The sequence below is a fragment of the Odontesthes bonariensis genome, chromosome 21 (assembly GCF_027942865.1).
Source record: "Odontesthes bonariensis isolate fOdoBon6 chromosome 21, fOdoBon6.hap1, whole genome shotgun sequence".
Lineage (NCBI taxonomy): Eukaryota > Metazoa > Chordata > Actinopteri > Atheriniformes > Atherinopsidae > Odontesthes > Odontesthes bonariensis.
The window spans coordinates 21,629,226-21,770,225 of NC_134526.1; the positions used below are offsets into that span (position 1 = coordinate 21,629,226).

The window sequence follows — 141,000 nt, forward strand, 5'->3', positions numbered from 1 at the left end:
GGGTGGCAGCATGTGTTGCTCTAAAACCTGCATGTACCAGAGGTGCAAGTTGCCAGTTCCATAGGCACTAATACACCCTCATACCATCGGAGATGCAGGTTTTTTTTTTTAACTGAGCCCTGATACTAAACTGGATGGTCCCTCTGCTCTTTAGTCCAGCGTGCAACATCCATTATTTGGCCCAGAGAAGACACAAGGTCAGACATGCTCATATATGGGTTGTCCTTTGCACGATAGAGCTTTAACCTGCATCTGATTCTGGTTTGTTCTGATTTCCGGAAGTGTTCTTGAGTTTCATGCATTGATTTTCATGAAATGTCCATTTTTATCATAAGCATATTTTCACCTGTGTCCCTTGTGCACAGAGATGTCTCCCGATTCTCTGAAGTGGTGACAGAATATTCAAAGTCTTTGCAATTTTTTACACAGAGAAGAATTATTCTGAAATAGCTACACAATTCATATATGCACTTTTTTGGCAGACTGCTGAGCCTCTGCCAATCTTTACTTCTGTGAGACTCTGCCTCCCTAAGGTGCTCTCTTAATGCCAGTCATGTTACTGTTCTGTTACTAATAAACCTAATTCATTTCAACTCATTCATCCAGACGTTTCTTTTTTAGTATTACTTGTTTTTCCAATTTTTTATTGCCCTTGTCTAAACTTTTAGGAGACATAATGCTGCTATTAAATTGAAGATGAGCTTGTAATTTGAAGAAACGGCAAAATGTCTCTCTCCTAACATCTGTTGTGAGAAAAATACTGTTTTATGAGATGCGCAAATCATTGCATTCTTTTTTTTCTCCTCACATTTGACACAGTGTCTCAACTTTTTATGTAACTGGGATTGTATTTTGCATCATTTGCTGCATCTGCCGGATGGGTGGATATTCACTGAACAAGCCCCAGTTTTTTAACTTGGGCTATTTTTGGTTGGAGGTTCTTGTACAACTTGACCTATTGTAAAGATGCACCGCAATGCTGGGGTAAGAAAAAAACGCATTAACACTTGCGTCACAGACCAACAAGTAGATTTTTTTCTCCACTCTCACAGAACGTTTCAAGGCTGGTTAAGTAAGTATGAGTTTGTAAAAGACATGTTGCCGTGCTGCCTGACAGACCTGTGGGCTCTGAGGCTTGTATGCTTGCATGCATGTGTTAAAGTGCCCCAAATCACCTGCTATTATGTCAGCACATCCTGCTGTGTCTTTTATTTTCCTAGGTGCCTACAGCTTATATGGTTTGAACATGAGGTTTGAAGGATGATTCTGATGTCAGATATTTCTTAAATTTCAACAACTTGACTATTCAAAGTGGAGCAGAGACTCAGCAACTGTGTAATAGCTGTTTTATGATAACACACTTACAGACTGCTCATATCGTTTTAGTCAATGTATCAGCATGTTTCGGAGCAGGCTATATCTGAATCCCCAGTCATAAATGCACCATCAACTGAAGCAATAAACAGGATAACCGAGCTACTTGTAATATTTGTTAAAAGTTGCCCTGTGCGTGGGGTTTACTCCCTTATTCATATACTCTATAATCTAATCTTGCCTTCAAAATCTGGTCAAATAAAATCATTACTTGGCAGATGACAAACCCTGCCTCTCACTCTTCCTCATAGTCAAAAACACGCAGATAAGAGAGGTAATTTGCGAACAAGGTTGGGGGTTGTTTTTGCCATTGGTGGGTCAATGGTCATTGCTTTGCACACACACACACGCTTTGCTGCTCTCTCCTGTAAGCAGCAACAGCCTTTGTCTCAGTGGTGAAACGTTGGCAGATTCCACACCGTATTTGTTTCTCTGGTGTTCAGGCACCTCTCTCCTCTCCTCTCCTCTCCTCTCTCTCTTTTTTTTCTTCTTATATGGCAGCCAAAGCCATGCATGGATGGCAAAGTCAGACCCCTCCATGTTCCACATTCTTTAGCTGTAAGTGTGTGACAGATTCACTGTCCTCTCTATAGGCATACATACTTTAATGCCAAGGTGTTATGGAGAAATACTTCAGCAATCTCTGTCGCAGTAGAACAGCGTGAAACAGCATCAACCGTATCTGGACATAACACGTGTTATTTTGATAAGTGGAACATCCCTAAGACTAAATAATGGTGGTAATAACTGTGCTGGAATGTTTCAAATCCTGGGTACAGTTATGGGCAACAACATGGTTTTCTATGTCTGGGCAGAAAGTTTTAGTTCACTGATAATGCTACTTTTCAAATTTGTCAGCCCTTATTTGTGAAGTCTTTATGATACTTTCTAAGCTGCAAACAGCACCAGGCAAAACACAACAAATAAGATACAAGCAAAAACACACATTCAGTGAGAAAACACGACACAAAAAACTTCAAATAACACACATTTCAGAAAACACAACAATTTAAAAAAAAGAACTTTTTTTTTAACGTTTTGATATTTTTATTTTTTGTTTAAGCTTGGGTTTTTATTTATTTATTTAAAAGCCACTGCACAAGTAGCTAAATCTGGAATGTAAGATGAAAATAACTGAAATGAATCCATTCGTGTGCATCATCAGGCTTCAAATTCCACTTAGCTTTTTTCATTTAAATGAGCTGCTTATCCTCAACAGGGTCACCATGTTTTCACTCATCATTTCTCTCGATACCATTTGGCCACTTTTAATTGTGTTTCGTCTTCTCAGTCAGAGGAAGTGGTTATGTGTTTCCTGCCCCCCACCCCCACCCCACGAATCACACGCACACACCGACACACACACACACGTACACACAGCCTGAGCTGAAGTGAATGCAGAGAGAGGAGGGGAAAGCAGAGCACAAGCGAAAGAAGGTTAGCCAGCACCGAGTGAAGAAAATGGCGATCTCACAGGATGAATGCCTCCCCTCGTAGATGCTGCAAACGCGTTGAATTTCTTTAGCCTTACAGTCGGCTTTCCTTTCCACTCTGTTGCACTTTATACTTCAATGAGGTGAGCTTGCTTTTGTGGTGTTTTCTCAAGCTTTTTCTGTCGAGCTAATGCAGACCGGGAGTGTGGAGCAGGGAGACCGGGGGTCGGTGTAGATAAGTTGAGCAGCCGCTGTTGTTTGGTTAGCCGCGACCGAGCTAACACTGCAAGCCTTTTGCCCGTACAAGGGGCACTTGGCAAGGCGACTCAATTGCAGCACAGTTTACAAATGCGTAGACAAAATGCGGGGTTGTGTTTGCCTGCACATTACCAACCATTTCAAAGCGTCTTACGGACAAATACTTGTATTTGGAGGCGGCTTAACCTTGCGCCAAGCATACTAGTTAACCTCAGCTCGCCAGCTGTGCGTACATATCTGTCAAAATAGGTTATTCTGTCATTTGTAAGATATAAATGTCTATCTAGATTTACTTCCCAGAGAATTGTGCGGGCTGGGCTTTGTGTCCCATTATGTTTTCTACATTCACGGTTTTACAGTCGCTGCATTCGAAGTAACACCGGGTAAGTCAGCTAGCCCCTTCGTAGCTCTTAGCATTAGCAGCAATGCTAATTTGACGACGCAGGTTGCTCGGCGGTTACAGCGGTCAGTCGTCTGGCATTTTGGTCACTTGCGCCTTATACGCAGCTCTGTAAATGTCGATAAGCACCCACATTTTTGTGGCCATCTTATCATTTACTTGAATTGCTTATTGAAATTGTAAAACCTGCAGAATTGTGTTTCGAAGTGAGTGTTCAACGCCCTCTATCGGTGTAAAAAGCATCAACAGATCAACACAAGACCTCCGCTCCTCTGGTTTTGCAGTCATATTCACCGTACTTAATGCAGTGAGCCGACGGCAGTGTAAAGGCGACTCAACCGCGTTGTAATTTAATAAGATTATGTTTTTTTTTTTCCAAAAAAAAAAGACATCCCCTCAAGGCCATGTTTTTTTATTGCTGAACAAACCTCTGGCTCGAGAGAAGCCATGTTGGTTAAGCTGTAAGTCAGGCAACAGCTGAGATAATGGCCGATCAGGACCTGAGCTGTAACTTTGACCTACACGCACACTCTCACTCGCTGTCATCTTTACACGATTTCTCTTCACGTTGTAGGGTCCGAGCTTTAAGGGTCCCCGGTTGTGCATTGCCGTGTTTAGCAGCTCGACCTGCACTTCCACGCAGGCTACCTGCTTTGCACACCGAATTTACTGATGAGTCAGTTTGTTTTTGTTTGTTTTTTTGTTTTGGGGGTGGTTGCTGGAATGATGCGTTTCATCGTGTGCATTACTGAGATGTTTTGATTACGATGTTGCTCTCAGGACAGTTTTTTTTTTTTTTTAATTTATTTATTTTTTGGTCTTTTTCACTCGTGGCTGCTTTTTCAATGTAAACCGGTAAACTAAAGCAGGCACATGTCCAGGTTAAATAATAATTGCGTGTCACTAATGTGACGATTTTGTTTGATGGCAGTGTTCTTTTTTTTTTGTTTGTTTGTTTTTCTCCATTCAGAGATTTGGAATTGGAAGCTGTTGCCACCAAAGAAACTGAAGCATCATAACAGGTCAGTCTGTCACCATAAACTAACACACACACACACACACACACACACACACACACACACACACACACACTCACTCACTCGTATTCAGTTATTAGAAGCTGAAGTGCTGTAGGTGTTTTTAACACAAGTTATTACAATTCAGCTGCACACCAAGCTAGTTAGCACATTTTTTATGATAATGGCCCTCACTTTCAACAGGGTTTTCAGTTAAGAGTCGGTGTACATACGTGCCAGTCTAAGAGCATCAGTTTGCGTCAGTTTTCTGGCTGTTTCTCTTTAGATTATACAGGACTCTGTGTGGTGTGCTACCGAAGTGGGTGGGTGGGGGTTGTGTGTCTGTGTCTGTGTGTTTGGGGGGGGGGGGGGGCGCCTCCTGCTTATGCTAGCACATGCAGTTCCGTTTGAATTGAATTGGAGGGTCTGGGTTGGTCTAGGCCACATTGTGCTGATTAAGCTTTGCTGTTTTAAAATCGCTAAATGAGAAGCCAGGGTCCTGATGTTTTGTGTGTGTGTGCGTGTAGAGGTGTTTGAGCAGCTCATTGTTGTCATACAGTTGGTTGACACGCAGACACACAATAGCGCAACGAACCGCAACTTGTTCATCGCCTCGCTCAAAAGACACAGTTTTAATCTGTTCTCTGTTTTTGGAAGCTCGCATCTCTTGGCAGATCTAGTTTATCTGCTCAGTTTCCTGAACGGAGCTCTTGTTTTTTTTTTTCTTCTTTCTTGGTTTGATTTTGCTGTAATTGTCGAGACCCACATGATCAACTCACCGCTCCTCTGTTAGATGGAATGATGTGCTTTTGTGTTTGGGAATCATTAAAAGAAGATATCTATCCTCCTGCTGTGTGATAGTGATTCGTGGTTTTTGTGGTTTGGTAAGGTCCTCTGTTATGGTGGTTTGTTTGGGGCCGGTTGCTAAAGCTAGTTTATGTTTCACAGTTTCCGAGCACAGGGCCATATTTTCCAGCTGTGTGAATGACGGTGAACTGTTGTATTAATACTCTTAATATAAAACAGTTTGGATGAGTTGTCATTTATTTATTTTATTTATCTTTTTTTTTTTTTTTTTTTTCCAAGGCACGCTGCCGTCAGAGAAGTTTCTGCTTGAGGTCATTCCATCAAAGTTTTTAGGAAGTGTCTTTGTTGTCATGTTCAAAAAGACACTTTGTCCTTAAGTTAACAGATGGCGTTCTGTGGACGTTTCTGTAGCGGGCAAACAGTATCAGAAATGTGATTCTTTTGAGGCCCTTGTGGGGATTACATTCCTCTGCGCAAAAACTGAATACATGCACAGCACTCTACTCTGAAGCCCCTTAGCACGAGGAAACCTCAACTGTTAGTCATACTCTAGTCCCCTTTTGTTTTCTGGAGCCCTGTTCCTTTTTCAGTCTTAACAGGGGGGGGGGGAGAAGAAGAGGAGTGTCATAGGTAATTAGTTTGGAATGTTGCTATTTTACCTTTTGACTCTATCACTTTTGGCTATGTGGGCCCTTTTTTATGTTTTATTTTTTTTTTACATAACTTTTCTCTGATCTTGTTGTCGATCTAAACTTTGTTCTTAACAAAGTGCTAAAGCAAGCGCAACACAAAATGACTCCTAGCTAAAATGGCCAGGCTGAGATTGTCTTGTTTGGAATTTAATACTGCAGTGCCATAAATTCCCAAGACGTTGCAACATTTCTCCATTGGCTCTGCATTGGCCGGGGATCAGGTAGTTGACCATTGCCCCTCTGAGCCATTAAGCCACACCTGCAGATGGTCATGAGATTGGAACAAGTAAGGACAGCCGTGGAGAATTTGATGCAGTTGACCCTGCGCAGGCTCAGACAGGATGTGAGCCTCGCAAAGCCAGTTTTGCATAAACAAGTCGTCAGACTGTGGCTCTGCAAGTGCATCTTTAAAGTTTGAATCACAGTGTTAGTGTTTATGTTCAGCTGCATCAAACGGATTCATAGTTTTACAAACTGATCCAGGTCCTTTTTTTTTTTTTTTTTTTTTTTTTTACATCCCGTCACATTTACTTTTCAGCTTGCAGAACAACATGTTCCCAAAAATTTACATAATGCTCCTTTTATTCCTACACTAAGGCTACGGCTACACGAAAACGAAACGAGGTTTTTTTTGAAAACGGGTACGAAAATTCTTGCGACCACACGGAAACGCGCTGCTGTCCAGACGAAAACGATGAAACGATACAGTACACACGCCACTGTGTCACGCCACGCTGTGAGACAATAGAGAAGTGTTAAAATTGGCTCCCAGCGTCAACGTGTGACTGACGCAAAAACGTTTTAGCTGTAACAATGGAAACGAAACGAGGCCGTTTTCAAACTTTCCCACTCTGGAACCCGTTTTCAAAAACTATCGTTTTGGGGTAGTGGGAACGCCGGCTCCGTGTGGCCGCGACAGCGAAACGATAAGAAAAAGTATCGTTTACAGTGAAAAACGTTTCCGTGTAGCCGCAGCCTAAGATTGATGCCACATGTCAACCTTTGCTAAAATAAAAGAAGGTGATTTAATCTTTTAAAACTGTTCCTTTTTTTTTTTTTTTTTTTTTTTTTTAAGTATAGCTTGGTTAAATGAAAAACACTGCTGTGAAAGCTGGAAAGTTGAGTTGCTCTTTTCAGAGATATCACATTGCCTTCCTTGATTTGCTTTCACCTGAAATGAACTGGCCTCATTTTGACTGCAGCAAACGGATATGATGCAGCTTGGCTGGAGACGTCACATGTTGTCGTCGGCTCCAGGAAGCCTTTGCTGTTGGGATGTTTGTGGTTAAAAGTACCTGTCGTCTATTAATTGGCGATTACTTTCCTGTGCCGGCCTTGGCGCTGACACGCTTTGAGAACACACTAATGCAAATTAATGCAAACAATGTGCAAATTAGCCACGCGACTATCCTTCTGGCTTTTGTTCTTCAGGGACAGGCACATCTCAAGTCCTATCAGCTTATGTTTGAGTGTATGTCTGGTGTACTTTCCTGCAATCGATACAGTCTTTGACTTTGGTTGCTTCAATGGAGGACTACTCCTACGTAATCTTATAGTTTAAATCCTCAGATTTCTGATCACCACTTCATGAGAAGCCCTGGTTTATTTTTAGCGTTCCAGCTGTATTTGACAGCAGGCACGAAGAAGTTCACAAAGAGGACAGCTAAGTTTCAACAAGATCTCTTCTTTCTTGTGAATCTTGCAAGAGTAGTTGGCTTTGAATCATTCTCTTGACCGTCACAGATCTTTTAAAGTTTTGGAGATATTTGGGGCCAAGTTGTTGAGGCGTAACTGGGGCAAGTAGTAGACTTTTAGTGACTCAGCATGTTTGAAAGCTTTAATTTTAAATCTGCCCTCACACAGAGCATAACGATACCAACACAAGCCGATTAAAGCCTTTTCGCTCTGCTTGTAGTTGCAAGTTTGTCACCAGTGCTCTTGGAAACCACAGCTTCTAAGGATCCCAACTATCTGAGATAATCGGGCTTGTTTACAACTTATGATTGGACCACGGGCATCAGACCTCTTTACGGCGGGCCAGTGAACAGGGCTTCCAGCTGTCCCGGCCACGGGTGAATTTAGAAGAAAGAAAAAAATGAGACGTTACACTTGGTAAATGTGTGCCTCTGTAGAAAAAGCGAGCCATGTCCATTTGTGTCGTCCTGACCGCAGCATCCTCAGTGCAAAATAACTTGTGCGTCTGGGGTGTTGTGTTACCATTGTTGTGTCACCGAATCCTTTGGACTGGATGCCGTCAAAAGGCTTTCACGTTGCACTCGAACCAGATGTTTGCAGGTGTTTGCTGTTTTATTTTTCGACCGGTGAAAAAGGGTTCCAGCGATCTATTTCCAATATTTACTAATCTTTCATCCATCTGCTTCTAATTTTTTTTTTTTTCCCTCAGTCTCAAAATGTGAATTCATTTATTGACGTTCAACACGCCAAAGATTATATTTAGAGAGTAAATATTTCTGGAGAGCAGTGCCTTGTCGGCATCCAGCTGATGTGTATGTTAAAGTGAAAGTGTTGCATGTTTTGGTGTTGGCTTGGAGTACGTGTTTACACTCAGATTTGATTTTCTAGTACCAAGATGTGATAATAGCGAATCGTATAATAACTTTTGTGCACGTGAGACTTAATGGTGATGGAATAAGTTGTATAAAAAGTGTCGGTTGTCGTGTATTTAAGACAATCGCGGATGGGCGGTTATCGTGTAACCGGCCGTATTTGTTGTTACACATTAACTTTGACTCGGAAAGAGGACAAACGGAAAGCACGTGGTCGTTGCTTTCAGAAGGAGAGACGAAGTAAATGTGTGGAGGGTATTTTATTTTCAATGTTGAGTTGTTGCTTAATGAGCCAAATGTTGATCAGCAATTACTTGTCACGTGATTGGCAAAACTGCTTCATCTTTGTTGTATCCAGTTTCTTTAATGTTTACATGAAACACCTCTGAACTTTGGACTGGTGGTCATATAAAACAATTAATATGTAGGTATCTGCCAGGGTCACTGCCTTGTCTGTCCTACGTTTGAATTCGCAGATCGAGTGTCAGGTGCTTTATACAGGCTCTTGTAACTGAGTAGTTATTTAGTACTGTCTGACAGGAGAATAGGATAAAACCACCACCACCTCCCATTTTATTTTGGGGGAAGGGTGGAGGGGGGGGGGGGGGCTTGCTCGCAGTGCCCCCCTTCCCTCTCTCAGCTGTAGTTGTTGGGGGAAGGGCATTAGATGCCCCCATTCATGAACAGATGCTGTATGTGATGCGTATGCGTGCTCTCCAGGAGGGCTCCCACCATGCTCTGCGGTGGTTGTTGAGCCCAGAACCATCTGCTGAGGCACCTGATGGTTGAACGGGTGGGAACCGAGGGGGGAGGGGGCACATAAAAGGATGTTACAGAGATTTATTTGATTTTTTTTTAAAATCTCGAACAAAGTCGGTTAAAGCAAAAAGCTGTTATCAGTCATTTACACGTTGATCAGAGTAGTTTTGGTCAGTTGGCAGTGTTGGGTTGTGGTTAGAACTGGTGCCTCATAGCTTGGAGGGTCCTTGTTCAGATATCAGCTGGTTCGAGATCGGGGGCTTCTCTGTGGGATTTCTCAAGATGCTCCAGTTTCCTCCAGCCGTTCTAACAACTTCTGCTCACATTCTTGTGTGGGTCTGCTTTGGTATAATTAACTGGTAATCAGGTATACCAAGCCATTCCTGTATTCTAACTGTCCAACAGGGAAATCATCTTTAACGTAAGAGCTGCATGCGCTGCATAGATTAAACTCCTCTCACCACAATAGTGCCACAATATTCCTGAGAACCACTGTGCAATTGTGAAGTGAAGATGCTGCCAAATGATTAAGATCTGATGTTGCTACCATCGTGTGGGAGTCGTTGCAGCATCTTTGTGTGTATGTGCAAACGGAAGGGAAATGCTGTTCAGTAATCTATTTATCGGATTAGACTGCAGCCTGCAGCTCTCTCCTCGGGGCTAAATGGCACACCCACCAGGGCCAGTGCAGCTAAACTTAACTCTTACTGAGGGATAAGCGACAACCTCCCAAGAACACATTTACAATTAAATAAGTTCATCATTCCAGACCTCAAAGAGTAATTTTGTGTTTTCTTTCAGATATTATTAAAAATATTATGACTGAACCTTTGCAGCCCGTTTTGCTTTTCATAGTTCTGGTCAAAATCCCGATTGTTTGCATCCAGATTGTTTAGAGTTGGGTTTAGAATATGCAAGGAATCTTCACATCAAAGACGTTTAACTAAATTTCTTTGAACAGCGTATTTTGTCTGTAAAGAAGCGCATATTTATTAGAAAAACATTTGGATATGCGGTTTGATTTCAGTCCAAAACTTTTGAAAGTTTTCAAGCTCTTTGTCAGTCACTGTCACAGAAGTTCCATATGAAGAACAGACTATTTAGACTAAAGAATGTCCTCCTGTCGTCTACAGGGAACGCACCCACAGAGGGAAGAACAGTGGATGGAAGAGAGAGAAAGACGGAGAGTGTAACAAGAGAGGAGGATAAGAATCTACAGGACTGGAGAAAAGGTGAGATGCTTGTTTTAGTGATTTTATTTAGTTCAGTAAGTCCCTAATTTGGTGGACAGAATCTCACAATATTTTCTGCCTCTAATAGTTGACACGGTAAGCTCTTGCTCGGCGTTAAGCCTCACTGCTGGGCTCAAAACGTGAACTGGGAATAATGAATACCCATATTGAGTCATTTAGATGATTATCTTTGTAGATCTTGATGTAAAATAAGTGAACTCTGGAGCTGTGTGGTCCGTGCTCTTCTTCATTATTTCTGTCTCATTAGTGCAGGGCGCTTTGCTCCAGTGACAAAGCCGGTGTACTCTGCCATGTGACGTAGTGGTGTTTTCCATTTGAGTTGCTGCTCGTTTCCACTGAGTCCCGTTCTTAGGAACCTGCTGCTGTTACAAGGGAAACCTTCATAGCTGCAGTACGCAGGAAGTCCATTTTTGACCTTGAGGCTTCTTTTACTCTTTCTTTTGCTTTTGTCCTTTCCATTGCTGCCCTGAGTCGTCAGTTCTGTCTCCTTCTCTCACTCCTTATATCTGTAGATATTCTCCAGACAGATGTGCATTTCAGACTTGAGTTCTGTTGTATCACACTGTGAGCTGGTGCAACCATTTGCTTCTCCCAGATAATGGTTATACAGTAACAAGAGTGTGGTCATTGTCCTTCTGAAAGGCTCCGTCTCTTCTTCTCTAATCTTGGTATAATATGACAGTTTGATCCTACATTAGTGGAGGACCAGTAAGTTGTTAAGTGGATCATTCACTAATAGTGAAGCCAGTAGTTCTTCAGTTCCAGCTTTTGAAATATTTTCATGAGAAACAATCAGACATTTATGGATCAAACATTTTTTTTTATTGAAGTTGAGGCCCGACACATTTGGCCTGTGCCAAGAAGCTGCTTTAAAAAGGTCCTAACCTCAGTTGGTAACCTCTTTGGTTTTAGGGTGACCAGATGAGGTTGGCTGAAATTCGGGACGGGGCGCGCGCGCATGCGCATGCGCGGGTGGGCTGACTTACATGTACAGTAATAAAATGCTTTGTCGTTGGTGTTCTAGTGTAGATTGGGTATAATTGCAATAAAAGACGCACACTCCGGTAATATCGTGGCAAGTTCCAGTGTATTGGTATAACGTACACAGTCCAAAATTCCGGGGTTCATAAAATTAACATTAAAGTTAAAATTAACTTTAACTTTTAACATGACGAACGTACAAAACATCAAAACAGCGTGTTTCTTCCTACTGTTATGGCATTCGTGCAGTGTAGTTTACTACTAGCATGCAGTTTAACATCAGATTCTCCTCCGTGGGAAACGCCAAACTCCTTCCTGCACACTTTACAGAACGCCTTAAATTCATCCGTCAATTGTAAGCCATGAATATTTGCCCTCCCATTCCTTCCTGTACCTGCATTGTCGCTTTTGTTTTTTTGCTTGGTGGTGTGGCTCTTCGTCTGCCATTTCGCTAGCTGTTGTGTGTCAGTGAAAGTGAATTTTCGCGCCGGTCATTGTTCGCGCTTACTGTTGCAATGGAATGGAATTAGAATGTCCTAAAGATAACAAAATAGATACATTGTAGCCGGGGCAGCACGCAGCCACTTAACATTTGGGGCTGCGCAAGCAAGCAGCCTCTAGGTGGCACAGACGGCAGTAGCATTAGTTTGAGATGTGTACTTTACCTGGGGTTAAAAAGTAATTATTTGGCATAAGTTTAATTTTCGGGACAAGTACAGCCAGATTCGGGACAAAAGCTTAGAATTCGGGACTGTCCCGAATTTTTCGGGACATCTGGTCACCCTATTTGGTTTAAATGGCTCACTAGCCTTTCTCACGTATACGTTTTCAAGCCGGCACCGATGCACCTTTGCTGCGCATCATCTGTGAAAGTGCAGATGCGAGTTGGGGTCCGAAGTTGATCCGCAGCTGGTATCTTTCTCTGATTGACACGTGTGAATTATGCTCTGATAAAATGTAACCCGAGTGTGAAAGAGGCTCTTTGAGTTTAAAATTTTTTCTTACTTACTTACTTACTGAAAGTGATGGACATATGCTGCTTAAGCACGATAATTAGCTGGAGTAAACCTAGCTATTGAAGAATTTTCCTTTTATGTTAAGGCAGTTTGTTGTTAAATAGATTCAATTTGGGCTAAAATGACTTTGCAGCTCCCCTGCACTGCACTTTAGTTATGGTACAGGAATCTGGCATATGTGCCGGGGATCGGCACAGTACTAAAAGCAAAGTATAGTTGGCTTCAGCGAGAGGAAAATCCTCTGCCAGGCTAAAAAACATCAACTTCGCAGGAAAATTAAACACAGGTTTTGGCCAGTTATAGCAATTTGTTGAGCAGATGAAGCAGAAATATGTGGTTAGACAGTTACTTGAAAACCAAATGGATGACTGAATGATGGACAGTCTGATCAAGTCATACCTGCAGTCTGTTCTTTCATGCACCTTGTCTATGATTTCACTTTGGCATGTGTGGGGGGGCCCCCTCCAAACTCCTCCCAGAGCAGATGCGACAGCGAAGAAATGTGACAAGTGCTCTTATCTGCTCCTGCACACACTCACGCCGCACATGTAATCGCCTGCGCTGCACGCTGTTTTGATAGGGCCGCGTTCGTCACCCACACCTGCACCTCTGTGTCGCAGATCGAGCCTTTTCCTCAATACTTCCCTTTTCTTATTTGGTCTTTGAGTTCGACAAGCGAAAGGTGCAGGTTGTGTGTTTTTCACACCCTGGGTTCCCGTCGTCTTAAATGTTTATCCTTGAAGACATTCCCGTAGTTGAGAGGCACTGGTATGTGCTCCAAACACTGATGTCATCTTGCTTGGACAAGCCCAAAGGAATAAGGAGTGTTCGGGAATGTTCCCTTGACAACGGGGTCTTCCCTAAACAAGAGTTAAGTCAGCTCAAGAAAATGTATTTGGGATGGATTTTTTTTCTTCCTGAAAAAGGTTTTTCATTTAACAGTCGTCAAATAGAATAAAAGTTGCCAATAGTTTGGTTATAGCTTAGTATATGTGTATTGGCATCCATGATACATTTGTGGCCAAACATATGTGTTGATCTATGAACATAGTTACTTATGATAATGCAGAGCATGCTTTAAACTAAGAAGACTGCTAAAATCTGCTAAAATCTGGGTGGTTCATTCTGTCCCAACTCTCTCTACTTCTTTGTCTCTGACACACAACTGAGTGTTATACTATGTTTCAATTTAATTTGTATTTAATTACTATTCCCAGCTAAATTTACAGGTAATGGGGATGTTCCAAAATAAATTAACACTGGTTCAGCAAATATAACAAACTGCTCGGCCCTGCTCGCTCTACATCCACAGCTGAAATTTCTCACACAGACACACAAGACTTGTGCTAACAGTGAATTCTTACGGCAGCGGCAGCTCTTCAGGTGAGCCTAATGAGCCGGGCAGCTTAAACTAATAGTGAATTGGAATACACTTGAAAAAGACTCAGTATTCAGAGACTGTGTTTCTTTTTATGCGATGCACATTATGGAGGAGATGATGGCCGATGTTGAAAGGTTATTGTACGTAATGACTGAAGTTAAAGGGTTACACATTTTGTGGTCTGCACTATTGACAGCTTGTGTTTTTCCTGTTGCATCGTCTGTCCTCTGGTCTTTGTTGTCAAAGCAGTTAAAGAAAAGCTATTAAAAAGAAAGAAAAGAGAGAAAAAAAAAGCTTGAAAGTCCAGAATTCCCTGAATTGCAACACACCGTTAATATTTGAACAATTTACCAGATTCAGCACATAGATGAGTAAAATGCAGTGGTTTAGACATGTGACGTCATTTTCATTATGTTTATTGTGACATTGTTTGATGAATAGTTCATTCTTGTGACCTTCGTGATGGATTTTCTGTCAAATAGAAGCACACACTGTGTGTGTGACAGACTACAGGCTGTTCCAAATGTTTACAATGCGGTAATGACTGCTCAGCACTGAAAATGGTGGACACTCTAAACACTGATGCTATCTCGGGAGAAATGCATTCCATAGAACTTTTTTGTGATATAACGTGTGATGTTGTCTCACTGTGTCGGCCATAACAAATGAAAAGCATCATCCAGGGCAGCAATATTACTCGCAAAAGTGAAACGTGCTCGATCTTCTCAGAGCTGCAGCACTACATTGTTAACATCCGACGACGATGAACATTTCCATGTATCAGGAACGTTTGAGACTCTACGTCTACACCACTGATGTTTTTTGCCGTCGCAGCAATCCCTCTATCCTTCAGCCTCCTTTTCTCACTGCGTCATTTTGCATCAATGTTGAAACTGAGGTTATGTGCCTTTTTTTTTTTTTTTTACAGCTGAATTAACTTTTTAGATTCTCCATAACTGTAAACGTGACGCACACTGCCTTTTCTTTTTCTTTAACATAACTTTTCTCTGAGGGCACGTTGTGTTGTACCGTGATGCAAATGATGTTTAAAAATACGTCGGGTTTTGGGAAGAAAGCACAGTGCTTCAAATAGATTTTCCTGTTGCATAGCAACAGCAGGACACACGAAGAAAGCTTTGAGCTAGATACAATGTTTAGTTGACAGCCACTGCACCCCAGACTTTTTAGATATTTAGTGTGGTCAAATGAAACCTGGAACGCTCACATAAAACATTATTGCATTAGAAATGGCTAATGCTGTTATGCAGACATTACCTCTACAGTAAACACACAGTTGTACTTTTCTCATTCTGTCAGTCGAAAGGAGGTGTGGTGACACCGATGCTGGATGAAAATGCAACGAGTGTTTGAAATTTTCTTCAGGAAAGACATGTTGACTAAATAATTTGCCAGCAAATAGTCCGGAAATCAATCTTATTGAAAAATTATGGCGGAATTTGGAGGAGAAAAGGTCCATAAACAAGAAAAATTGTGTGTGTGTGTGTATGTATATATATATATATATATATATATATATATATATATATATATATATATTATTTTTAGCCACAGATGATGAGATGACTCTTTTCTGTTTGAAGCTCACTCTGCAAGAACTGGCGCGCCGAGTGGCATCGGCCCGGATTGTCGTGCTTTTGGCTTGGTCGCTGGCGGTGATTAAACGTTTTGGTTTTGTTTCCTGCTTTGGCGTTCACCAACAGATGACTGACGTTTGCACATCGTATTTAGCCTCTTCTTTGTCATTTTTACTGAATCCAGACCACTTCCACATAACAGTGGGACCTTATTTGTCAACAGTCCGGGTTCAGTCTCACTCCTGCTTTCGTGTCTCTCCTCGGCGGCCCTCGTTCTCTCCTTCGTTTTCTGCTCAGTTTCCTTCCTCATTACGCCGGCAGGTCGTTATAATTTTCTTTTTTCCTCTTGGATTTTCTTGGCATTTAGCAAGCGGCTTAGATGTGCATTACTGCCAACTAGTGGACTGGAGTGTGCTGAGGGATACACATGTAGACAGATCCACTGAAAATGTTGCACGCTGATCACTGGGATTGGCGTAAATCGAGTTTTACGATCACCCAGCCCTTTATGACGCCAGGACACATCGTTAGTCAATATTTAATTGGACTGTTGGCATGCGTCTGCTGGTTCCTTTACTTTTTTCACTGTGTGTTCTTCGACACTTCTTCTCTGTTCAGTTGAGTACACATTGTACTCGATCAATGTGCTGCCGACTTGAAGCTTTTCTACATGTTGGAAGCTGCAGCTGCATTCTTTTCAAATCACCCTCAGTGACTGGCTTCTGTCCATCCATTCCTACTTTTTAAACGCCCGTTTTTCTTTTCGCCTCTAAAATGAGTCCCTTTTTTTTCTTTCTTCCTTTTGCTGTTTATTTACATTTTTCTCATTTTGTTTAGTCGCTGCGCACCCCCACCCCCAACCTGCTCCCGACTGTAAGATGATAGGAACAGCCGAGTTGCTGCCAACTCCAGGGGCCCTCATGAAAGCCGTTCTCAGATGGAAGCAGAGCTAAAGAGGAACAAGCTGTACTCTCTGTACCGAGCTGCAACAGTGACCATGCTTATATTCATTTGAAATGAACGATAAACATTTGAAAGAAAAAAATGCAGTGCAGCAAATGACTGTTTTTAAACGGGCATCTTAATGAAAACTTGCTCGTTTTGAAGAGTGCTTTCAATTGGATCTGAACTGAAGTTGCGGCAAAAAAAATGAACATTAATCTGCCAGTTTTGCTGACGCATCATTTGGATGATAAATTTCAAACGGTAAAAAGTTTCCATCGGTTTATGACAGCCCGAGGTGATTTGATCAAGTTGCTTGTGCGGTCTGTGAAATAATCCAAAACACAATGATGGGTTTAGCGTTGCATAACAAAAGAAAAATGATCACTCTTGAGTTCTGGAACCATCACAGATCCCTCAATTATTGTCATCTTTGTCATTAGATCAGTCAATTTACTTGTCTTAATTGCTTCATCTCAAGAAGTCATATATATGTAATATTATTTAGACAACCTGACAAAAGTTTCTTTTTTTATGTCTTCATATATCTTTCAGATAATTAGGATAATGTGCTTTTAGAGTTCAGCGAGATAATGACATTGATTTGTCCATTTCTCTTTCTTTGATAGATTATTTTCAGAGGGTGGTTAAGCACCTTCTGGCAGACAATGTGTCTATGTTTTGGAGGAAAGCCCAGCTATAGCCAGTCAGTTGTCGGTGAAAAAAGTTGGGGTTTAGTGGTCAGTTTGTCGCGTCACTGCTTGACACAAATCCACCACTGATTTTTGTATCTCAAGGAAACCTCTTTCCTGGAATCATTTATACATTTTTACTTTTCCATTTCTTTTTTCGAATAACTCTCTTCACACTACAGGAGGCGAACCAATTGTTGTAGATTTGAATCGTTAGAAATGGCATTGTAGTCTCCAAACACATTTGTGCTTAATAGGATCTGCACACTTGCTAGTTGTCCACACATGGGTTTGTTTGTTCTCTTATCATGTTGGCTAGTGAACAGGGTGGTTGCTATTTGAACTGGAAATGTATAAATAGAGCTGTGTACTGCAGGCAGGGAGGCAGAGCTAACACACTCGAACTTGCACTAAGAAAAGGTTTGGGAGACACACACACACACACACACACACACACACACACTTGATTACAAACCCACTAGTTAATTTTTTCCTTTTGACATTTTGTTTCTTTCTTTGTTTTTTTTTCTTTCAGCTGCTTGTCCTGTTCCTTTTTTCTTCTTTTTACCTCCCATTTTAACTGTGTTGGGTCGTCTTTGTCCCATTATTACTGCTCTCGCTTGTCTCGGCGTCTTCGTGCAGGGCTGCCAGCTTTAAGCCTGTTGCCAGGGGTGGGCGATCTGACCGTGAGATCATATGACAATCTTTAGGGGGTAGAATTACAATGAATGATCTGCATGACAGTTCTCCCCACAGATTTTAGTTGAGCTTGTGTGTTCACATGTTAAGTTGTGCATGTGGTTGCCTTGATACAAAGCCTGATTGCATATTGAAAGATCTGTCACAATTCTATCTCTGCTGCTTTAACATATTATCAGGATGTTGGTCTATCCACTGATATTCCTCTTTTAAGATATTGGCTTTTGTTGAAATAGAAGTTGAAAGTCACTGTTCTGGCGGTCGTCCATCATTTAGTGGGCTAAGTAAGTCTGTAGTTCTGAAGATGCATTCAATTGACCTGAGACTGCAGCAGGCAAAGGTGACCGGCTGTTTCACCACAGCTTGACTTGATGGCGTCCTTGTTCTCCTCTGCAGTGTTTGTAAGCTTCGCATCGCGACACAACAGAATCCTAGATGGTAGAGGTGCACGTTGCCCATTGAGGAAGATCAATAATATCGAGCTAACACTGCTACAACAGAGACTCGGTCAGCTTGTTGGTTGGGGAAACACACAAAGGGACATGGCTAGTTATTTAACAGACTTTTTCCAAAATAGGAAATTTGCATTGTAGGTGCTAATGATACGGTCTGCATGTTTTATCTGAAAACCAAATGATATGCCATCAGATCGTCCTGATTTGGATGTCACATACTCGAATGAGTTGTTTATTTACAGATAGTAAATGCACATTTGTGCCATCCCACTATGAAAATAAAATGTGTTCATGGCAGAGTTTTAAAATCCTTCAGCAGTACTTCAGAAACTGTTTTGTTCATGTTGTAACTGATGATTATCTCTGAAGTTATTGATTAGGTGTGCACAAAATTTGTTAACAGTACTGTTTTTCTTTTTCCTTCTCTTTTTTTCTGCAGTACCAGAGCATACAAAGTCAAGAAAGAGTCCTTAATCTTAACCACATCCCCCCTCCCCTTCCCCACACATAACTGACACACTCACACAAACCCCAACACACACAGATTGTCTTCAGCGATGCCAAGGGGGGCTGATCAGCTTGCTGCCTGCTCTGACAACCCCTGCCTCCTTACCTCATACCCCTGAGGCTGTGCTCACTGAGCTTTGACCTTTAACCTCCGCTGCGTCGACCTGGGAACCAAAGGTCACCTGTTCTCCACCGACGCCGAGGACCCCGTCCTGCCCAGCCAGGAGTTGCAGCCACCAGTGGCACTCAGAGGTAAACCGAAAAGAAGAAAGAGAGCACTACACTCACTTTTTATTCCCGCTTGCTTACAGGGACGCTAGCTTAGACAAGTACGTGGCCTACGTGATGTTGAGTATGTGTTCCTATACATGCTATCTTTCGGTGCAGCTGTGCCAACATTTTCCTTGAATGGGGATGTAATCAGTCTGCAGTAAAATGAAGGGATGTTAATAATGCCGACTCTCCTAAAACGTCTGTCCCCACAAAGCGTTCATGTTGTTCCACTGTAACACGTCGTCTTTGTCTGGTATTTGTATTTTCTAAAAATCCAGGTTCACGCTGGTTTAAAGGTGGTTAGAAATAATCCCAGATCACTCGTTTGTGCACACGTTTAGCATACTGCGCATGGCTACTAATTGGATCGTGTTTATTAAACCTAACTATGAATTCACAGATCAATCTTTTTTTGTTTCTACTGACAGGAGTCGAACCCTGTAGCCCTCGGACGTTAATGACCTCTCCCGAAAAACAAAACTCTTCTAAACTAAAAGCTTGTCGCAAACTCATTCGGCACAACAAGCACTCTGTGTTTGTTCGTAAGTCGCGGTGGGTAAAGGCATCTGCTAAATTAATGCAGTGTAATAAACGCACACGCAGCGAAGCTGTGCGTCTTCTGTGTCGCTTCAGCTTCATACACACTGCGCTGAGGGGAGGGCAAGACTATAATGCAAAGGAAAAGCAATCACTGGGGAGCTTAAACTCTACCGTGTCGTACCCTTCCATGTAATGGAAAAACACACCATTTTAGTTGTGATGTCATTCTATTATCAGAGAATGCAGATTTTTGGGCTAATGGGCCAAATATGCTAAAATAAACTTATAATGCTAAAGAATTCATATAAGACATCTCGATGATTTGTAGAGACCCTGGCTGAATTTAAAAATGAATAGGACTTTAATTCTTTATTACATTATAATGTGCATAACTAACTGTACTGGAGACCAGCAGTATCTGTGTACTAATATACTTACACTTGCAAGCCCCTCCCCCTTTGAACTTTGGCTCTTTCTCTCTGTTTGCTTGATTCTCATTGGATTGCCAGTTTGTCCCAACTATTTCTCATATCTCAACACTTTTTCTGTCTATCTCCCTCCAACTCTGTTTGACAGTCTCCCTCTTTGTTTCCAGGCATGGCTCCCATTCGGGATTCCGTCAGCCATTCCCCTAATCAAACAGGTGACTACATATTGCCTTCTCTTTTTTTTCCCCCCTTCCTCACAGTGTCTTACTTTGGCTGTCTGCAGAGAAATCATCGAACTAGCTTTTGACCTTGACCAATGATGAATTGTATTCTTTGCTTATCAGAGAGAGAGAGAGAGAGAGAGAGAGAGATGAATGAGTGGGAAAGAAAGTGGGTGTGAAAGGGTCCAAGAGGAGACTTGGCAAGCTAACATGATAAGCTGCTAGAGCTGGCAACCATTATGTGAGAGAGACTTTGAAAGTGAGAAGCACTTTAAGTTACAAGGACAGAAAAATAGGCAGCTGAGCTGATTCAAAGTTTGTGCTGTCGGCATGCTATGCTCACAGCACCTGCATCAAAACTTTTCACGTTCTTATCAAACTGTGAGGATCTTTTTTTTGTTTGTTTGTTTGTTTTTGACCGTATCTCCAAAAATCACCAACTTTCTGTCTTCAGCTAAACTTAATGAAATCTAGGTGGTTGCTGCTGACGTAACATTCTCTCTTTGTAAGGCTTTACAGTTTTACAGTAACATCAGAAGTATCATAAATCTGTTGTACTACTGCAGGAATTTGGTTTGAGACCGAATATTCTGCTAAATAAGGCATTACTACAGCATTGAAGATTTAGGTGCTTGCCCCTGTGATAGGATGAGCTTGTGCTGAATGGTCATGAAAGCAAAATTGGATGTGGTTTGTGAGATCTAATTTTAGACGCATGCCAGGTCTGAATGCTGGTCTCTGGCAGTTAACATATTATATGTGATTACCTCCTCTTCTTTGCCAAATCCTGCCCTCACTTCCTTCGTCGCGCCCCCCCTTCTTACTCTGTTGCCATCTTCGCTATGCTCTCCGACTGACTATCGTCTTCTGCCTCACTGAATCTTAGTTAACTCCTTTGGCATGCTTTTGGGTCCTGCTGTGGTGACAAAATGGTGACAGTCGTTTCCAGGGGCAGGCCTGGCAGTGATCACATCCAGAACAATTGGGTAGCTGAAACTTGGAGGGAAAAGTAAAGCATAAAAAAAGTGTGAATGGTGGTTTAATATAGTACACCTTATAAGCTCATGTTATTAAATGCTTGTATTTTCTTTCCAAAATAGCTTTTTTTTTTTTTTTTACTTCATATTAATCAGTGTCGTCTGCTATGTCCATCTTTTTCATCCAGGTCTTGAGCATCCTGGCTTGGACTCGCAGTATGAGCCTTCCCCCTGGTCCTCTGGCTCCCCCTGCAGCAGTGACGGCAACTGGGGCAAAGTCCTAGTGGACGGAAGTACCGACAAATCCAATAACCCTTGTTCAACCAGCTCCTCTGTCTGGCCTCCCTCCTCCTCTTCATTTTCTTGCTCGTCCTCCTCTTCTTCTTCTGGCTGCGGTTCAGGATCAGATCCTGAGTTGGCATCAGAATGCATGGACGCAGAATCTAGCTCCCCAGTTGGCTCAGAGAAAAACCTTGGCGCTATTGCTGCAAATACAGTGATGATGATGTCAACAAATGCTTCTTCCTCAGTGTCCTCTACAGCCTCTTCCCCAGCCTCCTCTTTGGGGACTGCCACCATGATGGTCGGTGTTACTGTGAATGGAGATACCAACGGTTGTCAGGTAATTGGAGGTTTGGGAACCATTAGCAGCGCAAATAATGGAAACAATTTCACAGGATCCTCACACTACTCCATAGCTGGGTCCAGCAGTATTGGCAGCAATAATATGAGTAACCACAACCACAAGATAGCTGGCAACAGTGGTGTATGGGGTACCCAGTCAGGCAGCAACATGAACAGCACTGGTGGGAGTAACCCCTGCATTAATGGAGGGTTAAACCCAAACACTTTAAACCCAAATGCCAACCATGGTGCCTGGCCTCAGAATCAAACCCCAAGTCCAGTGTGCCAGGGCCAACGGCCTCTACAGGCCCCGGGGATGAGTTCCAAACTGGGTTTGACTGCTCGGCCCCAGGGCCCCATGCTCGGCTGGGGTGGCATGGCAGCTCCAGACAACAGCAGTATGATGGAAGACACTGAGGTGAATAATGGTACATCGAACAGCAAGGTGTTAGGAAGCAGCAGCAGTGGAAATGGTGGTCTGCAGTCTGCCAACCTTAACACTGAATCCAATGGACCAAATAACACTATCATGATAAATACTACTACTACTACTAACACCACAATGACCTCTAGTCCACCAAACTCTACCGCCTCACCCCAAATTAGTGGGGATTGTTCCTGGGGTTCCATTGGAGGAGGAAATGGGGGTCCACTGGCCAATGGAAACTCATCATCTGCTCCCCAGCACCCCCAAGGAGAGTTGGGCAGTACTGGGGCCTTTGGTACGCCTTGGGGCGCAGCTACCTACCCTGTAGACAAGGGCCCCCCAAATGCAGACACTGTGAACCCCCAAATCTCCACTGCTGCTTTCAAGAGTAATAATAACCACAATAACACTGGGGCCCCACGCTGGGACCAGGGGCCCACCAATAACTCAAACCAGCCTCAGAGCAACTTGTCCTGGGGTGTTGGCTCCAATCAAATCCCAGGCTCTGCAGGCCAAACTCCAGGAAATGGAAACCAAACTACTATGGGCCCTCCAGCAGGGATACCTCGCCCCTGGGGGAGCAGCGCGTCCTCTTCTTCCTCATCGTCGTCTTCTTCCACATCTAACAACAAGAATTCGAATGGAGAATGGGGACCGACAGCTTCTGGAAACAACCATTCAGATGCTGGAAGTCATAAAGGAAGCTCTGCTAACAATGGCTGGAAAAGCCTTGAGGATGACGCCATGGGGATGGGAGGAGCAGGTAGTGGAAGCCATGGCTTAGGAAGTGTCCCCGGAGGCTGGGGTCGCTCAGGAGGAAGTGAAGGAAGTGGCGAGAGCTCCGGAGGTAGATCTAGCTCAGACAGAGACAGCAACCAGTCTAAAGGAGGAAACCGCAGAAAAGGTACCCAGCCAGCATCAGTACTATCAGCTGTGGCCCAGGCCGACGTGGACCCAAGGGTTCTGTCCAACACTGGATGGGGACAGACACCAATACGGCAGAACACTGCTTGGGATGTCAATTCTCCCTCTAAAAATCAGCATCAGGGTCCCAGAGCAGAGGAAAGAAAGCAAAGTAGTGGAGGCTCCGGCTGGGGCACAGCAACTCCGGCAGCTCCCTCCCAGACCTCTGGAGGTACGAACATGTGTATTTTAATGTGTACAAAAGTTGCTATTACAGAAATGAACAATAGAATAAAATAATCAATGTACTCTTCGTGTACTTGCAGGTTGGGGCGGTGGGCCAAGCAACTCAGGCCCAGATAGTGGAGGTTCTGGCTGGGGAGAGAAAAGACAAACATCTGGTTGGGACAGTAAAGTCCCTCCTAATGGAGGTGGGCAAAGTGGCTGGGATAATGGACCCAGTTACAAGAATAGTAACAATAGTAACACCTGGAGCAACAACATTAAAGACGACAGGTTATTAATATCTTTACTTTCAGCCATAACTGATTTTCAATTTTTAAATGTCCTCCTTTGGAAGTCTTTTTTTTTTTTCTTTTTAAACTGCCTAATTTAAACTTTACTTACCATGTTAATTTTTTTTTTTTTTTTTTTTTTTTTTTTTTAGGTCCAATACATGGACTAATGCACCCAAACCACAGCAGGGCTGGGGTTCCAACAGTGGAAATGGAAATGATACTTGGCCCGGTAGTGTTGATGGTCCTCGAGCAGGGGCCAAAAGCCACTGGGGGGAACCTCAAAAAGGTGCCGGCTCAGTGGGCTGGGACAGCGACAGCGACCGGTCCGGCTCTGGATGTTGGAGTGAGCCAAGCCGAACCAACACCAGCAGCAGTAACACCTGGGTAGGCAGCGGAGGATCAAATACTCCAGACCAGAGCACTCCAAACCCAGGCTCCAACTGGGGAGACTCGGTCCACAAACCTAACCCTCAGAGTAACACTCAAAACTGGGGTGAGCCGATGAAGAACAACCATGGAACTCAGAACTGGGGAGAGCCAAATTCTAAACCCTCTGAGTGGGGAAAAGGTCCTGAATCCAACATGTCTAGAGGCAATCAAGTTCCTAATAAGCCAACAGGTAGTTATCTGGATTTTTCATCTTATTTTGATCTTAGATCTTAGAATTGATTTTTTGATTTTTTTATTTTTAAGTTTTATTCATATGTTAAATAAGAGTTTAGACAGTAAAACATTTCAGTGAAATGATAACTAATAGTTTTATTTATATTTCAGGCTGGCTTGGAGGCCCTATACCCACAGTAGGTCAGAAGGAGGAAGTGTCAACTGGGTGGGAAGAACCTTCTCCAGAGTCTATCCGTCGGAGGATGGAGATCGATGATGGAACTGCAGCTTGGGGAGATCCTGGTAAACACTTAACAAATAATAAATCTCTTCTTTAGAAAGCTTGTATGAAATCATTCGAAATGGTGGGTTAATCATTTTCAACTATCAAACTTGACTTTTAGGTAAAAACAGCAGTGGAGGTGTCAACAAGTGGAACAGGACTAGTCAACCAGATCAGGAGGCCACCGGCCCATCCTCTCAGCCCCAGTCCCACCCAGCACACAAAACCATGCAGCATCTTAATGAAGAAAAAAGCTGCAACTCTGGTAGGTTTGAATATCTTAATATGCATTAATGAACTGCAGTTACGGGTTAGAGTTTTTGCTTTTTCTATGTCTTTAATGTTGAGGGACATGCAAGCATCTGGCCATGACACGAGGCAGTCATTAAAATGCGACCAGCATGCATGTACAAGCCCTCTGGTGCTGTGTTTGTCATGAGACGTCTCTGCATTGACAATTTTAGAGTTTAAATGGTACAAACAAAGTAAATGAGAGATGTGCACAGAAAAAAATATTCTTAGTGTGACCATAACCAGACTTTTAACATCCATATAAACAGTTAGTCCAACCAAAACTGTATGAAATTTCCAGACTGTCGCTCTGCTCTAATGAAATACAGTTTTTTATAACAACATTGTCACTATCTCTATCTGTGTAGCAGTTAAATTCAGCTCTACTTACTTATACTATGATCTTCCACAGAAAAAGGTTTACCCCCCTTCCTGGTTGCCTGTGTCGAAAGGGCTTTTTGTAAAGCCAGTTGAGTCATCCCTTTGGAATGCTAAGAGCATCCATTTTTCTCTTCACCTTTTTTTTCTTCTCTTCCCTTTCTCGCTCGCCCGCCAGTTTTACAAGAAACGCACACAAACTTTTGTTGAGCTTCTGTATGAGAGAACAAGAGAGGCCGTGAGAGGCAGAGGAGCTGTGCTGCCTCAGTAATGGGAATAGTTCCAGTGTAAGATGGGGAAATCTAAAACAAGCAGTGCAGCGTTTCTGTGGAAGGGGCCTGAGAAGGAAAAAAGCAGAAGGGATTGTTAATTATTCAGAGTTCCTGGTGTATGAGCTAATCGAAGCCGATACGTGGACAGATAGGAAGGGCAGGAAACTGCACTGTTTAGCATTTTGACTTATTTTCATTAATTTTGTTCGTACGTTGGTGCAAAAAAAAGTCATTGAAAAAAGAAAAACCAGACTCAAGTGTTGTTTTCTTAGTTGGAGATGTCTTAAAGCAACGGGCTGTACTTTTGAGCAGATAAACTCCAATCAAGTTTATTTTTGCATGAGCTAAGCAATAGATTGCAGATTGTGTCCTGTCCGCGGTGTTTTCCTTCATGATGAAGACCTAAACCTGCCAAGAAACCCAACTTTACCGTGACCTCCTGGTAATGTTGGCACCAAATTGCAGTGCTCACGGGTGCAGAGTGATTTTTTTTTTTTTTTTTTTTTTTTTTTTTTTTTTTTTTTTTTGAGGGTTAAGACTGGATTTTGGGGCAGAATGAGGTTTGGGCTAAGGGTTGGTTATTCAGTTGTGATGGTTAAGATTTGCGTAATTGGGCCCACGTGTCTCATCTCGTATCTCAGTCTGCTTTGCTTTGTGTGCTTCTTTGGGATGTTATGTATGGAAGCCCTCATGTACATGCACAATCACAAGAGGAACTTGGAAGCCTGAAGCCACCCCATGATCTGTCCTATTTTTACTGAGTGGTATCCCTGGCATCTCCAGAAACTCCTCCTGTGAAGGGAGAAAGTGGTTGCTCTGGCTGGTCAGCTGTAACGGGAGCCTTTTGAACTCGGACATGCACTTTAAAAAATACATATACTCGCATCTGAAAGGGTATATATCTAAATAAACTCTTACACGGTCACATTGACACAGGCTTCCCTGGTGACATGAGCCACGGCCCTCACTTAAATTTCCATTCCCTGATTCCAGCAGAAATGACAGTGAACTTTGTGAGTTGGGTCCTGTCACCCTTCATGTAATGCAGACCACCTTCCAACTCTGGGCAAACACCTGGTATGACCCCTCAAAGACCAGCTGCTTTACTAACTGCCGGCGTTAGCTATGACATTGAAGCAGAAATCTATTATTGCCGCCAAATACCAGTGATGTCTAAGCTATGTATGAGTACGCTCAACCTGTGCCATGGTTCAAATGGGTACCATTTTCTTTTTTTCCTCCAGGTTGGGGTGAGTCTTACCCCCAGCAGAAGGAATCCTTAACATGGGGGGAGCCTAAGGCTGCTCCACCTGTGACTGTAGACAATGGAACATCTGCCTGGGGGAAGCCTATGGACAGCAGCACCAGATGGGAGGAACCCAACAGGGATAGCAGAGAGTCTGGGTCTGGATGGGGCACCCAGCATAAAACGGGTGAGTGCACACTCACCTTTATTATCTTCAAAAATAAATTTGTGATGGAAGAGTTACTCTGTAGCAGGTGTCTATGTGCAGCACTGTGTACATGAAATGTGCCAATATTGAGTTGCCATCTTTCCCTTCCTCCGTAATAGCACCAGGTCCTAAGCCCATGGAGACATGGTGTGGTGAAGACGTGTCCATGAGCAATAGCTGGGATCAGGAAGAGGAGGTTGAGATCGGAATGTGGAGCAACAGCCAGCAGGACAACAGGCCTCATGACCAAAACACCTGGAACTACAAGCATAAAGGCTCTAACAGGGTTTGTGCACCTCAGCTTTCTACATTCAGTCATCTTAAACATGACATGAGAACATTTTATTTTAGTGAAGCTTGTTCTGGAGACAAAATGATTGCAGGTTTTTGTTTAAAAGTCCTTAAGGTCTCATTTCTGTCTTGTTTCAGATGAACAAACCAGTCAACAAACAGGATGAACCCTGGATGAAACCTTTCATCAACCAGTTCAACAGTATGAATTTCTCTGTAAGTACCACCTCTGATTCACTTTTAAGTTCTGTCTCTTCAAATGGCTGAGTTGTGTTGGTATGCACCTGATTTCTGATATTGTCATAAAAGTTTTGTGAAGAAGAAAGATCATCTGGAACCATAACGGATGCATCAAACATTTGACCTGTAATGTGTATGGAACATCCTCTGTGCCTGTTGCTACCTGATCAGCATTCTTAAGACTGTTTTCTGAAAACTTTCTTTACTGATTAGCTTTGTTGTCTTTGAACCTGCAGAGAGACTCTCCTGACGACTCCATGAAGACGGGAGCAGGGATGGTGGCAGACAAGCGTATGGACATGAACAGTATGGGAGACTTCAACGGAGTCATGGGGAAGAACCCTGGGTCCCGTCAGCAGCTCCACAAAGAGTCTGCCATGGATCGCAGTCCTTACTACGACAAGGTATGCAGGCTTTGCCATTTTTACCGCCATTATAGCGTTCAAGTCGGAGGTGTTCTCAGCCCTGTTGTGCCCCTTGGTGGCTGTTCCATCACATTGCACTTGGGATCTTTGAAAGGCGCGTTTCGTCTTGTTTGCTTTATGTTGCGTCATAAGTAATTCCCTGTCACAAACTACTGTTTGGCTCTGCCCTTGTCTCCAACTTTCAACCTTACTAGTTTATTTTTCATCCTCCCAACCGCTCCTTTTCTACTTGGCACACATCCTTCTCATTTCTCACGTCACCCCTGCTCGTTCATGAGTATCGTTTAGCTCGTCAAACTTCCCTACTCTGAACCTTCCATTTCCCGTCCCCGCATTCTTCTCTTTCCCCCTCCATCTCCTTGACTTTCTCCGTAAAATTAACTCAATTTTCTTTTCTCCTTCCCTTGCTGTGCTTCTTTGGCTGCTGATGTGCTTCCTGTCCCTCTGTGCAACCCGGCATCTGCTTCTGCAGCTTTCTGCTTATGATAATCCAGCCTCTGATGAGCTCCCATCCAATCAAAGCATGAGCCTTTCCCCTAGAAATTCTGCTCAGCCTATGCCCTGTTGCAACTCTGGGCCATCCCCTTCCCTCTCTAATTCTGGGGCTGCTCAGCAGGTGAGTGTGGAAGGACGAGGGTGTGGTTGTCTTTTTGGTCTTGAGCCAGTTACCACAATCTACCGTCTACTGAACAGCATATGATCATCATTTACTTATTGAACTGTTTCTGTGTTAAATCATGACGTACAAAACAAAGGTTGAAGTGTCTTGTTGCACATTATAATAATTTGCTCGTGTTTTGTGTTTCCCCTGCTCAGAATGTAAACCCCATGTTGGGTGGCAGCAGCGTAGCACAGGGCCGAGGCGGCCCCCAGTCCCAAACCCCACCTCAACCCAGTTTTCGTAACCAAGTGCCTCCACCCATCCTGCCCTCTCAGGTACTAAATGCTACACTTGGCTCTGACAAGCCCCTGAAGCGTTTGGCCCAGGAAATTAGTTTTTCACTGCTGGAGAAACCGAAAGAAAGGGTTTTGAAGTTGAGCTCTGGCTCCAGATAGCACTGGAACCACTTTGGTGGAAAAAACCACTTTGGGTGTTTTGGCCCATTACAAACTGATTGCCCAAATCAAACCATATATTTGGTAATCATGTTTTTTTTTTTTTTTTCTCCCGAGCAGTCCCTTAGTTTCACAGAAGTATGAGAATAAACACTCAGGAGTTTGACATATAGCTTTTCCAATGTTAAAAAAATGTAGTGTCAACCAGTCATTACTGACTGAAGTGGCTTAAAGAGATTTGAAATTTTAGTCCAAACATTGTCAAAAAAAATTACCCAGCCAAAAAGATGTAATGCAATAAATGTTCCATCCCCAATTTAGCCACTTTCTTACACTTTTTGTTTTAAAAGTAGATTGTAGATACAAACCTGAATAGCATTATATAAACTTGAACCCTCGTCACATATGTATCCAGGTCCCTCCATCCCTGTTGAAGTACCCCGGAGGAAATGGAGGTCTGAACCCCCTGTTTGGCCCTCAGCAGGTGGCTATGCTCAACCAACTTTCCCAGCTCAACCAGCTGTCACATCTCAACCAGATCAACCAGTTGCAGGTACAGATGGAGATATTCTGCCACAGATGTAAAGGCTACATTTAAAAAATAACTAAGCTTTAATTAGATGTGTAGTTTATGACATTAAAGTTGTATTACAGACTTACAATCTCCATATTTTATGACCCCTGCTGTATAAAATGTATTCTGTTTACATTTTGTGACCCCCTCGTGTCTTTGCAGCGTCTTCTTCTTCAGCAGCAGCAGCAACAACAACAACAGCAACAGCAGCAGCAGAAGGCTCAAAACCAGAGAGCCATGTCTGTGGGTCGTCAGACAGATCAGGTGTGTGTCTCTTAAAACCTTCTGTAGTTATGCTAATTACACTTCTGGTTAGATAGTTATGTAACATTACATGGTGATTTCTCTAACCTTCCACCTCCTGTCCCCAGACACGTCCTATTGGTTCATCTCCATCAATGATGCAGCCGCCAAGACACCTGGACCCCTCCCTGCTGAAACAGACCCCACCACACAAACCATACCCAGACAACTACTTGTCCCAGAATGCTCCTGAGATGCAGAAGGATGCTGCCACTCTTGGATCCTTCAGCAACTTCCCTTTAAGTATGTGAACTACTTGCAGTATTTTTTTTCCTAAATTAAGTCAACCATATCCCCGTACTAAAGTGAAAAAATATCTTAATCCATAAACCGGTTGGTAAGTTGTGACTGACTTCTTCTCTTCCTCCAACCCCCACATTAGGCTTGAACTCTAACCTGAATGTATCCCTGGACATGGGTGTTGGTGGTGGAAGTAGTGGTGGTGGACCTGTGAGCTACAAAGAGCCACCCCAGTCCAGACTGAAGAGTCTTTGGGCTACTGACCCTCTGGAGCAGAACAGCAAACCTGGTACATATGAACTTCTTAGTGTTAGTGGCAGTGCATGCTGTTTGAACAACAATTACTCTAATGTAGAGCTGATTCAATGCGTTGATTGTTTCCAGGGTAACGAGGACAACAACTTACAGTCCTCAAACCCTTTAGAGACTTGAAATTTGCATTTGCTTAAAGATGCTTCAGTGCAGTATTCACTGATTATTATTTATTTATTTATTTTTAAAAACAATACCTGAGGCTGTAATTTTGTTACCCACGATGGTGCATGTGACTATATCTGTATTCTTGTTTGTTTTTCCCCACAGGTGCTATGTCGTCTGGCCTGCGTCTGGAGGACTCTCCCTTCTATGACTTCCTGTCTCCTGGCACATCTCACCTGAGTCCTCCTGGCCAATCAATAGGCTCGGTTGGCGATGGCTGGCCGCCCCGTGCCAACTCCCCCCCGCCCCATGGAAACACTGTCACCTGGCCCCCAGGTACATGTTGCCCACAACACACACACACACACACACACACACACACACACACACACACACACACACACACGTGTGCCAACACTTAGCAAAATGCGGAATGGTTTGAGAAATGGCTAATCTGTGCGTGTGCTTGTTTGCAGAGTTCCGGCCCGGGGAGCCTTGGAAAGGTTACCCCAACATTGACCCTGAGACTGACCCTTATGTGACCCCCGGCAGTGTCATCAACAACCTCTCCATCAACACCGTCCGAGACACAGACCACCTCAGGGACAGGAACAACGGTGGGTCTAGCACACAAGCTGTTTTTTTTTTTTTTTTTTTTTTTAAATCAGCTGAAATTTTAGACCATTTTTTAGATCTTCTGCCTTGGTGAATATCAAATAGGCAGATACGATGCAGAATTCTGTCAAATGCGACAGAGCCCATCATAATCTACTAACACTAACCCCCTGCCTCACCCCCTCTTTATGTTTCCCAGGGCCATCCTCATCACTGAACACCACGATGCCTTCTAACAGTGCCTGGTCATCCATTCGTGCCTCCAGCCTCACCAGTACAGCACAAAGCACTTCAGGTAGATTTGAAATTCAGCCAGTACGATATTGTTTTTCCTCCACTTCTTGAACCTAACAATAGTTGAAGAAAAAAGTAAGCTCAACCCGAGTTGACAGTCACATAAATTCAGTTTCCTTTAAAGTGTGATGGAGAATAGTGAGATGTTTGAATCTAACAGCAGAAAGAGTTTTTTTTTCTTCTTATCATGCTTGTTTTAAAAGCTGTTCCTGTAAACGCACCGTTTTCTCCGAGAACGTTTTGAAACATTTAGAAAGAAGACGCTGAACCAACATGTAAAGTGGACTGGAGGTTGTAAACGCGTTTTATTCTTCTTCTCTTCCCTTCACAGCTAGACCCAGTGAGTCAAAGTGGTCTCCTGGCGGCGGTTCTGTGTCCAACTCATCCCTTGCCCACGAGCTTTGGAAGGTTCCCCTGCCTCCCAAGGCGCTGCCAGTAGCAGCCCCCTCCAGACCACCCCCAGGCCTCACCGCTCAGAAGCCCAGCCCTGCCCCCTCCGGCTGGGATGGCTCTGCTCTGAGGCTGGGGGGCTGGGGCTCCACTGAGTCCAGATACACACCTGGTGAGAGAGGAGCAAAGACACCAAGCCTTTGCTTAAGATTGTATTGTAAAAATATGCAACAATCCTTTGGTTTGTTGACTCGCAGAACAAAAATATTGCCTTAGTTATTAATTTGGCATTACATTTTAATTAGCTTTACACTACAGTCAAAGTATGCTTGGTATGATCTCGACTTCTCTGGTAAATCAGATGACAGCAAGCAGCTTTGCATATTTTTCTTTATCTCTGCCTGAAAAAGAATTTTGACTAAGTTCTGAAGGACTGTAAGTAGACTTCTTTTAAATCTGTGATATATCTGTTATATTCACTGCCACGAGTGACGATTTCTGTGCTGTGGATTTCTTGGACTTGGATGTCTGTTAGGCAAGAGCTGCTCCAGTTGTTAGAACTTGATGCACGTAGGACCAGGACTGTCACAGTAATCAAAGGTTCCTGATTATAATAATTTGTGCCGCCCCCCCCCCTCCCCCCAGCAGATTTCTGATTGCCTACTGTGTTTGTTTTCAGGTTCTAGTTGGGGTGACAGCAGCAGCAGCTCAGGAAGAACTCAATGGCTCGTATTAAAAAATCTCACACCTCAGGTACTCACATGAACAAAAGTGGCACATTTTATTTGTACACTTGGAACTGAATGTAATGGCTGATTATCAGCTCTGTAATCTTTCTTTTTTGTGGGCTTCGGTTTTTTCTAGATTGACGGCTCTACACTGAGGACCTTGTGCATGCAGCACGGCCCTCTGATCACATTCCACCTCAACCTGCCGCATGGTAACGCTGTGGTTTGCTACAGCTCAAAGGATGAGGCCGCCAAGGCCCAGAAGAGCCTGCACATGTAAGAAGATCGGACACGAAACAAACTCCAAACCTTCCTTTTTAGTCTTCATTATTATTCAGAAATGAACTAGAGAATCATTTGTCTCCTGACTTCCTAACGGCTTCATACGTGCATGAAAGTTTATTTTCACACACAGCTCATGTATTGTTGCTAATGTCACCTAAGTCTTAATCTTGGACTGATTAGCGGTTAGCTTCTTACCTGAGAGCGCTCACGCTGCTCAAAAGCACTTCACCCAACCCCTCTTGGAAAACTAAACAGAATATCTCTTTAAGACAGTGAATTAGTAAAATGACTAGCCACAGTAATAATGTGAATATGCTGATTGTAACCCACAGTCACCTGCTGTGTCTCTACAGGTGTGTTTTGGGGAACACAACTATTCTGGCTGAGTTTGCCAGCGAAGAGGAAATCAGCCGTTTCTTTGCACAAGGGCAGTCAATGGCCACTCCCTCCTCCGGCTGGCAGGCCATTGGCTCTTCTCAGAGCAGAATGGATCAGTCTCACCCTTTTCCCAGCCGCGCTCCCGAACCGAACCAGTGGAGCAGCAGCGATCTACACAGCTCTCCTCTCTGGGGCAGGCCCAACTTTTCCAGTAGCCTGTGGGGGAGCCCCAGTGGCACCGAGCCGGGGGGGATCAGCAGCCCCTCTACAATCAGCTCCTTCCTCCCAGTGGATCACCTGACAGGGGGCGGAGACTCCATGTGAACTACCTGCCAATCACACAGGCTGGAGGGAGGGTCAGTAGAGAATTATCAATAATCAGCAAAATAAAATAGGTGGGTAAAGAAAAAAAAAAAATTAGTTATTAACGCAATGGCACTAGTTGGACTCTTTCTCACTTACAAGATATTCAACAAAGCGGGGTCTCCCCTGTGGAATACAAGTTACGTTTCTCTCTCTGCACATATGTCCACTTTGTTTTCGCCCAAAAACATATCAGTCGGAATACTTGAATCATGCAGGCCAATTCTATAATGTGAACGGATGGATATTTGCTTCCAGGTAGTGCTCTTTCAGACCGAAAAAAGCTTCAGTCGAGCTCATTATTATTATTATTATTATTATATATATTTTTTGTTTTCATTCGTCATGTTGAATTCCAATTCTTTTTAACTATTTTTTTTGGTTTTTTTTTTTCTTTTTTTCTTTTGTTTTTGCATTTGTTTGCTGACAATGTTGGAGTATGAGCTTTTTTAACTTTGCACTGAATGTGGTTTTTTTTCTCAGTATATATAATCTGCAATATAGAGGGAGCAGCCAGTTTTTCCAGTGTAGCTGTTTACTCATTGAGGTCCTTACCGTATGTGTGTGTGTGTGTGTGTGTGTGTGTGTGTATGTGTGTGTAAGTACTTTTGTGTGTATGTGATTGCGATTGTTGAATGAGTATGTGTGCGCTCCTCTCTGCCTTGGCACGCCTACCTTACTGCGTTGTCGTGGAGTTCAAGATCAACAGATAGTCAAAGAATGAAACCTGACTTGGGATGATTATCTGGTGATAGAAAAAGTGACATTAAAAAAAAGTATTGCACCGATTTTTGTTTTAAAACTAAAGAACGTTGAGCTCTGCAGTGCAAAGGACTGTAGCCGCAGCTGGGACTAGCAAGCTCCGCCCACTTTAATATAGGGGCGGGGCCTATCTAGCAAGCCCTCTCATTAGCCCCCTTGTGGGCAGGGAGGGGACAGCACTTTCAGAATAGGCTTTCAATGTTTTGGAGGTGCCACACTGCAACCTCTTGTTTACAAGACTTAGGAGGCGGAACGTGTGTTCATTCTTCATTTTAAAGAGAAGATTAAAAAAAAAAAAAAAAAAACGAATTAAAAAAAAAATCGAAAATGCACAAAAAAAAAATTCAAAAGCCAAAAAAAAACTTTAAAAAAAAAATTCTATTAAAAAAAAAAGTATAAAACAAAGAAAAAAAACTGAAAAAAAAAAAAGTAAACTCTTATCGAGGATGAAGACGATGCTTTGTAACTCTGGGAAATCGGATCAGTGTTTTTTGGCCATGGCGTTGGTTATTTAAACTATTCCTCTTTGTCTGCTAAATAACCAGCAGTGGTTCTCAGGAAATCAAGCCAGTCCCCCCCCCCCCCCCCCCCCCCCCCAAAAAAAAAAAAATACAACCCCCTCCCCCCTTGTAGTTGAATTTAAAGAGAAAAAAAACAAGAATAAACTACTACTCCTTGTAGGAAAGGAAAATCCAACTTCTAGCACTGAAAACTATGTATAGGTCTGTAAGTTTTCTTTTTTTTTTTTTTTTTTCCTTTTTCTCTGCCAAATAACTGCTTTAAGCTGGAGAAGCTCAACACACTGCTTTCAATATGCTGTCTTTAGAGGGAAGGGGAGGGTGGAGGACGGGCTGTTGAAATTCCAGCGCTCCTTTTCTCCTCCTCCTCCACTCCACTGATGTAAAAAATTGTGGGGCGTGTTTATTGTGAGTGTACGACTGTCAGTGGAAAATGTTCTGTCTCGTCAAGACTTATAAACCAAGAGAAAGGTGAATCTGTACCTATGCATACTGTAGCCTCTCGCATTCACATGGCCTACCGAGAGGATTATTATCATTTTTTCCCCCGCCCCCGCGTGTCTCGAAAATTGTTTTAAATGTTTCATTAAGTACAACGAACACGAAAGCTTTTTTTTGCTTTTAAATCATTGCCACAAATCGTGTTTAGAAAAAAAAAAAGGAAGAAAAACTTTAAATCCTGTTTCGGTTGAAGATATTTTTAACAGTGAAAAAGTCGTCCGCATTTCATTGCCTTGATCCTAATTGTGTCCGAAGATGCAACAAACAAGTCAAGTGGCTTCTACCTGTTTACAAATAGAATATGATTGTATTGTTGTACTGTTTTTTTTTTGTTTGTTTGTTTTTTGTCCTCCTTCGGGTCAGGGGAGGGTGGGGTACTCATCTGAAGTTCCTGACGTCATGAATTGTGCGTGTGAGGATGTTGTGTGTGTGTGTGTGTGTGTGTGTGTGTGTGTGTGTGTGTGTGTGTGTGTGTGAGAACAGCGTGAATGTAAACCCACCAGTGGTGTTTGTTGGAATTAAATAAATACAAGCGTGAATAATAGATTTACTTACCTACCAGTGATTGTTAAGTTACTACGATGCACAATTGTTCGGTGCGAAAACGAACGCTTCAGAGAGTGCGTGAGCGAGAAATCAGCATTAGCGAAGCCATGGACCTTAATTTTCTTTTTTCTTCATTGTGATGTGTTTTTTCCCGCGTTGCGCCTGTTTTTGTGTGTTTGTTTAGCCCCCAACCGCCCCCAGCGATTTACGTTTATGTTTCAGAAGTACTACAAGCGTCGGCTTTAGTTGTGTTTTTAAGTTTTAGCCGTGAATATTCAACAACTTGAGACGGCGCGTGTAGTGAGACGGAAAACCTTGAGTATTAGCCAGACTTTGACAGTGGTGTGTGCCAGTATTGAATGCTTTTTACCAAATAATTCAATCATACAAAAGATTAGTTTACTTAATTCCACATCTCTTTGCTTAGGATATGTATGTTTATTGTTGTTTGTTTCGTCTTGTTGGACAGTTTTTTTTTTTTTTTTTCAATGGAACATCTGAACTGCGTTTTCATGTGTTTTTGAGCTAACTTGATTTGACAAATTGAATTGAGGAGCCTTGGATTTTGCACTCGGGCAGATTAGAGGAAAGGCAGAAGCAGGAAGAGCAAAGCCGAGTCGGTCGCACAGGCAGCGGCGGGGCAAACTTAGTGTGGGTGTGTCTGCTTGCATTCAGCTGAAGTGAAAGGTGTGTGCGTTTAGGTGCGTTTAGGTGAGTGAGCTCCGGCCAGAGACGATGGTGCTTTGTATGGCACAGTGAAAGAAGCAAGAGAAGGTAGAGGAGAGTCGGGGGCTGTTATGCCCCCTTCTGTGTTCACTTCTCCTTTCGCCTGGGCTGGCCAGTCAGAGCGGTAAACTCTCCTCGCCACCTGAACTGAGCCAGAATGTAGCTGATACTGTTAAAAAAAAAAAAAAAAAAAAAAAAAAAAAAAAAGCTTCTCTGGCACCTCCTCAGCCTCAACTATGAAACCACCGCATGGGAAAGGTCAAAAACAACAACCACCGCTCATGGTTTGTTGGATATGAATTAAGAATTCAGCTGCTCTGACCATGCCTGGTTGTCATGGTGATTGCTGCTGGTTGTTGTCGTCGCGATGCTCGTGTCTTGAGCTTGACTGAAACGAGGCGGGGTTTCACGTTGGCCCGCCGTGACTCGGGCAGAGGGGTGTGACCTGCGATCGGCTGGCTCTTCTCGGGTCTTCAGGGACACAGGGTTACGCTTGCCTCTTTGCCGGCTCATCCAGAACCGGCTCTCCCTCTCCGAGCCCCTGAGCTTAACTACCAGAGAGGGGATGGAAAAACTGACAGGAGCCACGGGGCAAGTGAACTTGAAATTGTCTTTTTACTGCTCGTTGAAATGACTTAGTTAATTCTGATTTTGGCAGTGTATCTTTCTTCGGGCTGATCTGGGAGCAGCTTTGTCCCTCTTCTGTACCCTTACCTTAACCATTTGGGGGACATTAACTGACCCCTGATCAGCAGCCCGGGAGTCGGCATTGCTGTGCTGTTAGAGAAGGGACAAGCGACGTCTGTAAACCGCCTCTTGATAATGTTGTTACTGTTTAGGTCCCCAGCGTTACCTCGCTGTCTTTCTGTCACGTCCAATCTACTGTCAGCTTCTGTGTGTGCGTGTGTGTGTGTGTGTGTGTTTGTGGGTGGGTGGGTAGGGGAAGAGGTTGAAACCCATTCTTGTGCAGAAACATTGCGTGCGTATGTGTGAACTCATTATCATGCCAAATCGAGGAGGGGAGGGTAAGTGGGGAAGGAAAGGGATTGATTTGTTGTTTTTAGTTGTGTATGTGTGCAAAATGTGTATTTAAAAAGCTGGACAATGTTAAAAATGCTTGAAGAAAAATTTTTTGCAAAAAGGATGATGTGAGGAAAACCACCAAGAGCAATGTACAATCCCCAGGGCTGCCAAGCAGCTTCCCGACAGGGCCAGAGGAGGGGAGGAAAGGAAGCAAGGAAGGAAGGAAAGAAGGAAAGAAAGAGGGGCGGGGCAGGAGAGGAGAGGAGGGAAGCTGGCTGGTGATACTCTACTACTTTTTTAATATTTAAGAAAAAAATAATGTGACTCGTTGTGTTTCTCTTAACTATCCTGTGAGTAAATACTATATTATATCATAACACACACACAACACCCAGCGGCTCTTACAGTCGATCAAAAGCGCTATGGCTATTGTTTTTCTCTTTTCTTTTTTTTTTTCTTTTTTTTGACTGAAAAAAAAAACAACAAAAATGCCAAAAAAAACAAGAAAGAATAAGAAAAAGAAAAAAAAAACATAATACAAAAACTGTGAGAATCTGCTGTCTTTGTCATTTTACATTTAGTATGACCACACAAACAAAACCCTGAAAAGCTTTAGTCTAACCAGCACAAAGATGTGGGTGGGGCAGCGGGTGGGCTTTGGGGTGGGCAAGCAGGGGGGTGGGGTTGGGGTGTCGTTCAGAGAGACTATGCAGTGGAGTGTTGAACCCAGGCTTCCATGTCCACCTTGGGTTTTATTTTTCCCTTCTTTAAATAAAAATGATGAAAAAAAACTAAAGGAAAAAAAAGTATCCCAATTCTTTTCTTTTCTTCTTTTTTTTAAAAAAAAAACACAGCTGAGATGGGATTCCAAGTAATATTCCTCAAACGTATTGTGCCATCTTTGAATCGTACTTCTAGTACTACTACTAATAATGAAAACCTGACAAAACCTTTATAACCTAGCAACCGTCGGGCCAGTTGTAGCAGGAGAGGACAGGTAAAGATTTGCAAAGTCCACGTCTTTATTTTCACAGCTCGTCTCCTCGTCACTCCGAGGGGAGCGAAGGCCGGTGAAACTGCAAATTTTACACCACGACGATGTTTTTTATAGAGATTCTATCAATCCAGTGTGTAGTTGAATCACCTGTAAAACCTATTATGCACATTGCTTTGAGGAGACTGTTGAAACTATATATAATATATATGAGAATCTAAACGTACAGTGTCTATAATCACAGAGGGGACGTCTTCCTCTCAGACAAACAAAAACAGGAAGTAACTTTTTATTTTCAAACGTCTTCCTTGGCTCGTCAAAGGATTTTATCTTAAACTTCGGTGGAATCTGCACTTTTTGAAGGACAATCTTTATTTGTATGGGTATTAAAAATTGACAAAAAAAAACGAAGTCGCCTGATATTAATGGTGTAAAAAAACCAACTCCAGTGTGCTCTAATAATGAATGTCTCCACTGATGCTGTCTATTTGTTTGGTTTCATTTAATCTTTTTTTTTTTTCCTTTGCTTGGTTTGTTCTGTATTTTTTTTTTCATTTCTCATTTTTTCTGGATTTTAGTGCTCTTAAGAGAATCTGTACTAAGGTGTAGAGTAGTAAGTAGTAGGTCTTCTGTTGGCTGTACTCGTATACTGATTACTGTTTGTAACCCTCTGGCTCCTGCAGCCGGCATACAAAGCTGTATAACTTGGGTACAACCCCCAATAAAAGACTAACAATGACACAGTGGTCACATCTGATTATTAAGGACAAACACTTGTCATCCTTTTTTTCTCAAATTGCATGTTTTTGTTGTCCTGGCTGGGCGGTGGTTTCCAGGCTGCCTTTGCAGTGTGAATGAAATTGCGCGCAAAGCAGCATGGGAATTCCCAGGCTGTGAAAGTCCACGAGAGCCAATAAGGTGGCTGACAGGTGTTAGCGTGAAAGACCCGAACAGCAAGAACAAGACCATATGAGACGTGTTTCTTTTGATTTTATTCATGAGAAATTCTGCATCAGAATCACAAGCTGGATGCTGGAAGAAAAACAAAAATCAAAGCTTTGTCGTAGTCTCGTTTAATTAACTTTTTTTAATCTCCGAGCTCCCAAAAACATGTTCAATTAAATACAGTCAAACACAAGACACAGCAGGAGACGCAGACGTCTCTGCAATGGACAAAAGAGCTGACGAGGTTCAAGTGAGAAATGGTTCGGCGCCCATCTGCTTCACACAAACTTTCTGTGTGGGGGAATATCACCCTCTGGAGGCAGAGAAAAAAAAATAAAAGTCAATACCAACAAATGATTTCTGAGGAGTGTATGATGTTGGAGGGATCTGACAGGCAGAATAAGAGGCTGACGCACCTGCCTCTGGTGAACTATAGAACAGATTATTCATAAACGTCCTTCTTGTCTGCGATGTACTGTACAATCTCCGTTGGAGTCATCAACTTCTCTGCTTCTGCATCTGGGATCTCAAAGCCTGCGGCAGAGGCACAAAACACAAGGGTCCTGTCAACAAAAAGGCTCATCTGCAGTCTGCGACGCGTCCAACTTCAATTAGGAAATTCAGACAAACAGCCACAGGTGATCGCTGCGTTTCCAGCAGTGCATCTGATCCCAAACCGCAACCTTCAACTGGACAGTTTTTTTTTTTTTTTTGTTTGTTTTTTTTTCCCCTTCGATGCAGGGCACGGTGTAGCCCTTGAAAGGCTAAGCTAGGTTTGCATGCTGGCTCTTACCAAACTCATCCTCCATGGCCATTATGATCTCCACCTGGTCCAAGCTGTCCAAACCCAGATCTTTCATGAAGTGAGAGGATGTCTGCAGCTGTGGGACACAAATTCAGAAACTGTAATCCCATACGGAAACCAGTCATCCTGCAGCTTAATGATTCAGATGATGAATTTTCCTCAACCATGTCACCTGAATGGATATTTCACAAAAACGCTGGCCAACTTCTTATTATTGTGAATGTTTTCTGAGAGTAATGCAAGTCAATCGGTCACAAATATAAATCTGTTAACGCGTTCCCTGCCCTCACATCACTCAGTTTTACTCAGAAACCGTTTAATGTCACTGTCGCAGCTAGAAGCGAGCAGTTTCTGAAGCAGCTGGGACCTTATTCTCACCTTCTCTGGGTTGATCTTGTCGTAGAGCTTCAGAACGTACATGACGCGGTCTTTGATGGTTTCTAAGGTGAGGGGGGGCAGGTCTCCATACTGTCGGCACAACACACCCACTGAAGGGACCTAAATGAAGCCAAGAGGAAAAAGAGAGGGGGGGTTAAAGTTAAGACAAAAAGGAAGGTCGTGTTCATTCAGCCCCCGTGGAGGGGCAGGAAGAGACTTTAAGGTAATCAGAACTGTCATTGCACATAAAGCTAATCCCTATAGCGAATGAAGGAAGCACAGATCATGTTCTTTCAAGATAATACGTTTGTGTTGCGTGACCCATGTGAGACTCAACACCTGCACAGGCATAAGCTGCTGCCACATGTAAAATAAGAATGTGGTCGAGTGAGGATGAAAAAACAAACTGAAAAGGTTTTCATTCTTTTAGACATATGGTGTCTGTCTGTGGAGATCAAGGAAGTCATCAACTTAAGTGTAAAAAAAAGATAATAATCCCAATATTGACCGTTTTGTTGTTGAAAAGACGTATTAAGGTTGTTACGTTGTGATGTAAAGGGCTTTGAATCGCCAATAAGATGAGAGAAACGTTACCATTAGCATCCTAAAGCCAGGTGGAACTTGCTTTTATTATCAATATATAAATCATTATAGTTTGACTTCAATTCATGCGATAGAAATCACAGTTGTCTTCAACTCCCTCTCGATGCTTAAAATACATATGCAGAATCACACGACATCCTTATCGTGGACATTAGTCCATTATAATGACATGGATAAAATGTTATCCTCACTCTGTTACATTGTTGGAGGACACTTCGTGACTGCTACACTACTTAACATTTATCGCCATCATTAATTGATAGTAAACTAGGACTGTTTGTGCAACGTTAATTTAAGCTTGGTCTTCAAAGTGTTCATATAAGCAGGTAACATAAGTACAATAACACAAGCATGACAATGAACTCACCTACTACGCTAACAAGCTAGCTTGCAATGCTAATGAACTAGCTAGCTTGACGAGAGGCAAACATGGCTGTAGAGTGATCAAAATATGCTGTTACATGATGTCATGAATTTTGGGCTGAATGTCACGCCAACAAATATAAATTCGAGGCCAAATAAACCGCTGCACGGCACCGTTAACCTGTAGCAGGCTGTATTAGCCTGACAGTTTTGAAAGACATCGGTAGGTCAAAGCTGCGAGCGTTAGGCCACGACTGTCCTATCGGGGACTCACCCGGCTCTGGCCAAGCCACCGCGTCCTCCGGCTGTCTGCGGCGAAGGAGAGAGGTCGGAGGATGGTAGCTGCCGGAGCAGCAGCGGCTCTCACTGCGAGGTTACCAGAGCAAAGCCTCAGCGAGGGCCGGGCGAGCGAGCGAACACACTGCAGCAGGACACGAGCCGCCATGACGGAGAGAACTTACTGGTGGTTCACCAGCGTGCAAGGCGAAGAAGAGTTGAGGTCAAGGGCTCCGTGGTGCGCATGCGCGCAAGAAAAGCCGGGATTTTATTTAGCATTTTACGGTTAATCTATGCTTTATGTTATGTAATTTACCAAAGATACGTTCAGAAAATGTTTACCACTAAACATGAATTTTGATCAAAGGTAAAATTATCAAAGTGCCAAGAGATAAATATTCGACTCAGGGAAGACTAATCGATCACAGAACACCTAATGACATGGTTAAATTACCTAAAAGGGCAGAAAATAGTCAAAAACTGTATATGCTTTAGTATGATATACACATCCATGGGTGAACATCAGTATTTGCCCATCCTGTCGCTTCATCAGACTAAAAGTTACTTCCTTTAAGTCAACATAATACAACATAAATTATAGATATATATATATATATATATACACATATATTATAATTCTGAATTATAAGAAAATGGTGGAGGGTGGTTACCCTATCTATCTTTAACAAAATTTTTGTTTTGGACTGATTATTTCCTTATTTCCTTATACCTATTTTAATACATGGGTGCATTTGAGTTGTCTATAATGGCACATTTAGGGTATAGCAAATCATACAGTAATCATGGGTAGAAATCAAATTATCCATAGAAACAGAGCAGTGTGAGTCTCATTAGTTTATCTAATTGATTAGTTCACTCATTTTTGGATGCTTTTCCTATTTTCTATTTTAATTTTTGCCCCTTAGAGCTCCTCGGGACTGATGTTTCTATTATTATCCTTATTAGAATATTTGTTTATTCTGAAATGTTATATTTTGGTTTATTGTATGTAATTTGTGTGTCTATCTGTTCGCTCGCTTTCCTGTCAACGTTAAATGACGTCACATCCGGCCCATCGCAGAAGAAAGGAAGCGGCAACGTTCTGCCAGCGGAACCCCTAGAAGAAATAGATGCTTTCGCTAAATTATCGACTGTAAAGAGCTGTCTTTGATATTCGAATTTTTCACCATGGAGCTGTCTGAAATACTGTACAACAAAGCGGAATATATTGAGACGGTAAAGCCTGGGTTTTCAGCCGCTGTTTTAGCTAATGTGGCTCTCTTTTCGGCTAACTGGTAGCTGAGGCTGAAAAGGGCGTTGGATTTACTGAAACAACCACTATTTTCAGCTTAGATGGAGAATAAAAACACTCTTCTACAAATGATAACCCATGCTGTCGTTTTATTGCAGGCTTCTGGCAACAAAGTGAGCAGGCAGTCGGTGCTGTGTGGGAGTCAGAACATCGTTCTCAATGGCAAAGTAAGAAAATGAAAAACACACCTGAGTAGCAGTTTAAAGAGCTCACAGTGCTGTCAGTGTACGTGCTGTGCGTTACAGCTTTGTTTGTTTGGGGTTTCTGCTTCAGACTATTGTCATGAATGACTGCATCATCAGGGGGGACCTGGCTAATGTCCGAGTGGGGAGACACTGCGTTGTGAAAAGCCGGAGTGTCATACGACCACCTTTCAAAAAGTTCAGCAAAGGGTAAAGCATTCTTTCGTGCTCGAGCTTAACACTTTTTTAGTATTTTGACAAGGTGATTCGTGTTTTCACTGGTGTTTGTTTTAAGTGCAGATGACACAGTTGCTAAAAACATACACACAATCTAGAAGGAAGTTATTATTTATTTTCTCTGTAAACTTAACCATGAACCAGCTGATTCTCTCTCTACTTTCTGGTTGCTCTCTCGTCCCTCAAAAACAGAGATGTGAGCTTTCTTTTCTCTTTCCGCTCTTCTCGCTTCCCTGCAGAGTGGCGTTTTTCCCACTGCACATCGGAGACCACGTATTTATTGAGGAGGACTGCGTGGTGAACGCGGCACAGATCGGCTCCTACGTCCACATTGGCAAGAACTGTGTTATAGTGAGTGAGATGAAAGCACCCGCGCGCAAACGAGTCTGTGATCGCTTGTGCTGAAATTCGCAAAACTCTGCCCAAGAGAGAGCTGACATTGTCTGAGACGGGTCTCAGAGAGTGGTCACATGCTGGTCATGTTGAAACATACTGAGCAGTGGTGGTGCCAAACTGCTGGGAGGCAGATTAAAGCAGCAACCATCAAAAAGGGATGGGATTTCAAACACGAAACAGTGAATTACATTGTTAAGGATGTTAGGGTTAGGATAAGCTCTTCATTTGCCTTTAACAGTTTGTTTATGTATGCCTTTTTTGAGAATTGTGGCAGTGATGAGAGGAAACACGGAGAGCATCTCCGTTCAGGCTTTCTGCTGGAAGATGCCGTCACAAGCGGACATCTCTTTAGTGCAAGTGGAAACGCACCAAGTGTGCACTGAGATCCAAACATTCAGGCCCTATTCACGTTCGGTGCTGGAATGCATCTTGGGTGATCCGATTGCAAGTGAACGGCATTAAAATCCATCCCTGCGTGTGTCCAGGGTAACCAATTGTGACCTTGATCTCAGATCTCCGCTCTGTATGCAGGTGCAGGCTCATTTGCGTAACAGACAAAATATGAGGGAAGTGAGGGAGCATTGAAATAAATCGTCGATAGGCGTCGGTGAACCTGTTCAAGACACGCTGAAGCGTTTATTCCCGGGTCGCTTACTTTCCAAACAACTACACAACGTAGCTGTGACATAACTTTTGGGAAAACCCAAATTCTTGTGATATGATTAATATTGCAAAGCGTTTTCCCGTAGCTGCTGTTGATCTTTCACGTGTTCTTTCTTATAAGTCGCATGTAATCTTTTTTGAGGCTGTGATTTTTGCTGGTGTGGGAACGAGCGCGTTCTACCATTTATGCTCTGGACGCGTTCTGTTCAGACTGCCTGAAGAATTAAGTGTCCCGAAACGCCTCCGGATGCATTCCCGAACCGTCCCGAGCGCATTCACACCTGCGTCGGGCGCTGGCCACGTGAGATCAGATCAACCAGGAATCATGTTGAGTTCTAATATGAACTGACCATATTTGGAATGGAAATGGAAGTGCGTACATGGCGTTTTCGATGCCGAACTGCGTAAACGGGAATTTCTGTACGAAATCTTTCGCTTGCACTTCAGGTATCCAGAAAAAAATATTGTCAAACCAATATCTAGACACACCGAATGTGTTATTACCTGTATTATCGACTCAATAAAGGAAACTCTTTGAGTAGGTTCATTTCTTTGTGTGTATGTGTGTGTCACAAGCAGGGTCGACGGTGTGTGCTGAAAGACTGCTGTAAGATCTTAGACAACACCGTGCTCCCTCCCGAGACAGTGGTCCCGCCTTTCACTGTCTTCTCCGGATGTCCAGGTCAGCACGACACACCTCTGACGGGCGTACAGATGTCTAAACTCTCTGTTGTACAGTCCCCCGCCTGCCCCGCCTCTGACTCTGCTCGTCTCGCACCTCTCTTAGGTTTGTTTTCAGGGGAGCTTCCGGAGTGCACTCAGGACCTGATGATTGACGTAACCAAGAGCTACTACCAGAAGTTTCTGCCCCTCAGCCAGATCTGAGTCCCACTCCCAAACCCTCAACCAGGGCCTGTCCTCTGCTCAGCCAGTCACAGCCGGATGTTGGGGGCTCGCGCCGGACACCAATGGACTCTAAGAGCTCAGCCTCAATCCTTCATCGTCGAGTTTCACAAACGTCCAGTTTGAGGTATTGATTATAAGAAAAGGCCCTTAGAATGGTCTAATACAGCTGCTCAAAACTATGATGCGTTTGTGCCACTTAGCTTTCAAATCCAGAAATCCTTTGAGACGCTTAAGTGCAGACGCAGCACACTACCATTTGTCACCTCTGAGACACCCGAAACTTGTCCTTCATACAAGTACCAACGTTTTCCCTGCCAGTGTGTCATGGAAAACTGAAGGACCTGCTGAAAATGTAAAGTATCGGGTCTGTGGCTTTCTGACGGCAGTTATGTCAGAGCGAAGAGGTTGAGGAGCGATGAAGGATGAGTTAACACGGCTTATGATATTTAACACCAACGGACCAAAACGGTAGCAATGATTCCTTAATGTTTGCGACACTAGTTCGGCACTCGGTGAAGAAAAATGTTGTTAAAGGACGTACTCTCTCATTTTTTGCTCTCCTTCACTGGATAACTTTTCAACACTTTAATCATTTTTATTTAATAGTCTCAATGTGTTCATTTAAACATGTTGCTGCATAAGTCTTTCTTTTTCTGAGTGTGCAAATACTGCAGCGAGCTCTTAAATATTTAAGCATATAAATAAATAAATGTAAATGCGTCTCAAAAGTATGAAGTGCGTAGCGTTTGTGTTGGATTACCTTCTAATCACTGGATACAAAGGTACCTTTAGGAGCCTGGCATGCAGTGCTACAAATTAAGTCTTTTCGTGTGTGATCTTGAATATGATACAAGTTTCTGGCTCTGGTCATATGACACCTTTTCTTCTTATAGTGTGCACTTTTGAGGGTTACTCTGAAGTTGAAAGATGCCTTTCCTGAACGTGACTTTAAATGGCTACACTAGGAGCAAGACGATGAATGGTCTTGTCTTCCCTTATTTTCCTCACCAGTCCCTTTCTAATGCAAGCTTCTGGCGCCCCCTCGTGGTTACCATCAGTACTTCATAGCTAACTCATCTATTTATAGGAGAGAACCTGTGTTTGAAAGCAGCTTCCACATTTAGACTTAAAATATTCACTCTCGAAAAATGTGACTTCTTCTAAATCAATTACCAAAAGCGAAAGAGCTGCGAGAAAATAAAGTCTCTGTGTGTGATCTGTGATTTAAGAGCTTCGGAAATCAAAACAGTCAAAACCAAATGTTCCATTTTCCTTCTTTTTTGTTTTTTTAATGAAACATAGCCCATCCAAGTCAAACTCAATTGTTTTATTTCTTTTACAATGTGGACCACATATATCATACCAATAATTAAATGTTAAGTATATAGATTAGCCATTTATCTTTTTATTCTTTTTTTCTTTTTTAAACAAATAAGTATCAAGAAACAGCTGATAATAGTGTTGGCTCCAGAAACATGTGGCATGAGTCAGCCTTTTGAAACTATGTTGGTGATGGCTCCGACTGGCTCAGGGAAGAAACAGAAAACGTTAAGTGCCACCTCTATCCTCTATTGTAACCACGCTAACCAGTGAAGGGTGGGGGGGACGTCTACAGATTCAGTATTAGTTTTGAAACATAGAACAATCCGCCTTTGCTGCCAACTTTGTATTTAAACCCGGGGGAAAAAAGAAAAAGTTATCGTTCAGTCAGAACACTTTCCACCATCCCTTTAACTGACATGTTAAAAAAAAACAGAACACAGTGATGTCATAGCTGTTTTTTTTTTTTCCTTTTTTAGTTAAAACACCCAGTTCTGTTTCAGTCAAGTCTGTTACCAACACCAAAGCGGAGCGTCAAGACACAACAATGAGCTCAGCTTGGAAAAGAAGTATTTTGAAAAGAATTCCTCTGATTGAACAGAGCATGTGGAAAGGGTCATCGATCAGGATCCACTTATCTGAGAACTCTGCCAGGAGTGCTCCGTAAGGTCAAAAGATTGAACTGCAGATGACTTGAAATGTGACTTTTGCGTCGTTCTTCTTCCGGACTCACGGAAGCATCTCATGTTATTTTATTCACTACACCCGACACGGCTGGAACTAACCGCAGCGAGCACCGCGACGGTTGCCATTTTCCACCCATCACCAATTAAAGAGATGCTGCAGGCAAACTAAATACGTGTTTTCCCCCCCCTCCCCAAGTCGAAGTCTCCAATTTCATCCGTCTCATTAAGCGGTTTTATTTACAACCACTTGAAAGCTCCAGATGCTGAACTTCTTTTCAACGATTCTCGGCCTAAAATCTTGTACGAAAAAAAAAAAAGGCAACTTATAACGCAATAAACATGAAATCAGTGACCAAAGTGTAACAGAAGTTAACAGCTAGCATGCTTTGAACAACTGAAGAAAATCCACTTTTTAGGGCAGGAAAAGATGAAGGTGTGAACGAGTCAAAATGAGGGAAAGGCAGTAAGAAGCAAATATCTCTCAAATGAGCTCCAACGGGTATTGCGGGTAGAAATGTAGACCGGCTTCCACCCCTGACAGTTCAATGATGACCGAGTACGGCGGGCGTCACTATAAATAATTCTAATTGGTATCTGAACACAATTCAAGATTTGCTTTTGAAATAATTTACTGTATTCCACAGCACCCACAAACAGGGTAGCTTTAGCTTCTATAATCTGTTGTTACCACCCTAAAACATGCCGAAAATTGTTCACCGACTCCCAAATATACCCATATTTACAGATTTATTTTTCTTCCCATATCTGCGGCTTTTCCTGTACTCCTACACTGAAGGATGGAAGGCGGCAATCATTGAGAAGTTAATGAGCCCAGAGTTGCGTCAGTCATTACAAAGAATAAAAATTTTGACCCATCCACGTTATTAATGCACACATCCCTTTCACACGAAGCAGACGATACTAACGCCATGTCCGACACTGTAAGCCAGGTAAACTGCTGTGCTGTAGCACGTTTGGTGGTCATCAATACGTGCTTTGTTGAAATAACATTGCTGAAATTTTACAATTTTTTTTCCCTACAGCAATTCTTTTCTAATAAGTTAAGTTAATTTGTCTGACAGCGAAGGACTCCAAGCCTCCAAATGTTGACAGACAGAAAATGCTCCACCACGTGGTTGAATACTTTTGAAGGAGTTGCTCGAATCAAGTGCTCTACTTTTTCCTAAGCACCTAAAAACACAAGCGGACCTGCTTAGGGGCTGGAGAGGCTACAAGTGGAAAACGATGGAAGAGTTGATTTATTTGCTTGAGTCAGAGGTGAAAGCTAAGTGCAAAAATACTTATTGCAACTAATCAGAATCATCACACGACCACATTAAACAGCAGCTGTGTTCATGAAAAGACTAGGGCTAAAGGAGTGAGGGCATCACAGTCAGAAAGGGGCCGTCTGAGAAGCTGTGTTCACACACACGCGCACACAAACACAATTTCTTTGCCATTATGCAGAACAACAACAACAAAAAAAAGCAGAGAAATTACGTAAATTAACTTGGCTATTGCAGCTGCAAACCTAGATTTTTTTTTTTTTTTTTTTTAACACTGGTGGTTGACTATTTAAAATAAAATAAAATGGTGACTGCAGAAAGTCAAGCCACAGTTGAAGCAAAGTTGTGAGCAGAGAATGTGATCTGAATGTCCAAACATTAACAGCCTGCTATTAGAAATTAGATGCCGTCAACCTAGTCGCCAGAGATATGTAACTGGTACCGAGTGGCAGCTGAGGCCACACATGTACGACTCGGCGAATTAGCTCCACCGCTGACAGACAACATCATTTAAGAGCTGCAATGATGACGTAACAGAAAACACAAGTGGGTTGTCTGATCAAAGGGCGAGTCTGACAAAGTTAGGTCCAACATTTGGCGAGCAACCCAATCCACTGAGCGAAACGATTTGATCATGGCCCTCACTTCCTTATTAAGGTGGTGGGTGAGGATGAGTGGGTTTAAGGGAGGGAAGGGCACAAGCGTGTTCCAAAAAAAAAAAAAAAAAAAAACACAAGTTGCTTTTGCTTGTTAAAGCAGTGCGGCCCATCTTCACTCGTTGAGAACTGTCGGCATCCCAGAATCAGTCAGTGACCTTCTTCATTGTCTCCTTTCCAGGGCAGCGAGGTATGAGGAATGTGTGATGTTGTCCCGACTTCCCCCTCACACATACACGCATTGTACTGATTGTGGATCGGTGATTTGTACTTAGTGTTGGGAAAGGAGACAAGGAATAGAATTCATTCAACAGAACTAACCCGACTGAGCGCATTCAGGCCCCATCTCCATTTTTAGCCCATGCATCCGAATGTCTGTCTGTATGCCGGCACATCTGTACCACATCAGCCATTCCGTCCCCTCTCCTGGACTTGGCGTTGAAGACTACCCCCCCCACCCCTCACACATAGGCAGACAGCACATCAGATCATCCTGTTACGTTTATGCGTAGGAGAGTCTGTGATGACATCACTACACTGGGTGGAGTTTCGTTTCCTGGCCCCTCCCGTGGAGCCGGAGCCTGTAGAGTCCAGATGCAGTGCCATCTCCTCTGAGATAAAAGTGTTCAGGTCGACATCTTGGAGCCCATTGCGCCTGCTGCGGCACACTGGCCCAGAGCCAGAGGAACCACCTCCACTTGCACCGCCTGCGTTACTGCTGCTCCCGCTCACATGTGTGGGAGAACCCGGAGCACCGGAACGCACACTGATACTGGCCATGGCCCCACTCAGACCTGTGGACGGATGTGAAGACACAGAAGACATCACGGCGGAGAAATAACAAAGATAAGCAAGAAAAGGCTACATTTAAAAATGACCTTTGATTAAATAGTTGCGAATACACGATTGGATCATTAGTAGCAGTCAACCTATAGTCAATTCATTGTATTCAGCATTTTCAGACTGACAGGGAAATCTTTCATAATGCCATTAACACGAAAGGCTGAAAACTCAAACATAGATCTTCTCAGACGTTCTGAATGGAGGGGGAAAAAGAAGAAGAAAAAAAGCATTGCCGTGGCCAAGTATGAGCTTATAGTATCCCCTGAAGAACTCATTTAAATGCTAAAAAGGGCAGGTCCCTCGTCTTGAACTGTGACAAGTTTGTGCTGTTAAAATGTGTCAAGGTGAGTCTCTCGTGATGGGGAAGGACGGCGTGTAAACAGGACCGTAAATAGAACTTCACCTTAGAAAGCAACAGGAGCTACAACTGTAGCAAAACTGAGGGCCTGCAAAGTTCTTTAAAAGGTACTGAAAACACAACTCACAAAGGGCTCCAGGGAAAAAATAAATTAAACTCAAACTGTCATAAACTAATCAAGGAGCCCCTTTTTCTTTTAGCCACTACTGCAGACCCAATACACCAGATTTAACACATTTTCATAATAAATATCAGTGCAGTAAATATCAAATATCCAGCAAACCATCTGTGCCCCAGATTAGCTAAAAGTACATTGATGTTATCAAGTTTGTGTACAGCATTTTTTACATGTTTCCAACGTACAAGTAAACATATTTGAGTCCCTTTATACAAACATTACTTGTGAAATACGAAGTGTATCAAATGACTGAGGCATGAGACGCACGGAAGCAGAGTCTTAAGTTGAATTTCTGTAACCTATTCCATTAAAAACCTAACCCCATCCAGCCTTCACCTCAGGTACACCCTTAACTGGCCCCTTTAACATGTGCACCCCTCCACATAAAGTACTGTATTTATTTATTTATTCATCTTGAGTGCAACAGAAAAACCAACACACGGTGCTATAACTAACTAATATGCATCTGCATATCTAAAACAAGAAAACAAAACCAAAATATCTTAAGTAGATAAAACAACACAGCTTCTCATGTGCTCTCTCACATTCACACAGAAAGTGTGAAACTGAGGCCCTCTTTCGCTATTGGCCAATACGCACACAAGCAAAACATACACTTATCTTTATGCCACATGTTGCAGAGTTGGGTTACTAAAGGACAAGTACGCTGTCACAAACACGCAGAATCTCTTGATCACAAACTAAGATACTGTGTGTGTTTTTTTATATATGTATATAAATACATACATACATACACATATATATATATATATATATATATATATATCTCAGTGGTGGGCCGTTATCGGCGTTAACGTGCTGCGATAATTTGAGAGTCTTATCGGACGATATAAAAAAAATATCGCCGTTAATCTATTCTCAAAATTGGGTTGGGAACTGGGTCAAAATAGGTAAGCAAACTGTGATGACTTTTACCTTGATATTTTAGCTCGGGTGTAGGCCGATGTACTTTGTCTGCCGTTAGGTGTGATGAAAACAGAAGAACGCCACTTTGCAGAAGCCTGTGCTAGGCAGTTTATGGAGGTCGGAGATAGTTGACAAAATCTGCTCTGTTGGAACAGACAGCACTCCTAATATGGTGGCCGCAGGGAGGATACTGCCCTTCGAGCATCTGCCGTGTGTTGCACATGTTGTACAGAGAGCGATTGTAATGTCACTGTGAGAAGGGGGTTGATGCTGCACTTGCCAAGTGTCGTAAAATGGTGGGACATTTCAAACACAGTCCGGCAAACGCAGACGAGCTGAAAGTCCAGCAAACCTCCCTTGGGCAAGTTCAGGAGCCGCTCGTGCAAGATGTTCCAACACGGTGGAATTCCACCCTCGAGATGATCAAGCGCATGAGGCGCAACAGAGACGCACTGCACACAACGCAACAGCAGCACCACCTGGCCCTCCCAACAAGTGCTGAATATGAGAAGTTGGCGAAGCTAGAGAAACTGCTGGAGCCATGCATGTGAATAAGCTGGTCTGCCTAAGTGACTGGTAGAAGAAGGAAAAGTAGCGCTTGGACTGATTAACAAAAAGCTACTGATGTAAACCTTGTAGGCTTACCGTACTAATTTCCATGTTTAACTGAATAACCCGTTTAACACAAGTACATTTTATTGAGCATGTTTTTTTTCTTCTTCACCAAATAGCAAAGTAGAACAGCTTTCTCAAGCAATCAGCGATGGGTTTTGGAAACAGGAAATGAGCCCCTGGTTTAATGCACCCCCTGTATTAAGAAACCCTATCTCAAAGACTGATTTTTAGTCATTACTTGGGTAGCACGCATATTCTGAACGAGCCATTTTAATCTAGATTAAATTTCAAGATGTCAGTGAGATTAATCTAGATTAAAAAAAATTAATCTATGCCCACCACTAATATATATATATGATTCAGATGATAGAACCATATTATGCAACAACCACTTATAAAGTAGAAAGGAAGGGAATATATATATATATATATATATATATATATGTCTAATTTAACTTTCCTTACCGTGCAGTGCTATGGCCTCCCTGAAAGGCTGGAGGTCTGCTTCCACAGATGAGCCAGTCTCAGCTGGTGAGTTAGCCCGGCTGGGGGCCACCATGGCCAGCCGAGAGCTAGTCCTACTGCTTCTGTGTGGTGGTGCTTTACCGCAAAGGAAGCTGATAAGGTCCTCCCTGCGGATGGTTCTTCTACGCTTTTTCACCCAGGCCAACATGTCCTACAATGAAATGTGAGCGCAATCCAGCCGTTAGTTAGTAAATTTATCATTTTATGATAAGCAGATTAATTATTTGGTACCTTTTGTCACCTAAATATAGAAGACCTAATCTAATCTGTAAGCACTAGGTAGCTGCAACAACTTGTCCAAATACAAGAGAATTACGGTTCCTGACAAATGAAACAAAGTTAATGAAACCTACCTTGTTACGACGTTGGTGGCCTATCTGGATACCCCGATCAAAACTTCTCTGATGGGCCTCTGCACTCTCTGATGTGGAAGGACAACATTAAAATAATGAAGATTGTTTGCTTCCATGTATTCCAAAGTCGGACAGTTAATGATGGCATCTTTGACAGTATCTGTCCATTTATATGTCTCAATTGAATTCATAGTACTTCAATGTTTAATAACATAAAAGACTAAAGTACATAATGTGTAGTACTTCAACATGTTAGTCTGACCAAACGTCTATGACATTGCGCTTCTCACATCCAGGTATTGCGGTTTGAGCTTGGATCCCTCTGCAAGTAATCGCTCAACTAAACCAATATGGGCCTAGATGCTCTGCACTCTGTTCACAATTCCATCTTTTTTAAATCGTTTTGTAAAATCTGTCAAGTTTTCGTTTATATCAACACAGCCGATTTCCAAATTAAACTGCTCACATTTATCTTTCACTTTCTTTTGTCAGAAGTAAACTCCACTAATTTCAACTTTATAACCACAGCATCATAAGATAATATCACTATTTCAATATATTAAAATCATAGTAAGTGCAGTGAATTCAGCTATATTTACATTTATGATGAGATATACTTCATTCAATAACTTCATTCCTCTCCAAGTGCATGTAAACTGGGACAGGAAAAAAAATTGTCCAAACACCTTTTTTTTTTTTTTTTTTTTAAAAACCCAACAACGCTCACTTCTTTCAGTGACGTGACCTTTTAGCCCTGATCAGTATACAGTAAAGAGTGATAATGACCAGATCTGTTTACCACTAGATGGGCCCCTTCAATAAAAATGACATCCAGTGTTTACATATTTGGTAAGTAGCACAAACAACTTTTTAGTTGTAGTGGGTGACAGATCAAGACATCCTGCTTGAAAGCACAGGGGCAAAGGGAAGTGATGTGGATAGTTACCTTTGTAAAGGTTGGTTACTGCTGTAGCAGCATTCTGAAATGGCACCCACAAGGACAGGCCCTGCTGATGGCATGCCCGGTCTGTTGCAGAGAAAGGAAAAATATGTTCAGTCACTCTTCATTACATAACGCTGAGATCTTCAGTCAAGCACCTTATCGATAAGAAAACTAATGTGACCAAAGGACAGCGAGGGGTGAAAGTGGAGTTAATTTTGTAACGCCATTTTGTCTCGCATCTACAATTGCATAGATGGGGGTTTGGCATAAAAATAGCTGTCAGCATGCGCTAGATAGCCAGCTTGGCAGACTGTTTACTAAGAAAGCACCCAACTTAACTGCCCTCTCAGCAGTAAAGTTGGGCAGCAATGTAAAAGATAAATAACAAAGGCAACTGACAAGTCGAACTCTGTTCGTCTGGACGGGAATATATCATAACCAAAAAATTAAAACAGACGGCAGAAGCAACAGTAATTCCACGCCGAACCAAAAATTATCCTCGCCATTTTGTGATTATAACGCTTGCTAAAACCCACTTCTCACTCAGTATCGAGCCAAGCGTTAAAAAGCAGCTGTATACTTATTTCCCATTTCTATTATATCTTTAGAGGGCACTTCAACAGCTAGTTGATACTTGTATAACAAATGTTAACACTGACAGCATACAAGAGCCTATCAGCTGGGAATGTCGCGTAGATACGATTGTTGTTACTATCGCCATTTTGTAACTAGCATGGCTAACGTTCGGTTAGCCACAGCCCAACTTACCGTAGATACTTTAAGTGGTAAGCTATAGTTTTTGACAGCAACTTATTTGTGGTAACGAGTCTAACTATTTTTAGTCAGTCGTCAGGATAAGTGTAAAACATCGTGTCTTAAGTCAGAACTCAATTTTTCACTGGTTAGCATAGCACTGAAAAAGTCACCTGTAAACGCTCTATTCCCAGCACCGGTGGCTGGCGAGTTGGCTAACAAGCTAGCTAGCATTCAACCAATACTGATGCTAACTGTAATTCATAGTAACTATAGATACGTAGCCGGACTGCTAACAAATAAGCCAATAGCAGAATGACAAAGTGTGTCATTACACGAACAACTCAGCACAGAGCATAGCCGTTAACCTTTGTATAACTGTGCCACGGCAGTGGCGGAGTTCTGGAAGAGATGCCACAGTTTGTCCTGATCGGTGTCGGCCTCCTCCTCGCTCAGCTCTCTCTGCTCCGCTTCGGCCAAACACTGCCGCTCCCATTTTGAGAACCAGTGCTCGGGTCCGTGTTCCTGTATCTCCGGGTCTCCGTCTTCCTTCTTCTCCTCCATTTAATTCCCCAAAACTCGAGGGGAAATTGCTTTTAATCTTTGAAAGGTAAATATGTGGACACTGTTTGAATAATTATACTAGAAAAGACATGAATACTGCTGTAAATGTTTCTATTTTGTTCTACTATGTTGCGCTGCGACCTCCTCTTGCCATCTGAGAAGATAAGCCTAGCTAACTATTTTTCCTAGTTGCCGACGTCGGGATATATACAAGTCAGACTATCCTGTTATGCACTTTATCCCACCCCTTATTCCAGATCTAAAAGATAATTGGACAGATTCGATTTAGGGGTGGGCCTTAGGTCTACATCCAGAGTATAATTGGCTTTGTAACATGTCCATCATAATATTGACACAAAACAAGCCCTGAATATTTCCTCCTGTCGAAGCTTCTAAGAGAGAGTTCGAGTTTTGTCATGACAGCTGCGCTGTGAGAATAAAGCTGTGAGCAGTAATATTATATTATATTATATTATATTATATTATATTTGAATCAATTAAGTTAAAATATAATACTTATGCTTACTTAACACTATTTAAATCACTCAATTAATAAATTAATCTTTACAATTTTACAATAAATTTACAAAAAAAAAAGAATCTTTAAAATAAATTACAACTGTATGTAAAAATCATTTCGTTGGTGAAATAGTTGGTAAAATAAATATTTCCTCAAAAATAATACTGACCCACATTGCAGGCATATAGTGTGTCCTCTTCAACCTGCTAATGCAGTTTATTTTGGGTAACGATTTGCTGTTGCTGCGTCAAAAGGAACATGGAGAATCTGATATTAAAAGAAGAGTACTTAGTCATGATAGTTATAATTCATTTTCAGTGTAAAAGAGGGAATACAGTTGTTATTACCCATAAATCATCATACGTATATCATATACATATGATGAGCATCGTATATTTATCTATATCTATCTAGCTAACCCCCACCACAGTGCACCCCACTGGCGGACATTTTATATGTAAACACAAACAGCATACAATGGTCTGCAAATAATTTAAACCCAATATACAAGTGAAAATTGTAAAAAGACAGCATATCACAGTAGCTAGGCCATCACAAGGCCAAACACAACAAACAATCATGCGTGCTCACCCCTGCCCTCAGTTTAGAACACCAATTAACCTGAAATGCATGTTTTTTGGACAGCGGAAGGAAGCCGGAGTACCTGGAGAGAACCCATGTGGGAATGGGGAGAACATGCAAACTCCGTAGAGAAAGAGCCAGCTGAAAAAGTTTTTGCTGTGAGGCGACAGTGCTAATAAACGCCACGGTACAGCCTGGTCCAAAAGAACAAAGACATTTTGGAAATCATGAACACCACATCCTCCAGACTAAAGAGGAGAGGGACCATGTGACTGGTTATCAGTGCAGAGTTTAAAGGCCAACATCTGCAACACATGGAAAGCTCCACACCTGAGGGGATACTATTCATTCTGAACGGTGAATACAGGTTCTGGGGCAACACGTAACTACCATGCTAATGATGTCTATTCCAGGGGTGGCCTTGCGTATTTCAGCAAGACAATGCCAAACCACATTCTACATATATTACAACATCATGGTTCTGTATTAAAAGTGACTGAAATAATGGCTTTTTATTAGTTTTATATGTCTGACCTTATTTAGTATGTTCCTTTTTAACATTATGAAAAGAGTGATTATTACAACCATGGCATTAATAATATGACCAAGGAGGCTCAGCAGCTTGAATACTATATGAAGCAAAATCAGAAAACATTTACTTTTCAGAACCACAGCAGTTCCTCCGATCCCAAATTGTTACGGTGCTGTGAAAAGAAAAGTTAATGCAACACAGAGAGAAACATGCCAATGTTCCAACAATTTTATGCCAACAATTTTATGCCAGCAATTTGCCGCGGTGTGTTGCTATAAAAGCAAAACTAGTTACTAAACACCCATGAACATTTGATCTTGTAATACAAAACGACTCAAAAGGTCAATCTTCCAATTTTCAAAGTGGTTTGATCAACAGTTCTCCAGACTTTCTGAATTTCTTTCTAAAATTTTCTTCGAACATTGGCTTATTCTTAAGGACGGGAAACAGGGAGAAAAGTATGAGTTATGCCAAATGACACAAAAAGTGGACTGAAAATTGGTGGCAACAGGTCCCATGGAGGGATAAACCCTCCCCAGAGCCCGGACCTCAACGTTATTGAAGCAGTGTGGGATCATCTTGACAGAGAACGGAACAAAAGGCTACGGAACTATTCCTGAAGACTACTTAAAGAAATCACAAGAAAGCTTGTCTAAGAGGGTTCAGGCTGCGTTGAAGAATTAAGGTGCTCTTACCAAACTGTAGGCTATAGTATAAACTCGTGTTTTTTGCCTTATCCACTGTATTTCCATCTGTGTCTGCACACGTGTCAATAAAATCCCTGCAACTATTTCTTGTTTTTCCTGGTCAAATTTAATGGAAAGAAAGAAATGGCTCTGGACATTTGCAGAGTTCTGTGTATGATTGTCATGGGCTCACCTCAGTGAAAAGTTCCAACTGCAAACATAAATTCAGTTTGAAATAATCGAGTAATAAAAAGGGGGAAAAAGCTTTTTTGGGTGGGACATGTCTGTATTTAAGGCAAGGCAAGTTTATTTGTATAGCACAATTCAACTACAAGGCGATTCAAAGTGCTTTACAGAGACATTAAAACAGTAGAAATAAAAAGCATGATTTAAATTTTAAACAAAAAAGAAAGAAAGAAGAACAATAGATAAAATCAGATAAAATCAGTAGTTAAAATGTGATTAAGTTTTGAGCTTTATTCAAATGCGCTGAAAATAGGTGGGTCTTCAACCTGGACTTAAACACACTGAGTGTTTCAGCTGATCTGAGGCTTTCTGGGAGTTTATTCCAGACATGTGGAGCATAGAAGCTGAATGCAGCTTCTCCATGTCTGGTTCTGACTCTAGGAACTGATAGAAGACCGGATCCAGATGACCTGAGGGGTTTGGAAGGTTCATACTGGGTCAGGAGGTCACTGATGTATTTTGGTCCTAGACCATTCAGAGCTTTATAGACCAGCATCAGAACTTTAAAGTCTATCCTCTGATGGACAGGCAGCCAGTGTAAAGACCTCGGAACTGTGTCATGGTGTTTAAACGGGTTTTCGGTGGAGACGGTACATATGCTGAACCTGCTGCTGATGTACCAACTGCTTGTCTAATATTTTGGATTTTGTCTGTGAAGAATTTGGCATAGTCATTGCAGGCCATGGTGGAATGAAGTTCAGTTGCCACTAACACAGGAGGGTTTGTTAGCCTGTCAACTGTAGCAAGGCCCGAGCATTCTAACTATTTTTGGTGATGATGTCAGAGAAGTATGACTTTCTTGCATTCCTCAGTTGTAAATTATGAGTGAAGTTTCTCTTTATAGATGTTATAATGAACCTGGAGATTTGTTTTTCTCCATTTGCGCTCAAGCTTTCCGACACTCTCTTTTCCCATTTTTCACCAGTGTGGAATTTCGCCATGGAGACTTCTTCCTTCCAGAGATAACCTTCACCTTAATGGGAGCAATAGCATCCATAACATTTAACATTTTAGCATTCAAACTACTGACAAGCTCATTGACTGAACCTCCGGATACTATTGTATCCGGGGGTACTATTGTTTGTCCACTAGATGGTATCATTTCAACAAGATCTGAAGACTTCAGTCTCAGACTTGGACATTGGTTATTATTCTTTTAACAGAGTTTACCAACTGTATCAGGTACAAACACTCGTTTGATTAAAAACTAATAAATATACGATTGAACATTCATTTAAAAAAAATAAAATAATAATAAAAATTTACAATTTTTTTTATGATATAACAAGTGGCAGGCCTACGTTTAATCAAAGAATAAAGTTACTTTTAATATTCTTCCGTCTGGCAGTTTTAATAAATATGGGAAAACTCCCAAGGGTGCAACTCATTCAAACTCAAAAACGACATTTCTACTCAGTATAACCCAGTGTCCAAAACTGTTATTCTTCTGATTTCATTCTTTTTTTTTCCCATCAAACTCTCGCACACACTAAGTACAAATGGTCAGAGAGAAGAGTGCAAACAGGTTTAATATTGTATCATACAATTTGTAATTTTGATGAAGTTTTTTTTTTTGCAAATTGGCCTATTTTAATTCAACATTGAGAAACACATGGATTTGCGCGCACAAATGGTGCACGTCGGTTGTTGGGAACTTTTGAGAAGACAGACAAGCATAGGGCATTACAGTAGGCGACAATGACCTATGTGTAATAAACGTACACATAGAAACCCTCATGTCATTTGCAGTTGAGTTTGCCCCCACATTCAGTCCGATTCATGCAAAAGTCAAGCCATTTGGGCCCATTGCACACCCACATTACAAAGAAGCAGATCCCCGCATTATAATTCTTGGCCGTTCCATTCATGTCATAGCTGTTTTTTGCACTTTTTATTTATTTATTTTTAAATTTCCTTGCATTTGATGCAGACGCCAGGTCCATGTGATTTAACATGGATCTGAACCTGGTCGGGGATGGGCCCGTGTTTGGATCTCCATGCGGATGTGACATTTCAGAGAAGAGCGCGACCGCCATTTTGAGATTTACCTCAGACTCAACACATCACAAACCACGGGAGGAGCGGGTTGTGAGCCGCACAGCTCAAACGAGTGTTGTACGACCGGGTAAATTCCCCATACGAAACGAGAGGTTAGTTAAAAATGCGACAAGGTGCCGCGTTTTGTTGTTTATCGTGTTAGGGGTGGTTTGGGGGAATTGTTTTAAGTCGGGCCGTGGTAACTCTTGTCTCCGTGAACTTCCAAATTAACGTTAACATTAGTGGAAACTGGTTTGAATGGATAGCTTTTTCCTCCGCTCTCCCCCAGACGAGGGACAATCGGAGGAGCACACGGACTGGGGATATCGCAGGCAAAGTTGCTGAATGTGTCCATAGCAAATTAGCTTTTGTTTTCGTTGTTGCACCTTTATCTCCATTTGGCTGCCAAGTGTCAGGTAGCTTAAAGCTAGCTATAAACAGGGTATTTGTTTCTCTTACTGCAAGTCGTGCTGCGAGTTCCCTTATTGCCCCTCATTTCCCGGGGTAAAACCTGAGTGATTTAGTTCATTTCAGCGGGCCTCCGTCCTCGGAGCCCCAGTCCATCAACCTCAACCCCAGCCGTCAGCCAAGCGACTCGCACCCACCAAAGGCGCCGAGATTGGGCGAATAGCGAGCAAATACGTCCGCGTTTCTCTACCCGCTCCCCCACCGACCTCCCCTCCTCACTCCCCGGCTCTGACAGCGGACAAGGCCGAGGTCGTAACAGAACAGGCCCGGCCGCCAAGGCTCGACCTGTCCACCCCACCTCCGCATCCCACCACACCTCACCAGCAGTCCAGAACCCGGTTCCCCACCGAACCGACCCTGGACAAGGTCGAGGGCAACAGAGATAGCGGGGAGCAGCGCATCACAACAACAGCTGCAGTCATGAACCACCACCACACGCAGCAGCAGCAGCAGCAACAGAAAGCCGGCGAGCAGCAGCTCAGTGAACCAGAGGACATGGAGATGGAAGGTAAGTAGTGGCCCCAAGAAGGGTGACTGGGCTCTTTACAACATGTGTGTCTTAATTGTACTGCTGCACAATGAATACACGGCGTTTTATTTGTGCAAACTGAGCTAAGCATTACAGTAAACAACAAGGCCTGAAGCTGGCTGGGATAGCCGGTTGCATTTTTTGCTGATTGTGCGTCCGTTGCAGCACACTTGTGCGGAGCTGACCTCATTTTGCGTTATAAGCAAACAGTCCTTTATTTCCATTCGTGTGTTTGCAAGAAGCTCCTGCTTGCAAATAAGTCATGTTCATCCAGATTAATACAGATCGGTCACATAAATCATTCATTTGGATCGGCTTCTGCATTTCTAAATAAAGCGTTCAGTTTTCTTCGCGGTCGCTGCTGTGACAAGTTATCCGGTGTAGTTTAGTCAATTACTCGTTATTTAGAATCGACACACAGTCATCGAATTCCAGGCCCGCTGACGGTTGATAACCATGATATTTGTAAACAATGTAGTTGTTAGTCTTGCAGTTCACATGGATTCATTACAAGGTAAATTAATCTGGCTACCTTCTCTGTAGGTTCCGGGTTGAATTGACAGTTAATGGTCTACCTAATGATATTGAACTTTTTTTATATTAAAGTTGCGGTTGTCTATCATTCCTATCAGTAACGTTAAAACGTAGCCCGTTAATAGCCGTTTGGCATTAAACATTGCGCTAGCATGAAAAGGATGGTGTGTTAGCATCGTGTTGGAAGGCTTTTGATCTAAATGCGGCTCTGCAGTGTAGCATTAGAAGGTACGGTCTGTCAGCTTGGCCCCTGTTCAGTAAATTAAGCACATTAATATTTTCTCATAAATACCGGAGTGCCGACTGTTTGGTATCCCCCTAGCTTGTCATAAAGCTTTTAAAAGGCACTAAACTGCTAGCGTCACGGCTAGCTGTAAGCTAGTCAATTAGCCCAAAGGCCCACTTCGTTCCGTGCATCCGCTAGCTAGCGTGCTAGTTAGCTAAACGCTATTGCTCTCGGAGGGGGTGTGTGGCGTTCCAAAATGGTGGCTTGTATTTTGTATCGTTCGATTTAGGCTCGAGTGTGAAGGCCTTGATCGTTAGCCCAATGTTGATTTTTCTTTTGTCTTATCTTCAAGTGCATAGTGTATAATGTTCTGGCTGCTGCTGTATTTTACTCTCCTTGTATTTATTTTAGCGTGTTAACTGGCACTACAGATTCCCGCTAACGTTGGCTAATAAAGGCCTGCGCATGAATCTGTAAGCTACTGTTTGCTAAGCAGCTAACGGGAACGCAGATGCGTCAATCCCGAGTCGCCTGTAATGGCCAAGGTATAACATGCTTAGCCATTCACGTTGATGTATGATGACACTTTGAAACGTCTAACGTAAATGATCATGTCGCTCAGCCCGATGTTACCTTCTGTGTTGAGCTCTGGCTGTGTGATAAATAAAACGTGTAGCAGTGCTGGCAAGTGACGGTAGTCGGTGCTGCAGTAAGCCAGGCCCGCACAGAGGCAGCGCGGGGATTTGCTGCTTCATTGTATGGAAGACCAAAAGGCATGGAGCTCGCCATTTTTAATGATCTGTGTTTTTGTTAGTTCGATTAGGAGGTAGTGACGGCCCCTGCAGTGCGTGGCACCCGGTTTATCCCCAAAACAACCGCATAACCTGCATTTTTAATTAATTTTCTTCTGATATCAACTTTGGACTGGGTATAGGCTACTGGGAGCACTCAGCTTCACTGCGTCATTCAGGCATAGTGATTGTATTATATACTATAACTCGCATTACTGTCAGCTTTTCAACAATACGCACGACATAGGCGGTTATACGGTTATAGTTATATAATGAGTACATACAGAACATGTCTGTAGCATATGCAGTTTTGATTATTATTTTTACACTTATCTCACTAGTAGCAGGTACATTTACCAGGCTTTTTCCCAAATAGCTGCTGGTTCACCCCTTGTGGATTCTCCCTCAGTGCACCAAAGCCTTACAAGGACAGTGAAAAGGAGCTGTCATAATAAACTGTTCACTTTCTTCTGACGGCTTATAGCAATAGACATGCACACTGCATTTCTGTCATGATGAAAGGCTCCACATAGTTGCAGTGGGATTCAACCATCCCTTGTTCTGTACATATCAGTCATTTTATCGGTCTTGCTACAGCACTTTTAACATGGATGCCAGGCTACTGATGTGCATTTTATGCTGAGAATTGCTTTTGGAAACTGTAAAGGCAAGATGTTTGTCAAGATTGTTCTAAAATCCGAGTTCCATAAAAGTGACGTGATTACGGAGTGGGGAAAGTGTGGCATCGTGGAAAGTTTTAATGTCAGCGGAGTAGTAGTCTTTGCACTTAATTCCGTTTAGGGTGGTTCGGAGTCTTTAGTCTAATGGTCAGTGCTCTGGAAGTAGAGGAACACAGCTTATCATGTTTGGATGCTCCAAACTACATTATTGCCTCTCGGTGCCCAGTCACTGAAACGGGATCAGCTGTGCTTGATGGATTAAAAGCAGATCTGCAGTTGTTCTTTTTGCACAGGAAGATGTTTCGTTGGAGAATGAAAAGAGTTTAACCCTCTGATTGAAAACTCGGCCTCTCAGCTCCAATAAAATCCTGGTTTTATAACTGCAGCTTCTTCCGACAAAATCCCCATTCGATTAACTTAGAGACGACATCTGTGCGCGATGGTCTCCCACTGACACATCGCGGTTTCATTCCTGTGGGTGTATGCTGGTCTCTGCATGTAACCGGCTGAGTGTTGTGATTTAGATTTGATAATGTTGTGCTTTCTGGAAAAAAAAACTTTTCCAAGTAGTGTAAATCAGTCCATTGAGAGCTTTTCTTATTTTCCCCTTTAAGCCACAGTCCTGTTAATTATGTCCTCCTTTGTGATGCCGACATAAAGCTGCATCTCTTCCAGTTTTCTGTGATGGAACACTGAGCACAAACTTCTCAGACGTTTCAAGGTAGACTGACACAGTGGGTGTAACAAGGTTGTCATGCAGCTGACTGACAGACCCCATTAGAGTGGTGTAATCCATTTGGGGGAAGCGAGGTCGGTCTTCTGAAGGAACTGCGTTGTTACCCGAAGACTAGTGTGCACAGCTCCCGGTGCTGAACACAGATGTACTCAAAACTCAAGAGAGAAGTTGGCGTCGATACTCGTTGTAGCATCATTGTCATCCTCACAGGATCCGAACAGATTTAACTCCCTCCTTGAAGTCAGCCCAAAGCCCCCCCTCTGGATAATTATTGTCGTCTGTGCGTGCGCGTGTGTTTGTTTGAATGATGACTTGCATCTTATTCCCGCATCGCATCCATAAATATCCAGCCCACTGTTGTGTTGCATGCTCTTTGTCACGTGCACACAAATACATATTCTCTCTCTCGGTTTCCCTTGCTGTCTACACGCAGACCGGAGGAGACTGGTTTCCCAACTGAGTGTAGAAAAGGAGAAAAGATTTAAGTTTAGGCAGCAAAGACGTGAGAAAACGTTTCAAGTGGTTTTACTTTGTGTATTTACAGCACAGAAATTAAATTGTTTCGGAGATGGAGAAATTAATCTGGCAGATTGTCTTACTGTATTTTAAAATGGGTTTTGCTGTTTTAGGACAATAACTAGTAAGAATTAATTAAATAATTTGTTGCATGATTTTTGACCCTGTATTTTTAGACCTGCTAATATCCACTGCTTCAGCCAGCTTCATTGAAGTTAAAGAAAGGGGCCTGAAAGCTGCCGACCATATATAATTTTAATGTCGTTTCCCCTCTCTGCATAGCTGGGGACACAGACGACCCTCCAAGAATCCCGGCCAACCCGGTGATCAATGGTAATGTGGCCATGGCTGATGGGCACAACAATACAGAGGAAGACATGGAGGATGGTGAGGATGCACGCTTGTACAAACACTTTTACAGTTGGCAGTTTGAAAGGTGGTACAGTTTATAAGCTATATGTGAATTTAGGCCTTGTGGTTTGTTTTTTATTTTTTGTATAGCATAGAAGATGAAAGATACTTGACAAGGAGGTTAACAAACTTGTTCCCACTGTTTACCCTTGTTTTTTTTTTGTTGTTGTTTTTTTCTGCTTCCTCATCTTTTCACAGACACCAGCTGGCGATCAGAGGCGACTTTCCGGTTTGTGGTAGAACGCTTCAGCCGGCTGAGTGAGTCTGTACTCAGCCCGTCCTGCTTTGTGCGGAACCTCCCCTGGAAGATAATGGTGATGCCACGCTTCTATCCTGACCGGCCTCACCAGAAGAGCGTGGGCTTCTTCCTGCAGTGCAATGCAGAGTCAGAATCCACGTAGGTGTCTTTGTGGCTTTTTGGGGTGCACAATATATATATATACTTTCAGTATTGATAATTTGCATCGACTCGAGGCTCTTTCACACTTTTTGCTGCTTCAAATGACCCATTTAGTTTAGTTATGTAGTTGGTTTATTTTGTTTGTTTTTTTTCAGTCACAGCAGGAAATTTTCAGCGTACATCGGTAATTTAGTGCAGCCCTGATGTAACTCAGAACAATGTTAACAGTAAACGGCTGATATCTATTTGTAAAGGCAAGAAAACAGAGGTGTAACTACTCCAAACCACAGTCGGCTTAGTGCTGAAAACTGAACACAGAGATACTTTGAAGGCCTTCAGGAAACTGAGGACAAAGGAGGAGACTTGCATTGTATGCCGATGGTCAGCCTGGCTTCAGGACAGCTGCTGTCGCTTGTTTTGAGGCTGCAGTGGAAGTGCACGTCAACATAGTTTGGCAGAGCTTGTCTACTGTCTAAATCAAGCTAATGGAAAAAAAACATAGCAGTAAAATCATAATACTGTCAAATTTCGATTGTTAGCCTCTAGCTTTAATTTAGGATTCATTCTTTACCTGTATGTCTGACATGTAGTACGGTGGGAAGAAAGGTCATCTTTGTTTGCGTCAGATTATCAAATCTTCTCTCATGTTTGTTCTAGTCTCCTTGGCACCTTCTGCTAAATCCTGCCTTAAATGTCAAAGAACTGTTTCCACCAATGTCTTGTACTCTGCCATAAATCTGTGGACCAAGTGAAGCACCGATACTTTGGTTATCTTTTACCGTGGAAACTTCTCCTCCTTCGGCACTGCCACATGTCTCTGTTTGGATCTGCATTTTGTCAAATGTCAGCAGCTTTCAAATACACATCAGTTGCCACAACTTAATCGCTCACCGTTGATCTGTTTTCGGTCCAAAGTGGAATTCGAAAAGATAAAGCAGTCTCACGATTTGGCGGCTTTTTAAGCAGAGAAGAGAGTATCCACAAAAATACGAGTAAAATGAGCCAAAACTGACTGATAAGAGGTGTTAAAGTATGACCTTTTTTTTTTGTTTGTTTTGTTTAAGGAATAATTAAATGACAAGAATTGTGTTTCAGATCATGGTCATGCCATGCACAGGCCATGCTGAAGATCATAAATTACAAAGACGACGAGAAGTCGTTCAGCCGCAGGATCAGTCACCTTTTCTTCCACAAAGAGAATGATTGGGGCTTCTCCAACTTCATGTCGTGGAGTGTAAGTATGGAAGCTTACCAACAACGAGCAAACAGTTGGACGAGTTTATGTCGCAGATCGTGCCAACAGATAAAAAAAAACAAAAAAAACCCGCATCATTGTAACTGTAACGTACATCTTTTAAAGTAAAGTTATTTTCTACCTCGAACGTGACACCGTTTGTTCCTTTTGTCATAAATCTAAAGGACTTTTTCTAGATGTGAACTGTTTTGCTGGTGTTTCCTTTCAGGACGTGACTGATCCAGAGAGGGGCTTCATCGACGATGACAAAGTCACATTTGAAGTCTACGTCCAGGCAGATGCCCCACACGGAGTGGCGTATGTTATCTTGTCTATCTGAGCTCGTTTTTTAAATTATTTTTATTGTTGTGCGTCAGTCCAGCTTTTTGTTTCATCGTTAAGGTAGTAACATTACTCATAACTCGACTCATGTCTACCTTTAACCAGCTGGGACTCTAAGAAACACACCGGCTATGTTGGACTAAAGAACCAGGGAGCGACCTGCTACATGAACAGCCTGCTACAGACGCTCTTCTTCACCAACCAGCTACGGCGGGTACGCTGTAGTGAACACTTTCTTTTTTTCATATCTTGACTTCATGCAGTTTGCTTCTGCTGAGCAGATTTATGTTCGTTGATAGTTGACTTGGACTTTGAATCATTGGGTTGTCTTTTTGTAACACTTTTATACACGTGGGGAGCATTGCTCCCCAAAGCTCATCGTTCTGGTGTAAATCTCCTCCTCTCAGGCGGTGTACATGATGCCCACAGAAGGAGACGACTCGTCCAAGAGCGTTCCCCTGGCACTGCAGAGGGTTTTCTACGAGCTGCAACACAGCGACAAACCAGTTGGCACCAAGAAACTCACAAAGTCTTTTGGGTAAACCTTTGTTTTGTTTTGTTTTTTCCCTCCCCTAAATCCAGTCCTGAAAAATGAATGGATGAAAGTTTTTAATCTCTGTAGCTTAGTGTTGTAATTGTAACCGCCGTGTACAGTTGTACTGTAACTGTTTGGTTTGCTGCTTAGCAGCAGCCCTTGATGCTGCAGGATTAATTTTAGCAATGCGCATGCTTTAAATCTGTAATTCTTATTTGATGTCTAAACGTGCGTTTGTCTTCTGTGAAGGTGGGAAACACTAGATAGCTTCATGCAACACGACGTACAGGAGCTGTGCAGAGTGGTGAGTCTCTTCGTAGACATTTAAAGACTGTGTGTGTTTGTTTGTGTGTGTGTACGCATGGATGAAGAATCCTTACTGACAAGCTGTGTGCACGTGTGTTCCAGCTCCTGGACAATGTGGAGAACAAAATGAAAGGCACTTGTGTTGAGGGAACCATCCCCAAACTGTTCAGAGGAAAGATGGTGGTATGTTTTCTCCCTCTTTTCCTCATTGTCAGATTCTCCCCTTACTATTGATCACATTTTGGTGTTGTTTAAAAAAAAAAACATCTTGGGGAGATTCTGTTTGTTTTGTTGAAGTTTGCCATTTTCAGAGCCCAGATTTGCTCGGTAACGTGGGCGCAGTGCGTATCATCTTCTAGATTTCGTAAACACATTGACGTCTCACAGGATGTAGCCTCGGACTGTCAGTTTAAGAATAGAAACGGGTTAAATCTAGACGTGACCCTGTGAGAAATTTTATTTTTGTCTTTCTTGCATCAGACAGTCTGACTCCCTGTGTGTGTGTGTGTGTGTGTGTGTGTGTGTGCGCGTGTTTCTTTGCTGCTTTCCAGTCATATATCCAGTGTAAGCATGTGGACTACCGGTCTGAGCGGATAGAGGACTACTACGACATTCAGCTTAGCATAAAAGGAAAGAAGAACAGTAAGTAGCAACACAACTTAAAGGAGACATTATTCCCTTTCCTTTATTTTCATGATAAGTTCACCACTGAGAGCTGAGTGCCGTATTTCCTCTGTCAGACATCTGCTCCATAAGCTGCTGGACTGACCTGTCACTTTTTGATAATTTAACTCATCAATGGAATGTCAGTGCAGCAACCAAGTTTTTAGTGTTCCTGCATTGGTTGAAACCCATTTTTCTTTGTGGAATTATTTCCCTTTCCATGAAAGTTACTCATGTTAAAGTTGGAAGTACTTTCGGAACAAAGAGATCTGTATTTAAACCCCTTAGTTGCATGTCCTTCTTATTGTTTTTGATCTCAAACTCGTGTTTCCTCTGCTTGTTTTTAGTCTTTGAGTCATTCAAAGATTACGTCGCAACTGAACAGTTGGATGGAGACAACAAATATGATGCCGGAGAGCACGGCCTTCAGGTGAGTTTTCGGTGTCTGAATGAAGAGGAGTTGATTTGTTTAGCTTGTTTTAGGATTTGAGTCATATTGCTATGTGTCAGAAGTTTGGAGGGGACATGAGATGTTCTGAACACATGCCTGACATGTTTGTTTGCACCACAGGAAGCAGAAAAGGGAGTGAAGTTCCTAACCTTCCCTCCAATCCTTCATCTGCAGCTGATGAGGTTCATGTATGACCCACAGACCGACCAGAACATCAAGATTAATGACAGGTAGAACAAACGCACCATGCCTCATTCTCACGCTCTTTCGTTTGGGTTAGTTGTGTATCAACTTGGTAAACACACGCTGCCCTGCTTAAAGTAGATCTTTCCTCGTCACACAACGCGCCCATGGCTGTAATTTTAGCAGGCGTCTGCTCCATATTAACATAGGTCAAAGCTGCAACATAATTCCAAAATGGCACTGAAGCACGTACTGAGCGGAAAGCACGGGCCGACCTCCTGCCCCGTGATGGTGAGACAGAACGTCGCTCGGGTTATTTCTTTTAGGCCGTGTCCTTCAGTGAAGAGCTTTTTGGAACTAATGGTACATTAACAATCCAAGAGAATATTTTGACATTTTCAGAACACAAGGCATCCAGAGCAGGTCATTTTTCTTTGTTGTGTTCCCACCTCTGAGTCATCCTCACTATGCTGCCGAGGGCACCCGGCCCCCTGAGAGCTTTGTATATGTATACACTCAGAGACACATGTCAAGTGTGTGGGTGTGGAATGACGACTCATAAGAATCCAGCCTGAGCTTTAACTTTCTTTTTTGCTTATATATTGTCTGATATTTGACCCCTTGTATTCTTTTTTTTTTTTTTTTTTTTTTTTTTTTTTTTTTTTTTTTTTGTACACATTTTTCCGCCGTCCCACACCTCTATATGTACTCCTTTCCTCCTCGATCTTTCTTATCCTTTTTCACAATCCTTTCCTCCATCCTTCCAAATGCCCACATCGGCCTGTTCCTCGCCGCTCATCCTCCCTCCTCTCTTCAACAGGTTTGAGTTTCCAGATCAGTTACCTCTGGACGAGTTCCTTCAGAAGCCAGACTCCAAGGACCCGGCCAACTATATCCTGCATGCAGTGTTGGTGCACAGCGGGGACAACCATGGCGGTCACTACGTCGTCTATCTTAACCCCAAAGGAGACGGCAAAGTGAGTGTCAAGGAACCAATAGTAAGAACAATTTCCTTTATGCACCTTTCACCAGAAATTCTGTGGGTGTTGGTTCTGATTGAAGCTGTAGCAGATTTAGTATTGTATTTGGCTCTGTTGATGTATTATTTTGTTCTTTTGTGGTTATTCTAAACTGAGTCTTATTAAGCTGTAAGACTCACCCAGTGTTGTAGTCTCATTCACACAGTTCTTTCAGATATCCGATATTAAGAATGAGCATTGCATTTTGGGGTTGTTTGACAGGTTTTTAAGATAACTTGGCATAAATGGTTGTCTTAAGTTGCTCTCTGGTTTTCTCTTATTCTTTCACTCCATGCAGTGGTGTAAATTTGATGACGATGTCGTGTCACGGTGCACCAAGGAAGAGGCCATAGAGCACAACTACGGTGGGCACGATGATGACCTCTCTGTCCGCCACTGCACCAATGCATACATGTTGGTCTACATCCGCGAGTCCAAGCTCAGTAAGTAGCGCGCTTACAGTAGCGTCTTTCTGCTCGATATTCATTTAAAAATGAACTAGAGTCGGAGGCCTTCACAATACCACAGTAAGAGACCCTTACTAGGGAGGAAAATGAAACGCCTCCCTGATGTCTCTGACATATTTGTCGTACACTTGTCATATCTCAGGTGAAGTGCTGCTGCCAATGACCGACGTGGACATCCCCCAGCAGCTGGTGGAGCGATTGCAGGAGGAGAAGAGGGTGGAGGCACAGAAGAGGAAGGAACGCCAAGAGGCTCACCTCTACATGCAGGTTCAGGTAAGAAACCGGAGGTTGTTTAACTGCTCTCAGGCCCTCTGGTGCTCAACCGTGTGGCTGTGAGAACCTCACAGTTTCAACACAGCTTGGTGCGAATAGCCTTAATGATACCTGAGAGTCCAGTAGAAACATAGCGCTCCCCTGTTTTGTTCAAATGCTTAACAGTTGAAGTAAATAAAGTTGCACTACTTTGGTGTCAGTCGACCGGGTCCTCACAGGCTGAACTGACGTACTGTGAAATGAATTGCGCGGTGCTCGTTATGTGAAGCGTGCGGCGGTGGATGACTCGACGCTTTGGCTGCAACAGTAAAAAGATTTTGATGTATGATTATAAAATGCTTTCTCTTTTTCCTCAAACGGTGCCACTGTAGCAACAGTAAGAAGAACATGACCTTCGACATTCGATAGTTCCTGAAGAGACTTTTGAGTCTCTGTCATTTGAAAACAGTGGTTTATTTATTTATTTATTTATTAAATCTTGGAAGCAAGTTGCGATATAAACGTGTAGAATCCAAGAATTAGCAGGCCCGTTATAGGCGTGCATTAGCATTTCATGAGAACATTTTAAAATGTCCTCGGATAGCCACAGCACATTTAGATAATGGACTGGCAGAACTGCAGCTGTTGTTGTGACATCTGTATTGGCGCATACATGGAAGACTGTCAAAGGGCTGGCTGGCAGGCACGTGGCCAACTGCTTCTTTGTGTAATGCAGTCAGTGGATGTATTGCACTAATCTACTTGCAGTATAAGTAGCAGGCAAAGCTTTAGCAACTCAATCAAATTTAATAGTCACGGTGGTTGGCAATGGAGCACTGAGGGCCAGTAAAGACACAGCTTGTTAAATGTTCTGGGTGTATCGCCTCAAAGACGTTGGCTGCACCGACTTTCTTACATACGATTAGGTCAGCACTCATTACTCGTCTCTCAATGGTTGGTGAGAATAATGTTTAAATGCCAGAAGGAAGATATGTGCAGCTTCTTGAAAAAGTCACCGGGATTCTTTCAGTGGGAACCGTCTGGTTCTGTAGCCAACAGCCGCCTCAGGGAGGTGGAGCAAATGTTTGCCTGTCAGAGTTTTGCTTTCTCCTAAAATCATCCCCCCTCTTTTTCCATGTTCTCGGCTCTTTATGTCCATGTTTTAAAGGCACTCACTAAGTTGTTCATGCTTCTCCTTTGGGTAGATGGTGACAGAGGACCAGTTCTGCGGTCATCAGGGCAACGACATGTACGACGAGGAGAAAGTGAAGTACACGGTCTTCAAGTTCCTGAAGAGCTCCACGCTGCAAGAGTTTGTCCAGAACCTCTCTCAGACCATGGTGAGAAACGTGTGTGTGTGTGTGTGTGTGTGTGTGTGAGAAACTGTGAAGACTCTTAACACATTAAGCTCTAGATTAACTAAGGGGTAATACAACCAAATCCCCTAAACTTATTATGTGTGCATGTAAGTGGCACTCTAAACTTTAGTGTTTTGAAAAAATAACATAAGGTGGAATTGAAATCATTTATGGGGAAGCTCATCTTCATACACACGTGGAGTCTTAATAGCGAGTCAACAGTTTGAACGCACATACTTATCTTACACTGATCAACAACCCAGTTTATGAATCCAAGCTACGATCTCTTGGAAGTCGGTGTCAAAATGTATGCGACGGCTGGAAATTTCAGTCGTGAGCAGTGCTCCCCTGGTGTCTTTTGTCACTCTGTTGCTGCTTTGCAGATTTTTCTTTTCTTTTTCCAACTGAAAACTGTGTGTCCTTTTGCTGCAGGGTTTCCCACAAGACCAGATGAGGCTGTGGCCCATGCAGGCCCGTAGCAATGGAACCAAGCGGCCCGCCATGCTCGACTACGAGGCTGATTGCAACAAGTCGGTATGTGTTTTTGTGGGTGTGCAACCTGTGTAGGTAATGCCGTTGTCACACCTGTAGTCGGGTTAAACACTCTTTCTGCATCTCATTACAGTGTGCCCATTATAGGTTTAGTTTATAGGGGAGCGTGAGGTTTAACCTGAGCCATTCTGACAAGTTTCTCACGTATTCTGTGGCACAAATTTTTGAAAAGTGTCTGCTGCATCTGTGTCGGTTAATTACACAGCAATGCAGAACATTTTGCTTCTGAAAACAGAAATAGAATTCCCTCACAACATGAATCCCCGCCTTGGGAAACGGCGGCACTCGTTTTCCTTAGCTGAGAGTCGTCCCCCCCCCCCCCAACATTTGTGTCTTGTTTGTTTCAGATGATCGACTTGAGTGACAACGAGAACCCCTGGACAATATTCCTGGAGACGGTGGATCCGGAGATGGCGGCCAGCGGAGCCACGTTACCCAAGTTCGACAAAGACCGTGAGTTTTCGCAGCCGCGTTCGTCTGTTTTTTTTTGGCAATGGTGCAATAAAACTCGAAATACTAGAAATGCTGCCTCGGATTAAAACTGTGGCCTGTTCTCTGTGACGCTGTGGAAAATGCAGATGATAGAGTTTGTGTAATATAATACCGCTGCACGTTTTTCTTTCTTTTTATAATGTCTTTGTAGACCTGCTGCTTAAATGATGCGTTCCAGTCTTCTCATTAGGAGACGTGCTGTATCTCATGATTTATTGTGTCATTTTTTTCTTCTTTTTTTTTTTAGATGACGTCATGCTGTTCTTGAAGATGTATGACCCAAAAACCAGAAGCTTAAATTATTGTGGACATATCTACACACCTATATCCTGCAAAATAAGTAAGTCATAGTTGCTCCCGAATCTTTTTCTTTTTATATATAGATATATGAATAATATGTGAAAGTTACCGTCTGCAGTATAAGTGCTTTTAATTGAAAATTAAGCGATTGTTCTCATCTCTTGCTGTAACCAGGAGACTTGCTGCCCGTCATGTGTGAGAGAGCAGGGTTTCAGCAGGAAACTAGCCTTATCCTCTATGAGGTGATGCATTTAAGTGGCACTCTTTCCGGCACGCCACTCGTTGTTTTTTTGTCTCGCACCTCTTTGTGTTTGTAAGTTGGCTTCAGCTTAACTGCATTTCTCCCTTGGTGCTCCGTGTGCTGCAGGAAGTAAAGCCCAATCTAACAGAGCGCATACAGGACTACGACGTCTCCCTGGACAAGGCGCTGGATGAGCTCATGGACGGGGACATCATCGTCTTCCAGAAGTAAGTTTTAATTCTCAGTCTGGGCGGGGCGGTCGGTGGCGTAGTGGGTTAAGCAGCCGCCCCATGTACAGAGGCTACAGTCCTCGCTGCAGCTGGCCCTTTGCTGCATGTCTTCCCCATCTCTCTGCCCCTGCTTCCTGTCTCTCTCCAACTGTCTACTATCATTAAAGGCATAAAAAGCCCCCCAAAAATTTTTTTTTAAATTAATTAATTCTCAGTCTGGGCAGCGAGGGGAAATGTATCGTGCATTCCTCATCGAGGTGGGGGATCAGTTATCTGGAAAGTTTATGGAAGTTTAAATGAAGTGTTACTTTAGCTTTTTTGATGCCATCGGTGACATTGCTGACAGCAAGAAGTCGTATAGGTAAACATGCAGCCAGTTGCCCTGTGTGTGAGAATGATATAAGATACAAGTCCACCTCTCGTTGTGTCATTGAGACATTTAGGACAGATGAACAGTACAAGGTAACGGTTTTAAAGTATGAAATGACCTGTTATTGACTCCTGTCGGCACCGGCCGATTTTCCTTTGCAAGCTCCTTCAGATGTGGCGTGCGCCGCAGGATGAGCATTTTAAATATCATTGAGTAGTTGTTAATGTTTTTTGTGGTCGTTCCTCTACAGCTTATTTTAGTTTTATTGGTTGTGCAAATTGCAACCTTTGTTTCCTCTTTACGCGCACTGAAGAAGCTGAGCTTGAGAACATGTTTGCGTCTTCGTCCTGTGACTTTACTGACGATCGCTGCGCACATGATACAAAAACAGCGCTGGCCGGTAAAACGTTTTAGTTTTATTATCCAGCTGTTGTATGTCTGGGTGATTTATATTTAGTCCAGGTGAAGCATTAAAAAATGTCTGCCGGTGTTTCTGATTAACTGCAGGAACATTTGACATGTGCGTTTGTTCATTTGCCGGTTAAAAGTGTTCTCGGTAGTGGAATAACGCTGTTAGCTTTAAATATTTTCTCTAGTGCCCCTCAGTGCTTCCCTCGATTGCTTCATACCTGCTGCTTAATATGTCCCTGCCTCGATCTGCTCGTCTCCGTCCTCCACCGCCTCCGCCATTACTTTCCACCCATCCTCCCACTGGCTTCTATCTCAACTATCGCTGTTCTCCCCTCTGGTTTTACTCTTCTGCCTTCTTCCTTCAAATGTTGGATATTCTGTACCTGAATCATGTTCCCAACCTTCCTCCCACCACGCAGGGACGACCCAGAGAACGACAGCAGTGAGCTGCCTACAGCCAAGGACTATTTCCGGGATCTCTACCACCGGGTCGACGTCATTTTCTGTGACAAGACCATCCACAACGACCCTGGCTTTGTGGTCACGCTCTCAAACCGCATGAACTATTTTCAGGTACGATCGGTTGAGGGAATCCTTTCAAATGAATATTTCAATTCTCTGGGGGGTTTGAGGGTGAGGAGAGCGGTTGTATCAGCTGAGCTGAAAGGAACACACAAGCTTTCAAAATGACTTCAAAGGGGAGGTGTTCGGATGGTTGGTTCAAGGAAACTTTATGGAATTTGTTTGCATCTTAAAGATGCAACCGGGAAGCGACTATCTTTGAATGAGTGCTTAAAGGATAAGACCGGTTTTTTGACATTGGGCCCTTGATTTCACATTATAACATGATGTTCTACTCACCCCTGCTTGTTGTTGGTCATTTGGAGCTGTTCCGAAGATATTCGCGAGGCGTCTGGCTGCTCTCTTGAGATATTCGGCCATGAAACGGTTTCCTATGGGCAAGCTTATACAGGCACAAACTATGCTGTTTATAATTTATTAATTACTGTACACTAGCACTGATAACGTGGAGGTGCGTCGCTTACTTAAAAAAATCCGGGTTACTAATTTTGAATTTTAGCCGAATGAATAAATAGGCAGCAGGTCTGTGGGCTGTCTGTGGCAGTAGCACGACGATGACGTCAGTAACACCCACTTTACGACAAAAAAATCAAAATTACAATATGCCGACGTTATTCCAGGTAACTGACAGATGAAATGCGACAGGCCTGCGGTGATAACACGCTTGTTATTCTGGGTTGTTTGTTTGTCAGGTGGCCAAGACAGTCGCTCAGAGGTTGAACACCGATCCCATGCTGCTGCAGTTCTTCAAGTCACAGGGGTAGGAGGCTTGTCTCATCCACACACACACACACACACACACCATGCTGTGTGGACCTAGTAACACTAATCATTTTTGACGGCGATCATGTTTTTCTTTTCTGTACACTGTAAGTCAAAGAATGAATCCGTTTGGGGGTTTTAGTTTTGAATATAAAACTAATTTCACATCGAAATCGTTCAAAATCCCGTCATCCTGCTTTTTACTTGGAAATGACGAATGTAGTTTAACACTGAACACTCGTGCCAGATTTGCCTTTGATTTAATCACTTGCAGTTGTCGTTAGAAATGTTGCGTAACCTGTCCCCCCTCCACCTATGTTTTTGTTTTCCTCTGACTCCTCCCTCTTTGGCTGCCTCCTGTCCTCTCACCTTTGCGCATCTTTCCTGCCGTGTCTACGTGCCCGTTTTCTCACCTCCATCGCAACTTCTCTCGCACCTTCTGCTCCTCTTTTCTTCCTCTCTCCCCTTCATTGTCCTCCCCCCCTGCCTGGTGGTGTGGTGGCCAGGTACAGGGACGGTCCAGGAAATCCTCTCAGACACAATTATGAGGGAACGCTTCGAGACCTGCTGCAATTCTTCAAGCCTCGGCAGCCCAAGAAGCTTTACTACCAGCAGGTAGGAATGGCTTGAAAACCTGTTTGAGCAGGATGTCTTTCTGTTGGCAGGAGCCTAAAGGCTCGAGCAGGTGCTCTGCTGTTTAGTTATCTTGTTCTCCACCGTTTTGGCTTCTTGCTCTTCATTATGAAGTGAATCTATGAGAATCGTTTTCTAATCTTCTAATGGTTTTACTTTGATTTCGTTCGTCCTTCAAATGATTTTCAGTCACGATAGAATGACGTTAAATTAGAAAATTCTGCAATATTGAGGGGGTAAAAAAGGATTTATACAGTAAACCATATTTGAGGTGAAGAAACTGTGTTTCTCAGCCCCTGACCTGGTTGATACATCCTGGTTGATACATAAAGGTGTCTGAACCTGCCAAACCATCTGCTCGCAATCAAGTGGCTTATTTTGTTGTAGTTGACCCCGGCTGGCCTAACAGGATTTAAGCTTAGTAGTAATGCAGCGCTACATTAGCCTCGGAAGTTAGAGCCGGGAGCGATTCAATACCAGAGTTGACAATGTTTCAGTTGCACGTTAGAAAAACCAGTTGGATTTGCTCACTGATCAGACTCGCTGTTATTAGCGGTGTCATTTGAGTGCGTAATGCTGGTTTTGCTTTTACAAACAAAGCTATATGTTCACGGGATGAAAGTCTGATGGATTTAACTGATTTAATGTGACATAAAATGACAGAAATGGTAATAACTAGTTCATTTTCTGCACGTCTTACCACTTTTTATGACTTTGGCGGGTTGAATCATCATACTGGGAACTAAGAAATTTTGACGTCCGAGTTCATATGGAAGCTTGCAGCCGCCAGCTGAGTTTAAAAGAGGAAAAGTTACCACAGACTTCATTTCAGTTTGAACTATGAGACGTGCATTATTAGAAATCAGTGGAGCTCAACATTTGTTACCCAGCTGGCTGCACGACTCGATGGTAGCAAATGTAACTTTGGCTGTTGTTCCACTATAGAAATGGGCCATTTGCCTTCCTGATGTCTGTATGTAACACGGCTACATCTCTGGCTGATGTCCGCTCAACAGTGTTGAATGGAAAACACAAGAGCACAGAAGTCAGAGATGAACCGTAACATCAAAAGCTTTCACTGAAACTAATGTTTTGTCTGTCTGCAGTTAAAGATGAAGATTACAGACTTTGAGAACAGGAGGAGTTTTAAATCCATTTGGCTCAACAGCCAGTTCAGAGAGGAGGTGTGTATATATATATATATATATATACACACACACACACACACACACACACACTTTGAACTGCTACAATGTGCATGACAGACTCTTACACCCAGATTTTGTCTTTTGTCTATACATGGTGAGCAAAGTGTTGACCTCTGCATGTTTATTGCAGGAAATCACCCTCTACCCTGACAAGCACGGCTGTGTGCGGGACCTTTTGGAAGAATGTAAAAAGGCAGTGGAGCTGTCTGAAAACGGCTCTGAGAAGCTCAGGTATCCTTGTGCAGTGTGCGTCTGTCTGACAGAGCCGCGGCTCGACGGCTTCTTACCGATAAACTGTTTGCTAATCGCCACATCCTCCTTAAAAGAGCAGTTTTCACTGAACGCAGTCCAGAGCTGGCCACACTGTTATATGTGCAGCGTGAGCCTCATCAGATGGAACTGAGCCCTTCTGATAATGTGTAAAAGTAGCTTTTTAAAAAGAAGAGTAGTCTCTGCATATTTAGAATTATGATACGACCATTTTAGTCTTAATTTCTTGAGTTTCTAGTCTCAACGTGGACTTGAATCCAAACACAGCTTGATCTCATTTCAATAAGCCAATTGTTTCTCACCTTTTAATGCGATTGTTGTCTGCACGAAATGATTGTTGTTGAATAATTCTCGTCATCCGTCGTGTAATGTGATTTTTATGCTCCCAAAATCTTCTTTTGAAGAGCTGGAACAGCTCCCGCCGCACATTAAGCCCTCCTCTCTTTCCTTTCTCTCCGTCTGCAGGCTGTTAGAGATAGTAAGCTATAAAATCATCGGGGTTCACCAGGAGGACGAGCTGCTAGAATGTTTATCTCCTGCTGCCAGTCGCACCTTCAGAATAGAGGTGAGTGTGTCCGAGGCCTTCCTTGTGTGACTGCTTTCGGCGATTCTTTACTTTTCGGTTTATTTTTTAAGCCGTTTTTACCTCCTTCGGGCACTTCTCCGCCTCACAAGCGATCAGCCCGACACCGTCGACTGAATCACCTTCTTTAGCAGCCGTCTCTCGCTGTATTATTACAACTACTTAAAAATCTTGTGGCTCACTTATCAAAGACTAAACGCCGAGCTGAATCACTGACCTCTTTTGGCGAACCACACCGCACCACACCCTTGCCGCACCTCTGCGTCACTGCAGCTCGGTGAAAACTTTGACCAGCAGAGGTCCTCACACACACTGTTATGCAGCTTCTCCTTCATCCTGCCAACTTTGATCACCTTTCTGATTTGTTTTCCCCCTCATTCAGGAGATTCCTTTGGACCAGGTGGACTTGGACAAGGACAGTGAAATGTTGATCCCTGTTGCTCACTTCCACAAGGAAGTCTTTGGCACCTTTGGGATTCCCTTCTTGCTCAAGATCAGACAGGTGTGTGTTCACAGATGTTAGTCGACTTCACGTCGATTGTTCACGTGGTCGTTCTCCTACCTGATGCATATCTCTGCCTGCATTCCCTCTGCAGGGCGAGTCGTTTCGGGAGGTAATGAAGAGGATCCAGACAATGCTGGACATCCAGGAGAAAGAATTCGAGAAGGTAAAGCATCGCGCTCAGGGACCGACGCTTGTTTATTTTCTCAAGGAGAAAGAAAATTAGGACTGCAGAAAGAACCCGAGGGTGCAATGAAAGTTGTAAATGAAGGTGCCTTTTTTTCCATAAAAGAGCATATTTAAATGCAAAATTATGATATTTTTAAAATCTTAGCCTCATTTAAGTTTAGTTGTCCTTCAGGCTGCATTTATTATTTAAAATTATTATTTAATAGTTATTTTCCTAACTCCAAACACTGGAGAAGAAGCTGCTGTTGGTGTCTGTGTGCACAGAACACTGAAAGATGGAGCCCAACAGCTAAACTGGGGCTCTTTCCCATCATTCTGTCTTAACAAGACAGGAGCAAGGTGGCAGAGAGCTGGGCTCATTGCACCGTGCACGCCGGGGTGTTTTGTGCCGACAAACGGTTCTTTTTGATGACGATGTATTGGGTTCAGTCAGGTTTGACTGTTTTAGGAAACCTCTGAACCCTGATCTAAGTCCTTCTGATTGTGATGAGATGACATTACATCCACATCACCTGAGTTCTATTAGCGATGTCAGGTTAGCATTAGCTTAGCGAGGCTGCGGCACAAAAAACACATTTGGTTGCAAATGGAAGCGAGACCTTGTTGCTCTGGATGTTTTTAAGCAACCGCAGCAGGCTCATTTAGTCGCCGAGTTAACCGTATGTCTTTGTTTGTTTTCAGTTCAAGTTTGCGATCGTGATGATGGGCCGGCATCAGTACATCACTGAAGATGAGTATGAGGTCAACCTGAAGGACTTTGAACCACAGCCAGGTATTTACCATACCATACCAACTTTATTTATAAAGCACTTAAAACACCCACAGGACCAAAGTGCTATACACAATCATAAAATAAAAGGGTCAAATAATTACAGCAGTACTAAAGTAATTTACTGCTGCTGCTGATATGACCGCTTCTGGTCATACCGCGCCAACACGCCAAACTTTTACACAGCGCAGGAATTATTTACAGGAACGGTGCAAAAGCATGCATATGCATCACAAGGACAGAGCGCTTGTTAGATGTGGTTGCTGCTTTGGCAAAGCGATATGCCCTCACTGTGCATCGTCTCTACAGCTGCACTGACACTGATGTGATATATTAAGGCTAATTAATACAAAAACGTCTTTAGAGAAGACTTTTTACCCTGATAAACTGCTCACAGTTGAGCTGCCACTCTCAGGGCTGACAGAGGTAAAGGAGGAAAAAATCCACTCTCACGCTTCCAGGGTTGTTCCGGTAACGCTCCACAACAGAATTTAGCATCAGCTTGTTCGAAGATGTCTCTAACAAAACGGGTGGAAAAGGTAGCTAATGAAGCTGTGGGGAGGGACTCGGCTTGTTGCTGACAAATCCGGAGCTTTACAGGGGAAACGGATTGCGTCAGACTATATCTACGTAAACGTTAATGTCCGATTTTATACATTGTCTTAAAAGGTATCAATATGCTGACACTGTTCCCCACAGTCATGTGAGGCAGTGTGATCAATATGTTAGACTTTCATCCCAAAACACTGAAGAGATGCGGGGCGAGGGCCAGCATTCATGATTCTGTTCCCGCAGTGTGTTGTTAGTTTTAAAACAATTAGGACTCCACGAATGCAGCAGATCTAACAGCCTTTCGGACGTATGTCCTCCACAGGTAACATGTCCCACCCGCGCCCCTGGCTAGGGTTGGATCATTTCAACAAAGCTCCAAAGAGAGGTCGCTACACCTACCTGGAGAAAGCAATCAAGATCCACAACTAAAAGCAGCCTGCCCCTCCTCTTTTGTCGTCCTCCTCCTCTCCTGCTCCGCCTTCCTCCCTTCCTACTTTAACAAACCATAACCGCAGACTGTAACCAACCGTGTGTGTGCGTGTGTTTGTGTGCTCGAGACTGTTTGGGGTTGCGCGTGTGCTCGTATGTGTGTGTATTCATCACTTTTAACACCCCGCCTGGACACCTCTACAGCTCTGCACCCGGCACCACGTCTTCAGTGATACGGGATGTCGCTGCGGCTGACGGAATAATTCTTCAACCACAAAATAAACTGCACCAACCACCTCCTGACTGTTGATTTTTGTTGTAAATTCTTTTCTTCTTTATTTTTTTCTTTTTAAACCAAAAAAAAAAAAAAAAACGTCTCCCTCGATGTTTGAGACTGTTCGGTTGCTTTTTTTTTTTTTTTTTTTTTCTTTCCCCTCTCTCTCTCCTCTGGCTTCTCTACCTGTTGACTGCCTGCTTTTTGTTGCCTGTCTGGAAATGGGAGAAATTGGTTTTTAAGATGAAATAAGTGACGAGGGAAGCGGAACCGGGTTGGAGATGTGTATGTTTTTCATTTGCTCCCCCCACCACCCACCCTCCCCTGTCTCCTATCTCACTCATCAGCTTTTTCTTTTTCTTTTTTTTTTCCCTTCTGTGTTTTTTGGGGGGTTTGTTTTTAAATAAAGTTGTTTAAAGAGGAATCCCGCTGTGTGCAGTTTGATGGAAGGATGTTTGCGAGGACTTGACTGATAAAGGAGGGGGGGTCGCGATGGTGGTTTTTGCAGAAGAATTTTTGCATAATTAAACGGCTGCAAGCAGGCGTTCGCTCCGAAGCTCACTAGTTGCCCTGTTGAAGTTGTTTATAGTTCCTGCTCCCTTCCTATAGTGCAACAAAAACCAGTATTTGAGTTTACACCAATTCTTTCTCACATAGTTTGGTTGGAGGATAAAGTAAAAGAAAATTTTCCCCCATTTTTTTTTTCTGTTTGTTTTTGTCTCTTTATGCAGATCTTGTATAATAAAATTTAAAAAAAAATCTGCGAAAACGGCATCTGTTTAAAAATAAATGGAGAAAAATGAGATTTGTCTGTATTTCATCTTGAACTTGGCACTTAATGTCAGAGCTTTCTCAGGATTGGCAAATGTACTTTTTTTTTCACTTTAAGGAACACGTGCACCAACTAACTCCTCCCTTTTTTTTCTTTTTTTTTTCTCCTTTTCTTCTTTGGGGGGGGGGGGGGTAGTTTTTTCTCAGTCATTCCTCTGAACACAGACGCACATTCAATCTTCCATGTTCTCCCTTGAATCTGTCGCCCCCGGGTGGTTGAGAGCAGTAACTGCGCTGTGCTCGTTAGAGACCCTCGGAGCCCCAAGGGTCCGAGGATTGTGTAGAGCCAAAACCAGCATTGTAAGAAACACTTTAAGCCCCTCTGAATTTCTTTTATCTTTTACTTTTGATGCACAGATGGAATGCACCCCTTATAACGCATAGCTGGCTCTGTAAAGACAACATTTATGAATTGTATATTTAAAAAAATATGAACGTGTAAAATTTAAAGAGAAACACGCCTTTCTTGTTGGGTACAGAAGGAGCCGGGTGTTCATATTTCTTGTGTGTAGGTTTCTTTTTTTTTCTCTCTCTTTCTCTTTGCGTTCCTAATGTACCATTGACAATTTTTTTTTCTTATGTTACATTTGGATTGTTTTTCCTTTAAGAAAAAAAAAGAAAAAAAAAAACTGCGGTGGTTTGTCTTGTTAAAAACTTCAGTACAAAGATGACCTGCAGAATCACAACCCTTAATTTGATCTTTTCCAGTTTAAAATCATCCGTGTAGCAGCAGTGTACGACAACTATTCCTGTATATTGCCTTTTTGCTGGAAAATGTATGTTGAATAAAATTTTCTATAAAAACAAATACACAACTCGACTACTGCTTGTCCATAAGGGCAAAACACTGTCGAAAGTAGTGGCTTTGACGTAATTCTGAAGCCCACCGCCGGGGAGAGCAGACTGATGCAGCTCCCATGGCGTGGCTCGGATCACTCGATTGCGATCATTGAACTGAGTGTGGGCAAGAGACGACGTGGCTCACAAGCAGATGACCCAGAGAGAGGAAATCTTGAAAATGTGCAGTGGAAAACAAAAAATCAAGAAAATGATTAAGGTGTCAAGAAGCAAAATGCACTACTTTGACTCAGTCGCAAGGTCCTTCAACTCTTATCCCTCAAATGGCGCATGAGAAGAAAACATTTGATTCTGAATTGACCCGCTCTTTTGGCTGAAGGTTGGCAGAAAGCAACCCTCTGAACCTGAGAGGACAGGAGCTCAAGAGGAGCCAGTTTAACAGGCAACCACCAGCTGAAACGTGCAGGGGCCTTTTCAGTAAGGGCTGAAAACTGCACAAAATGAACAGGTTGTAAGCCCATGGGGGTAATGCTTACACCTTTGCTCCATTTGTATAGTGAAGAATGGTGGTTGCCTGTTCTTGGCTTTTCATTTGTTTTTAAGTGGACTGCCCTGCAGTTTCCCTCATGTTTCCAGCAGGTGTGCTACCAAAGGTCGTGGGCCCTCCTTCCTCTCTTACTGGATGTGTGTAGAGTTGGATGCTGCGTGTCTCCTTGTGCTTTACTGTTAACATTTGTTTAGTATAGATGTTTGTATATCCTATCCTTTGCTGCTCATCTTTATTTTTAGTTTTGTGTCCCTTTGCAGTGGCTTTTTATTCATATTGCACTTATTTTGTGCCTTTTGTATCTTGTGCATCGTATCTCCATCTCTTTGCAACTGTTTGGCTTTGGTATTTTACATGTCTGTAGCTTCTTGGCATTTATGTGTTCAAATATTTTTCGTGATGTTCATCATGTATCTTTATTTTGTTGCGTTTGTTTTGTTACGGTCGGTTTGCATCTACATTGTAGAGATAATGTGCCTTTTTGAGATGACTATTTATCAGAAGCTCACATCTGGGGGCCCTTCTAATGCTTTGAGGTTACTGTGGCTGTGCTTGGTAGGCAGGGTTATTCGCCTTGCCAGGTGTTTGCAGAGCTGTCTATTTATGCTTTTGCTTTAAGATTTATTGATGTCCACCTGAATGCATGAGAACCTTCGTAGTCATTTAAATGTAAATGTCATACTTAACTTGAGAATATACAGTGTACAATAGAACAGACTTGGTCTGATATGAAAAAGAACACTGATTGTGGGGCGAGGACATATTTCTTCCTTCTCTGAGGAGTGTTCAGCACAAGCTGCCATCTGTTACACATAAAACGATTTGATTCAGTTAACTGAATAAAAGCAACAAGTCAGCCATGTCACGCTGACATTCTGACTGTTTACCCCACTCGATATTCTAATTTAACCTGCTAACATCTGCTAACTAAAACCCAAACTAAAGGCTAATGGAAATGCCATTGTCATTAAACAAAGCGTGTCACTCAAGGCGCATTTTGGTGTTAAGTCATCGTTTTTACACCCACGGCACAATGTTTAAACGGGTTTTCCAAGTGTACTAAAACAAGGCAATGAAATTCTTTTCTTTTTTTTTTTTTTTTACTTTGCCAGTAGTCGTGTGTTTACCCTCAAATACCCAAGGGCTGCAAGGGACACAGAACTGGAGTTACACAGTAAGGGCCGCTAACTCCCCTGGGACAAGACTGTGAGCATGTGAAGGGATGGCAATACATCCTGGAGGTTGTGTTCGACGACGATTTCAAAACTTTCTGGGGTAAAATGAGGCCAGCTTAGCTCACATATTCAAACTGACAGTTAGCTGCTAGCTGTCATGCCATCAGTTAAAATTCACTTTGTCTGCAAATTGTAGCTGTAATTTCCAAAGCCTTGATGTGATGCAATGCTCTGTAACTGTGTGTATTTCTACAAAGAAAATGAAAATATATATTTGTCTCACCCACTTTTGCAGCACCCTCATTGAATATTAGAGCGTAAACCCAGATACTGTACATGTGCCTATCAAACATTTTTATTTTGGACAAGGGTAAAAAGGGCTTAATGTCCCTTTACTGCATATCATCCCCCAAAAAACATTCAACATGCACGCAGGAAGTGTGGGTAAATATCACCTAAACTGTAGGTTGTTGCTCTCTACAGGGTACTTAACCTACCAGAGAACTTTGGGACCGTGGACATTTAAATGTGGACAGACATGGAGTTTCCTTGATTTATATCAAATTTCCAAGCCAAAGAATTTCACGGAGCAAAGCTTAAAAGCAAAAAAAAAAAAAAAAAGTCTGGATGCCTGCTTGTACTTCAAAGAAGGATTTGCCAGCAAAATCTGAACTAATTACAGTCACATGTCCGATTGCATCACGCGCATTCCTTCTGCATTTACAAATAAAAACACAAGGAGTCATTTATTATCAAGATAATATGCTTTAATTAGATAAAACACTCCTAGTATTTAATTAATCATAGTAAAGTAAGGGAAATCCAAGCATACTCCGTTTCGTCCAAGGTTAGAGTGAAAGAAAACATTTCACATGCTTTCCCTTGGATTTTGAAGCAGAAAGTAGTTTTTAGCAAAGTAAAAGACAGGAGCAAATATATAGATATATAAAACTATATGTATATTTCATTCTCACTATTTATATTGGCTTATTTTTTGCATGGTCCCTACAATATAATGAATGAATACATATTAATATCAGGTTCTAAATCGGTTTGGTAATACAGATTCAAATGATCTAAATTAAAACTATTGTGCAATCTTTGAACTACTCAGGTTGCCCTTCATTCGCTCATGTTAAGACCTACGGGTGCAATATTCTGACTGGCAGCATATGAATACCGCACAAATACACCGCGTGGGTTTAATTACATGGTGGAGTGTTTCTTGTCTTACAACCAGAAAAGTTGCAACAAAACATCTCCGAAGCTAATTTACCGAGCAATTACTGTTATATCTGTCTAGCTTTTTCACTCTGTTCTGTTCTCCGTTGCTGTGTTGTCTTTTTCCATGGAGCTTTTGTTTCCTAAAAGTTGGACAGTCCTTCCGAATAGCCAGCTGATTGGTTTAAATTCCAAATGCACAACCCTTTCCAACATAAAGTATTTGATAAAATCTATGTACAGGCCTTCATTAATACAGCATTCTGCTTGCAAACGTTCGTGACAATGTAACAGATCCAAAAGGACACAAAAAAAAAGTGCACGGAGTCTGATTTTCAGCATGTGATACTTGAGCTCTGATAAGACAATAACTCCCTTTGTGTTTGGTAATAATATGATGCAGCATGGAGGTCATTCGTGTTTGATTTTTCCTTGACTAATACATGGATTCATCCATAGAAATAAGCTACATTTCAAGTGTGACCCCCGAGTGTCGGAAAACAGCCCAGCAGTCTGTCTTCCGCTGGGGAACCCAAAGGCAGGCGGATGTGGCGAAATGTCACTTCTTATTTCTATGGGTCCATTTCTTCCTCCTGCTCGTCATTTACAGCATTGTTTCTTCTCGACATGCAGGACTCTGTTGCACCGGGGGCATGTGTGGTACGCATCCTTGAAGCTCTTCATGAACAATGGGATCAGGCAGCAGCACAGCACTAACCTGCAGCACACAAACAGATGGTTTCACAAAGGCACATATTGATCTCTTTTGTAAAACTTCTCACCCCAACATCTAGGTCCAAAATCTTAAAAGGCTCCTTGGAGTGTTTGACCTCGCTTTTTCTTCACTCTTGACTGAAAAACTGCAATTGAACTCTATAACACAACACTAAACCAGTCGGGCTTACATTTACTTTGCCATTTTCTTCTTTACCGACAGTATAAACCCAAGATAATTTGTGATTTTTCTCATCGACTTAATGTCATTTGTTGATATGCATTTCAAGCCTGCAACATAACCTGATTTGTGTCTTTGTTTTGGATGAGGAACCTAAAATGGGGTAAGGGACATATTCATGTTGCATTAAGCGTGAGACCCCAAAAAAATGCATGTCCAGTATGAACTATGGTAGGTCCTGCATCGTTGGCTCATGTTACGAGCCCATCTTTGGACTTAACTGACTGGTTTTCAAATGCATATGTCTGTATGCGCTGTGCTTCAGGGCAGCTTAGAGGTAGAAGAAGTTTATGTTGTTCATTCTGTAGGGGGAAGACAGTTTTTTTTTTTGTCACCTTTCTGTAGTTCCTATGGACACTCACCCGCAGCAGATGAAGAGTAAGCACATCAGCCAGGCGTACGTCCCTGCTTTATATTCCACGTTAGTCATGACCTGCTGCTGGCAGCTGGAGCAGGTAGTCATGCCAGGGGAATTCCCCAATGTAGTGTCATAGCTCACATACTTCTGTCTGCCTTCCGTAGAGTCGCCACCTGAACCCAGGCCTCCTCCTCCGCTGGTGTACACTGTAGGCGGCAGAGAGGGGGACAAGAAGAAGAAGAATGGAAAAGTTAAGTGAGAATGAAAGAAAGTGAGGCAAAGGCTTCCGACGTGTTTCCAAAGATCATTTCCATAACATCAGGGGGGAAATTACCTGGTGTGACCTGAGCTGCTGAGGCCTCCTCTGAGGTGGGAGGAGTGAATGGGGTGTGGACGTGGTAAACCTTCACTCCACCTCCTTTACCTTCCACTGGACCAAAAAGGAAGAAAGGGGGAAAGATTAAAAGAGAGGAAGGGAGGAGCAACAGAAACAAGATGTTATCGAGCTGACGATGACAACGGCTTCTGAGAGCATGTGTGAGTTTAGGAGTACCTGGTATGAGGTAGGGAGGGGGGTCCGTTTTCCTTTCTGAACTCATAATGCTGCAAAGAGAGAAAGTACAAAATGAGTTACAAGGAGCTAATTGATGCAGAATGCATCTCTCCCACTCCATCTCCCACTTATGTTATATTGCTTGTTGCCACCAGATGGTGTCAAATTTGGCTCTCATGAACATGTCTGTCCTCCCTAACTGACAAATATATAGCTCAGTGATGGATTACTTGACCCAGGGTTACATATACACTGCATTGTACGAATTTTTTGAGTCAGCATCTGAGGAACGCCGGGCGTGTCTGTTTGGGGAAGAATGGCCGACTTGTCTCAGGTGTGGTCATTCACCGAAACCTTTTTTTCAGCCTCTTTGTTCATATATAAATGCTTGTGGGTATTAACGTGTTTCTTTTATAATATTTAGATTGTGCTTCATCAGAAAACTAATTTAACAAACTTCAGTGAACATCCCATCCCCTTCCAATTAAAATTTTAAGGATCGCAAAAAGCTTTCAATGTCTTCTCATTGCCAGGCCTTCCTTTTCCTTTTTTTTTTCCCTCAACTCCAAAAGTCATTTCCCCATTAAATGCGTCATTATTAAGAATAAAACGTAAATATGTAGCAGCAGTGATAGAAAATGTTCCTGATGCAGAATACAGATTGACATATATGGTGAGTTGTAGTGAGTTGTAGGCGGCGAAAAGATGATGTTCATGTCAGCCATGAACATTTTCAATTTATTTTCTGCCATTACAAATAATTTTCTATCTTTAACAGAAACTAACCAAATTGCTTATTTTTGAGAAATCATTTGCAGAAATGTTTTGAAAAATCCAATCTTAACTCTGCTAGCCGTGAAGCATTTACAGAGCTCATATGATGCTTTAAAAAAAAAAAAATATATATATAAAAATAAAACAGGTTCATCATTTGCTACGAGGGATGTCTACTAAAATAGGTTTACATAATTCCATGTCCAAAGGCACATCATTTTTCTTTCGCTGTACGCTTCTGCGGCACCTTTTCTCACTTTCCATCTGAAATGCTTTGTTTTAGCTTCCGTCTCTTTAAGGCCCTCCCTCTCTAAAGGCTGTCAGACTCAGACTCTCTCAGTTTTCTGTGATCGGTCAGCTGATTGCTCAAAAATGATGTGTAGCTTCTAGGGAGATATTCTGAGGTGATGTAGATAAGTAACCCAAGAAAATCCTGGACTGGCAAATCAGGCGTTTCAGGCTTTTTTTTTTTTCTTCCCCCAGGAGCTGGGTCATTTGTGAATGAAAATGATTCCCTTTTGTGTGGACTGTGGGCTTTTTGTCTCTGCAGAAATTTTGCATGCATACAAAAAACAAACAAACAAACAAAAAAAAAAAACAGCAACTGTATGTCCAACCCAGGCTCACAACAAAACAGGACATGGTCTCAGTTTGACTAAACACAGAAGACATGTTGGACAGACAACCCTTCTACTAGAACATATTAGTTTGAAAGTCATGTTGAATTTCAGATCCACAACCCAGAATTCATGTTCCCAGCATGATTGTAACATTGTCTTTTTCTTAGATTGGGCTGAGATAAAAAACACAATGAGGGAAAGAGGGATACAAAACAATCTTAGCAGTGCTGGACCTTTACACAAACTGACAGCACATTAAAGTCAACGTGTTAATTCTCTGTTTTTTTTCTTCCTTTGGTCGACCTAAATGTACACCACATTACACCACAATGCTGACATGCAAAAGCTGTTCCTCCACTGACTTAACTCCAGATGGAGAAGATAAGAACATTGACAAACACGAATAAAACCAGAGGAAGACAAGAGAGACAACAGCATACCAAGGTCTATAGAATATCACAGTCCACACCAGTCCAGAAACTCTGCTGACCTCATCTGACCCACAAATCTTGATATTTTCATTATGTAAAGTGTCCTGTCCTGGGATGACTTATGTGGAGAATTGGTGCATGATGAATTAAAGCGAATTATTACTCAACAGCACGCAACTTCTTAAAGGGAAACGCTGTTTGGTTAATGGGTTCATTCGCTTTTCGAAATGCCGTACCATCAGTTAATTCATGTAGATTTGGGTTTTTTTGCATGTTAAACAAAGCAATTCATAAACTGCTCCTAAATCAACTTGTCTTTATTCAAACTAAATGAGGCCCGTTGATATGAAAGAGCAAGTGTTTATCGTTATATCATCTCCCCAGATTTTAGGCCTGTTGATGACTGACCGGGTGGTTAACTCAGACCCAGTCTTCAACCAAGAATGTCATGTTTTCCTTGTCGTCCGTCTCCACCATGCACATGTAAACACACATGTAAACACACATGAACGCTGCACCAGCCTGGCGCGCTTTCCTTGTTTCACTCATTGAATGCAGCCACACCCTGTCACTTGTCGCTGTGGCCTGAATTCACAGAAGATTACTGCTTTGTCATTGTGTCACACACACAGATGATCACAGAGAGACAGACGGAGCTGGCACACACCCACATGCTGAGGCAGGAATGCAACGAAGCTGCATGCTTCTGTCTGTGTCAGAGGCTGAGGGCGTGTCAGCCAAACCTGCTGATGATGAAGTCGCTCACGACAGCTTAAACGACCGTTAAATCTTTTTGATTGATTTAACTGAACTCTGCCTAACCAGCCTACTGTGTGTGCAATCACAGATGTGGGAAGTGTCATCTAAAGTAAATATGCTCCACTTCAGGCTAATTTAAAGGCATTTCCAAAATCTTAAATTTTGCAACCTACAAGTTAGAAATCAATTATTATTATTATTACTATTCACAGGCTCAGATCCACTGAGTGCACTATGTGGAAAGGTTGGGTGTGTTGGTTTCAGGTTTGTCAAGGAAACAGTCAATCTTCAAAAAAAAAAAAGAAGTCCTGTGCGTACTTTGCTTGATCACTTGACATACATTCCATGAAAGAGATAAAAATAATGCTTGCAGGAAAACTGCATTATGGCTCCAGGCAAGGAAGCAATGATGTTATTTAAAGTCCCTCGACAGAACTGGCTTTCATTTGTCAAGCTAGGATTACAGAAAGCTCAGAAAATAATTAGACATATTTTCGGATAAGTCATTTAAACGGTTTAGATTTACGAAGATTTTAAAAAACAAACAAGGAGTGAACCCCAATCAAATGACTCAAATTGGCAGTACGTGCAAAGACATATTCATCGATCAAGTGATGCGCGTCTTCTAGTTCCTGTCACCAGACGGGAAATCTGGCTGCTGATGGAGACAAAGATTGAGTGTGTTTCCATCAGCCAAATTGCAGAGATACTTTCAAACCAACATGGGGGAAAGTTACAAACTCAAACACCTTCTGTCAGAACAGCCACCGACGGCAGCTCAGACTGCAAAACAGCCAGGTGAATAAGCCCTTCATCTACCTCATACTCTTGGCAAAAAAATAAATAAAAGTAGGCTGGAAAAGAAAATATATAGATATATAAAACTCTCGCCAAGCAGGTTTTTGGGTTACCCAATGAGAGGTCACTCATCACTTGACACTTTCTAGCTTTGATAGTGAACAGGACTATTTCTCATGCAAACACTCTGAATCACATCCGAGTTACGGGTGTGGCCTGATTGTATGTGACATCTGTGCTATGTCAGTGGAAGGAGAATCTGACCCTACGTTCACTTTAATGATCACGGAAGAAGGGGACTGAAACTGGAGATTAGCCAGTTTATCTTTCATCACACCATTCATTTTTGTGCTTTTTCATTGAATCTCAAGCCTGGAGAATTTGTGCGATGTCTAACGAAATGAGACGATTTGAATGAAAAACAGTTAAAACAGCAGGTGAAGTCGATATTTCCATTCGAGTTGTTTTTCTTTAACTCATCACAATAAATGAATTATCAGTCCATTTAGGGTCACATCCTGATGTTTTGGGAGGAAAAAAGTCAGTTAAGTGCTCAAATGTTTCGATAAAGCCACATTTCAGAGCATATGTGAGTGTGAAAGATACAGAGGTTCCCAAGCTGACAGCAAATGATGAATACATAAACAAACAGCAGGACTGTTTCTAACTACTATCACTGTAACTTTATTACCAGTCACCGCAAACCCTTGCGATCATTAAGACCCAGTTAACATATATGAAGAAGGAACCAACTGCTTCTTCATCTCAGCCTTCTTACAAGCTCAAATACAGAACCTCCGGCTGATTAACTCTTTTCACAAACTTCAGTTTAAAATGAGATTCTCTGAGCACATGAAATATGAAATTCCTCCAGTCTTACCTTGTAAGGGTGTTGCAGTCAGTGAGCAGAGGTGTGTGATTGGGCTTTGAATCCTAACAGACTGCAGCTGAGACATCCACCTGCCTCACCTGTATCTCTTCAAGCCTCACCTCCGCCCGCCCACAGCGCCGCCCTCACCAAAGCAGTGGGAATGACTCACTCTGTGGTTTCGATGTGAATGTCATAGGCTGTTCTGGCCTTCATCTTAACTCATCCTTTGTTTCTAGGAGATTATTGAGGGAGTGTATGAGCATGTGTGTCACTCTCTTGTGCGAGAATAACCTGTTTCTCACCTATGGCTGTGTAAGATTAGGCAGTCGAGTTAGCCAAGCACAGATGTGAGGCCTTGATATGTCATTAGCAATATCTGGAATGTGACCTATGGGTTATCATAAAGCTGAGTGAACTCACAAGAATTCACAAATGTTCTTTAGCTCTACAAATCCCCCTTTCTTCCATGATGTGTTGAGCATTTCTCTGGAACTGTAAGGAATCTAAAGATGACCCGATTGTAGCCCAGCCTAAGAATGGAGCTCCGAAAACCTAAATGTTGTTTTTTTCGATCATTAATCCTGTATGGATAATGAATATATGTAAAAATAGCTTTTTTTAAAGAGACACCGTTGTTTGTGGACTCATCAGAGGACAGTCAGCAAAGTCCAGTCAGGAAAGCAAGTTGTATAAGATTTTGGGTACTAACCACCTTTAACAAAATTTGAAAGAACATACCAATGTCGTACGTTGTCTTATTAGATATTTGGGTGAAATTCTGTCTTAATTACCGTATCGATTTTGAAGTGATGCCCAAAAACTTTGACCACCAAAATCTACCCAGTTCATCCTTGGAATCCAATTTAGCAGTCGCACCAAACTTAAAGAAATTTCTTTACCAGAGCGGTTGTGTTTACGACAACACTTGGATGATTAGACAACCCAAAAGACACAATGCCTCGAATAACTTATCGCTGCTAGAACGAGATTATTATCATCCATGTTGATACACTATTCTGATTCGTCTTTCCTGTATGGGGTTGACACTTAGGGACTCTCCTCAACTCAGTTACAAGCTAACTAACTAAGCTAGTAATGAGTTGAAACTAAAAAGGGCTTTCGCATGTCACGGCCAGTCACTTGAAAACCTAAGCAAGTCAAGTTGACCTTTGTTTAGAATTAAGATATCTGTTGTTTAAAGCTTCATTTGGAACCTATGTTGCATGTTTTTACTTTTGTTAGGCTAGTGTAGCTCAAAAGACATCCTGGAAGATTTGAGTCTTCTGTCCAACAGCCAAGAACAGGCCAGCTCGACCACATTTTTCCTCTGTTGGTCACTGGATCAAGGAGTACATGCATAGCTTAGCTTGCATGTATGGGGAAGGCTGGGTGTGACTCCTGGCATGCTTACGTATTCAAACTATTGATCTTCCAGCCAAACGTCCATTCCTACGGCTTCATCTCGTCCATTTAAAGAGCACTACCCTGCTGACATAATACAGACAAAGTAGCACACAGGTAAACGATCAATACCATGACCATGCTTTCCGTTTTCTTCTATAATAAGATTAAGAGGAGAATTTGTAAAAAAAAAAAAAAAAAAGAGGATGTAATTAAATGTAATTTTATGGGATCTCATTCAGTCTTATGATACACGTTTAGACACCAACTCTATGAATGTAAAGGTGACACATGGCGGGAAACCATTGTGCTTTAGGGTTCAAGAAAGTGAAATCTTTGGGAATAAAGATCAAGGTATCGAGGATATTATATAGAAAGACTATTTAAATCCTGGCTGATTTTGGTGATTGTGAGGCTAAAACTACTTACCTCAGCCTACACCTTCTCTTTAAAAAAAAAAAACAACAACAAGAATTTACAATAATGATATTTCATTTTGTGTCAAATTTCTTTTCGTTTTCTGTCAACATCCCAAATCACTCTTCAGAAAGATTATCTGTAGCAAGGTGGTGCCTGAGAGTTTGGGTGTTGCCTCTGCTCGATGCCAGCCGGGTGAGGTGGCTGTGTCTGTGTTTCGACGGGCCAGATGGACAACATTCCTGAAAACACATCGACCCTCGCGTAGTCTGTGAATCAGCCCTCAGGACGCTGGTTGGTGATCGATAAAATCTTAAAGCTGTTCAGGTCCATGTTAAACTCAACAAACAAGGTGTGATTAAGTCGAGGGGAGGAATTGTAAAGGACAATATAATTGTTTGTGTCTAACTAAGAGATGGAATCCGTCTGTAGCCTACTTGGCAGTGTTCCTTTCGAGATGACAACATAATAACATCATAAACACATCTTTTGTGGTTAAATAGCTGCTGGCCCTAAAACATCAGTTAAACTGCGACAGTTCAGTCGGCAGAGTAAACTATAAGGTTTTTATGATGCACACAAAAGGCCGGAAGCGATGCGAAAAGTACACAATTGAACACTATTAGTACCAATACTGCTTGTTCTTGGATGTATCTGCAACACATCCAGGAAAGGGTAGAAATCAATATTTGCGTCAGCAGAAAAGAGCACTAAGCAGCAAACGTCATCAGCAGACAAACTTGCTCACAGTGAACGTTCAGGTTAGTTCTTGTTCTCTTCACACGGTATCATTTGGATATTTCCTAGGAGCTGCCAGGTTAAACTCCACCTCCAGTCTTGTCTGTCTCATACACTGCATGTTTGATTGGTAACATGAAGCATGAAGAAAATGCTATGTTTTAAGACAAACCATGATATTTGTTAATGGTGACCAAAGCACAAGAATGCCTAGTTTAGCCAGTAGTGAATATCATCTGCACAGCATTAGACTCGGATAAAATTGAGTCTTGGACTGTGTTTTTTGGTATGTCCTGCAATTCGGAAGGCATAAAAATGCAGAGTCCTGGCCTTAGGCCCTTTGCTGTATGTCTTCCCCCACTCTCTCTGCCCCATTTTCTGTCCTCCTACTGTTGAATCAAGACCACAAGATGACCAGTGGATAGTTTCCTGCTGACTGACTGTCACATGACGTGTTCACAGCTGTCTCTGTTAATGGCCTAATGTTAACATTCGATAGAATATGTAGATGTTTATCTTGTTTACGTTTAGCTCCACCGATATGAGTTTTTCGGGCGGTCTAAAAATAGTCTGGCTCAGCAGGTATAAATACTGAGCAAAAGGAAGTCTCAGCACTCTGTGATTTCTTTCTCTACCTGCTGTTGTTTTTCAGCTTTCGTTCCTGTGTGATGTTCTTTCTGTGCATTTGTCTGTTCATTTGTGCTCATGTACGTTTGTTCTCTCAGCATTGTGGAGATAGCATACAAATTGAACTCAACTTTCATGAAAAAGTTCCTGGCACAATATGAAATAAACTCAACAAGTTATTCATTTGAAAGTATATGTATTCGTTTATTTATCACCGTAATTTGGTTTTGTTTTTCATACAACTGAAAGTCATTGTTACAGCCATATGATGTTGAGATGACAGATGTTTTCTCCGAAAAAAATATTCAAAATTCGGGTTACAATTTCTTTTTTAAAAAAAGGAACAAAGTTAATAAGTAATCAATGCTTCACACCAGCCAGTCTTCTTAAAAGGTGCATATCTGGCATAACAACATATATCTTTTTAAAGTACTTGTTTAAGACTCCTTCAAGTGTTACAGGATGTAAACATTCCAGGAATGTGTCCTGTTCAACAAGCCTAAATAATAATGGTATATTATCTCTCCTTTATTGGTGTTTGAGCATCACTAAGGTGTTTTTGTGGTGACATTAGAGGAAAATATTTGTTACCAGGGATTATTGATGTGTGAAAATTAAGTATTTATGTTTCTATATTTTTTTTGGGGGGGGGGTTCAAACTGTGACTTTTCCTAATGATGGCAGTGGTAAACCTCAAATGATTGCGGGACTACACGAAAATTTATCCCACAATCAAAATAGAATCAGAATAAATTAAGTTTTTTCATGCTTTACAGCCTTGAAAATGCAGAGCTCGATCAGTAGTTTAAGCCAACAGCTGAACAGATTCCATGAACAGTGGTGATTAAGATGTGGCCACAGTTTAGGTGCGGCAGTTAGTTCTTAAACTCACATGAAATACCAACCCAAAGCTATTGGTTTCTAAGAAGGCAGCTATGCTTCATCACTGGGTCTTAGCTGCATAATGAATATTTTCTGCTGATGTCACCAGACAGGCTCAATACTTCGCTTAATACTCTTTTTTTTTTGTTGTTGCTTAAAAGCTAGCAGATAAACAGAAGAATGACTCTCCACACTGACTTTAAACATTATTAACCTTTATTGTAAGACATGTAAGAGAGGCATTGTATATTTTTTAGATATAACTATCTTTATTTCTATCGTTAAGTATCATCTGTCCTTTTATTTTTACTTTTATCTCAGAAAGAATGTTTCACTCTGGCCCGTTTTACACAGATAATTGTGTATGGATACACTGGATGTGAAATTGCACATTTTATAAACAAATCTTCAGCTTTCCTTAGAAAACATGCAGTTTTTAAATGGCACTTTGTTGTTAAGCGCATACCAACACAGATTTCTTTGGCTACCACTTCTTTAATCATATCCATCCCTTATTTTTCATTTAGTGTTCAAAGCTTTGAGATTTTTAGATTGATTCCCATTTAAGGATTATGGAGTCGTCTGATATGTCCTTAATTCTTTTTTCAGCAAGACAATAGCCTCCAAAATACAGTCAGACTCATGAAAAGCTATGATAAGTGAGTACAAACAAGAATCATTCATCAGAGTTCCAATGGATTCATCATGGTCTTGGAAAAGAGAAAAGAGAAGAAAAACCTAAATTGACATAAAACTGTATTGAGTTCTTCAAGATGCCTCAAACAACCGTCCACCCACAGCCTTTGTTTAATTTTCTTTCAATTATTCATGGTACAAGTTTAAGAGTAACTCTAGCTTCACTTTTTGTGCCATGAATGTTTATAAAGCATTGCATGTACATTTTAATGCACAATCATTTTCGATGCCATAGTCCATCCAACTGCTGGGATTTGGTCAGTTATTTGTGGTTATCAGAACAAAAGAAGATCGGTAGTCACTGGGTGGTGCTGTGCATCACTGGCTTTGAGAGAACACTGAGAAAGCACTGTGGCATGAGATGTGGCCTGCTCAGTTTCAGTCCTCTGATGAACTAGCTTTGTTCAGCTCGGAACCTGTTTGTTGACCTGGTAAATAAACCTGAAATAATTGTATGGAGTTCTTTACATCTATTTGCAGTACTTGTTTTTATGAAGCCTTTGTACTGTCGCTTTTCTGCATGTGTCAATGTATATTTCCCATTAAATGAAAGAAATCAAAAGTTGATCATTTTCATCTTCCCACAGACAATTAAGCGCCGTAAACCTGTGAAAATGCAACTCCAAAGGTGGCGCTGACTTCTCATAACTGGGGCGTTATCTGCACCACTCCTCTCAGCTGTCGTTCTCTTTGCCAGGTTATCTGCTCCTTTCATATATGATCGAAAATATACTGTCAGTGCGCCCAGAAAAAAAACAGTGGGTACTCAAATATATAAAAAATATCAAATATAAATGAATAATATCAAATATCAAAAGTGGGTACTCAAATATATCCTGTTACCCAAACTATGAAGGCAGCACAGACTAAATGAAATGTGATGTGTGTCCCTAACTATTCTAGTCTCACTGAGATGTTTGTTAATGATAGTATTTGATTTATATAAATGAGTTTGAATAGATATTTTGTGAAGTATTCTTTGACAGAACAACACAACCTTTTAAATGAATGTAGCTGACCTCCTGTGGCACAGTGCAGTATCAATACAGAGTCAAGTATAAAAAAAACTAAAGTATGTCGCACACAAGAGAGTGTTCTGATATTTTACTGTAGAATAATAGCATTTTCACTAGTGAGGCTATATTGAAGCTGTTTGTTCAGTTTCAACCATTGTTACATTAGTTTCACCTGTGCGTCTCATACTGGGAGGCTAGGGTTATAGTGCTCCTTTGTTTGAGTCCTGTGTACACAGCGGTGGCTACACTGACCAGAACTGTGTTTGAGTTTGGCATTGTGAGGTGTGTGCAACCATCCAACTAAACACAGGTGGGTTTTCAATTGCCATGGTAAAAAGAGGCTTTGTTTTTAGAAAATAAAAGTACTGAAACTACTTGTGAGTTTCAGTAGCCAATGTAAATATAACAACAGGCTGAAAAAATATTAGCTGGAGTAGTTAAAGCTGTCAGTTATTTGTAACCTTTATGGGAGATCCTACACTCTTGAGCTAAGTGTGTGATCACAAATTTCTGTGTTTTATTATTACTAGAAGCCAAGTTTTGGGAGGCTCCGTGTAAAATCTTAGACACTTGATATTGACTGCTTCACTTTAAACTAGAAAATGCACACATTTTGGTGGTTTCAGCCAGACTGTACACTGGAATCATTCTGCTTGATTGTAAACGTGCGTCCTGTCCTGAAATAGTTCTCTATCTCCTCCAGTGAGCGGCCGCGAGTCTCTGGGATGCACACGGCGTTGAAGAGCAGGCAGAAGACGCACACCACAGTGAAAATCAGGTAGGGTACGTACAGGCCGTAACTGTCCACCAGGTGAGTGAAGGCGTGTGTGAGCGCAAAAGCAGTCAACCAGCTGACCGTGACGCACAGACCCGACGCCTTGCCCCTGGCAACCAATGGAAGCACCTCTGACATCAGCAGCCATGTGATTGGGCCCCATCCCATGGCGTATCCTAGGAGACAGCCAACAATGTAATGACACATAGCAACACTCGTGTTTTAAATGTTTTTTTTTTTTCCCTTTTAAATGGGTGTGGCATCATAACAACCAGTTTTACCAATCAGGGTTTAATGAGTTTGATGATGTTGATTTCAAGAGCTAAATATAACACAACAACATAAGAGCGTGACAGGTTTTGACGTGTTGATTCAAGACTGATAGTATGATCACTTAATGTGCCTGACAGGTTATACAGCCTCTGCCATATAAACAAGCTAAGGTATATGTATAACCTGTGGTCTCTGTTTATGGAGGCTGACAGGCATGTGTCAGGCCACTGTTACCTGAAATGCACCAAACGTTCAACGTAATTCTTCCCGGAATAACATTTAAAGCGAGTGATTGAGACCAGCAGTTCATTAGAGAAATGTTTATTAGGGGGTAATAATTATGCATGAAAGAATGTTGTAATAATATTTGCAACCAGTGGAGTTGCCCCCTCTTGGCAATGAAAAAGAATGCAGATTTCATGTACCTTACTAGCCTTACTTTTAATTCCTGGAAGCCACGTCACAGATGGAACTGATTTCACAGCTAATTGTTTTTAAACCATTCACAGTCCAATGCGGTGTTCCATTTGTCTCTGAAGTCAGACCTCGAGGTACACTCAAGTTGACCGTGTTCCAGTTGGAAGTTGGAACACCAGTAGGATTTGCTTATTGTACTGCTCACTGACAGGACTTGCTAATATTAGCATTACAAGCGGATAACAAATGCTAATTAACAGTTTATTACTGCAACTGTCACCACTTTTTATGCAGGACTGCCATATTGGATTTCGGGTCAAGCCTTGTGAGGTTTCCGCCAACTTTCTGATGTCAAATCAAAACTTTGCTCATGTGACATAATTGATGGTGGCCTTCTGTCTGTATCTTGCTTTGAGCATATGATCCATTATTCCTGACAATGAAACTGGTAGCATTTGTCCTTGCATTTTATTAATCCTCTTTTACTTATTGAGAGCATGACCAAACCATTCTTTTTTTCAGCATTACACAAGATGTTAAATAAATCCTATGACTTGCAGTAAGGGAGCCAGATGCTCCCCAAACCTGACCGGTGACATTTAATGTGGACCCAATGGCTTAAAAAACAATGGTATGACAAGTAAATAAGCGTGGATTTTTAAGAATATTAATAGTTTTTGGGACTTACCAAATATAAACACCACAGTGCTGATGAGCGGGATGAGGCCTGCGGCAGTTTGCTGGCCGGCCTGTAATGTGGAGCCAAAGTCATTATGTGGGCTGTAGTCCAGAGCTGTGAGGTTTAGAGGAGCAGGGCCTGGAGGGCAAGGTGTGGTGTGTGAAATCATGGTCAGAGTCAGACTGGACAGAAACATCAGCATGCTTGAAGTATACAGCAGAGCTTTGCGTCCTGCCCTGTCCATCAAAGCTGCTGCCAAGGCAACAGATAAGAGGCGGACTGCACCCACAATGGCAGCATCGTATCTGACAGACAAAAAAAACACAGAAAGGTAAGTGCTTGGAGATTTGTACAGATTTGAAACCGAAAATAATCTTGAAATCCTCAACAATGAATCCTAGCTTGTTTGTTTGTGATTTATTATTGCAAGATGCCCAACCTGGGCTCCAGGGTCACTTTGCTCTTGGCAAAGATCGGCTCCAAGTAGACCAGAATGGGCGTGATGCCCGTCATCTGCTGCAGGAAACGCATCGCAACTGAAATGATGATTGGCCGATAGTAGGTGGGTGTGGCCAGCTGAGACCATGTGATTTTAGCCTGTGTGTTGATGCTGTGCTGCATTTGTCAAGACAAAACAACAAACACACATGTAGTAATTTACATTAATGTGTTCTTCTGTCGCTAGGATTCAGCTAAAGTCAGAGTACAGAAAGACATTATCCTGACAAAACCTAATTAGTGTCCTACTTTAAACCAAATGGCCCCTTTAATTGTTAAAACTCATAATACTAGCTGCTTGTCTTTTACCTGTATGGCACTGAGCTCAGCATGTGTGTCGTAGTTGCTTCCTCTCAGCCAACGGAGGACCCTCTCTGCATGCTGCTCTCGGCCAAGAGAGAGGAGTCTCCTGGGGGAGGAGGGCATGAACATCAGCAGCACAACCATCAGCAAAGCCGGCACAGCCCCCGCCACCGCCAGCCACCGCCATGGTACCACCAGACCTGTACGTCACGTGTTAACACGAACAAGTGAGGAGAAACAAAGTGACGCAGCTGCCTGGGATCTTTTTGATATGTCACTAAAAGACTGATCAGACGATACTACCAAAAACACAACATCAAAGTTAAAATGAAGCTCAGAATTGCAGATTGCGTGAACGGCTGTGTCTCAGCTTTAGGTCTCAGCCGCTGTGCTGACTGTTACCCTTTTAGTGTATCTGAGCAAAAAACAGCCAAATGTGATAAAGTGGGCATAGCTGCCAATTACCAAGGGCATAGAGTGTCAGGGTCCCAAACACAGCTGTGATTTGAGGGCAGGAGCCAAGAGCTCCTCTCACCTTTTTGTGTGAGATCTCTGAGATGTAAACCTGTGACATAAACACACAGAACACATTCCCAACGTGAGCACACAAAATGTCAGTACTTTTTATTTGCCAAAGTTCGCACAAATGGCATCTCTTAAAAAATGTCCGAGTAGTTTTTAGCGCCACGTTTAGTACATTCATAAACATAATCATTCAGTCATTTTGGCAGCACCTCGATTTGTTTTTGTCTCCATCCACAGAGTACACAGGTGTGTGTTACAGCCGGGTTCTGAGCATCGAATGATAAAATCTGAATTTAAAAAAAAAAAAAAGATCTGTAACCATAGCAACCTACTGGAATGGATGCAGCAGTCATCCCCCCAGCCACACCCGTTAGGAAACGGCCCAGATGGAGCATCCACAAGTCCACAGCTCCTCCCATCAGCATGTACCTGAGACACACATATTATCATATTACACGATGTACTGCATGCTTTTACAATCTATTTATGGATAACCCTGGGGGTTGAAAGGTTAGAATGATGTCTAAAATGTAAATAAGTTGTTTTTACAGCAACCCAACCTCTTATAGATGTTCTATTTAGAATTATTTGTACTCCTGAGTTGTAAACAAAGACTTTTGAACACCTTCATAAATAAGTGCAAATTAACCAAATCTTTAAAACTGATAACATCTTTTAAATCTAAGTGACTGAACAAAAACAATAAAAGGGTCTACATAGTGAAATAAAAGGATACAAACAAGAATTGCAACCCAGGCATAATTAATGTGAGCCTCCTCCATTCCTTTGCTGCATAAACTTGATTCAGTTTCCATTGTTTTACAGTTATCAGGTGTATCTTTTGCCATGGTAGATTTCAGCTCTCTCCAAAGGTTTTCAGACTCATTCAGACAGATTTAGACAAATTACTCTCCAGTATGAATTAATCTTTTCTCTTTTTTTCTATGGCTAAACTGTTGGATGTGTCTTGTGGGTCATTGCCCTGCTGAAAGATCTGAATGTTTTGCCTCATACTATGCTGAGTTTTCTTTACACATTTTGCTCTAAAATGCCCTTCTAACGCTGATTCGGTCATTTCTTTTGTCCATTTAATGCCTGCCATGCAGAGCCAGCAAAACAACCTCCCATTATGATAGAACCACTACCGTGTTTTACTGTTGGTAGTGTTTTCTTTTATGGGCTTCATCCATCACCTAAAAACAATCTGACATGCTTCATTTCTAAAGAGCTCTATTTTGCCATTAACTTTTACACAGTTGGGAATTTTGTTTTTTGTGAATGGAACCGTAGCTTCTAGTACCGGCTCAAATTGCTACAGGTCCATCAGGATGACTTTTGGTGTTTTGTACTAAATTCACACCATCCTTAGCAGACTTCTCTTGTTGAATTTCCTCTAAGTGCCGCATCATGGAACCGTCTCAGAAGTTATATGATTACGAAACTTCCTGATCACATTAAAAACGGCTGACCTCGACCACAGACACAATCGATTGCCTTGTAGTTGTAGCCTTTGGTTTGGTTGGGTTTTTTTTTCTCCTCTTTCACAGATTGGTTAACCACTTCCCATTTTTCCTTCTGAAAGACTCAGCTACTCTGGATTATCTCTTTTATACTTATTATAAAATGTTACAAACCTGTTGCCAATTGACCTTATTAGTTGTGAGATGTTTCACCAGGTGTTTTTTTTAAAAATGCACAACTTTTACAAAATTTTGTTGCTTCTATGATAGAAATGAGGAATTTCAACTTCAACATATGACATGTAGTTTTTAATACTCTTATCAGTTAGACAGAGGGTCAGAATTTTTGCATTTCAAGGTGTTTATAAGATTAATTTTCTACAGTCTTCCAAATTTTTTCGAAAACACGAAGAGTAAAAGTGCTCATTATGCCAAATATTATTATGTATTAAACAATGACTTAGTACTCTATAAAACGGCATATTGATGATAATAACCTTTTTGTGGTGAGGTATTTTGTAAATAAAACCTTAAAGCAAAGCAAACGCAGAATTATCAGTGCATGCAATATCAGTGTCACCTAATTACACCTCATTACAGGACGGGTATCCTAAGGCAAGGCAAGGCAAGGCATCTTTATTTATATAGCGCATTTCATACCACAGGCAACTCAATGTGCTTTAAGGGTATAAAAAGTTCTTCAATGAACTGGCATGTAATTGTTTGACACTCTTTATATTGGTTAAACTGTTGCTGTTTATTTTTCCTGTCATATTTTAAAGCTGATGACATGTTATTACCACAGTAGTTGAAAACAGCAGTGCCACTTTACCCTGTGAACTTCAGTTAAGTAGCAGATAGCTTGACATATGAGTGCCTCAGTACCTCAGAACTGTACTTGTGTAAACAACTCCTAAGTTTCAGCCCAGTACAGCATTTAGAATACAGACATCTGCATTGAGTATATGTCCACACTGAGACCCACCCAACAGTTGAGGGCACCGCTGACATCATGATGCTCAACTTCCGCCCAGTCAGGTCGTTCAGCAGCATGGCCCCCAGCCCGCCGGCCGCTGCGCCCAGGGAATAGATGGATCCGAACCAGGCAGCCTGCTCTGTGTCCATCCTGAGCCGAGGGTCGGCATCGGGACTCTTGAATTTTGGTAGGACGGGAGACGAGTAGACCAGGGAGTAACCAAAGTTGAAGTTCCCCAGAACTGCAGAGAATACGGCCAGGTACAATCTGCAGTTATAAATCTGCAGAGACAAAAATGGGTGTGGACAAGTTACAACCCTCCAAACACAGAAAATATCTGCATTATGGTATGATTCAGTGCTAATCTGCAAACACTTAAATGTTGTTTTTCATGGAAAGAAATTAATTAGAAAAAAACAGAGGCATGCAAATATACAAGGGAGGCAATGCGTGTCTTTAGTTTGCAGTTTGCACAGAGCTGCACAAGCTATTACTGACATTCAAATGTGATCAAAAGAAAAGAAAAACATCCCATGTGAAACGGTATAATCCTGAGAAATAAGCAGAGAATGATCAGCAGTGTTACAGCAGGCATTTAAATTGTGGCCACTGGCTGCTTCACATCAGTTTTATTCCACCACTAACATTTCTATGATACTTCCTAAATTGTCTTTGTTTTATAAATTGTCTTCCCATTTGTCTAGGTACCTAACTTACCGCACTTACTCTAGCACTAGTTATGCTCTTAGCTGTTTGGTTTTGGAAGGAAATGCACTTATTCTTGTGACCTGAAGTTCTTTTGCCCATCGATGTGGGACACACTTATTGTAAGTCGCTTTGGATAAAAGCGTCTGCAAAATGACCGTAATGTAATGTAATGTAATGTAATGTACTTGCAACCCATAAACGTTTTTAGATTTTGTTTTCAGGTTTGATCTCACAAGTTTAATTGTCCATTTAAGTTACAGTAATCTAGATATGAATAAAGTGAAATAAGGTAAACTAATCATGCAGAACAATGTTGCAAATTGAATAAGAGCACGGAATGTGTCCAGTCAGCACATTTTCTATTTCTATGCATTTTTGCACACTTTGAAATCACCTTCGCTCTCCCTTTGCATCTGTTTGAAATTTTAGAGAGACACAACTGAAAAATTAACTTTAAATGACATCAGAATGGTATGTGATTGGTAGTTTTATTGGTTGAGGATTTTGCCACAGATATCAAGTGCAAATGTTTGGTCAATTGTTCTTTGAACTTTTTGAGCCATACAAATGTTGCGGTGTATAAAAAAAGTCATATTTCTTAAATTTCTTTGTCTGCATCCGCTTCCTATAAACTTTTGGCGACCTTTTCCACAGACTTTAGAGCTCAGTGTCAGTTTCAGTCTATGCTGAAAGTTTTATTCCTTAAACATGAGAAGTAAAATTTGTACATTGTTTTAAAAACTGAATCAAACAGTCACAGATTAATGGAATGCATCATTTGTAGGGTTTTAAGATAGGAGTGATTGAGCTGTTTCTAACCTTGGATTCAGATGATGTTGCTCTTCTGTTCAGGAGTGGTGTCTCTTCGTCCATGTTCGCAGCAGTCTGATAACTAAAAGCAACTTTTATCAGAGCTGTTTGACTTATATGATCCCTTTCAGGGTCTCTAATTTAGATTGCCCGTGAGAAAGATGCTGGACTCTCAAATGCACACTCTAAAAGATGAAAAGAAAACAAAGTCCAACCTGCTCCCCAGAGATGTGATCACAGTCGAGCTTCCAGCACAGAACTAGAGAGCATTTAGTATTAAAACAGTCATATGTACCTTGTCTGTGTTGAGTCGTTGTGGACAGCACGCCGCACAGGAATTTCCAGGCGGAAATAAAACTGACAAAACTGTGTGAGAGGCTACAATTAGTCAAAGCAAAACTGAAACTAAAAAGTGGGTTCACAATGGACTTTCACAAGCACACCAACCCCTGGGAGGAGCATTTTTTCTCATGTGAGGCTTTGTTTATTTGTATAATCAGAGAGGAAATAATGAAAAATCAGACAAGTAAAATTCTCAAAGGATTCTGTGTCAGACTGAGTAGTTTAAATAGCCCTGGCATCTAATTACACTTTAACAGATTAAACGGCGCCACGGTGTTGTAACCAGGTCAGAAAGCAGAAGGGAGGGATCGGCCGGCGTGATTCCTGGATTGGGCCATTCAAAGAAAAAGCAGAAGAAGAAGAGAGCCAGATCCACTTCTAGCTGAATTGAGGGGGAAAAGGAAAGTACAGGCTTCCCCCTCAGCCCACATATCATGAGATTAACTTTTAGATTACAGACACATGCACAATGAAATTAGCATATGGAGACTATCAAACTCTCTTAATCAATAATTAATTGTTTTGTTCGCAGGAAAGTACAGAAAGCTTTTAATAAATCAAAACCTCATCTCAAAAATAAAATTCAGAGATCTGGTTAAACAAACTCAAAGGGCAGCATTTATGTTTTTCCTCTCAGCTCCCCGGTGGTCTTGTGGAAAGTGTGTTCTAATCTGTGGGAGTCATTTAGTGCATCAAAACCAGCCCTTTGCAGCTACAGTATGCTTGTCCCTCTCCACCTGTCCATTCACCTCCACACTTCCAGCAGGGACCCACACTTCTAGCTGCATGAATTCCAGTTCTCTGGGTGGCTTCGGAAATGGACTCTGGTCCCAGATCCTCCGAGTTCACATTTTTCTTTTGCAGCTTTGGGCTGTGATGGTGTAGAAAGTGTCTACATTGATTCAGAATTGTCATATATATTTGTCCTCCACCAGAAAATAGAACAGATGAGAATACGAGAAGAGAAGAAAGAAGAAGACCAAAAATTTGAGGTGGAAAAGTGAACATGTAAGACATGTAACACTGGTTGATTACTGGGCTAAATTTGGTGTAAAATTCACATATTTGTCACACAGTTACAATGAGTCCCAACTTTGGTGTTTTTTGTACTGCTGTCAAAAGTGTTATTAGTCATCTTGTCGAAGCACTGAAGGTTGCAGAAATGATGGGAAGGTCTATGTAACAATCATGACTGCTCATCACAGACACATCATGTGTGATTTTTTTTGTTTCCTCTGGAGATTTTGAGTAGTTTTCCAACCTTTAAATCAGTGACCAAACACCTGAAGACAAAAACCTGACATTTGTTTCTCTTAGTTCTTAGGAAACCCGAATAGATGAAAAAAATGATTTTTTTTTAATCCTTTCTTGGGTTGGGAAGAAGAAGCTATGTGAGAAGCACGTGCACAACATTGACTTTGTGAGTCGGTTTCACTTGAAATGTTCAGCATATTTCATGTCTTATCTTATATCTTTGGAAAGAAATATTTCAAACAAAATTTGCAGGAACAGTAACTGGAGGAATTTTTTCATACAGTTTTTATGCAGAGTATACCAAATCAACCAAACATTTCTCACATAAACTATCCGAGAGAGTGGATTCAGAAGATCGAGAAGAAAAATAAGCGGATGGAGTGTCGATTGGCTTTAATGGAGAGGAACCTACGAAAGAACTGACTACGCATCCATAAACTGAACCCTGATCCTGGTCAGGCCCTCTCAAACTTCACCCTGGAGCTCCGAAGCCAAGAGTAGTAGATGGTCGCCTTTCAAGTCTAACGTGATGAGCTGCTCACTGGACTGGAAGGTTTTCAGGAATTGCTGAAACACTGCTTGTGAACCGTCAGATCAGTGAGGTCCTGCAGTGGAATGGAAGGTGGAAGGTCGGAGCTTCAGGGAGGACAAGAGAGCCTGTCAACTTCAATGTCACGCCTCAGGAATTCTGAGAAATCTGCAGGAGACATAAAGGCGGAACGCGTTGGAGGATCATGGACCAACATACCAAACCCAGACAACAAAGTATCAGCCAAACCCACACTGATAGTCATTCACCAGCAACTATCCGAATATAGGGCATATCCTCAGAAACAACCCCATTCACAAGACTCCAAAACCCTGTGTTGGACCTAGTCCCCGCAGGTTCTGCCCCACCTTGAACCCAACAAAGACACACAAAATAAGACCAGGGACACGGCTCTGCATAATCAGACTTCACCTGCTCTGAATAAGCCCAAGACTGAGTCTTACCACACCAGAGATAGCCAGTGGGATGACGGAGGGAGGGACATCTGTGACATAAAGACAGATTCCTCAGTAATCCATGATGTCTGACAACTTCCTGTGAGGCACAAGATTCCAGTACTGCCAAATCCATAAGAGGATGCAGCGAGTAAGTAAAGGTTTTACCAAAGTAAGGTTTTACCAGTGGGCAGTCGCCTCTCTGTTCAGAGTCTATGACCAAAGCAGTCAGGAAAGAGAAGATTTAAAGAGACCATACAATGCTCATTTGCATGTTAAAGTAATACTATGTGACTTCTCAAAAAGCCCATTATGGAGCTCCCCCTACAGGCTTGGAGGTAATGTACGGTTAAGACACTGTCCTATATCTCTTTCTCTTCCTTGCTTCATCAGTCAACGTCTTCTTCTGTTTCTTCGGTGCCTCTGCCATGATGATCGTACTGACAATGTTGCGCTAGCTTAGCCTTATACCTGGGAGCGTGAGAGGGGTCTATTTGTTTTTGCGTTAGGTGTGCCAGAAAGCAAGTTGAAGTACTTCCGCTCAGCTCCCGGGCCGGTCCAGCAAAGTTACACAGCGCAGTTATTCCAACTCAGACCCCCGAAGGGCATAGGAGACAGGCCAATCGTAATATTAAAACTCATTCTAGCCGCACAATTTTTTTCAAACTGTTATTTTAAGGTAGAAATGTTGCATAGTATTGCTTTAATAGTTATACCAGATGAGGTTTAAATGCTTTTATAAAAAAAATTGTCAAAATGTCATATTTTACAGCAACAAAAACAAGCTTTTTTTTTTTTCTTTGGAAAGGTGAGATGTGTTTTTGGTTTTTTTTCCCGTTTTCACTCCGGGGGAGGCTTTGATGTGGGTGAAGTTGATTTTTGCACTCTGCTTTGACTGGCTACATTCACAATACTTCAAGTCCCAGCATACAACGCGTCAAATATATTTTTTGGTCCTGCACGCGAGCCTTACAAAGCGTCACGAGACACAGTCATGATCATGGGGAGATGAGAAAGTAGTAGTTAACCTGAAACAGCTGTAGTTGACGCAGACATTTCTCGACACTTTGGAGCGTCGAATTATCACAGGCCATCATGGCTAACATTACCAAGAAAGTGTCGTGGTCCAGCCGAACCGACGAGTCCGGGGCAGCCGGGGAGGGGACTCCCCTGCTTAACGGCTCCGAGCAGTCCAGACTCTCCAGACAGGTACAGCTAGCAAGGTGGCTAACTTAGACTAGCGGCTGTTTACACTGCAGCTAAAAGAGGATGCTGTGTCATGTTTATTCATTTATGTAAGGTTACAGAGAGCCACGTTTTGAAATGCTGCATGGGTTATGTATGCTTGCGATGATTTGAACGCGTTTGCCACACACACAGCGGTCATGTTTTCTTGTGTAATGGCTTGTTTGCAGCTGGGTTAAAACATGCAAAACATGCAAAAACAAGCCTTGTTTTCTGGCGGAAACGTAATGAAGAACGAAAAACGTAATGGAATTAATGTCGTTTAAATTACGTTGCACATGATTCGGTTAAGCTAAAAAAAGATATTGATAATATTATGGAGAGCTTGGAAGTGTTAGGGTTAGTCCTCCCCACAGCTAGTTTGGTCTGTAATTTCAAACTTGGCAGGTTAAACGGGGTGACGTGAAGGCTGCGACAGTTCTGGGTTAATTCAGCCCTTTAGAAAGGCCCTTTTAATATGTCAGGGAGGGGAGTGTAGCTATCATAAACTACCAGACCTGCTGTTTGTTTTTAGAATAAGTTATCTGTCAAACATATATGTATTTAGGTAAAAATTTAGGCTTTCAATGAATGAAGCCTCCAGAACTAGACGGCTAATTCCTGTACTGCGTCTCTGTAGTGTTAGTTAATTTAGGTTTTGAATTTACTTTTTGCAGAAGTTGAAGACTAATCAGAAGCTGGATATTACGTCCAAAACAAAATGCAGATGACGTGTTATGTGTTTAAGCATCAGGTATTGGACGTAGATGTTTCATAAGTGAAGAAACACTGGTTTGTTAAACCCTATTGGAAACGCGTTTTGAACTGTTTTTGTTGTGAGTCACAGAGATAGCAGTGAGTAAAATGTATCTCACAAACTTAGGTGAGTCAAACGTGTAAAGCATTGCCCGTACTTGTAGGTTTCTGCCAAAAAGTGGGATTGATTAGGCGTAGCTTGAGACCACTGTCTGTTTGATGTTAACACAGCGTCTTGGAAATGACTGCACATGGCCATACAAATTTCTGTTACTGTCTGTGGTGTCTGTAGCTGTCTGGAGGAGGCACTATATTTCAGATAGGCAGATTCAGCACGGTGGATTTGGAAGAGGAGATGACGACAGAGGAGGTAAAGTCCAAGCTCCAAATACCATCACTCTCTTTCTGTGTCTGTTGCTCTTATCAATCAAGTCATCGCTTCATTAGAGGGATTTAAATGTTTTAGCATCTTAGATTAGAACAATAGAAGCGGTTCACCTGTGATTACTTGTCATATGTGTGCTTACCGTGTACTGGTGCAAAAAAGATTAGAGCTGGAGCTGGGATTAGATGCTGTGAGACTTTTCCATTTTGTTTGGAAGGTAAGCCTGAGATGAAAGATAGTGTTGATGTTTCTGACCTTATTACACTCATCTCAGCTGCCTCTTTTTGGATGTGGCAGAAGCCTGATGTGGGAGAGCTGACGCAGACGACCAAAGCGGCCCAGTGACGGCTGACTCACACAGCGTGCTTGAAAGGCACATGTCTGATGTTTTCCACAATTCATTCAGGGCATGTGTCTGTTAATGCGCACAACCCTGACCCCATCAACATTTAGCGTTTAAGGAAACCGATCCTATCAGATGCCCCCTTAGAAAACAATCACTTGCTCAAGACATTCATAACAATCCCCCAGTTGACAGTGACACTTAACAGTTTAAAAACAAGTATAAATGAGGTCATTTGGTATTAAGAGGAGTCAAAGCAGGACAAAAAAAAAAAAAGAAAAAAGAAAGCTCATGTAAAGCCTCCCAACTGATGCCAGCAACGGTCACAGTACAGCACACTCTGTAGGCCATCTGACACTTGGTAGGATGCTGCATTCGTTTCGCCTTCATGACAGAAACCATCAGGCTTCGTTCAGTTTCTGCTGCCTGTTGGGAATGTGACTCCAAGCATGTGACTTGCTTCACTATGAAGTTTATTTGCGATGTGTTTACTTTGTGTCTGTCTTAGTGAATGTACTTTTTTTTTTTCTTTGTTTCTTTGTTTTGAATTGTTTGCAGATGTCTGCTTTGCTCTACAAATATGTGAAATGGAGAGTTTCTAATTTGTCCGTAACTGGCTGGCATTAGTGTAAGCACGACTCACATAAACCAGCGTTTCCTACAACACTCTGTATTTACACTGATAAAACATAGGCCTACAGCCTTGCATATTTGTTTAATCTTTGCAAAATATATATTTTTGGTGTTGTGGAGGAAATGAACCCCCGTCCCTGTATCTGGCTTCTGCTGTTTAAAATGCTTGAAATGTTGCTGCACTCCATTCTGTCGTACGTGGAATATCTGCCATCGGCTCTCAGTGTAAGACGCAGCGCAGAGACGCTTGCCTCCTGCCAAAGGTCAAAGGTCAGTGTTGGTGTGTTGATCCCTCTCGTTCATGTGCTCTCCTGCAGGACTCTGCAAGGGGACGGCTCCACGAGATCCCTCACAACGAGAAGCTGTTGTCACTTAAATATGAGGTAAAACGAGTCTAATGACTGTGGAAAAAACTGAAGGACACTGTGACATTTCTTTAAAATAGTGGTCCTTCAATCAGTATGTGTAAATTCTTTGTGACTGTGTCTGAAGATGCCTGCAGGACTCGCAGTTTTGTCACATTTTTCCGGTTCTCCGACTTTCTTGAAGTGTCAAAATTGCGTCTAAACAAGGCGGCCTTTGATGCATCATCTTCGCCTGATTGATTTGTATTTCCTGTGTGTTTGCAGAGCCTCGACTATGATAACATTGAAAACCAGCTGTTTCTCGAAGAGGAGAGGAGGATGAGTTTCATGGTAAGTCGAACACGTATTATCCTCCTGCTTATTGTACTGTGCATGAATGCACTTGTCTTCATTCTTTAATCTTGTCTCAACCCCCCCTTCATTTCTCTGTTGTGTGTCCTCCTCTCTGTTTCCCCCCTTGCTGGCTTGTGTCTTTAGTCTTTCCGCTGTCTTGAGATCAGCCGTTGGGTGGTCTGCGGTCTGATTGGCTTCCTTACCGGCCTCATCGCCTGTTTTATTGACATTGTGGTGGAGCAGCTGGCTGGGATCAAATACAGAGTGATCAAAGAGAGTATCCTGAAGATTTGAGAATGAATTTAACAGACTTTGTCGTGACAAACCTGAGAGCCTGTGACCAGGGGCACCATCTCTCCCCATAACGAGGTTTCCACTCCAGTAACTCTGCTACATCTGTGAAAAATTATGTAAACAGAAAATTATGTAATTATGTACGGGATTATGTAAGCAGATACACAATAAATTTGATAATTTACGAGGATTAAGAACAACATCAGAAAAAACAAACCCATCTGGGTTCATCATTACCACTGTACAGCTACGTTACTGATGGAGGCAAATGCTGTTTCATCCAAAATAACTTGTGTTACTGAGCATACTGAATATATTTACCAACAGCTAACGTACCATCGTATTTTCTTTTAGTTTTGCAGCATTTATCCTTATACACAGTTCTTGGACAGTATTAATTCCAGATTTATCTCTGTCCTCTGTGCTCTCAATCATTTGCAGGGCACAGGATTTTTTAAAATCCTCCCTCTTACATGTGTTGAGTGTGCTAAAGTCTTCGCCGTGTGTCTCCGGTCCATTTTTATTGCAATCAGGTGTAGTTTGGCTAAACTGAACTGGATAGTTCCTTGACTCTGAACCTTCACAGACATTGTAAAGTTTACAGAAGCGGGTGGACTGTCCATCTCCCTCATCCTCTGGGCTGTCCTCAACTCTTCGTTTGTCATGTTGGGAGCCATCCTTGTTGCATTCTTTGAGGTACGGCTGAAATCAAAACTTATTTAGACTTTTTGGTTCGTACCAAGACATGCAGTTTGGTTTTCTTCCTCTTTCATGTGTCTGATCTCATTCCTGAAGTGTAAGAGTTTATTTTGAGGAAGTATTCCATTGATCTCTTTCGTTCAATCAGATGTGCACCCGTGCAAAGAAGTGGAAGAGTAAAAAATGAATGTGGCAACTGTACGTCCTCTCTGTGTCTGGCAGTGCGAGACAAATGTTTCTCTATTCTTACTTTTATGGTTGGTCACAGTTCAGCAGAGATTGTCTGTAACTCTGAATAAAATTCCCAGCTCTCGTCATAATGAATTTCTCTGTTTTCTACCATTGATCTTTCCCTCTATGATATATTAACTTTCCTTTCTCCCTGCCTCCTATTCTGTGTCATCCAGCCTATCGCAGCAGGAAGCGGTATTCCTCAGATAAAATGCTACCTCAATGGAGTAAAGATTCCGAGGGTGGTACGACTCAAGGTAGAGGCACATAAAACACACACTAACGGTCAGACTCAAGCTATTAAATGTTTTTGAGCCTCAGTTTTTGAACGGGAAGTATTCTCAGGCCTCGACCGTTTTCGTGCCCCCCTCAGACTCTGGTGGTGAAAGTGTGCGGCGTAATCTGCTCCGTGGTTGGAGGTCTTGCTGTGGGGAAGGTAAACACCTTGAAAGTCTTTAACTTCTGAAAATATAATGAGTATTGATCCTTTTTTTTGGGCATACCAAGAGCGATGTGCTGTGCTTTTGCTGTTTGTTTATTCCTTTTCTCTCCTCTTGCTTACCCACAATCCTTTAGGAAGGTCCCATGATTCACTCTGGTGCCGTTGTAGCTGCAGGTGTCTCCCAGGGCAGAAGCACCTCCTTAAAGAGAGACTTTAAGGTCAGTGTCCACTGATTTCCTTTACCGTTCGTATCTGAATGTTACTTAATTTACTTCATCTCAAATACATAATCTATACAACGGTTAGAGCTCCTTAATTATAAACAATCTTGATAATAGATTATATCAAAGGCATATATATATATATATATATATATATATATATATATAATAGTCCTATAGATCAGTTAAAGAGTTGCAGTGATTCATAACAAGCGTCTCTGTGTTTTTAGATATTTGAATACTTCCGGAGAGACACCGAAAAAAGGGACTTTGTTTCTGCAGGAGCTGCCGCCGGAGTCTCTGCTGCTTTTGGAGCTCCAGTTGGTAAAAAACCCACAAGACACACGAAAGCAAATTTTTTTTTCTTTTTTTTCTTTTTTTTTCGTGTTCCAGACCTCAACTCGACCTCCAACATTCCTGCTTACTGCCGTTTCTTAATTACATTACAAACTGAGCAAACAACCAAGCAGCTGCTTAGAGGAGCCCGTAGCTGGTGATTGTAGTGTTTTATGGCCACAGCCCTAACAAGCCAAGTTCATCTTCTTCTCACAAACTATTTATAATAACAGAAATTCTGTTCAGAGGTCTAAAGGTTTGGGCAGATGATTTAGTTTGGAGCGGCTGTAATTCTCGATGATTTTTTCTTTCAGGCGGCGTTTTGTTCTCTCTGGAGGAGGGAGCTTCTTTCTGGAACCAGATGTTAACATGGAGGATTGTAAGGGACCGCCATAAAGTCACTGTTATATGATAATCATATACTTGGTCCCGTTCAAGTAAATCCAATCAATACTATTCCATGAAGAAAGGTCCTTGCCTCTGATCACGTTTTCTTTGTCATCTTCAGTTCTTTGCCTCCATGATCTCCACCTTCACTCTGAACTTCTTCCTCAGTATCTATAACAAAAAACCAGGAGAGCTTTCCAATCCAGGTCTCATAAACTTTGGACGCTTCGAGAGTGAAGTAAGGAGCTAAAGAAATAGTTTTTTATTTTCTTTTGTGCAAAAAAAAAAAAAAAAACAAACACCACGACATTCATTTATTTATTTTTCTTCCAGATAATGGAGTACAACCTCTATGAGATTCCCCTGTTCATTGCTATGGGAGCTTTAGGTAAGATCTGTTTAACGACTGTAGAAATCTGTACAATTTTTGACATCATAGAATGTCCAAAAAACAATGCGCTTGCTTCTGTGTCTGCCTACAGCGTACAGCAGCAGTCACTCCACCCTGATGTGATATATCACTTAAATGTCAAATGATTAGAAACCCAATCATCTTTCAAACTCTGCTTCATTTTAAAGTCAACAAGAATTGTCGTTATTGTCGAATGTCGCAGAGAAATGGGGCGTTCCTCCACAGAATGTTTTGTTATTGAATTTGTAATTACGTTTGAAAGCTCATTTGTGTGCCTTTGTTCTGTTTGTCATCCCTTTTTGCTGTTTAGGAGGAATATTGGGAGCTCTGTTCAATGTGCTCAACTACTGGCTGACCATCTTCAGGATCAGGTATGGAGTTTAGAAAGGGATCAAACATTTGCAAATGCAAACTTTCATGAAATGTTCGAACACACATGGAAGCATGAAGCTTTTGCTCTTGGTTTTCACAGATAGGGTGGGGGCGTATGCATAGTGCGAATTACGGGGGAATTAACTAACCTGGGTGCCAGCCGAACTTAGCCCCGCCCATAAAATTTTTGCTCGGGAAGTTCGGTCTGGCTCTGCTCAGTTGGGAAATCTCTATGCTCAACATCAAAACAGTCGACCCAATCAGATTGCCAGGGTGGGCTTTATACGATGATGGACAGATGATCAACAGGGACATTATCGACTACGTCACTAAAGAGCGCTTGGTTTGAATTCGTTTGAAACAAACATGGCTGCCGCTGGAGAGCTAGGGTGTGTATATTCTGCCATCGAGTCTGTTCTACAGGATCTCCACATTGCATTCATTTTGAAAGACAAACAGAGGAACGCGATAAAGGCTTTTATCGATAGAAAAGATGTTTTTGCCGTCCTTCCTACAACAAGTGTGTAGGGATGGGAATTGATAAGATTTTTACGATTCCAATTCCATTTTCAATTCTGCTTAACGATTCGGTTCTTTATCGGTTCCCTTATCGATTCTCATTTGGAGGAAAAGGACAACAAACCGGTCGATTAGCATCAACTTTGTTTAGTTTAGAAGTAACACGAGTCATGACCTTACAAACCCAACAACGGTGAGGTCCACATTGGTCTTTCATGGCCTGGGTAATTTAACTCTTCCCTGCTCTGGTGAAAGGAGAAGCTAGAGGTAGACCTTAACTGGGGGTAGTACCACCAGCCTCTAGCTCTGAGCCAGTCAGGCTCTGTCTCTCATGATTTCATCTAAATGTAATGCCTAAGAAGGCTTTCATTTAACCTTAACCGTTACTAACAGCAGCTTTTACAATGAGGCAAATGGCGCTAACATGATAGGCAGTGTTTGTTAGTTAGTGACCTGCAGTGTTAGCCGAGGACATGCTAACGTTGCTGCTGCTGCTGGGTTCAGATTCACCAACGTTAGTCCGGAGCAGATCGAAAACGCGACATTCATTCATAGTTATTGCATGTTGGTAGTATTTCCTCCCTTTGGTGAAATATTCACTTTGCAAGTTGCCCTGTTGTCGTCTTTTTTAGGGATGTGTAACCAAACCTTCGAGCGTTTGTACCGCTTGGGCCCCATGTTTACTGTTGACTGCTGGCTGTGCTGGACTTGCCACGCAACGTTGCTTGGTGACGTCATTTGCGCCCACTGGAATCGATAAGGGAATCGTTTGCAAAATCGCCAAAGGATTCCAAGGAATTGAAACACTGGGAACCGGTTCTCAACAAGAACCAGTTCTCGATCCCCATCCCTACAAGTGTGTGTCGCTTAATCTACGTCACATACTACGTTGCTCTGATTGGTTGTAGGTCTATCCAATTGAGCGAAGAGGCATTTTTTTCTCCTGGTTCGGTTGAAACATCCCCACCCCCTTATCCGTAATCATAAATATTACAATACACAGTATATTCCATATTCATGCCAAGAAGATGCTTGTAGTAAAATGTCAGGCTGTACCATTTCATTGTCTGTCTGCCTCTCACTGGATCACGTCCAAGTCGGCGGGTGCATGGAATTTTTTTTTGCGCCAGTGCTTTGTTGCAAGTAGCTGTAGATGAATGTAAGTAGCTATCTAACTAGTTTATTACACTTAACTTTCAGAGTTTCAGAATTCTATTGTGTCAGGTGACTTCAGACAAATGCTAACGTGCGTCTATGGCTTTCCATCTAAATGGAAAATGTCATCATGTGAAAGTTAGCGTACATGTTATTCAATGTAAGCTTTGTGCCCTGTGCTCGTCACTCTAGTAACATAATCTAGTTGTAAACGATGCCTAAAGCGTGCTGCGTTGCCAGGTTTGACAGTTGCCCCCTTTTCGAAACCACATTAAATTGAATTGACAGGAGAAATATAATAGGGATGTCTGCGTGTTTTTAGTGTTATTTGTGTATTAGCGTAGCACATCATATAATAATAAACTATTGTATTATATTGTTTAATTTTAATAGGCTTTTGAGTGGTGTTTCAGATAGGCTTTTGCCTTCTCCTGAATTAGTTGAAAATATAAGGATCACTGAGTCGATAGATTACAGTCAGGTACAGGTCCACACTAGCATGTATGCTAACACATTTGCATGTTAATAGTGTGTTTGGATCTGGTTCAGCATCGTGTAGATCTGCATTTGAGCAGTGTGTGTGTCTGATTTGCTGGCAGTTTGGGTCTAGTTTGTGGGTGACAGCTCACTGCAAATGTTGTTTGTGTGGTACATTATGTGCCCAATGAACTATGAAATGGTGTAAAATTTGGTTTATCATCATCTACAGACTGCAGACATTTAGTTGAACAAGCAAGATTCTGTTAACTGAAGCATGCGCTGCTATGGCTTTCCTTTACACCCTGGAGAAAATGTTAAAACCACCCTCCCCAATTGTCACTGTATAATTCGCACACTGGGCGTATGGTAAGGAAGTTTACAACGGAGGACGTAAAACAGATTCTCAGAATATCAGTATCTCGTGATTTAAGTGAGTAAAAATATTCCAAGTGTAAGAGTAGACTGACTTATCTGTGAGTAAACTTCCACTACGACGCCTTCCTGGCAGGAAGCTGGATGGTGCGGAATGTTGACTGATCATAAGAACTGATATCACTGCAAAGGTTTCAAGAAACTTAACAGCACTCCATGAACCAGTTGTTAATGGATGGGACCCACCCAGACCGGCTAACCCAAGGTCTGACAGTCCTGATCAGGAAGGGGCCAGTTCCGTCCGATAACCTGCCTCTGTACAACATGGAAGCTCCTGTCAGTCATCATAGAGGATAAGATGAGTAGGCACATGGCTCAATACATGAGCGGGGCCTAGAGGGGAATTGGAAGTAACACTCGAGGAAGCTGCACACCGGATTAACAGAACCGTCACTAGAGACTGTAAGATAGGACATATAAATCTATTCACCGCCTGGACTGACGACAAGAAAGCCTACGACTCATGTAATTCTCCAGCTCTCTACTGGAGACCAATTCAAATCCAGTTGTACAAGTGCAGTATCTACCAGGAAGATGCTCTATCCCCACTGAATGAACCCCTTCATCTCAAAGAGGGGTTTGGATCAGCCACCACCTCGACATGGACGACATCGAGCTGTATGCCAGGACTGTGCGAGACATCGACTCACTGATGCGCCTCGAACAACCAGAGGGCACCATGTCAGATGTTCAGGACAGCGATAGATCCCTTGGGATGCCAACCACGAAGAGGCTGCAAGGAAGTCGGCCACAACCAAGTGCCTACAAAGGATAAGGCAGGTCCTGAAGAGTCAGCTGAGTGGGAAGAAAGTCCAAGCCATCAACGCAAATGCTCCACCAAAGCGCCACATTAAATATGAATGAAAGAGACATTTTGCACTTCATACACTTATAGTGTATGCACATTTCATCGGAGCACTTATTTACCTGTTTGTTGTGCAGTAAGTAAAGCAGAAGGATTTCAAAATTAGGTCTATCATTACTTGGTCACTGTTGCCATGATGTGCTAATATTCAAATGAATGTTTAGATAAATAACGCAACAATGATTCAAGATTATGAGACTCAAAAATGTTGACCTAGATTTTATCTTAAAAAAATAAGTGTTGAGTCTCTGAAACTAATGCAGTGGGAGAGTATTTGAGTTACGGCGATGCTAACGTATTGTTTCGTGTGAATAGAGAGACTTGATGTCACGTGAAAAACATGTGACCGGAACATTTATAAACCCTGTCAAGCGGGGCTTTGTTGGTGGCAGACTGTCTGATGAGATGAGTAGTTTATTATTTATTAGTTGTAGGCAGCCTCGTTTCTAAAAATACCATCACTCAGTGACACAGTGAGCGACTGTAAGGAAGTCTGTTTTTGTGTCACGTTACATCACCGTAATTCCACCCGACATTTATGGCGAGATTGCCCGAGGACAGAAGACGCCTAATTTAGCAGAGAAACTTTGTTTCTGCTAAACTTTTTTTTTTCCATGTGGTAAAATCCACACTGTGTTTGTGGTGTTTAGTTGTTTTGTGTGTGCGCGTGTGGAGTCTGGTCATGCCTAATTTGAACGCCTTATGGTTTGTTTTTGTCAGATATGTCCATCGCCCGTGTCTGCAAGTGATGGAGGCCATGTTGGTTGCTGCGGTGACGGCGACGGTGGCTTTCACCATGATCTACTTCTCTAATGACTGTCAGCCTCTGGGGCCAGAGCACACTGAGGAGTACCCGCTGCAGGTGCGTGTCACCTTGATCAGCTACTTGTGACAAAGTTAGAAACATGGAGAAAGGCTTGTCGGACACCAGAGGTGTGACAAAGGAAATGAGAAATTCAGATCAGACACGTCTTCTCATAGTGAAACTTGGTGCTTCCCTTTTTTCCTTTTTTCCTTTTTTTTTTTTTTTTTATTGCGGGAAGCTTTATCAACCTCTGGGTCACGAGAGCAATATTGCTAAAGAGTTGTCATATTTCTGTCACTCTTTGGTTTCCTTTTTTCCCATAATTCCATTCAGGTTTAACTGTAATTACTGTCATATTTGACATTATGTTCACGTTTCGCGGATCAGGGGCCACTCCACAGTAATGCAAAGCACGAATGGTGGTTCGTCTTTAAAGAAAAACGAGAGGGTTTAGCCTTTTCTGCCCATGTGTGTCTTCCTTTTTTATCATTTCTGTTCTTTCAATTTCTTTTTCCAGTTGTTCTGTGCAGACGGGGAGTATAACTCCATGGCGACAGCCTTCTTCAACACTCCTGAGAAGAGCGTGCGCAGCCTCTTCCACAATCAGCCAGGTAAACTGCACAAGAGCAAGCCAGTATTAAACTTAGTGCACTGTGTGTGTGTGTGTGTGTGTGTGTGTGTGTGTGTGTGTGTGTGTGTGTGTGTGTGTGTGTGTGTATAGTTTGCCCACTTCATGCTACGCTAACACTCTGAAATATTATAGATGTCTGGTTTGCCTAATTTGGCCCGGTTAAGTGTGTGAAGATTAGATGGATAAAAGTAATGATGGACATGTTTTGTATGGATTTAGCAGTTGAGGTAAGTAGTTTGATTAATGAATATTGATAACAAGTACTTAATAAAGTACTTGTTTTGTCAGGTTTCTGCTGAGACACTTGGACTCTTGAATATGGGGTAAATTCACATGTTTTGTTTTTCATTACCTTGTATCTTCTTTGTTGTAAAGGAACCTACAATCCTCTCACGCTGGGTTTGTTCACTCTGACCTATTTCTTTCTGGCGTGTTGGACCTACGGACTGTCGGTGTCTGCTGGAGTCTTCATCCCGTCTCTTCTGATAGGAGCTGCCTGGGGGAGGCTGTGTGGAATACTGCTCGCCTCTCTGACTTCAACAAACACGGTTGGTAGTTACTTTGCTAAGTGTGGCAGAGCTAGGACAGTGAATCACCCATAGAGCTTGATTGGGAATTTCATCTGGCTAGGAAAATCCGTAATGCATGCAATCAATTTTTTTGTGTTTCGATAGCCCTGGGCTGACCCTGGTAAATATGCCCTGATTGGTGCTGCTGCTCAGTTAGGTGAGTAACTTAATGCCTTTCAAAAGTATCCTCAAATCCTTATTTTTATACATTTGAAGATTTCTGGGTGAAACAAGCGTAATAAAAACAGACTTCCAGTATATTGATGCACTGTTCTCCAGGTGGCATCGTGCGAATGACTCTCAGTTTGACCGTCATCATGGTGGAGGCGACGGGAAACGTCACATACGGCCTTCCAATCATGCTCGTCCTCATGACTGCCAAGATAGTTGGAGATTACTTTCAAGAGGTGAGTTATGGTGAATGGACACATTCTGAAGAGGACTCCCGTGTTGGCTGATGTTGTTTATACCAGTGTGTCCACGCCACAGAATGCAAAGTTGAAAGAAACCCACTGACACACTTTGGAAACATGCTCTCAGTGACAGTGGGACACATTCAATCTGTAAAGATTAGAAATGTGCTCAGGTGTCAGTGTGGGGGGAAAAGAGGAGACATTTACTGCCGGTGGCGTTAAAGAGGCTCAGAGGAATGCAAAAAGTTAAATACAGTGATTGCTTGCTCTAATTGGCGGTTTCATCGAGTGCCCCAAAATTTGATGTCTGCCAGCTTCTCCAGCTTCTGTTTCTGTTCATGTAAAACTGTCGAGCGTGTGTCTGTAAGCACTGTTTCTTTTTTAGGGTTTGTATGATATCCACATCAAGCTGCAGAGTGTTCCCTTCCTGCACTGGGATGCTCCTGCCACCTCCCACTGGCTGACTGCCAGGTAGGTCCTGTCTGACTTGTGCAATGCTGACTAAATGTCATTTTTATTGAATGACTCTTAAAGGGATTATTATAAGTGCCTTAGTGGAGTCGGTATACAGCCATCACAGTGCTCTCAGCACTGTGAATTTACTGTAGCATCCTACGGTAAATTAATACAGATGTCAGCATAATAACAGAATTCTCACCAACATCTTCCCGCGATGAGCAAGAAGATATAAAAATAGCTTGGAGATCGGACGTTGTAGTCCTTTTTTTTTTTTTTTTTTTTTTTTTTTATCATCTCGTGACTTTTCTTACTGCTCCCTCTGTGTCACTATTGTCCACCTCACTCTCCTTCTCCATTTGCCCACCTTGTCGCCTCCTTCACAATCCAGGGAGGTGATGAGTTCTCCGGTCACCTGTTTGAACAGGATCGAGAAGGTGGGAACCATCGTAGACACCTTAAGCAACACGTCGACCAATCACAACGGCTTCCCTGTCGTCGTGCAGGTTTCTGACAGTGATGAGGTACTGTTTGATTGCATGATAAATACTAGTTTTCAACCAAACGCCAGAGTTTCCAACAGCTTCTCTCTCATTGATGACACCGTCTTTTATCTTTTTACTCAGCCGGCAAAACTCTGCGGCCTCATCCTCCGCTCTCAGCTCATCGTTCTTCTCAAGCACAAGGTACGATCAGTGGCACGGTGGATATTTCCAGCTGTTATGCGGCGTATTGTGGCGAGTTGCACGGAGTGAATCGCTGACGGTTTCCCGCTTTCTCCCCGGCAGGTGTTTGTGGAGTTGGCCCAGTCCCGGCTGACTCAGAGGAAGCTCCAGCTGAAAGATTTCAGGGACGCCTACCCTCGCTTCCCCCCGATCCAGAGCATCCACGTCTCCCAGGATGAGAGGGAGTGTATGATGGACCTCACTGAGTTCATGAACACAACACCTTACACTGTACCCCAGGTAACGGACGCTACTCGAAGCCCTTTGTGCTTCGGTGCGCTTGTTTTTGATATTTTATGTGGATGAAGGTGAAGTAAAGCAAATCCTTTTTATTTCCAGGACACCTCTCTGCCGCGTGTGTTTAAGCTGTTTAGAGCGCTGGGCCTCAGACACCTGGTGGTAGTAGATGATAACAGGGTAAGAGCGCGTGTTTGAGCGCCTCCTCGTGACATTTCTGTTGCTTAAAAACTGTGTTTGTTCTGATGGGACGTTTGTGGCTCGTGTTGCTTTGCAGGTGGTCGGACTGGTGACCAGGAAAGACTTGGCCCGATATCACCTGGGCAAACACGGCCTGGAGGAGCTTCATCTCGCTCAGACATAGTACACACACATACCCACACACGCTAATGAACTATGACCACCTGATGCCTCAGAGGCTGCTGAACACCAGCGGTGCGCCCATGAAAGACACCTTCAAGGCCCAAGAGATCGTTTTTTTTGTATAGATTATTCTCAGAATAACTGCCCCAATTAAGTAAGAAAGATACTGAAAGGATTCTGATTTGCAGTTTATTCAAGACTTCTTATTATTTACCCTTTTTTTTTTTTTTTCCTGTGTTGAGTCGTCACATGTTTTAGTTTCTTGCGTTTATCTTCTTTTTTTATTTTCTTGCGACCACGCTACATTCATCTGTCACAACGACAGGGTCACTTCAAATCAAAGCCGCCATGTCAGCTTTCAGTTTGCTCTGGGATTTACTGCTTTGAACCTTTTGCCACAGCCTGAAACCCAACCCCCCCCCAGAAATGTAACGACATAACGCGGGGAAGCAGCAACCGATCAGTCCTCCCTGCAGCAGCCGGGTCACAGGGAAGATTGAGCTATATGTCAATAATGTCTCCATGAAACAAAAATGTGATGTCTAATGGGTTGTAAACCAGTCTGGCTCATGCTCTTTGTGACCCCGCGGACAGACACACTGGCTCGCAAAAAGATGAATTTCTCACGATGGCCACTCGTGAAGACTACAATGTAGATTCACTGCATTCGCTTCTTCTTTGTTCGGACGAATGATGGTAATTCCATTATGAAATAATCTATCTGCTGTTATGAAGATGAAGTCATACTGTAGTAACTGATTCATTTGATTTTAAACTGGGGGAGATGAGTGCTTTTGATGTCCTGCTACTGATCTCCAGACATTCCTTTAAGTGAGTCTTCACGTTCAAAAGTTGGTTATTATCTCTCGTCGCTGACCCTTGAAGGTTTTAATGTAATGTTTGTGTGGTTTTGCACTGGAAAAAGAAAGAAGAAAAAAGCTGTTATTTATTGTTGATTTGTTTTTTGTTTTTTTTTGAATGGTTGTTTTAATTTAAGAGGATGTGTTGGGCTCGTGTGTTTGATTCAGCACTCCGTTTCATTTAAAGTTTATTCTGAGGAAAGAAGAGAATGCCTGAACATCAGGTCTGTTGAGAATATACACACACACACACGTTTTTGTACTACTGTCAGTAAAATGTACTTTGTGCGACTATAAGGTACGATAGTTTTTTTTGTTTTATTTTATAGAATAATTTCTAAAGTATTGCACTTTGACCTGTTAAGTTTGCAGAAGTGACCCGAAGTGTCTCCCTTATGAAGCTCTCAGTGAATGTAAGTCTTTGAAACAAATGCAGAGATGCGAAACAGAATTTTCAGATCATCATTTTGTTCAGTTTGTACATCCAGCCTTTATTCAGTGATCAGTGTTACTTTCTGTGCACTTTCTTATTATTTTATTTTATTTGTGTGTGTGTTCCGTTCGCAGGCTTAGTTTAGTTTTACAGGGTGTAAAAAAAACGTCTACTTCACTCTCTTTTATAACCACTGGAAAAGCCTTTTGTGAAATAATAAAGTTTAAATCTGTCCATTGTTAAATTTCTCTGTGTGTTTGATCAGTCTTTGAACGCTTTCCACAGTCTGTAGTATCATCAGCATCAAAGTTCCCACTGCTTCAAACATGTTAGATTTGAGATTGTTTCAGTTGTATCACAAATGGTTTTCGAGATGTTTTAAATGCGACTGCTTTGTGGAAAAGACGCTTGAGTCGGATCTGTGTATGAAAGGATTTAACAGCGACGGACGTGGAGCCTCAGAGCACCGAAAGCAGTCACTGGTTGCATTTAATGCATGAGTAAAACAAAATTAAAAAAACTGTCTCAATAATGATAAAGTGAGGGAAGCAAAATCAGGAGCAAATTGTAAAGAATGTGCCCTTAAAGTGTTGTTCAAGCCACAGTTAAAGAAGTCCAGTTTCTGTTATGTAATCTTATGGTTTGATACATTAACACTGATTAAACACATAATGAGAAGCTGAAAGTAGAAATGCCACATTGAGGGGATAGAAAAGGGTGTGAAATTCAATGTTTAACTAACAAAAATGACAATAGTATCACCAGAATTTACCTGGAATAACAAAAGTATTTAAATAAATCTATAATCCACAACTGTTCTCTTCAGCTGTGGTTATCTTCCAGATGCTTTTTTCCCTCCCCCGACTCCCTCAGTTATACCATCAGAGGATTAATTCTGCCACCTAGTGGGAGGACGACACAATTGCAGCATTTCTACTATGTTGAGTTTGTGTAAAACGAACAAATCCAGATTGTTGAGCCCCTCAAACCTTCTCTTATCTGAGAAAGTTATGAATGGAGAGGTGTTGCGTGAGCGTGTCCCGGCTGCAAGTCGGCTTGTTTTGGATCACTTTGGTCCAAATTAGTTTTCACTGTAACACATGAAGAACATATGACCTCCTCGAGATGAGTTTATGTTCAGGGTTTCGGATTGTTCATTATGTTTCGGGCCGAAGTTAAGAAATCGGGTCAGACTTTCCACAGTGAGAAGGGATGAACTTTCCCACACTATTCGCTGTCAGAAAACCACTTAGACACTGCTTATATATGCACACCAAGAGCATATCGTATATTCTGATTGTCTGTGTGTGTCTTTGAGATAAAAAGCAATTACCGCAGCTCGTGTACCCACAGCTCAATGGAATAACGTGCCAAATCAATGCAGATTATACTTGCAAATCCATGTAATATCAGTTTGAGATGGATTACGGGGAGTGATGAGGATGTGTTTGCTCGTTTTCTTTGGATTTCATTTGACTATTTCTTTATCATCGCCCAGTGGGATGAGTTCTTTAAGTTTAGCCTAACCTTTATATGTGTGAGCCTGTTAACTAAATTGGCCAACAACAGCGCGAAAACAATACATGAAAGTTTTGGGGGGAGATTGGCGGATGGGTGGACTCCGTGCTGCTTGCAGTCTTTACACTGAGCTAAAGCTTTTTCACCGTGTCATGAAGACAAAGTACATCGAATCCTGGCCTGCTTAGCATCTGGCAGGTTTTTCCTGTTTGAGGAGCGATGTGAACATGAATGTTAAAACGAGGGGGCCCTTACAGTGAGACACTCTTTATGACGCCATCTTTGTTTGGCATTTTTCAACCACACATTTTATAGATGCCACGTACCCCACTGGGGCCCATTACTGCCTCTGATTTATATTTTCATAAAGCAGCATGATAGTAATCACTTTCACTGATGCTTTGGAACACACAGTGGTTACTGAGGCGAGGCAACCAAATTAGATCTTTTTTTTAATCGTTCCAACATTGATATCCGGTTCGGTGCTCAGTGGGGTCATCAGTGGTCTACACACTGAATGTGCACACATCTTGGAAAGCTAACACACAACCATCAACTAGTTTCCAGCAAGTAGGAAGTCATCAGCATAGATGGTAATGGCAGTACGAGCTAGCTTGCTAACAGCAGTCGATTTTGAGCAAATATTGGTGTTAAATGTGTTTTGCCCATTGTTTGATGTTTATGTCAGTTAAATGGTCATTAGTGTAGTGTTTGATATGTAGTCAGAGCCCTGAGCAGTTAATATTTGCAATATTTGGGCTAGCCACTGCATTTTGAGACCGATTAGTGGAAATTATCTGAAAAACTGTACTTCTTTAAAGGAGGGGCATTCAGGGTTGAAACGGTGGTCAAATCCCAGTTCCACAGCTTTGGTCTTGGTCGTTAATCGACCTCCAACCAGCCCTCTTCAGATTTATACATCATGCTACAGTTTGCTGGAGTCTTGAAGAGTGTGAGACGGGGGAAGTTGTCTCCCACGGCATCCTACATGACGTCTGGACAACGAGGCATGTGTGTGCAAACTGTGGGTGAAAAGGAGTGCGTCTCATTATCGAGTGAGAGAAGCAAACCCCCCTTTTTGTATTCTATACTGAAATAAAAAAAAGAGGAAAGCAAAAGGAGAGTTGAATAAACGAGCGGGGAAAAGAATAAAAAAAAGTGTGTTTGTGTGTGTGAAGGGGAGGCAAAGCAAAATCAATGAGAGTCATGATTGAAGCATGCTGCTGACAGGGCGTGGTCACTAAAAGACAGAGGGAGATAAAGATGATGAAGACAAAGAGGTGGAAGTTGGTAAATAAGGCACAGACGCAGAGAGAGTTGGGGTGACAGTGATGGATAAGTGGAGGGAGAGAGCGGACAGCGCATGAGATTTTATGTGAAAGTGTAGACAAATGAGAGGCATGCAGAAAAGCATGGCAGAGTTTGAGGAGTGGGTGGGGAGGGATGAGGTGCAGAGAAAGGAAGGGGATGCAAGGAAGAGCGAACCAGGGAGGGGAGGAGAGAAAGAAGGAATGGGGGGGGGGTAAAGGATGAGCTCATTGCAGTCACTGGGCTGATGACATGAGGAGGGGTGGGGTGGGGGTACAGGAGGGGAGGGGCTCGCTGCTTGTCTGCGAATCGATGGCCAGCGTCTGAGTGCAGCACACACACACACACACACACACACACACACACACACAACTGCAGACAGCTCTGCCGGTTAAACCAGCATCTGCCTTCCGCTGTAAGCTTCCAGCAGCTCTGCTACATGCTTAAAAAAAAAAAAAAACTGCTGACAGCATTTCCGCCTTTAGATTTCTGACATTGTTTTTTTTAACGTGTGTATTTTTTACTTTTTGCTTCTGAACTCCTGTTTGTGAAGACAAGAGGAAGTAGTGCAGAAAACCAGCTGATTCGCATGTCTGCTGATTCTCCCTCCACCCTCCCTCCATCCTCCCTCGCTCTAGCTCACACATCACATCCACACCCACACCCAAGGATACCCTCCTTGCTTCTCCGCTGCCTATTTTCCTCACTCCAGTCTCACACCTTTTCTCCTTCTCCCTCACCCCTCCAACTATATATATATTTTTTTATTATCCGTTTTGGAAAAGAGATGCTCGTCTGACCCCTTTTCCCTCGACCAAAGACTTTTGTGGATGCTCCTTTATTCAATCCATCCTTGCTCTGCTACTCCCGTGCTACCTGTGGAGGTCCTTTGATTCTGTGGGTCTTCCTCAGCCAGCCGTCTCACAGCCCCGCAGAGAGGAACCATGCTGGGATTGGACGTGTGTGAGTTTGGGGGTCAGGTGCTGGAGCTGCTGTGGCTAACCATGTGCTACAGAGGTGAGGCGATGGAGGGGAGTGTATGTGTGTGTTTAGAATAACTTCAGCTGTTCAAGTTATTCTACTACAGATAAATTAACTATTTTAATGGCATTTGTTTTGAAGCTTTCATAATAAAACATACATTTTGTGTGTGTGTGTGTGTGTGTGTGTTTGCAAGGATGTTCTTTTGTGTATTTGAGCGTATTTCAAATGTCTCCATCCTGGCGGGTGTGGACAGTTTGATGTCTGGCATAAAGAGCTGCCAAGACAAACCAAAGGTGATCAAAAGCTATTGATCACACCTCTTGCGTTTGCCTGTGTGTGTTCATGCATGTGTGCCGCTGTCCACTGTAATCACATTCTTGTTCATTCAAAAGGGTGTGTGCTCGGGAACAGGTGCAATGCACGAGTGCCAGAAAGGTGAGTCAATGATGTCACCAACATCTGCTCTCACGTGTAACAGATTTTTGTGCTTTTGTTTCTGCGAGATTACAATATGTACATGACAAGACAGCCGTGTGCGTGTGTGTGTGTGTGTGTGTGTGTGTGTGTTATACTGCAGTGTTGTGACAGATGGTGAAACTGTGCTGGGGCTTCCCTTCACACAGATGTATATATTAGAGTGTGACTTTGCCCAATTAGAAAAAAAAAAGAGAGAGGAGGGGGGGTGCAAAGCAAGCATGAGGTAATCTGAAGAGAGACACAGAATCAAAGCGCGGGGACTTCTAAGGGGAGAGGTTACCTAAGAATTACCTAAGAATGACAAAAAAAAAAAAAGCTTCCAACCTGTTTCTTCCGCAGGTTTGCATCTCCATTCTGACCACCAGCAGTGCAATAACCACAGAGGCCCTCTCCGACATTAACTGGTTTCCATTCATTTGTCTTCGGCTAAACAAGTCGGTTTCGTACGTTTTTTTGTAACAATTCGGTGACGGCAGTTTGACCTCCATCAGGCTTCAGTAACATTTACAAATCACTCATAATTTCTCAAAGTCGAGGTTGGGCGGTCGGATCACAGCAGTGAGAACAGGTGCAATGGCGCCCAAATTGGCCAAGGCGCTCTGTGGTTGCTTCACAGTTCCTCTCCCAGGTTTTGACTCAGAGGTAACGGGAGAAGTTCGTACAGAGAAGGAGAAGCAGGTAACAGCAGAGAATAACCACCAAAGAATCTCATCGGAAAAAGAAAATAAAGGCGCATGGCTCGCACACAACGTGCAGGCCTGTAATTTGCCACCTGATAAACAGTTGGTCATTTGTTTTGGTCAGTGATGTTGTAGGACAACCCAACAAACCCTGAATATTGACAACCTGAAAGGGGCCTCTCACCACCTGTCGTAGTGGAGCCAGACATTCAGACACTTTGATAAGAAAATTGGATTGCCGTCCGTGCTTGTATACTGGAACAAGGACATGGGTCAAATCAAATGGCCTAGCTGACCTATAAACATAGCTCAGCTGTCCATAGAAGCATACTGACTGTCAATAGCACAAGTCTCAACTGCTGCATTCACCTTGAGACAGAATTAAGATGTATGCATTTCTGGTGTCGACGATCTCACTTCTTATTCACCGTGGACGTGGTCATTTCCTGCGCCGCTGAATTCAATTGTGGGCACTTTACTTAGCGTAGATCAGGGCCCAAACTGTCACTGGTTTTTCTTACCAATTCTTTGTGAACCGCCTATGCGGTGCCCAGTGCCTTAGGAAAGGGAACAGGAAAAAAACAAGAACTGTTCAGCAATTTAGATTATTTAAACAACAGTGAGGGCGATTTCCCTATGTGAAGAGAAAAATCACATTGTTCTCGTGCTGATGGCAACTGCAGTCATTACTCTGAGGGCAATAAAACCCTTCTGAGCAAGAAGCAAGTCAACAATTGTTTGGTCGCTAAGCTGAAACATACAGAAAAGCAATCAGCCTGATATGCTAATATCAAATGTTGTTGTCAGGAAACCCCAGCTATGAGGAGATTGGCCTTATGCCTCACTCTATGTCGCACGAATGGCAAATCGTTTTCACGCACCGTGGTTCTAGCTGTCACTGTCTCATGGCTGAATGAAGGTCTGAGGAAAATTCTGTTCATGCGACCAGTGTCTCAAAGTCTGAGTGACAGATTGTAGCAAAGAAGTTGGCTTTAGGTTGCACATTGCATCTTTGAGGAACATTACAAGGTTAAATTAAAGCCAAAAGGCTTTTTTTTTGGGTGTAATTGGATCATATGGTGATGATACAGTCCTTTAAAGTAATTCAAGTCGGATATATCTTGACTTATATGTCTTGACAATTTTTACTATTCGAAAAAATCAACTTCTATGGACTTGTTTTTCGTGATCTGTAACAAGTTTGCTTCACATTAATCTGTTTGGTCCCAGACTTTCTGTACTATAGTGAAATATAAGCATCCTGACATGAGAAAAATAATAATGAGCAAAGTTCGGCTGTTGTCAAAATGAACACAAGTGATATTTTTAAACGCGTTTGAATTAGATTATTGAATTAAAATTAATCCTCACTGTGGAGGCTTTTAGAAATTGGATTGTGCTCGTGTGCGTTGTAATCCCACACGTCCATTCCTGCACTTTGGAGTGTCATAATGCCTCATTAATACCAGACATACTGTAGCCAAGAGCCTGTACTACAACGATGCTGGTGTTTTATTCAACAGACGCGAGATGTTTGAGACATCGCTGAGAGATGAGAACCAAATGTAATGTGATTACACGTCATACAGAAAAAAAAACAAGTGTTGCTCTCTTCATCTTTCAGGGTTTCTTGCTCAAAAAAAAAAGAAGAAAAGAATGATTTATTTATTTATTTTGTAGTTGCAGTATGAGACATCGAATCCCTCGAAGACACTTTGGTAGATTTTGATGGAACGTAGGAGGTGACATGAACAGAAGGGAAATGGCAGGACTAAAAAAGCAAATGATGAAGCCAGGAAAAAAGAGAAGGGGGGGGGGCATAGCTCCAAAAAGGGTCCAGCAGAAGTGGGTGGAAAAGAAGAAGAGTAGGAGGGCTGGAAAAGAAAAAGGAGAAGAGGGAAACAAGGTGAAGAAGAAAAGAGAGGGAAGGAAATGAAGAGGGGATTTGCTGTGCCATTAGAAAGAAAAAGAGGGAGTTACAACAAAATAAAGCAAACAAAGGTTGATGTTCTGTCAGTCGCTGCTACTGAGAATGAAACACGAGCGGCTCAGGATACTCTACAAAGTGTGAGTGTGGCAGAGAGAAAGACTGGGTGAGGCACAAGAGGCGGAATGCTTGTCATGAGCTGCCAGTCAACAAACACCAGCTCTCACGGTGAGCAGTAGACCCTGAAACAGCCTAACTGAAAATCTCTTTACCACATTCTGTCTTCATTTGCCCCTTTATTCTACAACCCACACCATTCCCATCCTTCCTCCCCTTTTCGTTCTCTTTCATTCTTTCATTTGCTGAGTGGGACCGATGCTCTCTGCTGTCTCTATTTCTCTTTACCGCCCTCTCTCCTGTCACCTGCTTGTTATTCTCTTCCTCCCACTATCTCAAAAAACCTGTAACCTGAATCTTGCCTTACTTCTCTCTTTACCCTCTCACTTCCACAACTCCTGTCGATGCGCTCTCACTGTCAGCTTGTCAGACGAGAGCGTTTAAGAAACCGCACTGCATCTGCGCCTCACATCATCCCTCCTCCGTCTTTGTCTCCCAGTCGAGATAAATTAGGTCGTATGGGTGAGCAGACATATACATACCAATCAAGTCAGTCAATTAGACAACCTGCTGTCTCATCAAGGCTGACTGTTCAGCTGAGAACATATTACTGCGTAAATGTGTGTGTGTGTGTGTGTGTGTGTGTGGGCAGAACAATTACATGCAGGATGCTGAATTAATAAATGGAAAAGGCCTTCGTCTTCTCAGTACACCTAATCTGTTGCAGCCATTGCACTATAGAACAAGTAATTGCACCAAAGAATAGTTGTTTTCTTCCAATTGACCTGCTCTGACAAAATCTGACAGACAGTCATTGCTCCGAGGTGAACCACAATCATTTTAAGTGGAATATAACAGCATTAAGACTATTATGGCAACATCCAAAGTGGAAAAAGTTTAATTGATGAATCGTCGCGTTTCACCGCTGTTTGTTAAACTGTCACCAAACGTAGTCGCGATAGATTCACGTTCTTGAAGACAAGTTTCTCATTTTCCACATACAAGGGCACCGAAGAAATTATGCAAAGGAGCGCAGTCTGGTGGTATTCCGTGAAACTGGGCCCAAAGGTTCGGTTACCAGTTTTAACAGGAGAAGAAGTGCATTTTGGGCGGCTGGATGATGGAGAAGGGTCCGGCCTCTCTTCACAAGTCCCTTCACTTGACCTCGAGTTGAGCACGAGTAGGAAGCTTCAGCTTTCCCAATGGACCAAGCTGTAATTTGTTTCTTAATCGGCGCCTAAAATCAGTTCCTGGAAATTTTTGAGGCGAGAGGTATAAAGATTTGGCTGCTTCATTTTCATTCAGATTCTGCTCCAGCTTTCATAAGAGAGGGGCTCGACTGCACTCCTGGTTGTAATATCGCTCTTTGCAAAGCCGCCAGACTAAAGGGATTATGAGTCTGAATATTCTAATAACATGCATATCATATCTACCTCAATATCACATTACAAACATGTTAAATATAAACGTAAGCATGAATACAAATAGCTTTCCTCATACTTTTAAAAAAGTGTGGTACAAAACTTAATAACCCTTAATATTATTAATATTTTCATATCAAAGTGATCTCACGTATTATGAAAGCTTCACAGCTTTGTATTCCCTTTCAGTTGTAGGTCTAATATGAATGAAAAGCAAGCAGCAGCATTGCTTACCTCTGCCTTAAATCTCTAAAAGGCCTAAAAGGCCACCTGACTGCACGTGGGAGAAGTTCATAATGTGTTAAAATGACATGTCAGCACCACAGACGACAACAAACGTTCCCTCTTTTGGCCCAATTCCAGTCGACCCTTTGTCCTTACCACTTTGCCCACCCATCACTCAGTTTTACACATTCAGGCCAAGGGCGACGTGTCCCAGTTCTTTCTGGAAGATAGGGGTCAGGCAAAGTGAAAGGGTTACCAAAGCAAGGCTTTTCAGAGGCCAATGCAGGTTAAACCAGTATTCATAGCTAACTTTGTAAATGCTAACTAGACTGTAGCTAACTGCAATAGAATTGGTTTGAGGTCAGTTATTACTTACTACAAGCTAACGTTCACAGGTGATTTTCTGACAGCGACTGTAAAAGAGTGCCTGAAGCTCACGCAGGAGATTTCACAACCGTTGAGGATAGTGGGACTCCAGGAAAACCTCTTTGTGCCGGTTTATGTGTGAGGAGTCAGTGACAGTGTCCCATTTTATGGAGAAACATTTCAGCTACTGCACCTTGTAAATCTATTTCAAGGAGAATGCAAGGGTAAGAAATCGAGAGACTGGGCATTTGTCTTGGTTTCCAGGCTTAAAATGATGAATATTTAAATTATTAAAATATTTTTTTTAAATGATACTACTTTAAGCTTTCTGGTTAGATTTTTTGTTTGTCTTTATCATAACCAGACATTACTGGTGTCTGAATTTAACCACATGGGAGTCAAACGCCGGCCCTCTGGGTGGACATCATGCAGTAGTGCTGCTCCACCACCATTGCCTCAGTTGTCATCATCATACCAACATATGGTTTCAGTTAAGCTCGATATCAACCAGCTCTGTTGTCTTATCATTGTTTTTTTTTGTTTTTTTTTTACACACTTTGCAACCTAAACTTTAGATCCTCAAGTTTAGTTTTAAGTTTTAAGTTTTTCATAAAGTCGTAGGAGTGACTTGAAAACTGTAAGATTTAATGGCTGCAGTGAAATAGTACAGATTCTTCAGATCGATGGTGAGGAGCTCGCTCGTGCTGGCGATTAGAGTAGCTAAAAGAGCCACTTGAGGTGGCTTGGACATCTCATCCAGATGCTTTCCAGGGGCGATGTCCAAATAGGAGGAGGCCTGGGGGCTGACCCAGGTCTCGCTGAAGAGATTTTATCTCTCAGCTGTATCGGGAATGACACATGGTTAAGCGGCAGAAAATAGATCTATATTGCTATATTGCATTCATCAATACTGACTAATGTAACATTGTAGCCAAAGTATAGTTATTGTGTCTCTTTGTTCCACAGTATCAGCATGTTAAAAAGTAAGCAGGAGAAGGATTCTCAGTCTTGAATGTGTTAATATTACCGCTCACCTCAGCTAGTGTCATTTATTTGTTATCTCAGCCTTCCAGAAGCAAGTAAAAATGGGAGTTGAGGGTCCAGTGATTTGTAACATCATGTTTAGCAATGATGAAGTGTTATGTCTCCTGTGCTGACAGGCTGTCTGCAGCTTTTCTGGAATAGATTGCAGGTGAGAGATCAATTGTACTCTTGTTGTAGCAGGAAAAGGCCACGCTCACACACATAGTGCTGAAATGCTGTTGTGTTGATCATACTTCCTTCACCGCCTTTTCTTTCATTGTAAAAATGTGGTCATAGCTTTACTGAGTCCCGGAAGCTTCCTTTTTATCTTGTGCTTTGTGCCTTTTTGTAGATGTGTGTGTGTGTGTGTGTTTCAGTGTCCCAGAGGTCTTGTTGTAGAATTAGAGCAGAGCAGTGACAGTGAGCCTCAGAGGACAATAAAAAGACGACAAATCAACACTCGGGGTACACACACAGACAAAGACTCCTGTTGTTGACACAGATAAAGAGAACAAAAGTGGTTTTCTGATACAGTCAACGGTTATCTGGGTTAAGGGAAGAGGCGGCAGACAGGAAGCAATTATGAAAACAAACAGGAGGACTGTGGGGGTAAAAGAAAGTGGTCAGACTTTGTTTACTTACAATAAGATTCAATTTCCTTTTGTATACGATAATGCAGAGACCCTAAAGTCGTTTAAATAAAGGTCAAAACCAGCTGCGATTGTCCTGATTCACTTTCAATATCAAAGCTTTCATATCAACGTGAAAAAGGACAAAACTTAGAAGCTCAACGTGTCCATAGTCGACTCGTAAGGTGAAGACCGTTCCATTCTGTTGAACAGTACTACAGCCAGCAGCCAGTTCTTTTAGCTTTGAAAAGGTAGAAACGGTGCCAGATTTACCTCTAGAGCGACAAAATCTGCTCACTGCTACCTATGAACCATTTTTATCTTATTCATTGGACTGATCATGGCTTTAAGCTGTTGCCAGACAACCAAAAGGAATTTTAAGAAGTAACAGAAGAAGTTGGGTGTAAAGAGCACCACGAAGTTCAGAGTTAAACGCTGTGCATGACTACACACAGCAGATGGCATGATGCTTTTTGTAATCGTTAGCAGAAACTGTATGTATACTTAGCCAGTAGTATGTAGCATGTCATAGATCACAAATTAGATGTCATATATAGTCGATTTTGGCCAAGGTGAGCATCTAAAAGCAGGTGATACTCATCTGATGATAAAAGGGCAAATTCCCTGCTGTTTTTGTTGCATTTGACTACAGTTTTTAAAGTTCCAATGAAACTGCTAACAGAGTGCAAATTGCAGAGTGGTGAGTAGTGTGGTGGTTAATACTGTTCCCTCATGGGAATATCTCTGGTTCAAATCCTGGCTGTGCTGGGTTTTTTTCTTTCAACAGTCTGGCATGGCAGTTTTTCTCTGTGATGGACTGTGACCTGTCCACAGTGACATCCTCACCGACAGGCTGAAGTGGAAAATGGACTGATGGATAGTTAAATGTTTGTTTAAAAAAAAAACAAAAAAACTAAAGTGATAGAGGCTACTCACCTTCTTAAAAGCCAAGTCTGCACTGATTTGTCCATTTCACACCACTTCTCCCAGTGTTTAGTTTGACGTTACAGACATAGAGGGTGATTTTAAGTATGAATAAAACAAGATACAAAATGATTATGAGATAGCTTTGGAGGCTTTTGTATCAGCTGACCCAAGCTAGGTTACTGTCTGCTAAGTTGGAGAAGTTTACATGATGACAAATGGAGGCTGACACAATTGGGAAAAGCCAACAAACGCATAGACCTGTGCAGTTATTGCTGGTGTTTTCACAGGCTCAACACACAAAGTGAATCTGTTTTTCCAGATTCAAATTAAGCTCATTTGGAATATGGATATATTAGGAAAGAGCTTGAGGGGGGCTTCACTCTGCTCAGGTCCGAGATGATCGCCTGAGTTTTTCTACTGCTACAAAAATTCCTTTTTTTTTTTCTTCTTTTTTTTTAAATTTTCTACTATCCACGACACATAAAGAAAGATCACTGGCAGTATTGTTTCTTTTTGAACGTGTCGACAAGAAACCAACAATTTCACTGCGGGTGTTCATGTCTGTGACTCGGTTCTGTGCAAGTGTGTGTGTGCATGTGACCAGTCCCGCCTGTATCCAACTTCCCCTGAAGCCTTATTTCCCCGCCAAACAGATTGCTATGTAGATTTTCTCTGAATGTGTTGGTTTAGCTATGAATGCTAGCGGATAAATACAATGTACCCTATTGTAGATCTCCGTCACTTTGCTACAATAGAAACTCCTGCTGCAGGAACACTGCAAAGTTTCACATGTTTTTGACTCTCATGTGCTCCAATTTAAAACCAAGCAGAATCAAAACACTCAGAGACTGGATCCGAACCAAACCCTGCCTTTTGAAATGAATGGTAATTGACGTGTTAGTGTGACGGGTCAGCAGTCTGCAGTTCAAAGAGGAGCTCTCGGATGGCAGAAAGGAAACTGGTTTTCAAAGCACTCTCACTAGTTTGAAACACGCACCGTGCGCAAATGTGTGCACTTCCACATTCATGTGGGGGAGGAAAGCAGAGTTTGATATGTAAATACAGCTCAATGAATCATTTATGAAGCCGTGTGAACCCATATCTGACATACAAGGTGGTTTTGTATGCGACTCTGTGGATTCGACAGACCTCGTTGATGTTTGCTGATTTTTACAACAAATAATCTACTTTACTTCTGAAATTTGATGGGCTTTGCCTCTTCTACAGTATTTTCACAATATATGAATATTTAAAATGCCATAAAGCGATTTAGGCTGTGACAACAATGATCTACACACTTAATCTTAGTTTCCAAAAGGATAGGACAGGGATTCATCACTTTTGCAATGAGTCGAGGCAGAAATCTGAGTGGAAACAATCTGGTAACCATTAGTTTAACTTTATAACTCTTGAAACTAGATAACTAGATTACAAAAAGGGGCATGCTTCCTCATACCAAGCCAATTAACAGGAGCCTTTCTGTGATCAGAATGATCAGAACTAGCCCCGCTAGTCACAGGCCTAGAAGACACCAAAGGTCACCAATTGTGAAAATCACGAGCCACAGAATGACAACGTGAGACAAGAAACAACCGGAAATTGAACAAAATGACCACAAAGAGACAAATAATTTGTAATCGCTGCAAATATGCACAAAGTTTCCACCTACGTCATCATATGGTTCGTGCTCAACGTTTCGTTGCAAACATCATCACATCCTTGTTCTATGTCTTGCACATGTTCAGTCATATTTATCTGGCCACAAAAGCTAAGCCAAGACAGGGTTGTCCGAATGTGCAACAACCGCAACTCAAGACCATTTTACACAGTCCTTTCACTCCTCTCATTCCCTCACACTTGTGAATACGTAGGGTTAAGAGTCAAAATCCCTTTGTTAAGGTCACTGAATGATGTTACATGGTAACACATGGCACATGGTTTGGACTAACAGATTTGAGAATTCATGTGTCATGATTCCTGTCGTGTCATGCCACATGGACGCTGCCCTCAGGAAAACAACAGCTTAGAGACACGTCATAATTTCTAGCTGTAAGTAGTGACACTTCTCTGTTTGAGCTGAGAATGTTGTGGATGAAGATGTGATCACAAAACAACCACAACCAGGGGGGGCTTTACACCACTTTTCCCAGAAACCTGCATGAACTTCAGTGCTTAATGCTTACTATCAGGATTCATTATACAGCATTGTGTTAAGTAGGGAAGAAAAAAAGTTACAATGATCAAAATAATCTATGTTTGGCTTAAGATTGATTCAGGTGAAAAGGATAAGCCTTAATGCAGGAGGTTAAAGCATCAAGAAACAAGCGGTTCAGTGGCATGAAAATGTCCACTCATGTGCGCAGGGTGTGTCTCTCTTCTTTTATATTCGGTCCTATAAAACAGATCCACAGCAAAGGTGACGACACTGCAAGGGGAGTTAAACGTGTTGCCATGGTGACGGTTGAAGGCAGCCGTGTTTGGCCCTGACTTGGTGGGTTGCTGCTGTAACAGACACACGTGCACAGAAGAGTTTTGCATCTGTTTGTGTGCACTCGTGCGCTCCCCATGTCATCCAATTACCTCCACACGCAGCTCTGGGGTGATGTGCACTGTGTCATCTCATTATGAGCAGTACAACAAGAACCCGAGGATATTACACGGGGCTGTTACGGCACAGGGCTGTTTCGTGCTCTACGGATAATTGGAGTTCAGAGGTATGCTTTGTGCATCTGTGTCTGGAATCTTGAGCAAGTGTCGCATCATTTATTTCTTTCTTTTTTTTTGAGCCAAACTAGTTATTCCTTCAGCTCAGGGACAGTTTTGCAGAAACTATTGTAGCCAACCAGTTCACATAAAAAGCCAACGCTGTCGTGACACCTGAACAAGGTTTTATCCGGTCAAATCCCTCCAATTATCTAACTACTCCTGTCTGCAAGTTTTTACTCTCTGGAGGTACAGATGAGAGGGGAATGCTGAAATGAAATTTCAGCTTGCAGAGCACATTGTCGAACGTCTGGGAGATTTAATATTGAATCTTAAATCCCTGATGAAATCAAACCCAGATGGCTGGAGGTTTCCTACATAGAGTAATATGCATCCTTTAGCAGACACAGAGACATTTTGCATGTGCTTATAAGGAAAATGTGTCCTGCAGGTGAGCTCTGCTGATGGAAGTGTTTCCCTTTTCCTCGCCTAAAGTAATGATAAAAAGATTCAACAAAATGTGCAATGTCGATTGTTTTTTTTTTTTTTTTTTAAATAGTTAGGATGGGTATATTTAATAGTCTCCTCCCATCGCTCTTGAAGGTCTGCTGGCTGACAAGAATGATTTGCCTGTCGAGGAGGAAGAGGATGAGCGGAACCTCAACTACCATCCTCCTGCTCAGAAGTCGCTGCAGGAGATTCAGGAACTGGACAAAGATGACGAAAGTCTGGTGAAGTACAAGCAGACCCTGCTGGGACCAGAAGCAATCACAGCAGGTGTGTGTGTGTGTGTGTGTGTGTGTGCACGCGTTTGCTTACCTGTGCAAAATGTGACAATTCACTCAAAGATTATTAAATCGGCAGTATTACTGCCGATTTAATAATAATATTCACTCACTATAACGACTTGGTGCATAACTCACTCGCTGCAACAGACCTGCTGGCCTCAGCATCTTTAATCCAGCGGCCAGGCAATGACAGCTGATATCAGTAAAATAGCTCTGACTCCCTCTCTGCTGTAACTCAACACCACCTCATCTACAGCTTAGTAGGACTGAATTCACCGGGAAGGGCTGCAGTGAGAGTACGGCGAAGCAGAGAGGGGAGGGGAGGCTTTAGTGTCAAACAGAAGCTGTAAATCTAAGCCTGGGTGTTGAATCTTTGTAACTGTGCGCAAACACTGTAACATAAAGAATGATCTTTTTGCTCTTTTACCAAAACGACAACTTGTCTTGCAGTGTTGTGCCAAAGTCTTGAGCCACCCCTCATTTCTTTGTATTTGGCTTCCCAGCAGCCAGACTTTCTTCTGATCTTTTAAAGCGATCTTGGTCGGTAGTTCTCCAGGTTTTCTGAGGGTCACTGGCTGCTCTTGGTCTCATTTCCAGTCCAGTCCTTTTACCTGACCATTTTCAGGAGTTTATTTTCTTGTGTCTTTAATTTGTTAAGGCATTTAACACAGATCTATGACTCTTTCAAACTTCCAAAGGACTCCTAACTCGAGGGCTGAACCAGTTTTGTGTCTACACAAACCAATCTTTCATTTTATCCGTAGGCGCTTTGTTGCGAGCGGCATCTCACAATAACCCAGGTTGTTCCCATGTCTGCTTTTGAAAAATGCTAAAGGTAAAGAAGTTAAAGAATTCTAGTATAGAAAGTTCAATAAGGAGAGATCAGTTGAAAGGTAGTAATGTAATTTACTAATGTGCTGAATTAGAAAATGTTTGGCAAGGCTCATTAGAATAGTGCTTACTCAGCTTTTGCCTGTATTTATGTATTTATGTTTTTACATATTCCATATTACTGTGCCATTCCATTCATCAAATGTCAAACCAAAAAAAATGCCCATATATGAACGAGTGAAGGAAGAAATGATCGAATCTGTATGTTCAGCGGTAAAATGCTGTCTCTCTGCCTCCAGACCTCTCCGGGCCTAATGTCAACGTGACCAGGCTGACCCTGTTGTGCGACGACGCCCCTGAACCGATCAATATGGACCTCACAGGTACACACGCTAATCTGTCTCATCTGCCCTC

At 42.2% G+C, this 141,000-nt stretch overlaps 9 protein-coding genes across 12 annotated transcripts in view; 5 read left to right on the forward strand and 4 right to left on the reverse strand.

The window, feature by feature from the left end:
* The first annotated feature begins 2,729 nt into the window (after positions 1–2,729).
* Positions 2,730–38,159, forward strand: LOC142370839 (trinucleotide repeat-containing gene 6A protein-like). 2 transcript variants are annotated; one of them, XM_075453342.1, is made up of 26 exons: positions 2,730–2,950; positions 4,436–4,487; positions 10,440–10,538; positions 18,760–19,079; positions 20,236–20,283; positions 21,455–23,452; positions 23,547–23,736; positions 23,888–24,357; positions 24,513–24,644; positions 24,746–24,889; positions 26,810–26,998; positions 27,139–27,305; positions 27,449–27,526; positions 27,787–27,954; positions 28,792–28,911; positions 29,447–29,584; positions 29,768–29,869; positions 29,977–30,151; positions 30,291–30,437; positions 30,731–30,901; positions 31,042–31,182; positions 31,380–31,475; positions 31,806–32,036; positions 32,544–32,617; positions 32,729–32,868; positions 33,231–38,159. In XM_075453342.1, exons 5-26 carry the CDS (start codon positions 20,238–20,240, stop codon positions 33,577–33,579), a joined length of 5,466 nt encoding a protein of 1,821 aa, XP_075309457.1. In that variant the 5' UTR covers positions 2,730–2,950; positions 4,436–4,487; positions 10,440–10,538; positions 18,760–19,079; positions 20,236–20,237; the 3' UTR covers positions 33,580–38,159. The 2 variants fall into 2 exon arrangements, with proteins under 2 accessions (XP_075309457.1, XP_075309458.1); XM_075453343.1 differs by having other exon boundaries at positions 2,740–2,811.
* A 1,499-nt stretch (positions 38,160–39,658) lies between these two features.
* On the reverse strand, positions 39,659–42,279 carry ndufab1b (NADH:ubiquinone oxidoreductase subunit AB1b). The gene is made up of 5 exons (XM_075453344.1): positions 42,057–42,279; positions 40,817–40,936; positions 40,427–40,514; positions 40,050–40,167; positions 39,659–39,946 (listed from the first exon to the last, which is right to left on the reverse strand). Exons 1-4 carry the CDS (start codon positions 42,225–42,227, stop codon positions 40,076–40,078), a joined length of 471 nt encoding a protein of 156 aa, XP_075309459.1. The 5' UTR covers positions 42,228–42,279; the 3' UTR covers positions 39,659–39,946; positions 40,050–40,075.
* Positions 42,280–43,127: 848 nt separating this feature from the next.
* Positions 43,128–46,485, forward strand: dctn5 (dynactin 5). The gene is made up of 6 exons (XM_075454860.1): positions 43,128–43,294; positions 43,469–43,537; positions 43,644–43,762; positions 44,029–44,140; positions 45,428–45,530; positions 45,636–46,485. The coding sequence occupies exons 1-6, from the start codon at positions 43,247–43,249 to the stop codon at positions 45,731–45,733; spliced, it is 549 nt and encodes a 182-aa protein (XP_075310975.1). The 5' UTR covers positions 43,128–43,246; the 3' UTR covers positions 45,734–46,485.
* Positions 46,486–47,066: 581 nt separating this feature from the next.
* Positions 47,067–55,988, reverse strand: hapstr1a (HUWE1 associated protein modifying stress responses a). Its single transcript, XM_075454859.1, has 5 exons — positions 55,566–55,988; positions 54,448–54,528; positions 53,502–53,569; positions 53,089–53,299; positions 47,067–50,496 (listed from the first exon to the last, which is right to left on the reverse strand). Exons 1-5 carry the CDS (start codon positions 55,759–55,761, stop codon positions 50,186–50,188), a joined length of 867 nt encoding a protein of 288 aa, XP_075310974.1. The 5' UTR covers positions 55,762–55,988; the 3' UTR covers positions 47,067–50,185.
* Positions 55,989–60,356: 4,368 nt separating this feature from the next.
* On the forward strand, positions 60,357–83,453 carry usp7 (ubiquitin specific peptidase 7 (herpes virus-associated)). 2 transcript variants are annotated; one of them, XM_075454066.1, is made up of 31 exons: positions 60,357–61,340; positions 65,127–65,231; positions 65,454–65,652; positions 66,751–66,889; positions 67,119–67,207; positions 67,337–67,445; positions 67,639–67,769; positions 68,016–68,070; positions 68,175–68,255; positions 68,624–68,714; positions 69,083–69,165; positions 69,307–69,416; positions 70,190–70,367; positions 70,687–70,831; positions 70,998–71,128; positions 72,313–72,447; positions 72,898–72,999; positions 73,365–73,470; positions 73,757–73,849; positions 73,984–74,051; positions 74,177–74,277; positions 75,481–75,634; positions 76,336–76,403; positions 76,912–77,020; positions 78,145–78,222; positions 78,377–78,477; positions 78,982–79,081; positions 79,482–79,601; positions 79,696–79,767; positions 80,472–80,562; positions 81,434–83,453. In XM_075454066.1, the coding sequence occupies exons 1-31, from the start codon at positions 61,253–61,255 to the stop codon at positions 81,538–81,540; spliced, it is 3,339 nt and encodes a 1,112-aa protein (XP_075310181.1). In that variant the 5' UTR covers positions 60,357–61,252; the 3' UTR covers positions 81,541–83,453. The 2 variants fall into 2 exon arrangements, with proteins under 2 accessions (XP_075310181.1, XP_075310182.1); XM_075454067.1 differs by having other exon boundaries at positions 76,918–77,020.
* A 2,457-nt stretch (positions 83,454–85,910) lies between these two features.
* Positions 85,911–92,618, reverse strand: litafd (LITAF domain containing). The gene is made up of 5 exons (XM_075454068.1): positions 92,515–92,618; positions 88,253–88,302; positions 88,034–88,129; positions 87,704–87,905; positions 85,911–87,104 (listed from the first exon to the last, which is right to left on the reverse strand). The coding sequence occupies exons 2-5, from the start codon at positions 88,296–88,298 to the stop codon at positions 86,987–86,989; spliced, it is 462 nt and encodes a 153-aa protein (XP_075310183.1). The 5' UTR covers positions 88,299–88,302; positions 92,515–92,618; the 3' UTR covers positions 85,911–86,986.
* Positions 92,619–95,909: 3,291 nt separating this feature from the next.
* Positions 95,910–106,006, reverse strand: slc2a6 (solute carrier family 2 member 6). The gene is made up of 8 exons (XM_075453736.1): positions 105,716–106,006; positions 104,198–104,469; positions 102,085–102,181; positions 101,693–101,792; positions 101,234–101,427; positions 100,866–101,041; positions 100,436–100,731; positions 95,910–99,233 (listed from the first exon to the last, which is right to left on the reverse strand). The coding sequence occupies exons 1-8, from the start codon at positions 105,767–105,769 to the stop codon at positions 98,905–98,907; spliced, it is 1,518 nt and encodes a 505-aa protein (XP_075309851.1). The 5' UTR covers positions 105,770–106,006; the 3' UTR covers positions 95,910–98,904.
* Positions 106,007–109,261: 3,255 nt separating this feature from the next.
* Positions 109,262–124,906, forward strand: clcn7 (chloride channel 7). 2 transcript variants are annotated; one of them, XM_075453851.1, is made up of 25 exons: positions 109,262–109,495; positions 110,559–110,636; positions 111,945–112,010; positions 112,257–112,322; positions 112,470–112,602; positions 113,206–113,315; positions 113,726–113,806; positions 113,923–113,985; positions 114,126–114,209; positions 114,443–114,536; positions 114,863–114,927; positions 115,057–115,173; positions 115,269–115,323; positions 115,658–115,718; positions 119,891–120,032; positions 120,493–120,586; positions 120,982–121,154; positions 121,281–121,332; positions 121,455–121,582; positions 121,974–122,059; positions 122,436–122,568; positions 122,671–122,730; positions 122,833–123,009; positions 123,109–123,186; positions 123,284–124,906. In XM_075453851.1, exons 1-25 carry the CDS (start codon positions 109,382–109,384, stop codon positions 123,368–123,370), a joined length of 2,397 nt encoding a protein of 798 aa, XP_075309966.1. In that variant the 5' UTR covers positions 109,262–109,381; the 3' UTR covers positions 123,371–124,906. The 2 variants fall into 2 exon arrangements, with proteins under 2 accessions (XP_075309966.1, XP_075309967.1); XM_075453852.1 differs by lacking the exon at positions 110,559–110,636.
* A 2,981-nt stretch (positions 124,907–127,887) lies between these two features.
* arhgdig (Rho GDP dissociation inhibitor (GDI) gamma) overlaps positions 127,888–141,000 on the forward strand; it is a 22,715-nt gene continuing 9,602 nt past the window's right edge. Inside the window, exons 1-3 of the mRNA XM_075454481.1 lie at positions 127,888–128,505; positions 139,571–139,744; positions 140,886–140,969. Coding sequence (XP_075310596.1) covers positions 128,433–128,505; positions 139,571–139,744; positions 140,886–140,969 — 331 coding nt within the window. The 5' untranslated portion in view covers positions 127,888–128,432. The remainder of the gene's footprint in view (positions 128,506–139,570; positions 139,745–140,885; positions 140,970–141,000) is intronic.

Coding starts and splice junctions, on each gene's coding strand:
- LOC142370839 (XM_075453342.1), top strand. CDS start 20,238: ATGGCTCCCATTCGGGATTCCGTCAGCCATTCCCCTAATCAAACAG. Junction 23,737..23,887: donor AACAACATTAAAGACGACAG/GTTATTAATATC, acceptor TTTTTTTTTTAG/GTCCAATACATGGACTAATG. Junction 30,438..30,730: donor GGAGCAGAACAGCAAACCTG/GTACATATGAAC, acceptor TTTTCCCCACAG/GTGCTATGTCGTCTGGCCTG.
- ndufab1b (XM_075453344.1), bottom strand. CDS start 42,227: ATGGCGGCTCGTGTCCTGCTGCAGTGTGTTCGCTCGCTCGCCCGGCCC. Junction 40,937..42,056: donor GGTGGCTTGGCCAGAGCCGG/GTGAGTCCCCGA, acceptor GGCTTCATTTAG/GTCCCTTCAGTGGGTGTGTT. Junction 40,515..40,816: donor ACAAGATCAACCCAGAGAAG/GTGAGAATAAGG, acceptor TGTGTCCCACAG/CTGCAGACATCCTCTCACTT.
- dctn5 (XM_075454860.1), top strand. CDS start 43,247: ATGGAGCTGTCTGAAATACTGTACAACAAAGCGGAATATATTGAGACG. Junction 43,763..44,028: donor TTCAAAAAGTTCAGCAAAGG/GTAAAGCATTCT, acceptor GCTTCCCTGCAG/AGTGGCGTTTTTCCCACTGC. Junction 45,531..45,635: donor TGTCTTCTCCGGATGTCCAG/GTCAGCACGACA, acceptor CACCTCTCTTAG/GTTTGTTTTCAGGGGAGCTT.
- hapstr1a (XM_075454859.1), bottom strand. CDS start 55,761: ATGGAGGAGAAGAAGGAAGACGGAGACCCGGAGATACAGGAACACGGA. Junction 53,570..54,447: donor AGTAACCAACCTTTACAAAG/GTAACTATCCAC, acceptor CTTCCACATCAG/AGAGTGCAGAGGCCCATCAG. Junction 50,497..53,088: donor GGAGGCCATAGCACTGCACG/GTAAGGAAAGTT, acceptor ATCCGTCCACAG/GTCTGAGTGGGGCCATGGCC.
- usp7 (XM_075454066.1), top strand. CDS start 61,253: ATGAACCACCACCACACGCAGCAGCAGCAGCAGCAACAGAAAGCCGGC. Junction 66,890..67,118: donor CCAACTTCATGTCGTGGAGT/GTAAGTATGGAA, acceptor GTTTCCTTTCAG/GACGTGACTGATCCAGAGAG. Junction 78,478..78,981: donor AACGGCTCTGAGAAGCTCAG/GTATCCTTGTGC, acceptor CTCCGTCTGCAG/GCTGTTAGAGATAGTAAGCT.
- litafd (XM_075454068.1), bottom strand. CDS start 88,298: ATGAGTTCAGAAAGGAAAACGGACCCCCCTCCCTACCTCATACCAG. Junction 87,906..88,033: donor AGCAGCTCAGGTCACACCAG/GTAATTTCCCCC, acceptor TGCCGCCTACAG/TGTACACCAGCGGAGGAGGA. Junction 87,105..87,703: donor TTACTCTTCATCTGCTGCGG/GTGAGTGTCCAT, acceptor TGTGTGCTGCAG/GTTAGTGCTGTGCTGCTGCC.
- slc2a6 (XM_075453736.1), bottom strand. CDS start 105,769: ATGGACGAAGAGACACCACTCCTGAACAGAAGAGCAACATCATCTGAA. Junction 104,470..105,715: donor CAACATCATCTGAATCCAAG/GTTAGAAACAGC, acceptor TTGTCTCTGCAG/ATTTATAACTGCAGATTGTA. Junction 101,793..102,084: donor TGACTGCTGCATCCATTCCA/GTAGGTTGCTAT, acceptor TTTATGTCACAG/GTTTACATCTCAGAGATCTC.
- clcn7 (XM_075453851.1), top strand. CDS start 109,382: ATGGCTAACATTACCAAGAAAGTGTCGTGGTCCAGCCGAACCGACGAG. Junction 120,587..120,981: donor CCTCTTCCACAATCAGCCAG/GTAAACTGCACA, acceptor TTTGTTGTAAAG/GAACCTACAATCCTCTCACG. Junction 121,333..121,454: donor TGGTGCTGCTGCTCAGTTAG/GTGAGTAACTTA, acceptor ACTGTTCTCCAG/GTGGCATCGTGCGAATGACT.